The 144,179-nt window shown below is 40.3% G+C and overlaps 2 protein-coding genes across 8 annotated transcripts; one reads left to right on the forward strand and one right to left on the reverse strand.

Annotated features, from left to right (window-relative positions):
- Window positions 1-5,990: 5,990 nt before the first annotated feature.
- On the reverse strand, window positions 5,991-27,072 carry FANCB (FA complementation group B). Of its 4 annotated transcripts, none has more exons than XM_049834137.1 (12): window positions 26,983-27,072; window positions 25,055-26,097; window positions 23,923-24,075; window positions 23,312-23,404; window positions 18,637-18,765; window positions 17,588-17,754; window positions 15,004-15,458; window positions 13,917-14,154; window positions 11,595-11,908; window positions 10,506-10,550; window positions 10,019-10,176; window positions 5,991-8,358 (listed from the first exon to the last, which is right to left on the reverse strand). In XM_049834137.1, the coding sequence occupies exons 2-11, from the start codon at window positions 25,988-25,990 to the stop codon at window positions 10,025-10,027; spliced, it is 2,682 nt and encodes an 893-aa protein (XP_049690094.1). In that variant the 5' UTR covers window positions 25,991-26,097; window positions 26,983-27,072; the 3' UTR covers window positions 5,991-8,358; window positions 10,019-10,024. The 4 variants fall into 4 exon arrangements, with proteins under 4 accessions (XP_049690094.1, XP_049690095.1, XP_049690096.1 ...); XM_049834138.1 differs by having other exon boundaries at window positions 27,004-27,023; XM_049834139.1 differs by lacking the exons at window positions 5,991-8,358; window positions 10,019-10,176; window positions 10,506-10,550 and having other exon boundaries at window positions 11,079-11,908.
- Window positions 27,073-27,262: 190 nt separating this feature from the next.
- Window positions 27,263-65,192, forward strand: MOSPD2 (motile sperm domain containing 2). 4 transcript variants are annotated; one of them, XM_049834162.1, is made up of 15 exons: window positions 27,263-27,360; window positions 27,537-27,603; window positions 36,127-36,282; window positions 36,845-36,931; window positions 39,385-39,539; window positions 45,003-45,063; window positions 46,268-46,306; window positions 47,317-47,441; window positions 52,572-52,742; window positions 55,448-55,560; window positions 59,158-59,254; window positions 60,068-60,164; window positions 60,748-60,877; window positions 62,493-62,595; window positions 63,141-65,192. In XM_049834162.1, the coding sequence occupies exons 1-15, from the start codon at window positions 27,352-27,354 to the stop codon at window positions 63,285-63,287; spliced, it is 1,557 nt and encodes a 518-aa protein (XP_049690119.1). In that variant the 5' UTR covers window positions 27,263-27,351; the 3' UTR covers window positions 63,288-65,192. The 4 variants fall into 4 exon arrangements, with proteins under 4 accessions (XP_049690119.1, XP_049690120.1, XP_049690122.1 ...); XM_049834163.1 differs by having other exon boundaries at window positions 27,272-27,360; window positions 27,540-27,603; XM_049834165.1 differs by lacking the exon at window positions 27,263-27,360 and having other exon boundaries at window positions 36,108-36,282.
- The last annotated feature ends 78,987 nt before the right edge of the window (window positions 65,193-144,179 follow it).

Genomic DNA, 144,179 nt, shown 5'->3' on the forward strand with positions numbered 1-144,179 from the left:
GAAGGCTGCAGAGAGGAGACCGAGTGCTCAGAAGTTGGCACTCCTGGCCCTGCAGCACCCTCCAGCTCAACTCCAGCAGAGAGGCACTCCAGAAACACCACTCACTCAGGGCGGAGATCTCAGCCCTGCCAAGCATCCCACTTGGGGCTTTTTTTGGAGTAATCCTGCCTGCTCCTCTGGCAGCTTGCAAAATGCTTATCGGGTGAAGCCCGCAGGAACCACAGTGAGCAGTCACCCCGAGGCCTGCCAGTCCCTGAAAGAGCTTTTGGTGCTCAGTTGCACGCTGCGCATGAGCGAACCGCCTCGAACGACACAGACCACGTCAATGCTAACCAAAGCAGGGCCACAGCTGCTCCCTCTTGATTCGGCACTGATAAGCCCTCTTCTTCCCAGACTGGTGGACCTGCAGCTAAACTGCCCCTCGGGACTCGTCCTTGGTCCCCCCAGCCTGCGCCTTGGGCAACGGGTGAGGAGCACCTGCTGGCCTCGGCCCAAACTGTGCTGGGAAGCACTGACGGATGCTCGACGCTGGACAAGCACCATCCCTGTGGCTGGGGATCCTAGGGATCGCGCTCCTCCAGCTTTGCCTGCCGGGGAGCGACTGCGAGGCTGCTCCCAGCAGCACCCACCTCCTCCGTAGCAGAGCGTGGGCTGCACAGGGGGAGCGCAGCAAGATGGCGCAGGCAAGGCAGGACACAGAAAGAGGTTTTGTGGTCGTGTGAAACTTCCTGCCTGACCCGCTGATAAACACAGTGTCGTGGTTTAAACCCAGCTGGTGACAAAGCACCGCGCAGCTGCTTGCTCACTCCTCTCTTCAGGCCATGGTGGGATGAGGAGAAAATATAAAGAAACGCTCTTGGGTCGAGATAAGGACAGGGAGGGATCACTCCCCACTTATGGGCATGGGCAAGAGACAGGCTCAAATTGGGGAAGAAACAAAATCAATTTAACTTACTACCAATCAGATCAAAACAAGGATATTAAGAAGTAAAACCAACCTTCAAACACCTTCTCCCCAGTCCTCCCTCCTTCCCGCCTCAACCCCACTCCCGGTTCTGGGGAACAGGGGCTGGGGTCAGTCCGTCATACCTGGTCTCTGCCGCTCCTTCCTCCTCAGGGGGAGGAGGACTCCTCACACTCTTCCTCCATGAACTTCTCCAAGGTGAGTCCTTCCCCGGGCTGCAGTCCTTCAGTCCCAGCCTGCTCCAGCGCGGGCTTCCCCACGGAGCAGCGGCCATCTTGGGGGGCCTCCGCTCCCCTCCACGGCTGGGGGGGACAGCCTGCCGCCTCACCGCGGGCTGCGGGGGCATCCCCTCCTGCCTTCCTCCCTGACCTCGGTACCCACAGAGGGGTTCCTCTCCCGTTCCAATCCCCCACTCCCTGCAGGTTTCCCCTCTGAAATCTGCTCTCCCACCGGTGTTTCCACTGTCCCTGAGGGGCTCGGCCTGGGCCAGAGGCGGGTCCGGCTTGGAGCCGGGGCAGCTTCCAGCAGCTCCTCACAGGAGCCGGCCCCGCGGACCCTACCCTGCTCCCAAAAAAACCTCGCCACACAAACCCAGAACACACAGCCACAAAAGGTTGTCTTAAAAATTCTCTGTGCGGTTTTAAGAAAGACATCCACTGTACATAGACATGACCAACCTCACTTAAGGCACCACCTCGTACCTTACGTATCCACAAAGGCCAACTGCAGATAGACACGCTTTCAGCAAACAGCATCTTAGTCTACCATTGATTATTAATCAGCAGATATGCTGTAGCCTAAATTCAAGTAAATGTCACAGGGACATTTAAATACAATTTTATTCCTTCCAAGAGTATTTGAAGAGCCATATTTTGCCAACTTCAAATAATACATTGAAATCACTTTTTCTTTTGGAAATAATATTTCATTTTTCAGGTATCAGATGAACCTTACTATTCTTTCTTTGGTCTTATTTTTAAGACAATACAAATTTAACTCTTTTTTTTTTTCCTTTGGAAAACACAAATTTGAAAATGGTTTTGTAATTGCAGTATATTACAAATAGAGAAGCACAGCACAGTTTACCAAGGGAAGATTTGCTCTGATTCAGAATAGATTGGTAAGGGATTCCAGCACAAAGGTGAGGTAAATCGATGCACATCACCTGCAATAAAGATAAGACTAGTAAACCGATAAGGGAGAAGATAAACCCTGTTTAAATGTACAAGAAACAGCTGAGGAATCTATATGCTTTTTTTTTTTCCAGTAAGTGATATAACGCAACAATGTTGTTTAGCACTGACAGATGTCTTTGAAGCATTTTATCAGGACCAGCTATCTTGTAGAAGCTTCTTAAGATAAATAACAGGTTCTGTACTAACATCACTATCTACACAAGACCACAGAAGTACATAAAGAATGCCTCAAAGCAAGCAAGCTGATTCCCAAATTGCAGTCTCACAAATCACCAAAATCACCTCAGAGTATGCTACAGCTGGCTCGCTGGTGCCCTAATGCTTGTGTTCTTCATCTTTCAAACTCATAAGAGAAATAACTTAACTACATTAATTATTCCAATATCACTTTTTCACTTACTTGTATGTGTCACAGGGAAATTGTGCAATTTTTGAGGAGGAGGGTAATGGCCAGGAAACTCCTTATGTTTTGGTTGCCACACTCAAAACAATTTGATAATTCCTTCTGGAGATGTTTAGTCAAGTATCAGTAAGGACTATTTGCCTTTTGAGCTACTCTTTGAGTCTCTAAAACTTTATGTTAGAAGTTGGAAACATGAACTCCTAAGTGTATTTTTATTCCTTTGCTATATTATTTAAAGAACTTGAACCTAAAAGGGGACACCCCCCCCCCCCCCATATAGTATTTCTACTATAACTTGAAAAGGAATAGTGTTTCCTTGTCCTGAAATTATATGTAACTTTAATGATTTCTCATAGTTCATGACTGAAATCTGGTTTTCTTTTCCAGCACACCTTTGGTAGTCAAAGCACATGTATTTTAGTATTTATTCATTCAGTCCTCTAAAGGTGCAGTTTGCCATGAAGATTTACCACCTGAAATATCATTATCAATGAATTTAAGAAGCTGTATTGTTACCTTGTTGAATATGGGCACAGTATTGGCCAGCTTTACTGCAAACAATTTAAAATAAAATTGAAGCATCACATCTGATGCCAGTGTAAATAAAAAAATAAGTAAAATCAGAAACTCAAATAAACAGTGACTAACTGCAAAATAAATGCAGGTCTAAATTTATTGCTGTGTTCATAATTTATTAGTTCTCTGCCTTTAACTTTGGAAATTCAGCCAAGTTGTACCTACTAAAAAATTACACTAGCTCCTGATAAAAGCCTGAGCAAAGGGGTAGAATATTTGTGAATCTGGGTCTATCAAACCCACTAAGCCCCCCTTGCTGAGACAGAAAGCAAGTTCTGAATCATGAAGGGGATGTCCAGACCTTGGAAACTCTCAGAAAGCCTCGCCAGTGTCTTGGATGAGGCAAGGATTTAACCCAAGCAGCATACAAGGTCTAAAAAGGAGTTCAGAATGGGGAAAGGGGAGGCAGTGGAGAACAGGAGGCATTGCATTTGATCCTAAGAGGTTTAAAAATTGACATTCAGAGGGAAAGGACAGTTACAGCTTTACACAGATGAATTGCTACCTCCCAGTCATATGAAAACAAAATGCTGGCATGTCAACGGTTTTGAGATATTAAAAGCAAAGATTCTTATTCTTTAGGCATACAGAAAAAATTAAATTCCACAGCTGCAGTGCTAGCATGGGAGGTACGCGGGGTGGGTTGAACAATCCATGGTAAGAGGACATTAGAAATAGTACTGGGCAAGATGATGGCCCATGAACAGCACATGGCAGTGTGAGAAGTGAGTTCTTCCCAGATTAGCTGTATCCCTGGGTAGATTTACATGTGTATGAGCTGTCCAATATGCCACAAATTCCATTAACTTACAAAAAAAAAAAAAAAAAAAGGCGCACTTCAGATGGTGTTAAAGTAATCATTATTATAACCTCAGGCTATCCACAGTCACTTAAAACATTCAAATCCTGGATCATTGATACTGTTAATGTGCTACTGTTCAGACATGCTACTAATTTATAGAGGGTTAATGTGGATTTTTAAAGAATCCAATTCACTCCAAGTGTTTTCAATAGCCAGGAAGAAAGAGTACTTAGCACAGAAGGACTCCATTTCAAAATGACAGGACTCCTCTTTTCTTCATCCTTTTTTTGCCTACAACATGTCAATTTATCAAGAAAATACACCAGTTTGCACAAATTCCTATCTCTTTTGTGGGAGAGCAGGGATTTACTCTTTCCCCAAGCCCTTTCAGTAATTCCTTTTTTTTCAAAGAAGATTATACAGTTTATGTTATTTCAGTGGATCATCTAGCTATAACTTCAGAAGACAATATATTCATGTTTGGAAAAAAATGCAATAAGAAGGGAGCATTTATTCATCTTCTTTGATTATTTCTTCTAAGTCTATTTCATTGTCCAATCCTAAAAAAAGGAAAAAGTTTTTAAATTAGCAATTTCTTTCTGAAGTAAAACACCCCGGTAATGAAGTATCATGTTCTTTACAGACTCTAGGTGAAACATATTAGTCATAAAGCAAGAATATATGCATTCAGAGCACATTCGAAAAAAAGTGAGCTACTTTGAAAAGAATGAAACCGATATATACTTTCCATAAAATTACTAAAAGCTGACCTCTAGCTAAAAAAAATACCACGTTTATTGAGAAGGTGGTGTGCATTACTGAGGTACTTTGCATTGGAATAGTTCACTTAGCTTTGCAGTGAGATGAAACCACTAAGACATTACCTCAGGAATGTAATTTTTTTAATTTCTGCATTTACACAGGCACTCCTTTGGCCAAGTGGCAGGTAAAATACGCTGCAGCGCACATGACTTGAAACCACAAAGTACATTGAAATGATAAATTCTTGAGCATTTTAGTTAAATAATCACAAGTGAAACGCTGTGTTTGAGTAACTACATATCAATCATATACTTTGAGAAAGTTAGGGACATCATTAGGGAAAAATAATCCCAGTGAAACCATCAGCATTAGGCAATCAGCGATTATCCCTTGCTGGAACCTGTAATTTCAGCTCTGTTCCTGCGGAGGTCGCAATTACTATTATTCATGTGATGGTAGTTGTATTTCTCTTCCCGTCATTATTTCAGGGACAGCCGTTGGATGGGACAGTGAAAGACAACCCCACTCCTACATACAACATTGCCACTACACTGACTCTTCAGCATGGGTAAGAATTCATAATCTAATGATTGTGATCACAAATGTGAATTAATTCTTACCCACGCTGCATGTTCTAAGAAAGTTCATGGGATCTTCAAATCCAGCAGCTGCTCTCGGTGATTATTTTAGACTATGCTGACAAACAAACAAACAAACAAAAGCTGTCAAACAGGGAAGAGTGCTGAACTGGTCTGACTGTCTAGTATCATTTCTTCTTACATCTGTGTTGAAAAAGATACATACCTACAATGTTACATGATGTTCTCGGATTGCTCTGATGTAACTGTCTTGTGCAGCTGATTTGGGGGGATTAAAGCAGCTGGTACATGTTATCTGCATTTAGAGACACCTGGACAATTTGCTCATTAAATTTCATAATACTTTGGAAAATGAAAGAAGGATTCTGCCAAAACCCACAGAAATTCACTCCTCTCTGGATTTCTACAAAGCTTGTGTATTAAAAATTCACATCCAAATATAGATTAAAAATTGTAGTAGTGTAACACATCTAATGAGTGCTGAATTTTCTTAAATGAGGTTGAGAAGAGGCAAAATTAAAGCAAAGGTTTAAAATGTTGTAGGTAGCATTATAATCCACTGCCAATAAAGTAGAGCTCAATTAAACATGAGCCTTAATTGCAGAAATCTTAAAAAAAAAAAAACCCAAACTAACAGTTTATCATTATAAACAGTCATGAAGTACTCAGCTGGGGGGGGAGGCAGGAAGGGGCTGGTCAGGGGTGTGGAGAGGAAACGGTTTTTTTCTATGTTGCAAAATTATTTGCTCTAGTACCCCAGGCACTCGAAAGCTTCATCAAGGTGTGCTTTGTATTAGGGACCTGACTTTTATCTGTAGATTATCTTATTTAGCAGAGTTTTATCCCTTGGAAAAGCAAATATACCTGTTTCGTACATGATAAAGCGAGGCAAAGTTAATTTTTGCATTTTGCATTTGTCTTTTTGGTCAGTATTTGATCACTGATCACTTCAGTATTTGATCAAAATACACTGTCTGTAGAACCTGTGGGGAGGGAATAGCACAGACTGTACAAAAACAGCAGACTCCCACCAACCATAAATTTTGAAAGTTTTGGGCAGCCTCTGCTTTTCCCCTCACGCTCGAGAGCATTTCAAAGGCAGGATTACAAAAGAAAATATCACATGTTCAGTTCAAAACTGTAACTGGGGCTCTGGGGAGAGGAAAAGGGGCAGGTACAGAGGCAGCGCATGCTGGTTTTAAGGACTGGTTACAAAGTACTTCCAAAGCACTTTTGCCCAGGTAAGGATCGCAGCCGGGCAAACGATTCTCCACCTCTCCATTTAGACAATAAGGAGGAGGATTAGTTAACCCGAGACTGCTTTACCAACCTGTGGATCTGACCTAAATACCACAGTTAAGCCACAGGGTTTTGTGAATGTAGGACTTTAGGCAGGAACCAGACTGATACAAACCTGACACTTTGGCAGTCTTTGCTCTAACCAAGTGATTTATAAACATACTTGCACCTATGAATTATGAATTTCTCAATACATTCAAGGGGTAAGGTTGTCACATACCAGAAACCTGAGGTCACAGAAAAGACCAAAGTAGTATCACCTCCTTAAAGCAGCAGTTCATATGACTAAACAGCAGCATTTAACCTCCTGCTCTTTTGCCTTTCCCCTGGGAGGGTTTGGTACAGCTTTTCTCTTGGCTAGAAACTCCTTCTACATACTGATGAAGATTATCACCTTGTTCCTAGCCAGTGGCATGCCCAGAGTGTGGAGAAAAGAGTACTGAAAAAAACAACCAAAACCTGGAAGTAACTAAAACCAAAAACAAAATGCTCAAACCCATGCCTTTACATTTAGTCAGGATTTAAAATCCTTGCATCAACACTTACCTTTGACTTGTTTAAAACTTTCTCTCTCCCAGTGAAGTAAAGAAGGGAGAAGAAAATTACCACTATTTGGATGCTCCTTTTGCTGACTCTATGATCTTTGTTAATAGTCTCTAATGAATAGCTCACTCATGGATAAACAGCTAGCGTTATTATTTTGTCTTAGCAGAGTCAGCATGATTCAGAAGAGAGCAGTCATAAGACTATCACGGTTCCCAAATTTTCAAAAGCTGTGGGAAAACAAAAATCAGTAGCTGAGAGAGAAGGCTTAACTCTGACTACCACGAACAACACAGCAGCCTGTTGGTTGATCTGAAATACATACACATACAAACTTAAAAAGGAAATATTACTATCCAACAGAGACTACTCAAGAGCAGACAGGTTTCTGCTGCCTGAGAACAAGAGAAAAATCACTATAACAAGTAAATTTATTTATTATACTAACTTGCCTGGAAGAAGAGTTCTTTGACAGACAATCCCTCTTCATAAGGCCTTAAATCATGCTGATTTAAAAGTGCCAAGGACATAAGACTGTATATAGACATGACAGCTCCTGCTTCATATGCCAGGCTTCCCTCTTGCATGCCAGTCTTTTCAAACAGGTAGTAATAGAGCCATCACAAGGTAGACATCTACATGCTGATCATTGCTCTGGCCAGAAGACTGGAACCATTCCTATAGATACCTGCCAGAAAACACTGATATCTGCTGGTTTTCAGAAATCAGAACTATATTTTCTTGACCCTTTGGTGTCAAGACAAGTTGGCTGTGGGCATAATTTTACTACTTTTGACAAAAGTTTTTATGTGATAAAGGTCCCTTCTCTGTGAATTTGTGTGAAGGGGTTCTACAGGTCAGGATAGAGGAATGGTTAACGGGCATCAGCAAGCTGAGGAGAAGATTACATGTAGAGAAGCAGCATGTGGAAGTCTCTCAGGAACTGGCAAGCTCTAGAGACCAGTTGCCCTGTTAAATCCACCAGAACTGATAAATTCAGAACACCGAGAGTCTTCTGGCTGTGTACAAAGCCACTACCCACACTAGTATCAACCATGAGTTGCATAACTTGGATCGTGTACAAGCAGGTAGCAGTTGATATATGCAGACAAAAAACCTACAGAATTACGCATACATACCTGATGAAGCAAAGGGGTTACCTATCTAGGAGCTAGAAGTCTCAGGAGTTGGGATTGGCCTCCCAGTTGTTGCTCCTAAAGAGTAGTTATGAATGCACAAGTAAGTGAATTTGTTATGTGAATAGTTATCTGCTATTATGAACAGCTTTATTTTAAAAAGGGTTCTGGTAGTTGTGATCTGTATCTCTCCCAACCAGATCTACTATCATGGAAAAGGGAATTTACAGAATCAAGCATCCAACTATTTTGGCAGTTATTTCTTGGCAATACCAGTTCCTAGTAACTAGGACTGCTGCTGCCACTAACTGATTTAATTTCTTAAATAATTTGCCCCAAAAAGTACTTGCAGAACTTACTCTGGGCAAGAACTCACTTCCAAGACTTTCTTGGAAGTCCAGAAAATGGGACTCCGAATGTTCAAGACAGAAACATAGTGAACCAATCTAACCAGTTTTCCTAGTCCATGCAATTTAGACTCCCCATTTGAACACCAGCATGTGCTGAGATTAAACATCACCATAGACCGAATGAGGTGAAGGTTAACCCCTTTAGGTGCTTTTACTTCTGAAAGGCAAGTTTAGGAAAGCACATATCTCTAAATGAAATTCCTTTTGCTGCCACTTGAAGAATAGATCTAGAGAGCCTGAGCCTTTGTTCAATCTTGCTCCATTTTTCCATGATTCCTGGCACATCCCCCCCCCCCCATACCAGCATAAACCTTCCAAGTATTTCCAGCAGACCTTTACATTTTGGCACATAGAAATATCTCCCATGCATATACAATAGGCTTACTGATTGCATCACTACCACTGAAGTCGTGCTGTGTCATTATGCATTACTAGTCAGTTGGAGGAATCTTAGAGCTGTTTAGAAAGCTTTTAATGATCTCATCTGATGATATGCAAACTAAGCATTCATGCCTCTGGAAAGACTCTTTAGTAGGAACATGTTGTATGCATTATTATTCTACTCTAATAATTTCACTTCTACACTTCTGTGATTTCACTGTTTGCTTCTGTTAACTAACAATAAGTAAGAAGTCTATGGAATTGGAAACCAGCAACTTCTGTCCTTAGCAGCTTCTCTTCATTTGTCCTGCTCTACTAGTTCAATAAAGGGATACAAACCCAAGTGGAAGTTTCTCTTTAAAGACAGACAAACATAGGACAGTTAGTTACAACACCAGGCTAATAGAAATCAACTGCTGGACTGTTTACACTGCTTTGCATAAACTCCTTCAAGTGCCCTGAGCTGAATAGTAGCTTTGTTGCTCTGAAAGTTTCTGCTCAGCTGGTTTACCAAGGTCTTGCCCTTAGCTGCAAGCTACAGGATTGCACTTTGAGATTTTTTTGCTTCATTTAAGGTTTTATAATCAGGAACGTTCTTCTGGAAATTCCAGTGACAACAGACTGCCAAGCCCTGACAATGAGCTCTTAAGCTTTGACTATGGGCTGAACAGAACTGTGGCTTAACAAAGTAAGTTTTTTGGTTTTGTTTTGGGTGTTTTTGTTTTTTGTTTTTTGTTTTTTTTTGTTTTGTTTTTTTTTTTTTTTTTTTTTTTTAACAATACTTTCTCATCTAGTAAATACTCAATTTCAAATACCTGTAACAATTTCTTAAGGCATTCTTGACATCTTATGGCAAAATTTCCCTTCTATATAGCCAAAAAAGGGAGACATTTAATACTCTTGAGTATCTCAAAAGCAAGACTGTCACCATACTGGGTTGAACTTACAAAGCACTATGTTCTCACATTTACAGTTCTTCTAGCTAGTGTTTTGCCTTTAGATGTACATTGGTTTACTCCTGTTGCCAATATGAGAAGACGCCTTGGACTGAAAAACATCACCACTCTAATGCGTCTGGAGGACATACACACAGAAGTTGAACTTTCTGATGAAAAAAAGATATAGAATTATTCTGAAATGTCAGTGTTCCTTTGAGTCAATAAATATCTTCCATTCTTCCTGCCAAACTTTTATTGACAGAGTACATGCTGCAGATGTTAACTATTAAAACTCTGTTAACAGGAAAATGGAAAAGCAAATTTTTGACAACTTCAGAAAAACAGTGACAAACACTAGGAATGTTTTACTTACATGAAGCAGAGGTAAAAGGAAGCAAATTATTGTGATTTGGGATTTTCTAAGCTTTCTGCCACTCACAAAGCTGAAAAATGGTGGAAAAAATGATTAAAAAGTAACTACCTCAGCAAGTAGTACCTGCAAGATCACAGGCAGTTCTCTTCCTGGATGCATAGGTGGTATCTTGTTCAAACCAGAGAAAGGAGGAAAAGAAGGCAAAAAGTTGTCCATTATTTAAAATAGTTGAGACAGGCCAAAACCACTGAGCAGCTAGTATCAGCAGACAATCATTTATGACTCAGGGAACCAGCAAACAAATCTTCAGACACTGAAGCTAGGTTAACATCCAAGGAAGGACTGCTTCCTCGAGGATTTACCAATGAGATTAGCCCTACCACTAGATTCTGGGTGGGAATGGACATCTTAAACCTGAAGGCATTTTATTACAGAGTGAATCTTCATGAGTTCTTGAAATTTTATAAGAGGCCTGATCTGGTTCTCCAGCTCCAGTAAATACTCCAAAATCTCTCAAATCTGAGGGTGGGCTCTAGAAGACAGGGCTGCAAAGTACAACCACAGTTTTCTTCCTCAAGTGGTATCATTAAAATTTATTTCAAAGGCTTGATATATCACGAAGATAAGCTGCCTCTTCTTTGAATCTGTCAAACCCCATGTTCAAATTATGAATTAATATTGGTTGCTTAACTTAGATCCTTTCTATAGCTGTCTTAAGATTTCTTAAAAAAGCTTAAGTTTTACCTGCGTAAACAGTCATTTTACAAGTTTAATAGGACTATTTTAAACAATACATGCTTGTTATTTTTTTTTCTAATATAGTTAATTTATAGTTCAAGAAGTATGACTTTGGAATAGGACTTATTAGAAAATACATTAAAAATAATATTTCAAAATTTGTAACAAAATAATGACTCGGCTATCTTTTAAATATTAAATTCTTGCCAAATCAGCTACAATTCATTAACCAAATTACCAGTATTTATCTGTAGAAATAACTGAGCTATACAATAAAAAGTAATATATGTACACATGAAAATATAAACATTATTTAATAGTACAATTTTAATAAAACTTTATTCAAAATAAATTTAGTGAATTGTTTCTAGGACTTGCTCAGTCTCCACACAATCATATCTGTACTGAGCTGAGCTTCTGCTATTTTCAAAGCAATTTCCTGGTAAAGGGCACCATTCATTGTTTGATTCATACTTAGCACACTCTCTTCCCGTTCATGCTGAAGCTTCTTTCTGAACTGCTGAACTCCCTCCTCACTGTCCAGTAAAGAAGCCACAGGAACATCACTGATTTTCTTGCCAGGGTCATTGCCCCATGTCAGACTGTTTTCAGCTTTACTTTCTTTTAAGAAGAAAGAACTCCTTAAGATGAGGATTTCTTTTTCCAAAGCCAGTGCTAACTGTTCAGTAAGTATACTTTTGCTTCCAGATCTCAGGAGTTTTACATCACAGCTTGGTGGGAGAACTCTAGAAAGGCTATGAAGGCACTGGAACAAGACAGTCAGGTTTCTGTAAAATAAGATTATTATTATTAAAACTACCTTATCTTCAAAATGCTATAGTGGAAAATAAAACAAAGCTACTTTAAATGCAACAGGGAAAAAACGATGCTGATTAGGTTTTTAACTATTATGTGTACTGTACATACAGGAGTAAGCAAGGGCTTTCTAATGGCATGCAGGCTAGCCACTGCAGGTCAAAAGAATTGACACTAAGCAAACTTCAGCAACATAAATATTCTGTACTAAAATAAGTGTCCATGATTAGGGTCACATGTGCATCACTTGTTTCTTTAAGAAGCAATTCATTGTATGTGAAGGCAACATGTAATAGCACAAAGGAATTACGTTGTCTGGTCTACCTTTAGGGGCAGAAAAAAGTCACTTGTATTCATAGATTTTATTATCAATAGGTATGTACAACATTGCTATTAGGTGGCCAACTGCCTATCTTTTTTAAACAGTCACTGGTGAGGGAAAGTTGCACTTAAAAATGAGACATTCAAAATTATTAAGAAACAAGGATAAAATAATGCTGTTAATCATCAGGGAGCCTACTTCCCTGGATACCAGTGTAGCATATATGACACAGTAACACATTCCTCATTCTAAGAGGAATGTAGAGTTTGTCCGAATTCTTATTTCCAGTGTCTGGCCAGATAAACACCTCCAACTCTTTTGACTGGGTAGCAGGGAAATAATCTTAGGAAAAAAGCCCTAACCAAACAGCAAAAAACCCCAAATGACAAAAAAAAAACCCACCACAAACAACCCCCAAAAACCCACAAGCATCCTTAAGTAGCTAGTCTTCTCACACAGATCAGAAAGGCATTTTTCCTTAAAATATTTCTATTTCAATGTAGTTATCTAAACAATCCACTGCTTATAACAGATATAGTTTATTTGGTTCTGAAAAGCTGTGAAAAAGAACAGCTGTATCTCCCACCTATCATAGATATATCCTAGCTAGATAAAAGATCAATCCAAAGATAGGAGAAAAAAAAGAAAATACAATTATAGTTATACCATAAACACGCAGCTCACTAACTATTAATGCAAAACTGGATCAATATGACAGTATCAAGTAACCTAACTTTTCAAAAGGAACCAAAAGTCTCAAGGCTTAAAATTTACTGACTGATTTCTCAAACATTTCAGCCTTTTCTCTTACATAACAGAAGGAAATCAACTCCTATTTGAGTAAAAGATTGAACCTCACTATAAATTAGAGACTTTTAAGAGATACACCTTTTCTTTCTTTTACTTTTCAGCTTGAACTCTTCAGGAGAGGCAATATTCATCAATACTTAAGAAGTACTTTTTATGTTGTGAACCTTATCCAGCTAAATCTTAAATTATGGCAGTATTATTAGCTTGTTTAGCCTGGTTTAGGAAATTTTATAGACATTTGTCCAAGAATCTACATAAGAAAAGGAAATCACTGAGACTCTTCAGATTATTTCCTTTTCAAAATCATGGTAGATAGGAAATAAATATATCAGAAACATGTACAAAATTAGACTAAATTTATGTTGCAGTACTAAACTACAAAGTGACATAGCAATATATTTAAATTTAGTATAACTTGGGGTTTGTTGTTGTTTGGGTTTTTTTGTTGTTGCTGTTTTTAACATCCCCTTAAGGATTTTTTTTTAAATCAACACATGTTGAAGAAAAACTACATATATTATATTAAGACTAATGTAAGAAAAATTAATATAAAATTATGAGACAGTGAAATGAACAAAAGAAATAGTACCAACCAGATATTAATGGAAACTAGACTTATTTGTAATTCAGTGTGCTAGGCTAGACAAAATTCAACAATGCAGTTCAGGTTCTGCCATAGTTCTGATTTGAAAATAATTCTGTTATTGCTGATGGTTATCACACCATTATATCAGAAGCCTATTGGTTATGATTTTGGCCATTGTTTATGGTACCAATAAGAAATAGTGTAAAGATAAAAAAGCGTGTATGCAAGATGAATATACTCTACACTTTTCGTGCAATTTTACCTGCAAAATAATGTTAGAACTCCTTCAAATGGATTTTTCAGGGTCCAGTTAAAAACTGTACCATACACATTTCCTGCTTTATGACAGAATACACTGTCATGGCATTCTTTAAATGGTGTGCACTCCATTTCTCCCAGTAACCATGAATTTACCGGAGTCAATGTACAGCCAGAAGACACAATCTGAAAGGAGAATCTGACAGATACTGCAAGGACAGCAAGTATATCTTCCATGGAACCTGCAACAAAATACAGTAAAAAAGGTATTTGACCTAAATATTTTGATTACATTGCATGCATTAAATGTGCTCAGATTTTTGGTTCACATTCCCAGTTTTACGTGAATAGTTTGCACCTGTGTTCAGGCGTTCTCTGGGAATTTTCTTCTCCCCTAAATTCTTATACCTACTTCAGTCAAGCAAAATAGTTAGCTTATTAACAGAGCCCCACCTATATAATGAAAGTGCTAAAGAGAAACAGCACCTTGCCAAAAGAAGACTATTAATAGCCTCCTGCAATAGTAAGATGACACGTTGGCTTTAGCCAATGGTACAGCATTACAGGAAGAAAGAAATTAAAATTCATTGCACACAATCAAAAGGATATTTTACAACATGAGCAGAAGCCCAGTTCAAAATCAATTCAATCAGGAATATTAAAAGAAAGGAAAATAAATGACCTTAACAGACGTGTAGAGAAGGAAGAGCTTCAATTACTTTAGTATTATTTAAGAGGTAATACTATGTCAGAAAAAATGTATGTATCTAATCAACAGGAAATATCTTGTAGAAAAAATGCAGGCTTCAGCATTCTATACTTGGACTTATCTTCAAAATTAACCTTTTCAGATACACTTCAGCACCCATGCTAGCACAAAACCTTACAGCAAATCACTTAACTTTTTTTTTCCATTTTGAAAAATGTTCCATCTTGTATTTCACCCTGCTTTTAACTCACAAGAGGTCTATGCAGTTCATGTTCAAAGAGACAGATATGATTACACCTTGAAAACTTAGCTTGGCATCACCTAGAATAAACAGAAGAATCAACCATATATTTATGAATCCAAATTATATCAATCCATTTACCTGCGCAGTAACTATTAACCCTTAGCATCTTTATGGAATATTTTCCATTTGAAATATCTTCCAGACTTAACAAAATTTTCCCACAGAGTACAGTAATGTTTTTGCTCTCTTGTAAACTATCATTCTGACGTTTTTGTTTCTTTGCATGTAGAAGCACTACACAACATACACGATGAAATGCCAATAATGGTGAAAGGCTGGTAACAGCAATGACGGTCTTTGCTCCATCCAGCTGAACCTGTGAACATCTCTTAGGAAAGTCTTTTTTCACATCATTCTTGCTATGCAAGTCCAATTTCATCTTTTTTGGAGGAGGCTCAATTTGACACGAGGAGACAGACAATGCTGAGAACGCTTTGTTCACCTTAATGATTTTATTTCGACACTCGATAATCGGAGAAATCAAAGAGAAGTCTTGATCCATCACTAAAGATAAACTGACATCACTCAGTGACCTGTGAAAATCCATATAAGATGACTGCACTCCCAGTTTGTATTTCGCCACCTGACAAATATCAAGAACTTTGAAGATATATACAGACATTTAAGACTACCAAAAACTCCAGTATCATTCCAGGTTAAGTCATAGACAGTGCAAAGAGTATAAGTCCTTCAAATGACTATTTCATCTAAGCTTAGTATAAAGATTTTCAAAACGTGGACTGAATTTTCTAAGAGCTTCTAGGAGTTAGATGCCTTATTTCAACTTAAAGAATTTGGATGTCTAATTCACCCAAAAAATGTTGAAAATTCCACACAATCCATGCCAATACTTTACGACATTTATAATTTATTTTTAAAGACTTAACTTTCTTTTAATAAAAAAATACACAAAGTATCAATTCTGCTCTCTTTGATGACTAAAAGCTCTTCTGATGCTCTATATTGTTTTATAGATACTCAAAATTGAATATAGAGAGTAAACTAAAAGGTTTAAAATACTATTACCTTAAACATGCAGTAATTTCCTGAAATGTATGCAGTACTGTATTTATTCAACACAGGGTTCTTTCAATGAAATCCTAATATTACTATTTCAGATCCTCTCTTAATGAATATTTTATGCTGTCAGTCAATTCAGTCTCAAGATGTCACTGACATCTGAAAGTCTTATGAATGTCTTATTTTCTTTATGAAGAAGTATTACCACCTCACAATGCAATCTAAAACATCACTGAAATCTTGCATTTAGTAGGAAGCACAAAAATTATCAGTAAAGACTTACAGTGTTGAGGGTGGAGAGAAAGCAAGCCCTTTTCCCCAGAACCACAGGTGGTTGTATATAGTACTGAACTGGAGCCCAGAAGACCTAGGTTCTGCTGCTAGCCTACCAGGTAACCTTTGTTAAATGACTTCATCTTCACAGATCTTTTCTCAACTGTAAAAATGTGGGGGAGAGGGCAATATTGCTGCTGGTTTTCAAAGAATGGTTCCAAATCTTTTGAGAATTTCTGACGTTATACAGGAATTAGGCATTTCATTTTCAAAAATGATGTCATCAACATCAAAGCTGAAAGAATAAACACTGGAAAGGCAAAAACAATCTCTTGCCTCAGTGGCTCTTAACAGAGGCTTTCAAGAAGATGAGGTCAATGTTCTTGTAAAGTTATAGCAATCTGGCAGTTGAGAAATAGTATACCTGCAGCTCCAGCAGAATGGCCAAAGGGCATAACAGGTCAGGTCCCCTCACAACCACTTGAATGATTTTCAGTGGCATCAACAGTATTTAAGCTTACCCTAACACCGTCTCAGCTACACTGCTTGTGGGAATATAGGTCAGAAGGCAAGTTCTGACTCCACCAAAGTTTACATTACACAATGCAAATTCTAAATTTATGTTTCATGTAATCCTGTTTTTTTAAACTCTGTTCCAAATGAGCTCCCTCCCTGTAAGGGGGAAATTATATAAGGAGTATTTACAACTAGAACTGAGTAATTAAAATGAACAGAATAAACAAATAATTTTAAAGGCAATAATAAGAATAAACAAATAATTTTGAAGGTTTAAGTATTGTATGGCTGATTGTTCCACATAATTTACACAATACATAAGCTTAGCAAATATTTTATTTGATTGGATACGTGACTGTAGCATAGTTCAATTAAAAAACTGAGTATTTATGAAGTTGATCAGAGAATTTAAAATGTTTTCTTCTGCACTTCTTTAAGCAAATCACTCTTTAGGAATGGCAAGATGTTAACAGTAAGGCATCAGGAACTGTATGGCTAAGACAGAGCTCTACCTATACCACATACTGATGTCAGCATAGCTATGTCAACACGGACTATAGAGAACCATAATTTTTGTCAAAGAAAACTCTGTTGTAAAAAGCCTCCAGTAATGATGTGGTTATACTGACATAACTGATTTTTGGCTATACAACTTTTTTTTTTGCACAGTGTTAGAGAGAGACAAGCAGCAGCAACAATACTGACAAGACACACACTTGAAACACTTTATATACAGATGTTCCAAATGAGAAAGTTCAAAGCTCAAAAATCCACTCTTGCTACTACAGAGCTTAACCTGCAAATTCAGTTTCTAGAAAATTACTCAAATTATTAGATAAATTTATATACTTACAAGTAAAATGATGCAGTTAGTTCTACTCCAACTACCAAGCTGTCACCCACAACACGCTGCCACAATTTCTCCATGAAGTGCTCTGGGACTTTAGACACCAATGATGTCTCTTTACTAAGAGAATGAGGAGGATTTTCTACGTCATCCCAGAGAGAGACAAGACCTTCCTTACAGAAAAATGATTTTTTTAGATAAATTAAGTGGAGATATTAGTTCTTTCTATACTGCATTACCTTGTGTTTTAGCACAAATGATTGCTGGAGGTGCTTTTAAGATACATAAAATGAACTCTTATTAAACTAGTTTATTATCATCAACAGATTAAAAGGATAGAATTTCATTTTCTTAAAACCTGTGATATCGTGGAAAAGCACAACTCATTCTCTCCTTGTAACCATCACATGTATAAATCTTGAACTGCCATAGAATTAATTGTCCAAAGAAGATTTAAGGTACTAGATTTTATTTTATATTACTGTATTAATTGCTTGAAATTTTGTTGTCTAAACCTGGCTGACTTGAAAGGGATCACAACATTAACTGAAAGGGACATCAACTCCATTTCAAGTAAATTAGGAGGCTTATTTTGAGCAACATATTAAGATAACATTTTACCAACCTCCACCACCTTCTCAGCCCACAGTTCACTCTGCCCCCATCATAAAATCAATTTTACTTACACAGATCTATGACAGCTCATTTTTCGTAATGTTAGACTACAGACAGATATTCAATATCTAGGCAACCGTGCCAATTAAGACTACACTCCTCCTACTGTTTGTCACTAACTCTTTGTTAAAGGTTACTCCTCCATACAACTGAGTTGTCAGGAGGTATTATGCAAATCAGTTTCAAGTAAAGAGAACTAAATTTACTCTTATCTATGTACATTGACAAATGAAGGTAATGAACCAGAATTAAGAAGCAGATTAATGAGTTTTGATAGTAGCAATCCCTACCAGTGAAAGCAACAAGTGGTTGAGGGAAGCACCCTCTACAAATGGCTCAGCAGAATTCAGAAGTGATCTGTACTCTCCTCTGCATTTTACCTCTTTTGCAGTTGGTAGAATATGGGTTCTTTCTTCAACAAGATTTATTAATGCTCTGCAAGATTCAAGGATAACCTTCTTTTTGAGTCTTAAATGCTGCTGTAGTTCTCGAACAGAAGTGCAACCAGCCTGCAAAAGAAAAAATTATCATGAAACTTATGCTTAGGTCTACTGCAAAAAAAGAACTGATATTGAAGCTACCAAGATGTCTTTTCAGCTTTCCATTTTTATGCAAGTATCACAAGCCAAGATCATGATGTTCCTCAAGTAATGCTTCTAAAAAAAGTTCAAGTCAGGCTACTCTGCTGCCAAAATATGAATCTAAACCTTGGCCTCTCAATATTAAACATAGAGTTTAAGATAAACTTCTAAGGTAAACTTTATCAAATTATGTACATGTTTGTCTCTTTCATTATTGTTCCTGCTTCACTATTCCATTGGAAGATATAAGTTTCGATTTCTTCTAAAGACTTGTATTGATTATTGGTTAAGCAAATAGACTGAAGAGTTGACAGTTTTACAAACAGACGTACATGCAGGGTAGTCCCAGTTAAAAACCAAGAAGAAAAAGAAAAAAGAAGAAAAGCATACCGGCACCAGCTTCTAAGACTTTAGGAAAGCTCCACAAAAGCTATTCTCTGGAAAGCAAGATCCTGAGAAGTCCAGTGCTACCAAAGAGAGAACAACGCTTACCACTGGAATGCAAAACCAAGCTTCCACCCCCAAACAAAACCAAACAAAACCAAAAAAACAATTCACGATCAATCATAACCAACTGACAAGCCTGAACAAAAAGCACTTCATGCAAGCAAAGTGATGCCCTCTGCTCACACTACAATGGCAAAGGGCATTTAGAGCAAGTAGTACTCATCATGATAGGTTCTGTAAAAAAATGATTTGCCACCTATCAAACCATGCATCATAGGTACCAGATTTCAAGCAATAATCCAGTGCCAGACTTGGGTCAGAAGAAAAAGAAGAGCTAAAACCAAAGATGTTTCTATAATATCTTCCTAATTGAGGTCATCAGAATACCAAACCATGACTTACTCCCACTGGTGAGTAACTACTGAATAAACAACTGAGAAACAGAGAGCAAATGGGAATGCACAGAGAAGCAGTCAAAATGGCCAAAGATTCACCGATGTATGCTTGCCGACCAATCTAACATTTGCAAGCCCTTTTTCCTCATAAAGCAAAAAGAGACCTGACATTTACCACATGGCAAACCTAAGACTGGGTAGCACCCCCCATCAACTCTCTCTGGAACAAGTGACATGCACATCCTTTCTGCCATATACCAATACGTACTGAGCACCAAGCATCCACAGAAGTCACAATCTTTGCATTGTGAAACTAAGAAAATAAAACTAGATCACCTGAAAATAGAAAATAAACGTCAACATAAAAACAAAGCAGTGCAGAGCCGAACGCAATACAGCTGTGAGTAAATTCAACATGAGCAGCAGAACAGATGAATCACTGTCAAAAGCAAAGCAAATTAATGCAGAGGCTTAGAAGCAGAACAGCCAAGTACTTTGACATATTGCAACTAAAGTTGCAGTATTCATAAAAAAATAAATTAATACCCATACATACAGAGCTAAAACTGAGCCAAGAATGGTGGCACTTTTACAAAGGAAATAAAATGGAAAGGCAGATTCATGACTGATAAGACTAAAAATATTGGGAAAAGCAAAGGTAAAATGGAAATAGTAGACAAAAAAGCTGGAGGGAAACATAATTCAGAGATCTATAGGCTGAAGATACTCAAATGGTAAAAAAATGGTTCTATGTTTTTCAAGTGACTTAGAGCCCTTATGAAAAAACATCAAAAAGAAAATGGGCCAATCTACAGCAACAGATAGAAAAACAAATACTTAAAACATTCCCCCAAAACAGTAATAAAAAAATAAAATGTGCAGAACATTTCTTAACGAACTTTCTACCCACCACCAAATCAGCATTATCAGAATGAGAGCAAAACAATTAAGACACTGCAGCAATTCAATGAATCAGCAATGAGGATTAAAAAAATACTTGCCCCAAACCAAGCAAACCAAGTCAAATGAAGCAAGTTAATCATAGGTAAAAGAATTTGGCATTACAGTCCTTACAAAACCATAAAATACTTGGGGGGAGAACAGGCCAGTGGGCATAAAAAGACACTTCTGACTCATGGTATTTCTGCCAGAAAAGTCAACTAAACCCATGAGAAACCCTGTAACCTCAGCTGTTTTAATGTAACTGCAATACTCTGCCAAAGGAAGTCTTCGGAAGATACTGAAATGAGTGTTAAAGAAAAAAATCTCCAGAGGAGAAAGACCAGATTCAGGTCCAAAAGACTGCATACAAGATAAACACAGAACACTTAAAAGATGCACAGACTGATACATTTTTCAATTTCACTACCTGCAAAATGCAACTTACATGTATTGCTGTGTATAACTAAAATGCAGCCTACCTATATGCAGTGGACCACAAGTCAGTCCTGCTGAAGTTCTCACATGGGTAGAAAAGAGCTACACAGATGTGAAATAAGGGGTAAGCAACAGAGTGTGAAAAAGGGCTGCATCTGCTATTTCATTTTGCCCTAAAAGACAAGATTCCATAGGGACTGTCAAAACATATTTGATTGCAAATTTCTAGAAGACCTGAATTTTTATTATAAATATCAAGAGGCACCACTCCAAGGCTAAATAACCTTTTGAAATTCTCAAGTTAAGCAGGATCAATGCACTATTGCATCAAAACAATCATCCTTGAAATTCAGTTATACATCAGATGACAAAAACCAGCAAGGGTAATTCACTGTTCAGAGGAACATACACAATGGAGAACAATGGAAATCTCAGCCAGGAAACAACAGTAAGGTTAAAAAGAAATATCTCCACCTACTTCCAAATTTGTCAGCATCACAATTTCAAGGATTTACAGCATTAAAAAATATGAAGATTTTCAACTTGCTTACAATGCTTGTGCTAGCATGTGGCTTTGAAAATTGAAAAGATCTTTAAATAAATAAATAAGGTCTTATGAAGGATTCTGTGTCTGTAAGAACTTTATCAGCAGATGATATGTGAAGTCTCCAGCCAGTGGCTTGTTCCCAGCAGAACCACTAAAATATGCAAAACAGACTATTCATTTGATCCTAACACAGATTCACAGAGCTGTACCAGCTGGTGTATTACAAGAACAAAGTCATAGAACATAGTTACATAGAACATATAGCTGTCAATGGCAGGGTGGACAATCTTCATTACAACAGTGGAAGAAACAACAAACGAGGTAGGTTGAAACTAATTTCTGTTTTGTAAAGGAAGAAAGTAATATAATGAGTAGGGAAATAATGCAGTGGCAAAGAAATCAGTTTTAAAATATATGACTACCCAAAAGAATCCAGAAACAGGAAAAAAAAGTGCATTTGGAAGGAAGCTTGTACTTCTGCATGTAAAAGCCAATGGACCTCTAATGTGCAAACAGTTGGAAGGGACCTCAAGAGGTCCTCAAAATTAATCTAACTTCTACTTTCTTGTGCCTTCCAGGGAGGAAAAAAACATACTGTCCCATGTTCTCCATACAACAGCTTTTATCTTTTGGAAGATGTATAATATCTCTTTAGACACCTTTTTTGTAATTAGAACTAGAAAAGTCTTTTCTTTTTCAGTCTTTTCGTAATAGGTCATAGTCCTCCTTTTCTTCCAGTACTAAACTTTTGCCAGTTAATTTGCTTCCTTTTTAAAGGCTGGAGATAGAATTGCCACAGTATCTTACTTAAGTTTTCACTAATTCTCAAATGACAAGAATAATTACCACCTATCATACTTAAAGCACTCTCAGCAAACAATAGCCTCACACTATTGACTCAATTTGAGATTTATGCTATCTCATAAAGCTTTTTTTCTTTTTTTGTTAAATAATTTTCCTATTTTGTCAGTTATTACCCCTATGGTATAGGCCAACGCACAATACTGCAAAAGAACATCTTGGAGAGTATGCTGGGTGTTTATTAACAGGATGAAAGGTAGAAAGCAAGGCAGGCAAAGATGACTCTGCAAAGTTTCCCCCAGCTTGTTTTATAAATGATGCTAATTATAGGAAGGGTACATTTTATCTTCATCTACTGCACTTTGCAAAATTATCCTTATAAAACTGCTAGTAACAGGAGGAAAAACATCACCAGGCGGTTAAATAACCATGGTCACTAATTTGGGCAAAAGTAAAAGCCAACTTGATTGAATTCCGTGGACAAAGAAACAGACCATAATGCTGCTCTTTAAGGATTAACTGCCACTCACTGGGAACCTGACACTACACTTTCTCAAAGTATGTAATGTGGAGCAAAAGAAGCAAATGTTCTAATTTTACTAAAATGGTATTTAAACATCTATGAGTAAAATTACTGTTCTGAAGCTTTGATAGGTTATCTTCAGCATTATCTCAAGCTTTTAATTAAAATTAAATTAGACCCTTCCAATTACCCAAATGAATTTGTAACAACTGAGAGAACTGAAACACAGATGACCACTGATGCAAGAATGGATACTTAACAATGTTGTCTTCTCCCTGAACCACTTCAATAAAAACAGTATCATTATCCTCACCCTTTAGAAAATGTAGTAATACCGAAAAGTAATTTGGAGAAAACGTGGAGGCAGAACTATCAAGTACAAACCTGTAATCTTGTTTCAAGGGCTTGGACAGTAAGCAAACCATTCTCTTGCAATCCTTCTGCAGCAGGAACATCATGTTTATAATTAATACCACTCTAAAAAACCAAACCAAACCAAAACACTGATTTAATTAAAAAGCTGAAAGTAAGGTACAGGCTATTACACAGCATTATAAAAATCTGGGGGAAAACAGAGAAAACCAGCAGAGCCACAGTATGCACTTTAAAAGAAAAATCTTATCTTCTGAAAGCAACTGGAGTTTGACAGTACATAATGGAAAGACCAATTATATGATAATTAACAAGCACTAAGGCCTTAATTAAGAGTTCTTAACCAAAAGGTAAGCATTGTAGCAAACCTGTTACATATGTGAAGTGTTTTCAACTGCATTCCTTTAATTTCCCAAAAGAATGTTGATGCTGATGCTATCAAGGAAGTAGAATAATCTCTTTAGATTAAATCTTATGATTTACATCGGGGAATATTCAAACTTCAGGGCATTTCACAGCACACATCCAATTTCACTTTGCACCAATACTTTAACAATTTGTTGAGATTTTGTTAATTTAGTAAGCACAGACTGAGTAGCTGAGAAAAGGCAAGTTGAACTTACTGCATAGTTGACCTCTCCAAGATCTGTTAGTATGAACGTACTTAACGCTTCTGTATTGGAGTCTTCCTTCAAAAGAACTAACAGTTGCTCGCTTCCAGAGCCAGTAAAATCATCCACCAGAACAGACTTCACTTTTTGCCATTTGGAAGCCACCTACAGTAGAAGAGGTTTTAAGACACATGTATTTGAATATACCTTGTATTTGAGATTTTCTTTCAGTGAAGCTTGCTGTTTATAAAAAGGCAGCCTATTCAGGTGTGCAGAATACAGAATTTTAAGAAGTTTCAGGCTCTCACTTCATCATTTAGAGCCCATGTAACTCAGGGAAAAATTAGCCGTTTCTCTTTAAAGATCACTTTCCAGAATACAGGTTGCAGAGAAGATAACTTTTCAGTGTACTCAAACAGCATAGTAGCTGAATACTGTAACATTCATTTAGAACCAGTAATACTTGCAGATCAGTTAAAGACATTATACCTTTGACATTCAGAAATATCTTTGTTTCACTGCATACTTAAATATGTTTGAGAGATAAAGACAAATTTGTACAACAATGCTTATGACTAAATAGGACAAACTTTCATTTCCTGACTTATGTAAGTCTTCTTGACAGAGTATTACAAAACCCAGTTAACAGCAGTTAACTTTGTCCCTCCTGACTTTAGGAAACAAAACCAAGGCCTCTTCTTGTCTTTTTAATGAAACAAATTTTTTGTTACTAGGAAGTAAGACTCAAAAGGCTTTTAAATTCCAGTGAGAAGTTTATGCTTTGCAATGATATCAGTTTGCTTTCACTTTAACACAAATTACGTGGCACACTCATAACTATCTTACAGCTTCAGATTCTCATGCTATGGAAGTTTTCAATTAGCAACAGAAGCTTTGGCTCAGATTCATAAAATGTATCACTAAACAATAGAATCCAGGGTTATTTTGAGATATATAAACAAACAATGAAAGCAAAACAATCTCAGACTTTAGACAGGTTATTTTAACAGAAGCAACAATAACAACAACAAAAAAATCTATAGAATTTAAACACAGAGCTTTTAAGTTGCAGAACCTTCCAATGAGACAATATAGACAAAAAAAGATACAGTAGTAGAAGGGAGTTGTTCAAAGTCACAAATACCTGTAAGCTGTCTCTCCTCTGTACAACACAGATATTTCCGGAGGCAAAAGACACAATAAATAGCAAATCGCTGCTACTGGTTACAGCTGTTTTTACTGAACATGGTTTCTCATAAGGAAGCTCACAGACACCTTTAGGGAGACCATCTTGGAACCAAATAAGCTGATTCTTGTGGGTTATGGCAACAAGTGATATTCGGAGCTGTTTTTTCGATATCTCATTCTTGCAGATGTAGACAGAAGATACCACTCTGCTATAAGCATGAGGCATAAAGCATGTGCCAGTTAGCATTTTTTGTGTTTTAACTGCATATCCAAAGAACTCGCTACCCCAGACGGCTCTGTCTGAAGTGGAAAATTCATCCTCATCTTCACTCTCTGGCAGGCAAGCAGTTCCTGTCCCTAAGACAACAGTGCCTTCATCTGCAATTTCACCTGTCCACACAACAGAAGACAGCTGAACAGGAGCACTTAGAACTGTGCAGGTGTCAGAAGAGATGTAGAACAGCTTGTTGGCATGCCTCCACAAGACTGAAGGGCCAGTAAACAACCTGATGTCTTCTTTCAGCTCATAATCCAATTTAAAATAAAAGGACTGCTCAAATTGATTTGAGCCGTGAAGCAACAATAAAAGGTATCTGAAAACATTGTTCCGTTTTTTCTTTTTCATCAAAACGCAGGGAAGAATAATCCCTGTTCTGGAATCCGTTGCGCAGCTACAACAAATTATTTCAATTTTCAAATGACTGCCACGTATGCTGAATAATCCAGAAGACTTCTGAACAAACAGCTTAGTGTCTCTGTTGAATGACATTCTTCTGACACATAAGTTCATCGTTTTATCAGCTGCTCCCTCGACATGTTTTGGTTTTGACAGCTGAAATATAAGGACTTCACCATTGTAGGACAGGAAGTGTTCTTCCTTACCCAGAAGCATCTTTGTTTATCTTTATGGATATTCCTCTACAAGAAAGCCATACGCGTCTCCATTTTTGTCAGGATTATTTCTCTGCAGAAATTTTAACCTATCTGGAAATTTTCCATCTACAAAAGCAAATGACAACAAAAAAAATTAAATCTTTTTGGGACTAGCTGAACTGATCCTTAAGAACAAGGAAAACTATACATTGCAAAGCAACGAGATCGACTAATTCGAGAACACAAGGCCAGCATGTCATTTAATCTCACAAATTAAAATGAAGCAACTTTGCATTGAGAGATTTAAGTAACAGACACATTTCAGAAGTGCATTCTAGCTCTGATTTAACAAAGTGTGAATTTGCTGCTCGCCAACAGTTACACGGCGTAATATAAATTCAAAGGAACCAAAGCAAAACATACACGCACTGTTTGTGCGGTTGAACTGGAGGCGTCAGCTCCACAAATCCACCGAGGGGACTGGAAAGCAACTGGAAGGCAGTTCTCTAATTTAAGAGCCTTCACGCAGGTGCAGGCTTCGTTAATAAATATAATTCCTTCTTGGTCGAAATCGCAAAGCCTCTTTAAAGCGAGAGTTCTCTCAAGAGTCCAGTCATCTTGCCGCCAAGGAGGCTCCGTCCCTTGGGACCCCGAGCGAACCGCAGCCGGGTTTCCCTCAGCTTTCGGGCTACCAAGCGACGCCCCTCACCCGGCTCAGGCGCCCCGCAGACCAGCCTCCCTCACCGGCTGAGCCGGGGACAGGTTCCCTGGCCAAGCTGAGCCGCCCCCGCCGCCCCTCACAGCCTCGGGCCGGGCCCCACCACCCGCCTTCCCGGCGCCCGGCGGCTCTCCCCGCGGGCTGAGGCGGCAGCGGGGCCCGGCCCGGCTTCCGCCCCCCGAAAAGCCGCTGACGGCGGTTAAGGCCCTCTCCACCCGGCCCGGCGGGGGTCAACGCGGCCTCCGACGGAGAGAGGAACAGCGACGGCAGGCTGCGCGCCGGCGAGGCCTTACCCGGCTCCGGCGAGGCCTTACCCGGCTCCGGCGGCCGCTCCCGGGCGGGCGGGCAAGGCAGAAAGCGAGAGGAGCCCGCCCGCTCCGAAATTCCCGCCGCCCAGAGCATGACGGGAGCGAGAGAGGGAAGAAGGCGCGAACATGAACCGGCGCGGGGGGCGGAGCCAGAGGGAGAGGGCTATACCCCCGGGAAAGAGGCGGGGCCGGCGGGGGCGAGGCTTCTGGGTGGTTGGCCGCCGGCTAGGCGCCGCCCCCTTTCGCCCTCGCGCCCCGCCCCCCCGCCGGGGTCACGCGACGCCTCCAGCCCCATTTCTGGCTGCCCCGCTCGCCCGCCCGCTCGCCCGCCGTCGGGGCGGCTCCGCCGGATCCATGGCTGAGGTGAGCCCCTGCGCGCCGGGCCTCCCCTCGCCGGCCACCGACCGGTTCCGCGGCTGGGTGGTCGGGGGGAGCTGGGCCCGCTGTACGGTACGGTACAGGCGAGGGGCCGGGGCTGACCCGAGCCCCGGCCTTTCCCTTCCTTTCACCCCCCCCTCCCGTTTGTCGTTTCTCCTCAGCAGCGACAGGACAAGGCCGCGCTGATAAGCGAGACCAGGCGGCGTTTCGAGGCGGAGTACCTGGCAGGTGAGCGCCGGGGCGGTGGGCTCCGCGGATGTGGTCTCGGGGGCTTTTCCCGTGTGGGCTTCTGCTGCGGCCGCTTTCCCGGGTGAGCGGGTGTCTGCGCCTTCTCTGCGGGGGCCGGAGCTGGTGGGGGGGGGTGTGCTCGAAGCAGGAGGGTCTCCCCGTGTTGGCTCTTGGTGCTGTCTTCTGGGTCGCTGTCCTGGGGCAAGGGTCTGGGTCCTTGCGGCTCGCAGTTACGTTTGGTCGGCTGTCGGGGGTGGGGGGGGGTCTGGGACGCTGCTGTGCTTGGTGCTTTTTGGACATAAAATACGTCGTGGGGGGGTGAGAGCAGAAAAGAGTTCTGACCTCGAGCAGTTTGTCAAGGAAGGAGTTGTTTTTCTAGAGTAACTTGCACTTTAATTCATGCTGGCCTTAATTAAAATCGTGCTGCGTGTCCAACTCGATTCTGAAGTGCAGATGCTTTTAAACTTGTAAGTGAAGGCCAGGAGGTGCTGGGGATGCCTTGGGGAAAAGGAATACCAGGGTAAGCCTAGAGGGGTTTCCTTTAATTTCAAGGTTGATTTGCATTGTTTATGATAGGAGAATATGTAGTAGTAGAGTATGCTAACAGCTGCAGTAAGCAGTTTGTTTTATTATGACTATGTAAAGACTTTCTATTACAAACTTGCTTCTATCCAATTTTTAATGCAAATACAGTAAGAGCCCAGTAGTTTAGGAGTTGCGTGCAGCTCCTTTAATATAAGCTTCAGTCCTGCAAACACATGCCTTACTTTGATGGTCCCGATCAGAATTATTGAGGTTACCCAGTTATCACTTTTATGTAAGGGTTGCATGCTTCTTATGACTTCTTTATGATGGTCTGTGGCACTTTTCTTGCAAAATTTAAGGGTCTTGAGGGTGGTACAACTTTGTTTCATAGGGTTGCTCTGCTGACTTTCATCAAGGAAACTAGTTGGCCTTGGTTAGAGATGACCTGTATTTCTGGCAAGATGACAAAATTATTAGAATAGTGTCTTGAAAAAGAGAGAGCTTATTTTGCCATTTGATATTTCGGTGTGAATAAAGATGTCTTTAGCGGTCTTAAAGGTCAGCCTCTGGAGAGTGGAGCATCATCTTGAATTAGAAATTCTTTTGGCTGTTAATGTTTTCAGTTAATGTGTATATCTTCCTATGATAAGTGATTCATCTTGCTTTGTATTGTATTATCCCAGAGTCACACTCAGAAAATTACTTTGGAAATCCTAGAACTGCTTTGGGGTAGTTGCTGCTAAAAGGGAGTAGTAGCTTTTCAATTGAACTATCCCTTACAATCTTGGAGTTCCACAGGTTTCTCCAGTTGTAACAAAGACTGTTGGGCTGGTTGTTACAGCCATTAAAATAATTGAAAACTGTTGCAAGGTAAGCTGTAATCCTATTTGTAGTATTTTGAACACATTTTCTCCCTAAGCCCATTTTTGGGTCATGGTTTAGGGCTCTTAGCCCTTTCAAGAAAATAGGATTAGGATTTTTTGAGTTTACATTCTTAATTCCCTCCTTCAAATTTCGGAATGCCACAAGCAAATTTAATGTTGTCATGCCCACTTTAAGCGTGAAAAACACAGGGTTTTAGTTTTATTGTGGCCCTTCAGCCTTTACTGTGTATGTTCTAAAATGTATTCTTTTATGTTTCTTCTTAATTGAAATGGGGTGTGGAGGTGCATGTATGCAGATGCTGCCAAACGTGATTTTCTGTGTTGTAAAGGTACAAATGATCACTTCATATCCAGCAATTTTAGTCTGCTTTCAAAACTAAGGGCACTCTCAAGGCACACTGAGAAACTGATACTTTCTGTGAAATTTTAATGTGGTCATAGAATTGTGGGCCTCTACAGAAGGAACCTAATTCCATTTTAGGTGAGCTGCAAGTGTTAAAATTTGAGTAAAGTTTTCAGGCAGTCCTGTTTCTGGGGAGCGCAGCTGCCGCTGCTTTATTTCCCTTCAGAGGAAAAGTGTTCCTGATTATTCTAGAAACTTGGTGTTTCTGTTATGAAGTGATTCTTCCATGTTATGAAACTTACAGTTACTGTTTTTTCCCCTGCCATTCAGGAAGAATTGCTAATGGTCACAAATGCTGTGATGGTCTTGCAGTAATGTGTAGTTTTGTTGTGAAATGAAAACTTAGAGGGCCTTTGAAATCCTGATTTTTGTTTGAAATTATTTATTGCCAAAATACAATGGTTTAGATTAAAGTTAAGTAAAGCGGTTCTAGAAGGAAAGCTTGGCCACAGTGAGATCTTATCTGCAAAGCAGTGTCTAATGTTAACTGAGATCTCGTGGTGGTGGGTTTTTTCTCTTCAGTTCATTTTCTAGCTGTATTTGAAAGACAACTTCAGCTCTTGTGAGGAATGTATATCCCTAGTAATTAAAACACTTGCATTTAAAAGGCATATTTCCAATATCAAAAAGTTACTGTTATTCCCACAGGCAAGCAAATGCTGTCTGATGTGGTAGGTAGACAGTGCTTGTCTTCAAGGTTTGGGGCCTAATTTCTCTTTTGTCTGTTTGGATTCTTTGTGAGAATTGGTGATGTAAATTATTTGGGTGGTGACAGGAACAATGAAAACAAAAGATAATTTTATAGTACTGTGACTGGTACGAACAATGTTTTCTAGCAAACAGTCTTGTCTTTTTATTCAGTGCATTTTCATTCTTTAGGGGATTTCTGAAATTAGCTTTCATTTCTGGGCTATTGCTTTAATGTTACAGTGGAAATTATTTATAATCAAATCTTGGTAGTTTTTTCCATTCAACAAGTCTTTTCCATACTTCCTTTTGCGTATTTACCATTTCTTATTGCCTGTATTCCCTTCCCCTCCCCATGTGTATCCTCTTCATTTTCTCCTTTAGGCAAAGCTTGATTTTTCAGAAAAAGATTTTGCAAGAGGGGTTTCCCACTCCAATTTAAAAGATGAAATTCCCCCATGACTTTCTTTAAGCCAGTAGCAAAATGTGTTTTGTTAATCGTATTGGCCAACTGCAAATAAAGTTTTAAAGATATGGGGCACCCTCAAAGAAATGTAGTGATATGACTATTGTAGAAAACTCCTAAGGTAATGTTTTGAATACCTGCTTATGTCTGCTTATGCTCTGAAAAATCTATTTTCCCTGCTTCTTGGCTTTCAGGCTGAGAAATGCTGGACAGATGAGATAGGAGACATAGGGACAGGAAAAACCCCATACTTTTATAGAAAGCTATGTGATATTAATGCTTGAGCTTTCTATTGAAAGTAGTCTTTATTGTCACTAAGAGTGTTCATTTTTGCTAAAAGTTTAAATTTACCAGATTTTTGGAGGCAGATACTTTGTTTATTGCCACGTGATTTTGTTGAAGTAACTGCTTATTGGGTAGAAATAGTTTTGTTTTCTTCATCCCTGTCCCTGTATGGCTACTGACCTTAAATTGTTTTCAGTCTGGCCGATTTCCTCATCTAACAACTGAAGGCACATACATGAATGGTTATAGTACTTAGCTTAACATGTTAGGCATCAACAGCCAATTAAAGTGGGTTTCTTCCTTCTAGCCAAGGTCAGAGGAATAATTATTACTGCTTCAGACCTTAGACTTCTTGGCTGAAATAGCTTAAGGCAGTAGTTAAATTGAGAGGCTTTGTGTAATGAAACACTTGACATACTTTGCGAAGTTGCTTTTTTCCAGGTTTTTTTGCACAATGAAGTGGGTTTTTTTCCTCTATTCAAAGGTATGTAGTTGCTATATCTACTTAGCTTTGTGTATCACTTGTTCTGTAACACCTCTTTTCTAGATAAGAGTTCTTCATGAAGGGAAGATTCATTCTTACAGGTTGTGAATTCTGAAATTTTCTGGATGAATTTAGTGTGGGACTTAGCTGTGCTGCGTCCTGTAGCCTTTCTTCTATATTCTTCTTGTATATTCTCAAATTTCTATTATTTTTCCGAAAGCATGAATGCCAGAAGAAAACACAGTAGTGCAGCATTGGTCTCCTGGTAATGTAGACAGCACTGGAAAAAAAAAGTGCGAAGAGGGGATGTTAAAATTTGTGCATCAAAGAATTTCATGATTTGTTGCAGTGAAATTTGTGTTCATTTAGTTTTGCGTGACTCTGGAGTTCTTTTAGAGATGTTGTGTTATACAGGATCCTTTATGTTGGAAGATTGTAATTAAGTCCTAGAGTTTCACCATGAGTTTCTCAGCTTGAAGAAGACAACTATTAAATGTGGTTGTGGTCATAGAAAGAACATAAGTCCTTGCTTAAGCAAGAAAAAAGGAAGATGAGTTATGGGAAGAAGCTGCTGTTCAAACAGAACGTCTTCTGTCTTCTCCCTTGACCCTAAATGTTCAATGAGGAAACAAAAGTAACTTTAAGTAGCCTTTTTTAAAGTAAGGTTAAATAAAATTATGAACTTTGAAACCTTTAAAGTTCTGTCTGAGACCTGGTCAATCTCCTTGTTCACTCAAACTTTCCCGAAGGCCTTTTAGCTAAGGTAATTGAGAGCTAATTTTGGGCTCCTCTTGCTGCTGTCACTGTTGCTCCCGCATATATAACTTAATTTTATTTTAATGCTCTGGTAAATATCAGATTTGCTAAGCAGATGCTTTCTCTTGCTTTTCTGGATCTGAGTCTTGCTTAGTTTCTACACAGCTTACCAGTTCAACAGAAGAGTCTTGCGGCATCTCAGTTTCATGTTTTCCACTGGCTGTGGAACTATTCTGGTATGCAGTAAGATTTGAATCTCTTGGGCTGAGGGAGGAACCAGGTTTCCAAGCTTCTGGACAATTGTCTTAACCATGAAATGTTTCACAAAAGCTTGGCGCTGCTGTTGCGTATGTGGCTTTCACTAGCACTTTCTGATCTAAGTAGCTGTGGATGCTGTTCCTTGTGTTATTTCTGGGGCAAGGAGGGTGTGTTCCAAATACTTTATGAAACTCTGTTTGTTATGGACTTAATTACAGAGATGTCCATCTCCCTGAGTAAATGGTGATTAAACTTGGTGTCTCAGCATCTTAGTGGCAGTTCTGCAGGTGTGAAGTAACAGGCACTTCCTCGTGAGAAAAGCATCAGTATATGTTTACAGGTATCTTAAGTGGCTAGGCTTGGAGATTGTCTGAGGTAAGATACTTCAGTTTACAGTTTCATCTGAATTTCCATTTGGATACCCCTCAACTTCTGTTTCCTTTTTGGCCTCTTAGTTGTTGTGCGTTTAAATTATGTGTTGAGAACCCTGAAGGTCTATTTTCTTTCAACTAATTCTGTTCTAACTCCAGAAGTTTCTAATAATCCACTAAGTGCAGTTAAGTGTTCCATGAGTGATTTAAAACTAGAAACGTTCAGGTTATTTCACAGCATAGTTTGAAAACAAGTTTCCAGATTTCTGTAGAATTATGGGAAATGCATAAATTTGAAGAGAAATTCCTCCTCTGAACTGACATATTTTTCAATGACTGGGTTATTGAAAGGACTCCAGCAATTTCATATCACTCTGCTTTATACGTGTGAGATGAAACACTTTTCTTTTGCGTTCACAATCTCATTTTAAATTTTATTTTGTAGCAAGAATTGGATAAATTGGGTAAGGTTAAAACAGTAATTAGTACTCCTGTTGTTCTATCAGTCTTGTTAAGCTTACCTGACTGAAAAACTAGCATCCTGCAAGTGCCTGCGGAGGCAGAATTTGACTAGTTGTTCCTGGTTTAGTGTGTGCTGTAATATATATATAGTGAGACTACATGTGTTATCTTGTTGAGAATTTAGTTGCTGAAGAGAGGAGAAATATTTTCTTTTTTTCAACTGTCCCTATCTGAATCCAGCTTGCTTTTCATTGATGTGGAAAGTTTAGATAAAATGTTTCCTCCATTCCTCTTTCATTTTCTTAAAATATTCACAAAGTTAAATTTCTATTTTTTAATGTTATCTAAGTTCAGAGTTTGGGAAAACTTGTTAGTGGCCCAGAAACGTGTCTTCTGAGGCACGTTCCACATGATACGTGAGTATTTTTGAATTACTGTTTGATACAAGATGCACTGTTCTGTCATTCTGACAGTTCTGCTCTCAAACAGATACTGAGAGCAAAGAGAGCCTCAGAAGGCAGTGTGAGATGTTATCCTCTTAGTTTTTACCTGGTAGTGTGTGTTTTTCTCTTTAGTTACACGGTACCCGAATCCCATTATAGAAATAGAATATACATGGGACTGATATAAAAAAAAAATACTTCATTGGTTGATTAACTGCAGTCAGTCCTAGCTGGGAGCTAGTGTGTGTTAGAGATTATTAAACCAAGTTGAAGTAAGATAGTTCAGGCACTGGAGACATGTAATACTGATGTTAAAGTAAATCTTGGCTCTTGTAAAGCCCTAGTTTGCTGTGGCTATGAGTAGCTATATATGGCTTGACTAGCCAATGTACCATATTGAATAATGCATAGCATGGAATAGCTAGTATAGCATGGCTAAGAGAAGCCAGTTCTTCTCTTAATTTAGCTGACAGTGGATGTGCCAGCTTAGTCACTGTACATGACAGTATCTCTGAAGGGGTTTTTGGTTGGAATGCATGTTACACGAAGAGATGCTGTGGAATCTTTCTATCCTTCTGAGTTTTCAAAACTTGACTGGCAAAGGTACTTAGCGACCTGTTTGAACTTGGAAGTTAGCCTTGCTGTGAACAGGAGTTAGGACTGAGATGACCTGTAGAAATCCTCTCCAATACTAGGTTTTTTTATGATTCTAACTTGAAACTAGATACTGTTAGTGTTTCTCAGGCAAAACTGTCCAAATCATAATCATTGGGGGAATAATCAAATTTCGAATGAGCAGTTGAGACTTTATGAAAGTTAATACTCCAAATCTTTGCAGCTTGTTCCATCTGTGGTTGACCTAGAGCCACAGAGAAGTTAAATATCATTTCAGTCTTGTCCTGAGCACTCACTTTACTGGGCTTAGTCAGAATATAGGGAATGAGCTGTCTGGTGCAAGTATGGAAATAATGAGAGAAGGAACTGAAAGTGAGTTTTTAGTGGATTGGAGGCTTTTGGGCAGAGAGGAGCAAGTAGGAGACTGAGATTAAGGAAAGTGGGATTTGACTGTAGGCTTGGCTAAGGAACAAGGTAAAGTAGTGGGATGGCATCAAAGGAAGGAGAAATTTGAAACTTAATGAAGAAGGAACTGAGTAGATTATGTGAGAAGCAGTCGGGTGTGAAGAGGTGCATTGGGGGAGTGCAACTATAATAACTCTTGGTGGATGGGTGCGTTTAAAATGGGTATATTCTTACAGTTACATTGACTAACTTGTGACAGTATAAATTTAAAGACAAGTAAAATAGGTCATATCTTTGCAGGTGGGCCAGTAAAACTAAAAATATTAGCAGAATTTAATGGTCTCTTTTTCTTAACATCTTCCTCAGAGTTAAGATGTCTGATTGAAATATGCATCCCTAAACCATCTAGTCAGTGTTCTAAGTAGTTAATTTAATTATGATGACCCTGAAAGTAGTTATTTTGAGTTTATTGCTGCTGACAAAGGAATTCTCTCCAGTATGTGAAAATTAACATTGTTTTATTAACAACCAGTCTTAACTTTTTTCATGCTAATCACAAATAAATTTGAGTAGTTTAAAAGCTTTTTTTAGTAGTTAGCAAAGAGATGTGTATCAGTGTCTGTTGTTTTCAGAAGCCTGTTTCTATCAAGGGCTTTTACTAGATTTGCATTCTGATTATGCAGACTTCTCAAAGAGGAGCATTGATCTGAAAACTGAGCCTTTGTTTAAGCAGATCTACAACAAAAATAGGTCTACTTAGGCATTTGTATTTTACAAACTTTCCTGTTTAAAAAATAATTTAAAAAGTAATAAGCAACAGCAACTCCTGTTTCATCACTTCCTAAAGCATGTTAACCTGTTATCTTGTTGCTAACCTGATACAAGAGGAGTTTGAGGCTTGGGCGTTTTGTGCTGCTCTAGTTGCATGTAGTTTGTGTTCAGTAAGGTAATAATTTATAACAAGTGTTAGAATGTGTAATCTTTAATGAAAACAATTTTGTTTAATGCATGGTCAAAAATAGTCATTTTAACATCTGTTCTGACATTTTGTGGTCTGACATGCTGATGCCTATAAGTTTGAGAACTCAAGCTTGAACTAGTGATGCTTAATGTATACATTCATCAGTCAACATTCTTAGATTGCATACTAATTTATGTTAATTATAAAAACCTGTTTTTAAAAAAAATTACACCTGCCCTACACACACCTTCTTATTTTCTAATGTGGTTTTTTTTCTTGGAATAAGTATCACAGGAAATATTTTTCTAGTGAGAGTAATCTTGTAGTGTTCCTAAATATTATCATAGTAGATAGTTGTTTTTAATCAATTTCTCATGCTATGCTTTGTCTGCTTAAGTTTGAGACTGTAAAAGAAATGCTGTGTACCTAGTAGATGCTTATATTGAAACCTGATAAATTGCCTTTTCATGTTTTCATAGCAAATACTATATTCTTACAGTAATTGATTTATTTACTAGATAAATCAGAAAAATACGATTCTAGAGATGTGGAAAGACTTCAGCAAGATGATAAATGGGTTGAAAATTATCTGATTTGGCGTCATGATGTTGTGGATGATACATTAAAGATGATTGATGAAAGCCTTCAGTGGAGGAAAGAATATACAGTTAATGGTAAGCTATGTTATATAATGATTTTGATGGCATATGTTGCTTTCCTATAGAACTGCAACTGACTTCTATATGTAGCTTCATTAAGCACCTTTTAAAGATTTTGTAAGTACCACAGAGCTGAGCAGGAACTTTTCAACTCAGTTTATATGGGAAAAAAAAAATATATATATATAGAACTATTGCTTTTTATGTTGATCAGTGTTGTCTTGCTGTTTTGTTGTGGTTCCATGTGTCTATTGAAAGGTTGTTTAGAGGGAAGACAGGCAGCTATCTTGTGTTTTGTCTTTTTTGCTAGAATGGAGACCTTTAAAAAAAAAAAAAGGCAACCAACAAAAAAACCCACAAAAAACCAAGGCTCTGTTGTTCATTGTAGTAGCAGTAGCTCTGACTCCCTAGGTAGAATAGATCTGGGTTTTGTACTGTGAGAATGTTTTGAAGGTGAGCTCTATCTACAGGACTTCACAATCTGAATTAAAGGGTGGAGCATTTTAAGTGACTTCTGTTAAGTTACAATGGGATTATTAATATGATTACTGAAATAATGTTTCATTTGACTTTGCAGACTTGACAGAATCTGTCCTTCCAAAATGGTTATTTGAAAATGGTTCTCTCTTTCTGCATGGATATGATAAAGAGGGCTATAAATTATGTAAGTTACAAAGAATATACCACTTTCAGTCACTGATCATTATTTTTTGTTTCCAGCATTTTAGTATCTATTTTGAAAAATAAACAATTTAAAAATAGAAGTAGGTACATACTGGCAACTGTTTTTACTAAAAATTCTGAGAAGATGGTAATTTTGAGTATCTCTGGATCACAGAAGTGGAATGAGGAAACTTTATCAGCAGTTTTAAAAAATCATAAACCTTTATCCTAATTATAATGCAGATTTTAACTTTCCTGTTAGAGTGCATTGTTTCTGTATCTACTGTGGTGTGTATATGACTAGTATAAATGTTCATTATTACAGTGCATTGTCATGGCTTTTCTAGCAGCCCACATTCTTGCATACTTGCAGTGGTTCACAGGAGGTCTGCAATGGTTTTCCTGTTTGGTTTTTTCTTCATTTTTTTCTGATGTCATCGGAATGTTCAGTAACAGCATGGATAGCTGAGAATTGTTGGAGAATGAACTCTGAAGTTGTGATTAAATTCTAGTAACTAAAGAATAAGATTTGTAGGGAAACAGTAAATATTGCCTGAAATACTCCTGAGATTGTTTTAAAAAGTGTATAATAGGTGGTCAATATTATTTTCTATTAATTAATCTGTTGTAACATCTCACATATTTACTTTTAATTAAGCTATTAAGCTTAAATCCTATGAGGCAAAAGAGGCTTTTTAAACAAATCACTCATGAGGCTTTCTAAGCAATGATCTTGAACCTTGAAAAAAAACCAAAAAATTAAATCTGAAATTCTGCTTTTCCTTGGTTTACAAGGGCTAGTTTGTACTTCCAGAAATACACTAACAATCCAATCTTTTACAGAAATGGCTGTTTTTTAAACACCAATATACTAGTTTTCAAAAAAAAGTCATGACCAGAAAAATACAGCAACTATCCCTTTTCTTATCATTGTGAGATATCAGTGCTGTATGAAAAATTGCTGCTTTGTAATGCATTGTGATTTTCTTTTAGCCTCCAAGGTAAGTATTCAAGGATAAGTGGCAGTGATACCTTTTTTAATAGCATTTAGAAAGCTGAGCATGATTATACTGGGTGGTCCAATTTGGTGAGATTGGGGGGAAGGGGAGAAGTAAAAAAAAAAAACCACAACCCCATTACTTCTTTGCATACATGCTTGGTCTGAGAAAATAATGCAATTGTTTCATGACAAGAATGTGTAAGTTGGGTAAATAACGATTTCTGATTTTATTGTCACTGCAACATAACTAATGTCTCAATTTTCCATACCTGAGATGTTTCTTTTGTGAATGTTAATTGGGTCAGAATATCTGACTTGGTATGTAAATTCAGATTCTATTGTAGTTAAAAGTTCCTGGTTAGTCAACATTTGAGAAATGTGCTTCTTGGGCCACATGCTCCATTCTCATTTTGTTATGTAAAATAGACATTTTAAAGTATAATGAAGTTCTTCAAGAATTATTGGTTACTTTCACAGGAGTCCTGTGTTTGAATAGGGGTATCTTTGAAATTCTGAACTTAGATCATCTAGTTAATATACTATGTGTAACAAAAAAAAAAGTTTGTTTCTTTACATGAGCCATAATTTATTTTTATTTGCAATTGGAAGTAAAAGACATGGAGAAGAAATCTGTTTTTTAGTAAGACTTTCCAAGTTTCAGAGAAAAATATTAGAGTATATCTACAATTATTTTCAGGGCTTGTCTAATTTTGGTATTGTAGAGGTATCAAAAATGAAGGCTGTTTTTCATTGCTGCCCCAAATATTTCTTTTATCACTTCATTGTATAATCAGTAATTTGGTTTCAGACATTTTTATAAAGTCTGTTACTTTGAAATATGCTACTTTTTATGGAAAAACTTGTCTTTGCATGACTTATTTCTTATTCCAGAAGGGTATATATTGGGCTTTCATTTATATAATGTTGCTCATCTGGATTTTTTTTCATTTTATTTTAGAAAGGTCTGCTTTTTGTATAATTCATAATGTGTGTATAAATAGTTTTTCAAAACACATCAACTACAATGCTGTAGAAAACCTAAGCAGAAAAAGAAACATAAATTTCACAACAATACTTAGAATATATGCAGAACATAATATCAAATCTGAAGACCATGTGATTTAATTTGAAATTATGAAATTATAATCTAGATAAGTAGTCTTTAAATACATGAAAAGTATTTTTTCACGCTCCTGTTTCTTCTGTGCTGTAGTTCTTTATTTTCAATTTCTAAAAAGTTCCAGTATAAAAATGTGAGCAAGGAAAGGAAGTTGGGGTAAGGTATGCAGCTGTCTTTCTAGCTGTTCTGAGGCCATAAAATCAGAAGAAATGTAGAATACAAACTCAGGGGTGTTAATAAATTTCAGTGTATCCTGTATATAGTTATTTGCATAATGTTTTCTTATAATTTGGTCTGTTTCAATTTTTGTATGTGTTTTTCTTTCTTTCACAAGTTTGGTTCAGAGTGAAACATCATACAAGAGATCCTAAACAACAACTTGAGAAAAAGAAACTGGTAGCTTTTTGGTTAGAACATTATGCCAAGAGAGATCATGGAAAGCCCTTAACAGTGGTATTTGACATGGCTGAAACTGGAATCAGTCATATAGTAAGTATTGTTATTGTGTTTTTTCTGATTGCTTTCTGACTTATTTAACCTATGTCCCCAGAAAAAGGGGAGTCTCTGTGCAGTCCTTGACACCTAAGTAATTTAACAATTGCTCACATCAATGGTATGTAGAGCTTCTTCCCTTGACATGAGCAGTTTCCCAAACCTTTTGTTACATATTAAAGTTTAAGTCTTGTGCAGCACGCTGAAAACTTGCTTTTAGTTTGGTAACTGAGCCAAAATGTCTATATATAGTAGTTGCTCACCAGCTTGGTGTGTGAGCTATCATGGATGACAGTAGTAGAACTTAATTTTTAAGTACCCAAAAGGCAGTAGGCTGAGCCATCTTTTACTGCGAGTGCAGTTGCTGCCATTCCTTCAACAGCTCCGTTTTCATTGTTGTCATCTCTTTGACAAATCAGTCAAAAGTGAAGGATGGAAAAATGGGGTAATGGTGAAGCATTAAAACCCTTAGATGCAGTGGCTGAGATCTTTGAGAATGATGATCTGTACTGAAAAGTCAGCTGACAATTCTGATTCTGGTCTTGCCTTTCCATCTTCCATGCTGTGTATGCTGTCCCTGTTTATTTAAATTGTGTTCACTTCTTAAGTCCCTGCATTCATCTCTCTCCACCCATTGAATTTTGTTGTGAAGATAAGTTAGCTGGATGCAAAAGAGCAGTTCATCAAGTCAACATTGCTTTCAGTATTCATCTTTAACCAAATATAGTCGAAGTCTGTCTTTTCTGTTACTAACATACGTGTTATTACAAGGATGAGAGTAATATAATGAAGAAATCTGAGTGCTAGTTGCTGTGTACAGATACAGGAAAAATGCAAGTGTCATGAGTTTGAACAGATGTGATAGACTCCTGAATTGTAGGCCTGTCTATCAGACTCAAATTTATACTACTTCAGGAATAATATCTTCACCCCATTTTTCAGTTCCTTATCCAACCTATCAGCTTTTCTGAAGACTGCTTCCTCCACACTTGACCTTACATAAATGAGAGACTCCAACTTTTCATTCAGGAGAGGAGACATTTCTCTTAGCAAAAGTTTTTATGCCTGTCTAGATGTTCTTTAGGACTACAAAATGAAGGAGGAGCAGTGTAGCTTAGTCACTTCTGTAAAAGTGATGATTATTCAAAAGTTTGCAATTAGATAAGAAAATTCTAATGATTTTAAGAGTAGGATTTCACTTTTGCCTTGGACATAATTGTAGAACTGAATCATTAAAGCTGAGAGGAATTATACTAGTTCTGGAAACTATTCCAGAAAACTAGTTTCCATTTGTACAATAACTTACAAAATTAAAAGCTTCATCAATTTTAAAAACATTGCAGAATTAAGTACTTGAAATTTTATGTTCTGGGTATTCAGAAATAAGTGGAGAAAAAAATTAATTTCATACCACTTAGTCATATGTCAAGTCAGTAGTCTACTTTGGGAATGAATTAGAGATTTATTGTAGTTATACATAGGACTGGGTAATTCCCTGCCTGAAGTAAACTTCAGAGAATGTTTAAGTTTAGATGCTCATTGGAATTTAGAAAATTGTTCATGTATGTTACATGAAACTTAAATGTATTTAAGAACTGTTACTGAATTGATGGTCTTAACTGTTCTTAAGTCCTGTGCCTATATGGAAAAGTGGAAGATTTAAAGAATGACGTTTGTGGGATTTTGGATTTTCAAAAGCTTCATTTATGGTCTCTTTGACCGTATTATTTCATAAACTGATCCTGAAAACATTACTGTGAAATGTTAACATTTTCCCCAAACTCATCCCTGTGGAATGTTCTTACTTTAGAAAACCAATAGTTGAGTATCTCTTCATTTTCACTAAAGCTTTCACAAAGCACACAATTATTTGTTTTTACATGACCTCTGGAATTTCATAGTGTTCAGTGACACTCCATATTTGCTTTTGCTTCAGTGATTCTTGCACACTATCTGAACCTGTTGTAACTTGGTATCCATACACCTGCATTTCTTTGAATGATGCTAAACTGGACTGCGTTTGTAGTGTAGTCACATCAACGTTGTAGCATGTAGAGTGGGGTTTCTAGTAGTCTAACCAAGCTAGAGATTCTGCTCAGTGTGATATTTTTCCATTGCGATGCAGAAATGCTATTATCTATTTCAGGAGGCAAACAATTGCCTTAGTACCTATCCCTTGCGAACAGTTTTTATCATATGTTGGATTTCAACCTACAAAACATACAAAGAAATATATTTGGTTCACTTGTTTAAGCATTTACTTTAGTAAACTTGGGATAGGCATCTTTTGCTGATATCCATTGGTATTCATATGTTGTATGCATCAGCACTTCTATGAGGACCAGAATCACAAACTACTCCTTATGGATTTATTTGTAAATATATTGCAGTTGAAGACGGAATTGTCAACTGCATGCTCTGGGTCTTCTTTTTTGAGGTTCTTTTTCACTTCCCTTGCTTTGAGATGGAATTTTTGATCCCAATACTCTCTTCTCCCTTTTCAATGCTCATCAGTACACTGTCTGGTTGCACACTGTCAACTGGACTTTTTGTGTATTTTCTAGAAGTTTTTTAATAAGTATTTTGCTCCTAAGGTTGTTCCTTAGTTGGATTTCGGTATGTCTTATTAAAATCTTCAGGTTCAAAAGCTGCACTTGTTATAGAGAAGTTCTGGTTAATATCTGGATCACTAGATTTACTTAGCTCTAAGTGCACAAGGTGCAATCTTTGGTTTATGTTGTCACCTTTACAGTGAATCTTTTAAATTCACCAGATTGGGGGGGGGGAGGGGGGGGGGGGGATCCATTTTAGGTATGAGTCTGGGTGTCAGCTTGTGTACAGCTTTATCTACAGTTGCTGTTAATACAGTCTGAATGATATACTACTACTACCAGTAGAATGTGATCTGGTTAATGGCATATCATGAAGCTGCAACTTACCTACTGATAGAGATCCTCTTCTGAAATTTGGAAATGAAAATGCATTTTTTAAATTTATGTGGGTTTAGGAGTGAATGTATGTTGTAGTATCTCTTCCTTTAGGTCTGGTTTTCTACCTATTAGTATCTTCTTATGGAAAGCCTAAATGCATACCCATAGTTTACTACAGTCATCTTTAAGATTTGCTTTGTAGGAGCTTGTTTAGAAGATTAGAACAATATCACCTCCTGCACTTTTACTGATCCTCAACTTACACAATCTAAAGTAAGAATTTTCTTTTTTTGGAGGAGTTGGGGGAGGTGACATTTGAGTAACTTTAGACAGATGAAAATCTACAGCTATCTCTCATTCCCTTTGGCTGAGTTCAGTAGAGAAAAGTACTTTTTTAGCACCCACTTTCAGGAGCAGAATCTAAGCTGGTTTAGATTGCAAGATGGAGATCTTGCCTATCATTACATATTTATAGATTTAATCTGATAACTAAAAATCTCATAGATTGTCTATAGGTTAAAAAAAATCATCTTGTATCTATAGAATATTGAATTTTTTCTTCCCAAATGCCATGCTGTCCTGTTATTTTTACAGGAATGGATAAAACTTGTATCTTGTTCATTCTTTTTTTGTTGGTATTTTAATACAAATGAAAAGAAAAAGCTTTCTTTCTACCTTTTCCAGGCAAAATGGTTCATGTTGCATTGTGACCTTGCAGCTGTGCAGTACAGTGCCACAAGCTTTTAAGATATTTTGACAAATAAATACGGTGTGATTCAGGTTTGCAAGACAGGATTGGTGCTCTTATCTGTGCCTTGAGGGCTGTCTATCCATACTCCTAAAGATAATACTGGAGCCATGGTTTTATGTAACAAGAATAAAGGATTGTAGTAATTTCCTTGATGTGAAAAAGCAACTTGATTTTGGTTTTGTGGAGCATATCCTGAAGCAACTTCTTTCTGGTGTCTTTGAGACTCCCAGAGACACAATCTCAGCAAGTGCTGTCTAAGTGTCCCATTGTACAGTCTTGCTTTGTAGGTAGTACACTTATAACAGAAAGGAATATTTTTAATGTCTGTGTAGTCATGTAGAGTAACTGATAAATTTTATCCTAAAAGAACTTTGATTTCTGAGTTATCTTCCAGAGCATGCTTCATTTGTTTGTTCCATTGCTATGGACATCTGCTATGTCTGCTTTTCACTGGTATGCAGCCAGGTAATTCTGATAGCTCATGCCTTGTCGCACCAGTTCAGGTAACTAGAATAGGTGCAGTTATTGAATGGTTTGCTGAAACTTGTACTTCTAATTCCAGGCTTTCAGCAAAATAATGGATCCATCCTCCTAATATCTGACAGTGCTGGTTTTGGATAGGCAGCAGAATAGAGAGTAGCATCCTTGTTAATGCACTGGAGATTCTAATCATTGCTTGGAAATCTATCACTGTTTATGCTATTAAAAGAAAAGTATTGCATTTGATACAGGCAACAGCCACTTGAGAAATGCTTCTATTAAAGGCTACCTTCTGCCTCTAAAGATACCAAGCTTTCAGTTAGTTTCTAGTTACTGAACCTACTAATAAAGCTTTCGGGTTGTGGGTAGTCCTTTTACGCAGGGTGTTGATTTTTCTTATTTTTTTTTTCTTTGGCAAATGTTGTAATAGCATGTCTACATCATTCTCAGAGGCCATTCCCCATAGCTTTTTTACTGTTATGATGGGCTTTGGATCCTCCATTAGCAATATATTTTGTACTATTTCTGAAAGTAGTAGTAGTGGTCACTTCTGTTAGGACTGGGGAAAGTATGAGCACTCATGGCAGGCTTCCCACCTAACTGAAGTACCTTATTGTGGTAAGGAATGTCTCACTTCATTATCTATACCTGTTTCATAAAATGACTTTTTTGCCCTTTGCTGTGTAGTCAGTTCTGTTATACCTGGATTTTGCAATGGAGACTTGGCTGTACTGTTTCTGTGCAGCTGCTCATTGGATGGAAGCACCCTGAAAATGGGTGCTATACAAGCAGCTTTTTTGAGTGCTGCCTCTGTCTACAATTTCTCTGCATACCACAAACTAATACTGAAACCAAAAATTTTCTTGAAAGAAAACCTATTTTTTCCCTCTGGAAGATCCTGGGTGGAGTAGTATATTGAACAATATGCAAGGTAAGTTATCGAAGGGAAATTTCATAGTTTTAGTGCTCTCCCTTGTAAGGCTTTAAGATAACCTGTCAAGTTTCTCTAGTGTTAAAGGTTTATTTTTCTTGTATCTTACCTGTACTGCTTAAATCCTGTTAATACTCTGCAGTAGTTTAGATACTTGATTTACTGCATTGATAATAGGTCTGTTGACTTCCTTCTTAGACCATGAAGCTAAGTTTGGCGACAATCCTGCAGCAATTTAATGAAGTGAAAAGCATTGCATTCAGTTTGGATGATGTTTGTAGTATGTGTAAAACTTGAGTATAGCTTAACTAAGCCTGTATTTTTAATGTTTTGATTTATGTTGCATTTTTTCTGTGCTTTTATTTCAGGACTTGGATTTTGTTCGGTTTATTGTCAACTGTTTTACAGATTACTACCCAAACTTCCTCAGTAAGTATTGTATATTAAATCTTAAGCACTTTAGATTTATGTAATAAGAGCATTTCATAATATTACAGATGATGTGGGAGACTAAGTCTGTGTGCGCTTTGTGGTAACTACATGGAACACATGGGCGTTACAGATTCAGAATATTTTTGTGCTCATATGTCAGCACAACTTTGTATCGTAAATAAACTTTACATTCATCAAAAATCAACTGGCTTTTCAGGAAATAATAATTTAAGAAATGTTTTTACAGATTAAAAATTGATGTAAGCTTTCCGTAGAACTGAATTGGCCTGTTTTTTCCTTTGCTCCTTGTTACTTGGATAGAACCTTTGTAAACTTGCATGGCAGTTTGCATCCTTTAGGAGTCTTCAGGGGACAAAGAATGAATGGCTATAGAAAATCTTAGGGAGCGGTAGTTTACTCTAAACAAGAATAAGGCATGTTTGTGTGCACACTTGGAAAAACCTGCATACTTGTCTGCTAATTTTTTTTATGGATAGGCAAACACAGAATAGTTTTTGCTAGGTCATTTTATTTAAGTTACAAATTTTAGGTGAAAATAAATTGAAATTCTGTACAGCAGCTGCTTAAACTCTGAATATTATGTTTCAGCTTGCTGATCAAAGTTTTGAACTTTGATCAAATATCAAACTTAAAGGCAAGTGCAACATTATGGTTTTGGGGTTTTTGACATTCAACAGAAATTTTGGGACACTCCTGAGTCAAAGTACTAACTTTTCAGACTTCTCTGCTAAAAGAAAGCAAGCTTGGGAAAAAATGTAGATTTACCAAGACTTTTACTATTTGTTTGGGAAGAAGAGGTGCTGAATATAACTGTTGAACTTCCTTTTCCATTCAATAGCTGCTTTTCTAGGTCAGGTTGAGATCTTACTTTCTCTGCCTTATTTGGGGAGATTACTTATTAGTAACAGTATGTCAGAAACGTAGTATCCCAGAGAAGTATATAAACAGTGTGTAACTTGTTTTCCAAGCAAACAGCTAATGTTTTTATATAGTAATAGAAATAGGTTTATACATGTTAAAAAAAATTATACAAAATTGCTTCCCCAGAGAAGTGAACATGGAGGTTTCTAAAAATGAGTATTCACTTTTTACATGACCATTATTGCTGTGCTTCCTCTTAAACAGAGAAATACATAACACTTGGTATTCACATTATTTCCTTTTCTTTTTGTCTTTTCAGCAAAGATAGTGATCTTTGAAATGCCATGGATAATGAATGGTGAGTTGTTTGGTTTTTTATTGGGGTTTTTTTGATTGTGATAACTTTCTAAAATTATTAGCATAAATAGGAAGCATTCTTTCTGCTCTGTGTAGATACAGCTGAATGGTGGAATTTGTTAAACATGCATCTTGAAATCTGTCAATTTGTAGGTTGCATACTTTTTGGTTTTCCTTCTAGCATTGCATTTTGCATCATACTTTAAATGCAGTCTCTATTCATCCTGTTATCTTTAAAGCTTGGGAGACCTTGATAAATAGTCTATTACTTAAATGTTTCCAACTGTAATCCTTTCAAAGCTAGATCTGTTCATGATTTAGGAATACTGTCATCAACAATTAATGGACACTTAAAACCAGCCGAAAACTAGAATACACAATTTAAGATGTATACCTGACACTGGACACTGATATTGTTACATATGTTTTGATGTGTGTACTTCAATAACTACCTTTAATTATAATGTACAGGATAAACATGTTGTTCTTGTATTTTTACCATATGAATACATATTTTTATGCTGGCTTTAGATTTTTCTGTAAATTCATGTTTTACCATCACTGAAATAACTATGTCTTTTGAAAATACTCTAAATCTAAACAAGTGTCCTTTAGAACAGCAAAACATTTAACCTGGGAAGACTGTATACATATCTTTCCCAATGTCCCTCACTCAGATTTGGAAATACAATTGGTTTTACCCCTCAGTACTTCCTGGGCTAAAATCCAAGACAACAAAGTTGTCATTTATTAAATCAAAGATATTGTTTCCATGAAAGTCTGTGGTCTGTCTGCATTCTTCTGTAGAAAAGTATTTGTCCATAAAATATTTTCTCTCTAAATAATCTCTTCCTTGCACTGTTTATTCTCATTATAATAGATATTTTCAGAGCATGTCCTGCCATATCTTATGGGATGTAGCTTACTTGTATTCTATAAGGTCTACCAGTACACTGCAAAAAACCCCTTCCTGACAACTTACATATACCTCTTTTTTTTTTTTTTTTAAAGCTGCTTTTAAAATTGTGAAGGGTTGGCTTGGCCCAGATGCAATAAGCATGTTAAAGTTCACTAACAAGAGTGATGTACAGGAATACATCAGTGGAGAGTATCTGCCACCTCACATGGGTGGAACAGTAAGTATATTAACATTTCATGGTCCTTTTGTGATAGATTGAGACACGCCTGTATAAATTACACATGTGGGGTTGAGAGTTGGCACTTCATGGATGTGAAATTGTTCTGCCAATGATAATTTGTAAATCACATTAATAAAAAATAGGTTAACTTCATAAGAATTTGCTATCTGGCAGTCTTAAGTACAGAAATAACTTTTCTGAATCATTCATCCACTTTCAAGTCATTGGAAACCACTTAGTTTTTCAGACCTTAAAAAATAAAAATCCATTTTAAGTGTCATTCTTCCTTCTACTCTTTCTCTTTTTTTCCCTCCCACCTAATGAATTAGAGATTATGTGTTTGGTTTATGAAACAAGTTCTGTGGACAGAAAATAGGGTTTATGGCTCAGAGTTTTCATCCTGCTCCAAAGCTATGATTCAGTAAAGACAATCATACTGCAATTATTTTTTCTTTGTTGTCTTTAGGGCTGCATTTTAAGACATGGCTGTAGAAGATTCTTTTTTGAGAGTATATTAATGCTCCAAAGAATATGCTACAATCCAGTATCACTTAACAGAGCCTGGATCCTATTCTAGTGCAATCTAAACAGCGAAACAGCACAAGCATCTTGTACAACAGGTTTCATTTTTCACAAAGCTAGTAAATAAGTTTGCATAATCTTTATAATAGAATTTGCAGAAAGAAGATGTTTTTTCTTTAAAGTTTTTGTAGACCACTTGTGGTAGTGGAATAAGGCCACTGCAGAGGAGTTATTTTTACTTATTTTCCTTTTTTCCTGTTTTTGGAGTTATGGCAGTAACAATATGGAGAAAAGGAAGACTCTGCTTCAGCATTAGTAGGAGAAGCCACGTTCCTTTATATACAAACTCAAAGTAGCCAAAACATTTGAAATTTGTTTTGGGAACATAAAAGACTTAAGTTACCTTGGTTTTTACTTGGCTGAAAGTAGCAACCTTTTAAAACTGCTTTTGCACAAGACTCTTGAAGAAAAGATACTCTCTTTCTCCATGGAAAATTGCTTCCCAAACTCTCCAGTCTCATGTAAGAAATTTCTCATGTTCAAGAAAGCCGAAACTGCTGAACTTCATTGAGGGGAGGGCTGATGATATCTGAAGTGGCTTCAGTAAGGATTTGAACAGGGTATAGCAGTGGTTCTGAGCCTAGTTCCCATAGTGTTGTTCTATTATTCCAATAGAGGGGGAAAGTTCTTTTCTGCCTCAGAGCTGAGTATCTCCTGCCTGCTTTTTAGACCATCTTAACCGATAGCTAATTACATCTTTAAAGAAAGAACTTGTGACTTTGCTAAATATGCTCCTGAAGCATCTGGTTGAGCACACAATCTTAGAGTTATCTTTTATCCTGCCTTGGTCCTGAAAGGTCTCATTGGCAGTTAGTGGTTATTGACAAAGTTGGCTCCATGTTGCCCATCTTCTAAGACCGTTAACAAGTTCCAGAATCATGGAGGCAGCTTATCCAAACCATTTGTCTGTGGTAGTAAGTTGCAGTGACAGAAATGAATTAGTAGAATGGGAGTAAACTTGCTTGAAAAGGACTCCGGGGGTTTTGACAATTTTGGAAAAGAAGCTATATCTTTACATATTAAAAGCCCTGTATTTTGAACCAGCAGATGTTCTGTCTAACTACTGAGTCTTTGGTATTTAGCCACTTGATAGGTATTTTGAACTTTTAACCTCAGAACTGTCATCATCTGGAAGCATTGTTAGCAAATATTCAGACTTCAAAATTGTGCTCCGGATCTTCCTTCCAAAGATTTCTTCAGTGCATACAGAAAGGAGGATTTTGCATCTCTCTGACAGCAAGGAGTTTTTCAGTGACCAGAAGACAGACAACTTACTGACCTTTTCTCAGAATTTAACTTTTCTTAAGGTGGTTAACCTTGGCTCCTCTTGAGGCAACTAGATAGAGTGCATTCATCAGTATTAGTGTTGTCAGCCCTGTTTTTTTAAGGCAGTATCTGACTTGCATAAATAATTCCCTCCATTTTCCAGTCAAGTGTTTGTTTGGTTTGGGGTTTTTTTGTCTCCTTCCAATTCCTTGTTGTCTTTGATTTCCACGCGTTTAGGAACCGATCATCATATTTGCAACTAGCGTAAAGCAGGTGAAGAGCACAGCATATCTGTTTGTCCTTCATACTTAATACGGTAGCCCTAAGTAGACTTTCATCCTCTTTCTGCTGTGTCCTCTACTAGCGTGCATCTTGGAAGAGCCAGGGCTTGCCAGATGTAAGCACCTAGTGGAGTGGGTCATATGGCTAGTTACTTTGGGGACATACAGAGAATGTAAGTGCAGTGGAATCTAGGTATCCAAGAACAAAGTTAGAGACTAGTTTTGGAATTAACAAAAAAAAAATCCATTTTGGAAACCGAATTAAGAATGTTGAACTTGGAGTCAATGATTATTTTGCTGAATCAAAGGAACTGTTCTGTGTCTCCATTGGAAGCCTTCAAGCTTCAATATCTGTCAAGTTATCTTTAAGTATGTTTTGTTTCCACTCTGTCACGCAAAGGATGAATCTGATGCTTTTCTTAGCATGAAAATCATTCAATCAACTCTCAGCCAGCTGAGAAAGGAGGAAAGTTACTTGCTTGATGTTAGACAACTAGTGGACAAAGGTGTCCCCAGAGTATCAAAAGCATTAAAACTAATTATGAAAAACAAGCTTGGATTTTTCAGGACTTTCCATTCAAGTCCTTATGAGTGTCTGTTGGCTGTGGCTATTGCCGTACTGCTAATCAAGAGGGGCTGCACACTGAGTACCTGGATCTGAGTTGTTCTTGTCTACAGTGCACAGAAGTCCCTCTCTTTATAGCAGGTTTGTCTTGGAGAACTTGTCAGAATTGCCTGAAACAGATCTAGGAGCAAGCTAATGATAAGTAGCCTGGAAAATTAGGGTTAGGTGCTCAAAAGCCACTTACTAATTGTTTTCATTTAGTAATAAATGCATACTGAGTTGGTGTTTTCCTGGATTCCCAATCTGTTGTATCCTACATTCTACCATTTCCAGCTGTTGATACTGATGGTGGAGCAGTCCAAGTCTTAAGGCATACCATGGTTCTGACTGGCCGGGAAGATTTGTTGCCTCTTCAATAACATTTTGTGCAAGCTAATGTACATACAGCATACACATTGATGCAACACATGTACATACAGTAGGGTTTTAGTTTCTGTATTTGACCAGTTTTCCTTTGTCAGAGATGGATTTGACAAGGATGAATTGCCCAAGATTACCTCCACTGGTGCCAATATTGAACAGTGTGTGCAACTAGAATGCTGTGTTCTTCACCTAGGTATCTGAATTGATAGCACATAGCTTGTTTTTTTTGGAAGTACCTTTTATAGGTCAGCGGCATGAAGTTAAGACCTCACTAGGCATTTTGCTTGTGATTTCATGGCCACTGCGTACATGTAATCTTAGAAAATACCATTACTGTGATTAAGATATCTCTACCACAATTGCCAAACATAGTAGTCTAAAGTCTCTATATCTGCTATAAAAGAAAGCCATTAGTCTATAGAAAGATTTATTCAATGCTTGATACATCCAGTCTTGCTTACCTCTCTGAGGTTTTTACCCTGTTAGTAGATAAACCCATGCCACTGAAACTTATGGGCTGTGATTGGGAAGCCTGGGACTTTGAGTTGTCCCAGTGATGAGATGCTGTATAGCATTGTGGATTAACATCGTCAAGTGAAATGTGCAGTAAAATTAACATCTGTTTATTAAGGTCACTTTGCTATATGCTCTTCATCATATGCTGGAAGGGAGTGAAAAGGCTTATCAGTTTGGCTGAGGGTAACATGGCTATTTCTGCCTTGTATTTGCAAATGGAGGATGTCAGTATTCTGCAAGCCTACTGTAATGTTTCTAACAGTCTGGACCCTCTTCTAATAGTGAATTAGTCTGTTACTGATATTTAAAGCTTGTCCTTTAGGTCCTTATTAGGATATTGCTTGAGCCAGTGGATACCCGTTTCAATCGCCTAAAGATCTGTGACTGTTGTTTCAGCCTGAAGAACAGCAGAGATTTAGGCCTTGATTATAGATTAGCAGGAAATAAGCTATTTTGTTTGGGGTTTCTTTGAATGGCCTCATTAAGTTTTTTCCTTTTTTTAACATCACATTATTCTTTGTTTTGAGAAAATGTACTTGCTTATGGAGAGCTCTCTTGCAACACCTGTTTTTTTTTTAACTCCTTGCAGGTAGCATAGTTTGGGAACTGTGGGCATAGCTCTAGTCTGCCTCACAGAAGTCAAAGCTATGTTATTTTCTTCTACTGGAAAAGCTGACAGACTAATTCAGTTTACCTGGGGTTTAAAACTGTTTGAAAACGCAGTAGGAACAGAGATCCCTGTTTAAACACTGTTTCTAACCTTAGAAGTAAGAAAACTATTTTGAGAATGTTAAGAGAATTTCTAGTTAGCAAAAACTGGTTTTTACTGCTCTTCTGACAGAAAAGACACTCTCACTGTAGAGGCTTCAACAATTTAGGTATGCTGCTTCTACATTACTCGGGTGTCTTGAATATGGTCCTTAGATTGATTTGGCATTCCAAAGACTGAGGTCTGAGTTGCAGGATGTGTTAAAGGTCCACACTCCAGGTTAAACTTGAGGGATCCTGGGGGGTTGTTTCATGGTTTTGATTTTTGTGTGTGTGTGTGGGGGGGTGTTTCTAATTTTTTAACTGTGGCTATTGTGAAACTAAAATAGAAAAAAAAATGTTTTTCATCACTTCTGGAACATTAGAAATAGCTGTTATAGGTTTTAAACCATGTTTCCTAGAGCTAAGAACAAAACTTAAGCATTAAGACTGAATGCTGATCCTCAATAGACCAGATTCTGCAATTCCACTGTGACTATAAGTAACAGTAGTTAAAATTTATTGGCTTCATTGGGTGACTGTATTTATCTGTCTATTAATGATGATAAAATAAAAACTATTGGTAGTGTCAGCTTTCTGTACAGGGGTCCAACTTAAAATGGATGAATACAAGTTGTGGGGAAAAAAAAATTGATAGTATTTACATTAAAAAAAAACAAACAAACAGAGAAGGTACTTCTCATCCTCTTAAATAACTGGTCCTTTAAAAATCTCTTTATGTTTTAGGATTCTTTCAAGTACAGTTATCCTCCATTGGTTGATGATGATTTTCAAACTCCTTTATGTGAAAATGGGCCCATTACTAGTGAAGATGAGCATGAAAGTAAAGAAGAGATAGATGCGGACACCAAGGAGTCTGGGGAGCTGAATGAAGAACAAAACCTTAATCAGAAAAAGGTATCTAACTCTGAAGGTTGAGGCAAGACTAGTTAAATGCTTACAAAGTGGGACAGGAGGCATATAACTCTTGTTTTTTGTCTGGCTTTTACTTTGTGTGTTGTTTTTTTAACATATTTTTCTGCCCTCCAGTTTGACAAAAGAACCCAGTAAAACTGAAAATTATACTTAGTTTCAACCTTGCTCTGGAATATAGTAAATTGTACAGTAAAATTTAAAAGGTTTCTGTCTTTTGTTTTCAAAGGTTGTCTTTCTAGTTAGTTTATTTTTAACTTGGGATATCTACTGGTGTACATCTTAAGTACATCTAGTTTTCTCAGATGCTTAAGTCAGTATGTACATGAGAAAATATTAACAGTTAAAGATTTATACCTTACTGGATGTTAATTTGTTTTCTAAATTACTTGTAAAATCTCAACATACAAAAGTTGGAGAAGTTGTATCCCTAATCCATCAATCTTGTTTTACAATATAATCTTCCTGCAGTGGTGTTTTTCCAGAAATAGAAAGGCATTGTTTTACATAAGTCCATATGAAGTGATATTTAGGAATATGCAATGATAGTCAGTGGGGATTCACTCCTGAAAATAGGAGGGAAAATCTGAAATTCACCACCTTAGTGCCATAATTAATTTTGGAATATGAATTGCGAAATTTCTGTTTAATGGAGTAGAATACTTGTAATATTACACTTACAGTTTCTTTTACTTGTTTTAAGTTTTTTGTCAGAATAAGTTGAAACACACAGCTCACTTTAGTCCAGCTGTTCTTTGCAGCTTGGCCAGCTGTTCAAAAAAGATAATTTCACTGACTTTAAGGTCAAAAGGAAGCATTACAAAACCACGGTGACTTCTTGACCATTAGACTCAGTAGTTTGTTTTGGTTGTAGCACATCTTCTAAGCTCTGACTTTCAGATATGGAAACATGGAGAATTCCTGTTCAGTGTGTGAGTTGGCTTTGGTGCTTAATACAGTGTGCGTTTGGTTTTAATTTGCTTGGCTGATATAGCTTTCTATGTAAGGTATCTTATTTATTACTTTTTTTACTCTTAGAAATAATGATTTGGTTTGTGGTATTTTCTCTTTTATACAGTGTAATCAAGCTACTATTTAATCTTTTCAATGAATTAAGATTGACATTTAGGCTCATCATGTATCAATCTTAAGGCACGTTTAAGGCCTTACCTTCAATGTACTTTTAAAATTTCAGACTATATTTCGTTGTTGGTACTGTTTCTGTAAAAAGTAAAGTAAAACAATGATCTAACTCACTATTATTCTGTTCACATAATTAAGAATAATACTTGTGACTTCTTCCACAGCAAGTAGACCATTGTTTGTCACATCAATGTTATGTTCTTTTCCAAAATGTGTTTTTCAGAAATACTCCCTTATTGTCTCAGAATGGTTGGCATTTCTTATTTCCAAGTTAATTATTTTTACTTGACTGTGTCTAAATATATATTCAACTATTTTTTTTAATAAGGCCAGCTTCCAAACTAATAGATTTCAAGTGATCTGTGAGATTATCATTGTCTTCATTTACTGCACTGCTAGTCTTTATATGTAGATTCTTGTCATCACAAAGAATGAATCTGATTTATTTTATATATATATGCTGCCTCTTATCCCATAGAGGGGCCTGTTTCTTTTCACAGAGTAGAGGTAGCCATGAGTGATAAACTTGGTTAGTAAAGGTAGATGCCTCCACCTTTAATGTATGCTATAGTACTGTTTTCTATGGAAATTTTAATGAGATTTACGTAGAATAAAGCCCAACACATAACTAGTGCAGTGTATTTACACACTAACCTTTTACTATAACTGTAATTATAAAAAAAAATTCCTCTGTGGTTTCTTTTTTATAAACCTATTTTCTATAAAACTTTGTATTCCTTTCATTCCCATACTTCAAACTTACATAAATTGAGTTCTTTTCATGTCTTTTCTCTGTATTTTCAGTGGAATAAAAACAAGGCTAAGCAAACTGTTCAGCTAGCTGATGTCAAATCATGATGTCACTAATTCTTTCAGTCTTTTGTGTCCCCCTCCCCACCCCATTTTGCATGTAATTCCAGAGTTCTTTCATTTTTTACAATAAGATGTCCAGGCCTGCTAACATGTATTTTATTAATATAATAGTGGAAGACCCTCAGAACCTAAGATATCTGCAGTTTTGGATGCACCAATTCAATCAGCATTATTTCTTTTGAGCTCTCCAATACTTCAGAGATCCATCTAAAAGCAGTGAAGACATGTTTAGCAACTCTGCAATATAATAAAGTGTGGAATTGTTACTGTCTTTTCTGTTCAGTGTTGCAGTGATTGTACTGGGCTGTCTGTTTTAATTGAAAAGTTTTGCAGTGGAAGAACATCATCAGTGCTTTATAATCTTAAATATTTGAAGTACTATAACTTAACGTGTCTGGAGTTTTCAAAAATAATGAACTTGGGTATCATGAAAATGCATGGAAGGAACAAAGCAGAAGTTTTGTTTCATACAAGTTTAATACATTATGTAACTTATATAACAAATAATTTTATTCAATGGATTTCAAGGAGCTTCAAGGAATTCATACATATTAAGCTTGGTCTGTAATATAAATTGTTGAAATAAGCCTCCTCATTCTTTGAAATACCTGCATGATTCTGTAATGTCTAACCCAGGCTTCTAGTTAATCATTATAACTATCATTTTTACTCAGATGAATTCTATAGAACAAATTTCCAAATCAGAGGAAACTGACAAAACAGAGATCAAACCAAAAAATGCAAAGAAAGCATTAACTACTTTTAAAGGACCTTTATTACATATCAGGTAATAATAATTTTCCTTAATTTTTTTTACAATGTGCCTTGGACACTTGAGTACTGAACTAGCTAGTTTTCAAAATAAACTATTTTTTCAGACTGTTAGAGGAAAACAAGTTATAAACATCCTTTTAACAATGATTTTTACAAAGCTCAATTTTTCTGGTTTTACATGTTTTTAGTGAATCTCTTGGTGTCACCATTGGCATGCTTTTTGTACTAATTAGGTGTACGTTTCATAGACTTGTAGAAGCATTTCATGATTTCATTCATGTTGAGAAACTGTCATTGGATTTAGTTAAACCTGTGCTCATCTGTAATGAGAGCAGTGGTTTGACATTGATTGCATTAGCTTAAGAAAAAACCCAATGCATTTACTAAGACAGCTTGCACTGTTAAATCTTGCTTAAAGAACTTAAGATGGTGTAAATGCTTACACTAGTAGTTTGCACCAGATAAACTTAATGAATGGGTCCAATTTATTTTATGTGGGAAGTTCTCTATAAATGGTGTATCTGTTGAGAAGATTGTCATGCACAATGCTTGCATCTTGCAGTTGATCTGCTTTTTATCACTAAACTAGGAAAAAAAAAAATATCAGTTGGCCAATATCACTCTCTTTTTTCACTACCTTCCAGGTTAAGATACTTGTTCAGAAATTGATTTAGATGTTAACTTTTATTTTCGCTTCCAGTTTGCTATTAGATGAATGAAGAAAATATCTAATTTATAGGTAATTCCTTAGCTAATTTTGTAAGTGCTGTACTGAATTAGTTTTGGAATGAATTTGAATAATGACATGCTCATTAGCATAAAAAATATTTTGTATGTGTCAAATCTTCCTGGGTTTGCAATGAAAATTATCTTTATAGTCCTTTGTGCAAAAACCTCCTCTGTATAGATTTAGGTTCTTGTATAGCAGGGCAAAGGCATAGACTGCAGAATTGTGATTTGAAAAGAATGTTTAAAACTTTCTGTCCCTGTGACAAAAGCAGATATGTTCTTCCATCCACTTTAAAAAAAACAAAAAAAACAAAAAAAACAAAAACAAAACAAAAACACCAACAACAAAAAAAAACCAACAAAAAAAACCCCAACTAACTCACAAAGAAACCACAACCAAACAACACAACCCTATCAACAAAAAACCCCAACACCCAAAACCCTGTCACAAACTGTACCTTTCTTCTCTTAAACCATTTCAAGTTCTACCATTGGACTAGGAAGTGTTGGAGTTCATGTAGATTACATGAAAGAGTAAACTTCAAGTACAGAGGTGCTAATACTTGTAGTCTTGCTGTCATGGCCAATAAAATACTAGTGTCTCTCTTGTCCTTGCTGTTTGTTTGGTCTTTTTAAAAGTGAAATCTTGAGAGTACATGGGACTGTTGCTCTTTATTAATACTTGAACTCTTGTAGAAGCTAGAACTAGTTCTTAGTTCCCCAGAACTGAAATTTATTGAACTGATAATATGTAGTGCCACTTCTGGCTAGTCACAGGCAACTAACTCAGAGGCGAGAAGCTCTGCCAGCGTAATTAGCTCGTGTCCTCGCCGATACCAGCATTGTCCTGTGACGGGAGCCTTCCCGGGAAGCTGAGGCACAGCAGCTCTGGCTCCGTGACGTTGCCGAGAGCGGGCAGCCTTTCTGTGCCTCAAACCGCTGCTGCAGAAGACTCGGGGCGGCAGGGCTGTTCCTTACCTGTCGCTGCTTAGTACTTGTCGGCTCCGGTGTATGACCCAAGCTGGGTACTTGTGTTCTTCTGTTTCTCATAGTTGTAGTCATACTCACTAGTCATCTGGCTCTGGTTTAGACTACTGTTGGATTGCCTTGCATACGTTGCTGTGAAAGACTGGTCTTTATTGACCTTCCTCCCCAATAAATGAATTTATTTGGTAAGACAAAAAGCAGCAGTTTACTTGCACCGTCTGGCATTTGCAGTGTATTTTGAGGTGAGAATTTCTAGTACAAGCTGAAATGGTTACCCTACGCATCAGTGTAAAGAAAGTAGTGTTTCTGTAAAAATTAAAAAGCTTGGGTATTCATTTAAAATCAAACACCCAGCTCCCCCAACAACTACACCCCCCCGCCCCCAGCGCTATGCAGCTGGTTGAGTTCACAGAGAACAGGCATAGTGCAGTGGCCCTCGAGCCCCTTTTTCTTTAGCCACAGTTGGTGGTGGAATGTTCCTTTCCTTGAGCTCTTTGTGGCTTGTTTTGATGCTAGTTAATGCTTTCCTGTCTCATTTATGGTTCATCTTGCAATTGCTGTAACGCACAGCTGCAGTAGTACAGTATTAAGATAACCAAACTACTTTGTAACTACACTTCTTCCTTTCCCTACTGTTATTCACTACTTCGGTTAAGATTCTGGGAACAAAAAAAAAACCTGGGAGGAGAAGGGGATATAGTTGCCCTCTTAATCTGTTTTAAATCTATCAGTTTCTTGCTTTCTGCTTCACTCAGCATGCTTCCTTCCCCACCAAAAAGAAGAAAAAAAAAAAAAAATCTTGTCATGTGGACTGTCTAATGCACTGTAAAACAGAGGCACCCCCCAACACACACAGTCACCATTGGACTCTGCTTCTAGCATGGGTGTTCAGGCTTGCCCTCCAGCACCAAGGATTTTTCTTCTCAGCTAATACACTGGTTTGTTTTAAGAGAGAAGAAAGGATTGGTGCTGTAAAAGGAGATCTTCTGAGGAGGAGATCAAACTAACATGAAATTGGCATTCTAAAAAGGGGAGAAGGGAAAAAAAACCCATAACATGAAAAGAATGTGCAGTTCTGTAGTACTGCGTAATATGGCAGTGTTTTGTGTACTCCTAATGTGACATATTGAAAGGAAACGGGTTTTCACTTGGTACTTGAGCTTCCTCTCAACTTAAGAGTATATGAGCATGCCCTACTTTTTGCCTGGTAGTGTTCATTTGAATGCTCATTCCAATTCCAAAATGAGTTGTGTTAGTTTGATATGATTTTAAAAATTCCATGCATGATTCTCCTAATCACACAAGAATATTAAAAACAAGCGATACATTTATTTATGCATGTGTCACCAGAAGTATGTGAAGACTGACTCATAAGTACAAGTGAATTTAGCTGTAGTGGTTGAAATGATTGCCACTTGCAGATAACTGCCTGCTCCTCTTCTGTGTGCACTATACCCATTACAAGGATAGATGTATGAGGTGGGAATTACTCCCTGTCTGTCACACCTTATACTCTTTAATATTAGCGTGAATTAAAATTAACGATGCTTTGCCTTAACATACCGCTCTAAGATGCAGTGGCTCAAGTGACTGTATGTATCTGTTAGCTATTCCTGCTGTCGCAGATGGTCATGCTCTTCCAGATGGAAGAAGTCAAGGGCAGTAGTCAGCTGAGGCAGCTAGGTCCCCTTGTGGTCATGAGTCAACCTCGAGCTTCACTACAAAATTTCTGCATTTAGTTTTCACAGCTTTTTTTTGATGAAAAACTGTTTATAGTGACTGTAGCTGCAGGGTTGAAAGTATTTTATTTTCTTATAAGTGTGGTGAGTTTTTTTCTATGATATGTTGTAAAGATAATTCAAAGAAACTTAATTCTTCTTAAATTTCTTATTAGCCCAGCGGAAGAGCTATATTTTGGATCCAAAGAAACTGGAGAGAAAAAATGTTTGATAGTTCTCACAAACGTCACTAAAAATGTAGTGGCTTTTAAGGTAAGTATTTCACACGTGACCTGGTTTACTAAATGCTTAACATTTTCTTGTTTTGGGTAAGGAGGAAAAAATACTATTAAGCCCACTTTTCAGTCTAAATTTTTATTCTGTTGTGATGTTTGAAGCAGATCAAAGAAATCTTTTGGCTGAATTTATGCCTGTTGTGTACCACCCCAAAGGAGATAATCAGTAATACAAATTTCTGGAGCACTTAACTGAAAAAGAGCTATGATGATGGTTCATTCTTTAGTGAGAGGCTAATAGTTGCTGAAAAAGAAAGGCTTGAGCACTGAAAAGTCACCTTTTTAGAATTTTTCTCTTTTTTAAATCTTGTCTGGGAACAAGTTAGTAATGCTCCAAAATGGTGGAGCTCTATCTGCAAATGTTACCATTAAAGGAATGAATGCAGTTACGTTTGCTTCAGAAATACTGAATTGACTTGCATCTTGATTTGGTTTTCTACCACATCTTTTGTGTTCTCTGCACACATAAATCACTAAAGTTTCCATATGTCCATGTTAAAAATTTTAACAGGTAGTCTGATATTCTTGGCTCTTTTTAAGTATGTATATAAGAGAGAAAAACAGTATATGCTAGAAAAGAAAGGATAGAAGTGGTTGAGAGAGTAAAAAGTGAAATACCAGTGTCTGATTACTCCTACAAAATAAAGTATTTTAAAGACTGTAGGTATTATAATGTCTTAATATTTAAGCTTTTGGGCATTTTAGTTACTGCAGAATGAGGGAGGTTATGAAACAATCATAGTTTGTGCATGCATTTACTATATGCTTGCTTGGTATTTCTTGTTTATAGGTGAGAACAACTGCTCCTGAAAAATACAGAGTTAAACCCAGTAACAGCAGCTGTGAACCTGGCACGTCACTGGATATAATAGTCTCTCTTCATGGTGGTAAGTAAAATCTTACAGTAGAATTTTTAAGAAGTCTGGACAAGTTTTATTAAAAGGCTGATGCTCTAGATACTAACCTTTGTATGTGCTTGCTGGGGTGTAAGACTGACTGATGCCCATGTCTCCTTGATTGTTGTATGAGAGTGTTACTATTTGTAAAAAACCATGCATGTCAGACAGCATTCGAGTAACTTCCCTTACTGATTTACTACTCCTCTTAGGCATAAGTAGCTGTTGTCTGTAGCCCATTCTGTTTCTAGTCTGAAAAAAAAAAGTCACAGTGGCAGCCATCTCACTTGTGTTCTATTTACAAAATTGTGAGTTGTCCTTGAATCGTTCAGACAAAACTAGTTCTGTTAAAATGAAACTGTAGAATTTTGGGAAAACTGTCATCAAAATTGTTGAGCTTAAGAGAATGATTTAATTATTTTTCTTTGTAGTGAGTCAGTGTCTGATGTCCTGCAATAAACAAGCTCTCATTTTAAAACACTTTTCTTCAAAAATTATTCTATACGCTTTGTAATATTGTCGTCTTATCTAAGCACACTTTTTCTTTTTTTTTTTCTTTTTTCTTTGAGGGCAGGTTTTGCAGCTTCTCTGCAGGATCGTTTCCTTATAATGGCAGCAGAAATGGACCAGTCTTCTGGAGCAGGTATACCAGAACTGACTCAGTTTTGGAAAGAAGTCCCTAGGACCAAAGTGATGGAACACAGGTGAGCATATTGTTTTCTGCTGACAGGGATTTTTTTAGCCATTATTATTTAGCTGATTTATAGCACTTGCATATCATAATCAGTGAAGGATTCTCAAAACCCAGTTGTGTGCTTACTGACTGAAGTATATTGCTGAGACTTCTGCTCTGTTTTAACTGATTAGAGGTGTTTCTAATGCATAAAATGTCATGGTATTCTGCACATGCTCTTCTCTTTATTGTTATTCTTGTGCTGATTAAAGAGTTAAGCAGAAAAAGTGTGAATGGATGTGACAATACACATGGACAGTAGATTTTTTATTTTTTTGTTTAATGAGAATGTGCTACTTGAGTTTTCTAGAAAGAAACAAGCAAGGAAAGAAGACATATCAAATCCAAAACTCTTTTCTAGACAATATTAAAAAATATTCCTTTTCTACTAGGGAAAATCAGAATTTTGTAGAAAATTTATGTAAAACCTATCACATGTTCATATGTGTGTTTTCCATATTTAATGGTGAAAAAATACAACTAGGTTTCATCTTTAAGAAAAAGTAATTTGACTGTATTTTTACTTTAGATTGTTGGGGGGGGTGTTGAGGGGGGGAGCTGCCTTTACACCCCCCCCCGCAATGGCCAAAGTTAACATGGAAAAAGTATTTTTGAGACTTGATGCCTAAGTCTTGCTCTAGCTTTGCTTCAAATGCTTATCCCTTGCTTCCTTATTAAACAAAATCTACATCGTGTGAGTAACCTTAAGCTTCCTTGTGTAAATGTTGCAATTTTTTTTAAGACAGACTGAAACAATAGGGAGAGATTGTTTGATTACATTGAATTTATCACCCGCAAAGTGTGCCATGTATGTACATTACTGACGATTACAAAACTGACCTTTACTTTTCATTAAACCTAGATTAAAAATAGTAGAGAACATAATTATTGTCTCTTTAACATTATATGTGCAAGAACTTTATCTGAGGAATCCACTTAGATTTTATTACACGTATTTGTCCATTTCTTTGTTTTGTCTTGCTGTAGAGGTTTTAGCATTTCTCTTAAAATAGAAAAATGCTGCAGCCTCAATTTAACCATTTCTTTAGCAAATAAATTTATTTGCACACTAATTGACTTGCATGTTATTAGAGGAGCTTCTGCTGTATTTTATAAATTGTATAGAATTCCACTACCTTCAGCTGTGGCTTGACATTCTTTTCCTGCATTTTCAACCGTGGAAGAGGTGGACTTTATGAAGAATGTTGTTGCTAAGTTTTAAAGTGGAAAGAAAAACTTTAGATTTTCTTTGCTCTTCAATAAATTGTTGCATCTCTGGTAGTAAGTATTTGACTGAATAATCCAGTGCATCCTGTGCTATGAATTTACAATGGTGAAGATATGTTTTAACTGAGCATGCAAATAATTTTGATCTTGCTTTCTATATCAAAAGCTGTCAAAACGTAATTGGTGGACTGAGGAAGCCTTTTCAGACTATCATTGCAATAGTCATTTAGAAAACTAATCAACCAGAACAGGTGATAAAGCGTATACAATAACTGTTAGATGGATTGTTTACTATTAATTATACAATGTTACATTATATTTATGATTTTTGGTGCGTGGCTTTTTTTCCCCTTTCACAGGCTCAGGTGTCATGTCATAGAAAGTAGTAAGCCTTCTTCTCTGATATTAAAAGAGAATGCATTTAATATTCCAGCAAAAACCAATGAAGATTTACATATACAGGTAATAGTGTATTCCTTTTTGCTGAATATTGAACAAAATTATAAAATATGATAGAGATAAAAAGTATTTGTACTAAACCTCTTTGGTACTTTGTAAATTATGCTATTTGAAAATCTCAGCAATTTAAATTAATTAAAACAGTGGTAGTGATTTAATTATTTGGTTGAATGGTAATGGTTTACTAAAATACTACTTTCATTGCACTTTGCTCATTCCTTTTATGTATATTGCAGATCTGGGCTATCAGTGAGCCTCAGTGGTATCTTTTGCTTCCTAGTGTAAAGTTGTCGCCTGCTTGATACAGGCAATGTGGGCTGTCCATAACTTAAGATTTGAAGCTTCTTTAGTGGAACAGATTTGTGAAGTATGTAGTGGTAGAAAAGGTATTGCTAAGAGATCGAGATCACTAAGAGAAGTCTTTCTTTTTTTTTTTTTTTCTTTTTTTTTTTTTTTGTGTGCTTATAGTTACTGGCTAAATAGCTTTAAATTGAAAAGTAGTTTCATGTGCAGTAATTCTAATTTAATGAAACTATTTCTGTTTTCAGCTAACTCGTTTACTGCAAATTAATAAAAGACTTCAAGAGCAGATTGATCGCTGCCTCTGGTTCCAGCAGTTGTCAGTTGTTTTATCATTACTATCAGTCACTGTTGTTGCCTTCTGCTTCTACCTGGCGTATACCCAGAGAAGCTAAAAGAATTGCTCTGCGCTGGATGCGCTGCCTGTCATGGTTGGTTGGAGTGGAAGAGATTCCAGTGCTGCACTCGGATTCTGGAACTGCCAAAACAAGGTTTCTGAGCCCACAATGATGATATAATTTGCTGAAAAAAAAGAAATGAATGACCAGCAAAGGAAATTACTGAGAGTTGACACTTAGAACAGGGCATGAGGAAGATGTTAGAGCTAGGACTTAATTCACTGTACAACTCAATAATACTACTGAACTGGAAGGACGAAACCAAATACAGCATAATTTAAAACTGTTTAGGTTGGTTTTTCCCCTCTCTTCAGCTACTTTAAATACAGCATTTAATTTCTTTTCGTCATATTCATTCTTACATCCTGAATTACGCTTATAGAAGGTGCAAGCAGTCAACTTAGTGTATTCTAAAGGTCAGCCTGTTCATTCAGGAAAATTTACAGAAATTATGTAGTACAGGCAGATTTTTTTTTTATATAATCTATGTACATATAAAGGAAGAAATTTGTTATTAGTAATTATTTTGGTAATTCAGGCTCATTGCTTTCATTGGTTAGACTCCTTATTTTTGTGCTTTTTCTGAATGCAAAGTTATTGTAAATATTTCCTACCAAATGACAAACACACAGCCATATTGACCAGGAATATAACCCTTGTTTGATTCCAAAGATACTAATGAAATATCATAATGAGACACTATTCCTAATCTTCTTCTTTTTTTTTTCTTTTTTTTTTTAAAGCAACTCTTAGTTAAATTGTGGAAGGAGTGTTGAGAGTTGACTTTTGATGACCTATTATTGGTTCATAAAAAAGCTAATAATTAGTCAATGTAAGAACATGTTCTGAGATGTGCAATATGCTTAAATTACAGATGAATTTATGAAAAAAGCAAGTCAAGTCAGGAAGATTAAATATTGTTGAAGGCAACCTAAAAGTGTTATATCTGCCATTTCTCAGAAACTGTTGTGGAAATGGTGTATGAAGCTAGGGAGAACTTTGCTAACAAGGATTCTTTGTACTCATTGCTGTAAATATGTATATTAAATTGATAAACACTTAAAAGGAGACTGATGGTATCTTTCATACATTTAAAATTTTCACTCTGAATGAGGTCTAAAAATAATTTCTTGACTAGAATTAATTTTTGCTACAAATTGGCTTTGTAACAGATTATTGAATTTTATCTGCTGACTTCAATAGATGAGATTATTAAGGAAAGATAAAGGTCATACTCTGCTTCTGTCTTTTTGCTTACAGTATCTCTCCAGTGTGTTGTAGATGTAGTATCATTTCTAGGAAATAGAAAAGGGCAGTTTAAAGAAAAAGCATTAATAAACAGATTAACTAATAAAGCAGCAAGATGATTACTGAAAATATTACCATGTAAAAGGCAAGTCTACAGAACTGTTTGGCGCAGTCTTCTGTCCTTTCTTAATTTATACAATGTTTTACCACATCTGCATTTTCTTAATTTTTCACTAATCTCATTTCTGTTCACTTTGCTGCTCAGTATTTTGTTTTCTTAATGAGTTATCAACTTACATTGTTCACTGTTACTATGAAGCTGTTATTTTCATGTGCATGCGACTCAAATGCTTTGCTTCCAACTAAATGGGTGGTTGTCTTGTTGAGGAAGGTAACAAAGTAATTTGTAACCTTAAGATAGTACTAACCATGCTATTAAAATGCCAATTCCTTAATTTGAGTGGATCGAATAGCACTTTACTGTAAAATTGCAAGAAATATATTCTTAGAGTCTTTGCCAATATGAATATTTTAATGTTTTGGTGCTTTCATATATTTCAGTATTTTATTACTATGTTGGTATTTTCTTTGTATGATGAATGAGATGAACATCTTTTCTATTTTAATATGTTTTAGAAAAATACAGTTACAAAATAAATACAAGGAAATATGTAGTCTTGAACGTTTAGTCTTTTAAAAATTGTTGCATCTCCTGAGGTTTTGGTTCTCTCGTTAGTCTGCAGATATTTAACATGAAGGAGGGGTCATTATGGTAATGACCCATAGTCTGTTGTATAATAGAAGTTGTGATGATACTTGTCAGACTAATGTAAAATAGATGATCATGAATTCTTAGAGTGCCTAACATAGTAATGTAGTACATGATATTGGCATGTAAACACTACTGTGGCACAAATAATGCAAATCCACACAATACAAATATATATATATAGCTTGGTAAAACTATTATTTAAACATCACACACTAAATGGAAAAATATATGTAAGGGGAAAAAAAGGCAAACGGTATTTTTTCTTAAATAGAAATTGAGAGTAGTCTACTCTGTATTTTTCTTCTGTGAGAACTTCATTGTTTCTGTCATCGCAAAACACATGGTGATCTGTCAGTATTTTCCCAGTTTTCCGTTGTCAGTAGTTTCGGGCTTTGTTTGCCAACCCTTGGAAGCACAGATTTCAGCCAGTCCATTTTGGAAGGTTTTGTGTCTAACGCACACTGAAATTACAGAGTGCACAGCAGTAACGTGATTTGATACAACACCCCGAATTGAGAGAACAGGCAAAAGATTGTTTTCAAATTTATTTTTATTTTTTCACAGTACATGAAACTCAGTTCATAAAGCTGGGGCATTTTAGAAACTCAGTTCATAAAGCTGGGGCATTTTAGAACTTAGACAATTCACAAAATAGGATTTGATACAAGATTTAATTTTCCTGTCCCTCATTGTAGATTAGCAGTTAATCTTGGCTTTTACAGACAGTTAAGAGACAGCAATGACTATAATGCTAAAAATGAGCCATTTGTATTCCAAAAGAGCACATACTTTTTTCCTAGCAAGCAATTTTTGTGCCCTATTCTTAGGTACTTTATCAAGTAAAGTATTAGATTTAAGACTTCATAGATTGTGCTTGGTTCATCGTTTCTACTTCCAGAGTCTTACCGTGGGATAGCTCCGAACCGTAGGAATAGGTGGTGTTCCAGTGACACCATTCACGTTGGCACTGATGATGTTCATCCTGAAATTATTTACAGTGGTTTAACGTTACAGTGTTTATGAATGCTCAGAGAGGTATCAAAAGTCTATTTTACATGGGAAGTATATTTTTTTTAATAGCGAAAACAGGGATTTTTGCATAAGGACACAGTCACATTGAAGTTTTTTAATTAGATGCAAAACCTAAGTATCTTAAGGAAAAAACACGTTGGAGTAGGCTAATTTGGGGGGGGCGGAGGGGGGAATCTTTATTATAGTATTTTAACAAATCAAATAATTATTCTTTAGAAAAACAGTCACAGAGAAGCATAATATATTTTAGACATTTTGGAAAAAAGAAAAAAAAGGCAGGGGGGGAGCAGCAGGTCCAGGAACGTGCTTTTTAATTGCCTTTCTATTTCATCACCGATTCACTGCTGTAAGCGATTTCTCTCTAATGTCCACATTCAAGTTCTCTCAAACATTTATCCCTGCTTCCAGAAGTTTATATGGCTTTTGTTGACTCGGGGGGGTTTTGTAGACAGCATTTTAAGTCACTGCACTGTCTTGGGGATCCTCGTACTTTCTGTGTAGTTGGACTGACAGCATAAGGGTATAAATGCTGGTTTGTTAATAAAACACAGTGTTAGTTCTTTCTTTTTCTGTGGCTTTATTGTGAAAGTGGACATTCAGTCAGAATAACAGAACAAACTTGAAAATTGACCAAACGGTGCTGTTCTGCAAAACTCATCACAGGAGGCTGTAAGAATTCACGGGTTTAGATCTTGCAGTAGTTCCATGGAGCGTTGTGTCCGAGACACGAAGATGTCTGTATTTACAGTATACGTATTAGTTTAGGAAGAACTAATCAGTTGTAATTAGCCCAGAAGAGGAAGTCGAGTGCTCTTTTCTGAGGTTAAAGAAAACATCTTAGGTTCTGAAGTGCATGGCTTATTGTTCCCTGTTCCCTGGCGGATGGCTCACTGAGGAATTATTACTCCTCCTTTACTTCATCCGCAGGACTGGTGCCTCAGCCTGCCTCCTCGGCACGCCGAACGTCCCTTCTGTTCTCCTCAACGCCGACAGAAGCACTGGGCCAACAGCTGAAGAGGGTCGATTATTGCTGTGTGATTGCAGCTAATAGCACTTGTTTTTTAGATTGCAGTAGGCAATTCGTTCCCGTGGTATTGCTCAAGTTAATAAAGAAGTCCAAACACAGAGCCCCTTAGGGGAGAAAACCCCACCCTATCTATCAGTTGCCAGTCATTGTGGTCTTCACCATAGTCCAAAGTGCAGCAGTAGTCCTCCCAAAGGACTGTTACATTCTTCTTTACGCCAGTGCAGGGTCTCTTGATCTGTTAGTAATACTCCCTCTGTTCTATTTTAATTCTCTTAATACCAGTGGTGCTATATTAGCACTATATTGGAGTTGGTTGAAATGTCAGAAAACCTGAATATGAAAAAAAAATGTAAGTTCTGTTTATTTATCTTTCATTTTCTTTGGTCAGCAGTAGAATGTATTCATTATTTTACTGCCACTTGGTGTTTTTTTGCAAAATACTTTTGGAGTATTTTTTAGTACTGTTAAAAATACTGAGTTGGAAGGATGGTAAATTTTGTGGTTTGTTCATCTTAATTAGCCCATGAGGTATGCCAGCACTTGATGGTGATTTAGCCAGCAAGAAGCAGTGATTTCCTTGAAAGTATTCAAGGAATTTTTTTTTTTTTTTTTTTTCATTTTTCAAAAACATTACGTCACTGTGTCTCTTTTTTCTTTAGTCTTGATCAGACCTTGGTCCTGAAATAAATACAGCTACACAAACTTACTTGGCCAAGTGTTTTGCTCCTCAGTCTATGGGAACTTAGAGAAGGAACAGATAGATGAACACGTACTTTCTGTTCCAGACCCAACTACAAGTAAAAGGTTACATCTACTCATGTTATTCCAGTGCCTGTGTGTATACTGTGAAGTAGCCGCACAATAAACGGGCATTGCTGCTTGATGAGAAAGTAAGTGATAAAGATTCACCCCACGTACCAGTTTTATCCAGAAAGTTAGGAGGGGAAGGTGGAGCAATGCTACATAGTGATGTGCTCTTCCCACAGCAAGCTCCCTCTAGAGCAAGCGTTCCCCTAATTTTGGGCCCAGGAGAGGGAACAAAAGCAATTTTGATAGGTTTTGGTTCAGATCCATTGTGGTTTCCTTAGATCTGCAAAGAAATGCTTTGGACATGAGAACTCAAATCCAAGTCTCCGGTATCAGTCCCACCATGACTACCATCCCATTTTGTGTTTACAATGAAATCTAAATCAAGATATCCTTTGGGTAATGATGATGTAGTCTTACAAATCCTGTGTGCTGTTTAATTATTCAAAATTACAACTTTCTTGTATTTCCTCAGCCCTGTATCTGTTAAAATCATTGCCAGTTTCATTTTTTGACAGCTTGGAGCTATAGCTGAACACCTGTTCTTCAAGCCCTAGGGAATGTTAGAAATGAGGAACACCGTTTAAATAATATAGATTACAACAGTAGTGTGAAAAAGAGGCATAAACAGAATTTGTTAAGCTTTTATTTTCTAGAATGCTACAACTGATAAATTGCTGAAAGGAAAAGTGAATCTGGGCAAACACCGCAGATGCTTCATTAATCTGGTACAACTAACACTTACAGATTGATGCTTAACCTACTGGCATCTGAATTACTATAATCCCCATGCCCTGAAGTGCATTTTCCTGTACACAAGTAGCATTTACCATATTTTCCTTTTTATAATTTTTTTCAGAATTTAAATTTGCAGCTGATGGTGATGACTCACAAAAAGATTTTGTAGTGCCTTCTGAAGGAAAGCAGCATTTTCTTCTTGAGTTCACAGTTTAATGGGCTTTGTTCTGCAAACAGGATGTATAAACATGGCTTCTCAGTCCAGTCTGGAATTTAGCAGTGGAGTTTAGTAGGAAACCTCAGAACAGCAATGCTTACTCATGCTCCTCATTGCAAATCTAAAATACAATCCTGAACAAATACGTGTTGATGTATATGTAATCCCAGATATTGCTGTTCTAGCGGACAGTGTGATTGACCTGATGCTTCTTCCGACCCCTCACATTGGATGTGTGTTGGAGTTTGGAGTAGGTGCCAAGTCTTTTATTTCTAGCCCATACTGAAAGTACACCCCAATATTCCTATGCTGGCTGTCCCGTACTGGTATATGGCTGGGAATATAGGGAACCAGTACAGCCAGTCTGTTCGGAGAGTCTTCGGGGAGAGCATCCATTTACTCCAGCAAGTTCCCAAATTGAGGAGAAATTGCAAAAGTACCAGAGGAAGAATATCTAATTCTTTTCACTACTTTGGCCAGGTGCATCTGCTGGAAACCCTGGGAAGTGTTACACGATAAATAAAAGGTGAGGTAGCCAAAGAAGGAGTTGTATCTTGGTTTTGTCTGCTCTAAGCTGCACATTGAAAAAACAAGGTAGACAAGTAGCTTTTGTGCTCTGTCCATTTTCAGTAGGCAATTTTTCTCCAAACCAATGCTGTGTCGACCATCTTGTATGGTTGTTGTACAACCGTTGTAAGTCCATCAGTCCTACTTCTAATTGTACGAGCACTACTCCAACTGACTGTTGCTCTTGTGTGTGTTGGGCTTTGACAGTGGATCTGTGGCCTGGGACTAAACTGTGAAATGTAAATTTAAACAACTGTGAAATGAAAAGAAAAAATGTTTCTCATGTAGTAACAATGACTGATGAACATGAGCTAAGCCAAAAAATCGTTCCTTCTCCTAGCAAAAAAAAAAAAGATAAAAATATTCAAACAGATGTTTTCCAGACCTTGGGAGAAAAGGAGGCCCAAAACACGTTCAGAGCAGCTTTGTCTGAAGCTTGCAGTCTATAGCCAACATGGAATTACAAACTCCTCATTTCAAAGAGTTTGAAACCAGCCAGCTTTCACCATGGCCTTGAAGGGGACGGTCTGCTCAGCCCCCAGAGCGCCCGAGCCCCCGTCCTGCACGGCCCGTGGAGCTGCGACCGCTGGATCCGGTAACTCCCTGAACACCTAGTTGAAGAAACAGATTAAAATATTTTTGATGGATCGTAATCATCGTTTCACTGGCTTATCTTGAGCATGTTTTGTAAAATTTGGTTTGTTTTAAAAAAAAAAAAAGGGTAGCCAAGAGGTGGAGTAGCCTGCTGATGCTGGTTCGCTTGACTGCTGTTCACTGGGGCAAGTGGTAGCCTCCATTCAGATTTCCATTTGCAAGATGCCCATTAGCAGATGTGCTAGTCTGGCCCCTGCTTATCAAGGACCAGGCGCAGGGAGTATGCGCCACGTATTTGATGGCCTCGTGCAGGACGGAGGCAGAGGCCTCCAAACTTGCACAGGAGCGGCAGATGCCGTCTTACGTTCGCTGTGTGCAAGTGTAAGGTAGCTTCGCTGTCCTTCTGGAGCAAATGAAACACCCTCTGGGAAGCAGTAGTTGCAAAAAAATGTGGGAATTGCTTTGGAAGCCAAATTAAAAATCGCTTTGAACTCTGCTGTGAAAATGTTGTCTTGAGTAGCAAGTCACCCATAAGTCATCCCCATGTAATGCGGGGCTGATGTACATGTGACTGCCCTTGCAGGTAAATTTGGCAGCTCTCAAAGCAAAATACATGTTAGGGTTTTCAACCATGTTCATAAATGATCTTTCTTGCCAGCCTGTCTGGGCCAGCGGGCAGGATGCCTGGCTTACGCTGCTCTGAAAACATGTCCTGGCTTAACTGGAGATGTAGCTGCTCTTGTATTGTCTCCCGAACAAATTTCAGTCTGGAAGTGTGATGATGCTTCAAATGCAGCTCTGTCATGCCAGCAAAAATGGCCTTCATAAATTCATAACACTGAACAATTTTTAGGCTGAATAGTGAATTGATCATGAAGAGAGGTAAAAGGAGAAATAGGGGAGTATTTAGTGATCAAGTCGCCAGGTTTATCAGTATTTCCCTGACATCAGCAAAGAGACTGACTAGATACAAAACCTGTTTGTAGAGGACTACAATTTTGATTGCAATGTATCACCTAAGGAAAAATAAGTCATACAAAACCTCTAAGTACTGCAAATTGAATTGACACAGGAGCCTTCTACGTGTCTTAGCTAAAAAACAGTAGTAGCAACTGGTAGTAACTACCAGAGCTGGTTGTGCCTATACTGATGCTATTCACATCCACCTACTGACATGAATGGGAGTTTTCAATTTTAAAATAAATGAAGTACAAAACAGTCTCATTTGTTGAAAAGAGATATATGCCTGAAACTGATGCTCCCCTTAAGTAAAGAACTTGGTACCAAAAAGTAATCTCAACCATCATCTTTGAACTGATGACCAAAACTGTAAGCATACGATATTTCAAGTTTTTATTTTATATTATAATATTAGATTGAAGATTTTTTAATTAAAATTTGTTGATTAACATTTCTAAAAGGGTGTATTTCTCCTCCAGGCAATGTACAGATTTCTGCAACTTGAAAATGAGTTGCAAACTCTCTATCTAGAGACATACCTCTTCGGGGTAGGGATCTGTATCTTCTTCGAGGCTAGGGATATGTTGTGCTGTTACTTATGACAGGGTTTCCTTCCAGAACATAGCTGAAATCTCACAGCACACTCTGCCAGAAGCTGTGGGAGAAACTGATAGACAATTCCCAATATAGTTTGTTACGTAGTCCTGGAGGATAACGGAGTCAAAATACTGTTGAGCTGGAGAACATATTTGGTTGGTGTAAGTCAGTCTGTTGCTAGGATTTACACCTGAAGGGCCCTGGGTGAAGGTGGCGCTCCAGGAGTTTTGGAGGCAAGGAAAACAATTTTACGTTATTGAATGTAAAGGAGTTGTCTAGCAGCTGAAAGAAAAATAACAAGCACCTCTATTACATGGCGCTCAGTCAAGGGACGGTTGGCGATGCTGAAGCGAAGGGCTGGCCCGCGTGCTGCAGGCTGCCAAGGAGGACAGGGGCGAATGGCACCGGCTGCGTCTTTGCTGGCCACGTCTTGAACTCGGGAGGCAGAAAGCAGTGTGGAGCAAAGAGCCCAGCAGAAACAAGCCAGGGGTTTGCCTGTGATCTTTTTTCTAATAGCCCTGCATCAGACTTATGTAAATGGTACTGTAATTGCTAGTTAGGATAATCTTCAAAAACTGAGGGGGATCAGCTTAAAAATACAAAGCTGACGTGAGAAGGAAGTGATTCACCCTGCCTCAGTAAGCTGGTGCCTGTTGGAAGAAGGGAGCAGTTCCAGACCATTACATTGCACCTAATATTACCGCTGCAGTGAAAAGCAGCAATTTTCCCAAATCCATGCTGACGTGTGTCTGAACTGTTGTGGTTTAACTCTAGCCAGTAACTCAGCCCCACGCAGCCGCTGACTCACAGCCCCCCACACTGGGATGGGGAGAGAATCGGAAGGGTAAAAAGTGAGAAAACTCATGGATTGAGATAAAGACAGTTTAATAGGGAAAGCAAAAGCCACGCACGCAAGCAAAGCAAACCGAGGAATTCATTCCCCACTTCCCATGGCAGGCAGGTGTTCAGCCATCTCCAGGACAGCAGGGCTCCAGCACGCGTAACGGGGACTTGGGAAGACAAACGCCATTGCTCCGAACATCCACCCCTTCCTTCTTCCCCCAGCTTTACCCACTGATCATGACGTCCTATGGTCTGGAATATCCCTGGGGTCAGTCGGGGTCAGCTGTCCCGGCTGTGTCCCCTCCAAATTCTTTGTGTCCCCCAGTCTCTTCGCTTGGGGGTGGGGGGAGCAGAACAGCCCTTGGCTCTGTGTGAGCACTGCTCAGCAGGGACGAAAATATCCCTGTGTTATCAACGCTGTCTTCAGCACAAATCCAAACCACAGCCCCATACAGGCTACTATGAAGAAAATTAACTCTATCCCAGCCAAAACCAGCACACTGTCCTATCAGATCTGCTTTGCAACCTGCCTGTATAGGAAAAATGAGCAACCAAAAGCCTTAAGTCTGAGAAATAAGCCAAAAAAGACAGGATCGAGCTCTACTGATACCATATCTGGAAATATTATATGTGGGTATTGCATATAATAGTCATTTTACTACCACAAAAGCAAAAATATTTTTGCAGATGATGAAGTTTTCAAGCAGTGAAGTAGAAATTCTCAGTGTTAGTGCTTCTCAGCTGCCCTTCCCACAAGCCTGGTAAGTGACTGGTACTACACTTGCACGTACACTAGTAATACAATGATGTCGAGTGGTCTGTCAGCACAAATCAGAGATTTCTTGGCTGTGCATAAGCACTATTCATAATTTATAACAATTGTGATGCTACTAGGTGCAGACCTGTGTATTCTTCAGTGTGAGACTGAAAACTCTGGTACGACGGAAGAGCTGTTGTGTCTCCCATTGCTCGGCACTCTGACCGCAGGCTCCGACATGTTTGAAGAATGGACAAAATCTCTCAAAGGCATGACAGCCAGTAATATTATTTGATTGATCTAAATTAGACAGATGGGAATTGCGTAGATGGGATACCCAGCATGATTAGCAAAAATGACTCAGTTGCTTTACTGGATATGTTTTAAACCCAAAACCCAAGTAGTACTCTTGCAATATCCACCAGGAGACTCTTTGTGCCAAGCAAATGAGTTTCATGGATGTTTTAAATACTGCTCTCTGCTGTATCAACAAAGTCTGTGTGAAGGCATTTCATTTCAGAGAGATTTGTAAATATGACAAGCTGGGGAAGAGAGTGCTCCTTTGCAACACTTCTTGACTGCCAAAGAAAAAAGCTCTTGGAAAGCCTACAAACTAAGAAAACCAGTGCTAAAGTTTCTGATGGAGAGTGAATGCACTGAAGGCTGCAAGCTGCTTGAAGACGAACAGTAGATAAGCAAGCTGGCTTTCCTCACAGATATTTGGGTTTTTTCCTTTGTGAGCTCAGTATGAGTTTCCAGAGGAAAGATTGCCTTTTGCCATGCTGCATAAGGTACTCTCATGAAAAACATGTAGACTTCTACACAGCAATATAAACCACTTTCTTTTTTTATATGAGGTAATGACAGGAGGCATAAACTGTAGGAAATGAAACTTCTCTCTTAAATTCAAGTAGATCCAAGCCCGAAGACTTTGAGGCAGAAAAGAGCAGTTTCTGTTCACTGCCTCGGATGCGGATGCTGGCAAACGCAGGGTGCCAGGATGGAGGGACCACCCATCTGACCCAGTGTGGCCACCCCTGAGAGCTTGGCTTACGCTGCCAGGAGTGAGTATGTGCACGTTTTACTGCATGGAAAACTGGCCCACCAGCAAACGCACCGGTCTTTGGTCTATAGAGACCAGATGGAAGTCCATGCTCTGCTCCAAGGGGCCTACAGCTCCCCTGGAAAGGGGAGTCGGAGGGGAGACTAGTAATTCCCTACTGCAGGAGCTGGGGGGATCAATACCCAAGGACTGAGCCACTCAGGCACTGTGGTAACGAGCATACACACACCTACATGGGGATGCTGGGGTGCAGAAATCTGGCTGCAAACAAGCAAGAAAGACTAAATGTCCCTACGTGGGGATGCTGAGGTGCAGAAATCTGGTGCAAATAAGCAAGAAAGACTAAATGTCCCTACGTGGGGATGCTGAGGTGCAGAAACCTGGCTGCAAACAAGCAAGAAAGACTAAATATCCCTACGTGGGGATGCTGAGGTGCAGAAATCTGACTGCAAACAAGCAAGAAGACTAAATGTCCCTACGTGGGGATGCTGAGGTGCAGAAACCTGGCTGCAAACAAGCAAGAAAGACTAAATATCCCTACGTGGGGATGCTGAGGTGCAGAAATCTGACTGCAAACAAGCAAGAAGACTAAATGTCCCTACGTGGGGATGCTGAGGTGCAGAAACCTGGCTGCAAACAAGCAAGAAAGACTAAATGTCCCTACGTGGGGATGCTGAGGTGCAGAAACCTGGCTGCAAACAAGCAAGAAAGACTAAATGTCCCTACGTGGGGATGCTGAGGTGCACAAATCTGGTGCAAATAAGCAAGAAAGACTAAATGTCCCTACGTGGGGATGCTGAGGTGCACAAATCTGGTGCAAATAAGCAAGAAAGACTAAATGTCCCTACGCAGGGATGCTGAGGTGCAGAAACCTGGCTGCAAACACGCAAGAAAGACTAAATGTCCCTACGCAGGGATGCTGAGGTGCAGAAACCTGGCTGCAAACACGCAAGAAAGACTAAATGTCCCTACGCAGGGATGCTGAGGTGCAGAAACCTGGCTGCAAACAAACAAGAAAGACTGAATGTCCCTAGGTGGGGGCTGCAGACGGGCAGAGCGCAGACCCTGCCGGCCCTTGTGCTGTGTCCCAGGTGGCAGGAGGGTGGGCCATCCCCTCCCGTCCGCTCCGGAGCGGGAGCGCAGGGACACTGGAGATCGCCCTCCCCTCCCGGAGCCATGTGTTGTGCGACAGCTTTTATCCTCTGTGCCACGGAGTCTGCCCCAGGGAAGGCATCTTCTGGGGAGTTTTGTGGTCTTTCAGCTTTCTGGGATGCAACATGCCCTTACCTGTGGGCTTCTTTTTTTCTTCCCAGCAGAAAATTTTTAGGATTTCAGAAGTAACTGCTCAGCTAAACTTCTTGTTTTCCCTTTCTATGGCGTACACATTCATATAGATTTTATACCTGACTTAAACATCCACAAAAGCAAACCCTTGCAAGCAATGCAGTTGGTATCTGTAGGTATCTATCTCCCCTTAAGGATAAGCTTAGACCCAGGTACCGTTTGCCTGAGTAAGTATTTGAGACTATCAATCACCCTTATTTTAGGAGGTGCTAGAGAGCACAGACCTGTAAAATGCAGAGAGGAGAAGCTGAGGGCAAAATGTAGCCCATGCAAGACAGCTTTGCACGGTTGGTTATTTCCATGTTTTAGCAGGGGTAGAAATAGCGTGATTTATTTTCTCTACCATATTTACTTGCACCAATCTTGGTCATAATGTTGCATTTCTGCAGACTGTGTCAAGGCCCATAACGGTAATAACTGGAGTTTCACTGCTGCAGAATTTGGGTTTACTCAAGCGCACGAAGCTGCGTATCATCAACAAACTGCAGTTGATTAGAAATTGAAGTTGGGTTACGGTCAGAAAGCACCTGGTTTTCTTTGTCTTTAGGAGACTCTTATAGACACGGGCAGGGTTGCGTGCACCACGGTATGGCTGCAGCAGCTGCGGCAGGAGGCTGTTGCCACGTTGTACAACCCGCACTTCGCACAAGCCCAAGGCCGTGCTCCTCTCGCGGTGCCTTTGAATGGCAGGAGCAGCCCTGGTCTCTGCCAGCGGCTCCAGCGGGGGCTCACCAGGGAGGGGGGACATCAGTGACAGCGGGATGCAGCTCTCGGGTGAGGCTGCCCTTGCTCAGCGACCGACACTGCCCGGCAGCGTTGTTCCCGTCGTGCCTGGACATGCTGTTGGAGATGTCCCTGACGGCCAGGTACCCTCTGCGCATCCCACCCCCAAAGTCACGGGAGGTTGCTGCACCTCTTCCCATGTCTCCTCTCCCCTCGACCCTCAAACCCCCCCTTGCCATTCTCATACCATCTCATAGCACTGAGCTGTTAGATACATGCTGTTCATGATTATACATGCACATATGCATACACATCTGTCTGTCTATCTATCTGTTTATCTATACGCTCCTATTTGCATAAGTACTTTATCCATTTCACCAGACTCTGCAGCATAAATGTCAGTGATTTCTGGCATTGTCTTTCTGCAAAGAAAAGTTGGGAAATGGCAGTCTCTCTGTATATGCTTTTGCCATGACACCACTCTCTGTTGTTATTATATGAGAAAAGCATTCAAATCCCTTTTCAACAGACTCATAATTGAGACTCACATTGGCTTGCTGCTGTCTAAGAGGTGCAGAAATATGCAAAGTGCATCAGACACAAAACATGACCTTTTCTCGCTCTTGTCAGATGTAAACCAGCCTCTCCCCAAGCAGCTGGAGAGTTTTGTAGACCAGCTCAGAAAGGTGTGCACCAGCTTTAGCAGGTTTCCGCTGTGTCTGTGCTCCGTGTTTCCCCTGGGAGCCCATGCTGAGGCTGGTGGGAATGGGTCCCTGCAGCATTTTAATGGTAACAGGGCTGCAGCGACGATGGGGGATTGAGCAATGCCAGGGCCTCTGGAGACAGTCACGATTCTCCACTCGTAACACGCTTGCACTTGCAGTTGAAGCCCTATATTGCATGACCTGCTGTTTCGAGAGGCAGCAAGGACCGTCTGAGCACAAGGGAGAGAAATACCGTTAGCAGGATGGCTTTAGCAATGAGACCAGTTCAAAGGCATTGGGGGGGGGGGGGGGGTAGTGTTAAGTGACAACACTTTGTCTTCAAAGGACGAGATGGTCAACAGGGTGGGGAGAGGGAATCACGGCAGGAGCAGCAGCCAAGGAGTCCAACCCAGGACCTCTGAGCACTGAATTGCTTCTCCCAAGGCCCTGCTGCAGGAGAGAGGTTGAGTCAGCCTTCATGAGTAAATCCATGAGCATCCCTTGGAAGGACCCTGAATGGTTGACCATATAAGCTAGCAGCACCCAACCATGGTACGGCACCCACCCTACTGATTCCGAGCAGGACAGAGCAGGTGGGGGGAATTCACACCCATCACTGTTGTCTGCCTCTGAGTGCAATATTCATGTGGCCTTCTGGCTTTTCCCTAGCACAGTTCCCAAGGTACTTACAGGAGTCCTTCCTGCCCTCTTCATGCCAAGGGGAATTACCTTCCCCTGCGTGGGTTCATCCAATATGGAAGAGGATGTCCCAAACCCTCCCCTTCTCTTTCCTGTGCAGCATCGGGTGTACTCAAAGAATTTGTCTGATTAAGTTTTTAATCCTGAGATAACATTATTCAGCTTATACCTTTCATAAGGCATTCATTATTCCATGAAAATACTCTTGGCTAGTTTCTTAAAAAATCAGTATAGTACTTCTGAAAAGAATCAGCAGAGGAAATAGTGAAACTACTGCTCAAGCTGGAGCATTAAAGACTTTTTCAGGATGTTGTATTAAGTAGCTAAGAGTAAGTATCTGGTAATATTAATGGTACTAAAACAATATGAAGGCTTTCTCACTAACATGACTTCACTAGTGCCTTTCCTGTATGCTTGAAGAACATTTTGATCTCAGGGTCCCAGCAAGCTTGTGAGATTTCAGGAAGATGGTCTTCATATTGCTGTTTGCTGTGACACAAGCAGCTTTCTAGTAAGATTTCAACTCACCCTCACCTTTTACCAGCAACTCAAGTCCAGAGGCCTTCTCTGTACTGTGTGTAGCACTGAGACACATACAACCTTCTAAAGCCTTCAAAGATGAGCATGATGAGCACCATCATGGGGAGCTGGGGAGCATGAAAAGCACTTTGCTTTCCTCCCCCAGCAGAGATCGTGGTGAACTCCCCAAGTTTCAATATTTGTTTTCTGTCCTTCTTCCTCCTTCTCCTCCCCTCTCCATTGCCAGTAGAGAAGTAAGAAGACTTGGTATGTAGGGGATGCGAGCAGCCTCTTCCAAACCTCTCTGCAAGGTTTTTAGTCTAGGATGCCAACACCAGGTAATATAACTGGCCACTTTCACTAGGCAGCAATGCTTCACCCTTGGTAACATTGCTATTACACCACTGCTCCCTCTTCCTGGATTAAAATCATAAAATCATAGAACTGTTTAGGTCGGAAAAGACCTTTAACATCATTGAGTCTAACTGTTAACCTAACACTGCCAAGTCCAACAAATCCTAGTACTGCCACCATCAGAAATTACTAGGGAATGCAAATGTACCAGGTACATGCAGAAACACGTACATGAGCTTTCCTCCATTTCTTCAGAAAAGCAAGAAAGCTCAAAACATCTTTGGGAAGGATTTCAAGTGCTGCCTCTCAGAGCCACAGCCATCAGGGCAGGACAGATGACATGTGTGATGCCTCCCCAGCAAAGGGATGACCGTCATTTGACAGGAGTCAGCAATAGCCTCACTGCTGGAAACCCCCAACCCCATAAAAGTCATTCTGATATCCTTAGAAACTCAGAGAAAGTGCAATAATAGTTCTCCCTTTTGAATGAAGCTGGAAGTCATGCCATGTGTACCTTCTTACTTTTTTTTCTGCCAGCTGAAGGAGACATGTCTCTTTTCTTCTTCTTCTGTGATTCCATATGCTTTGGAGATATGTATATATCATGTATGCTGCATGTCAGCTGCACTTTGCTGATGGTTTTTGCAATATAAAATCCATGATATTTCCATCCTGGAACTTGATCAAGCAAGTTGCTTTACTCTCTAGAGAAAATTCTCATCAGGGGCTTTTGCTCAAATGTATCTTTCAACAGCAGGAATTTGTATTTTGACCAAACCTGATTTAGAAAGACATGACATGATTGAGTCCATCTTGCTTTTGTAGCCTAAACAGACTCACGACTTTTCTCACTCTCATTGTCCTGCGATGTTTTGCCCTTGGTTGGCAAGTATGATACTTTGAGAAGAGTCTATCCAGCTAAATCCAAACTGAATACACAGTATGATTTCGTCTACCTCCTTGTGTATTTTTTCCCTTAAAGGTTATGTTCAAGGCTGTTTCTTAAACATAAGTGTTTATAACAGCATAATGACTCTGTCTAAGTCTGGCAAAGGATGGGAAAATTACAGCAGAGTCCTTTGCACTGATACTTGGAAATTATTTCACATTACTGTTCCAGTAGATTGTTTATCACTTGGAAGTTCAGGAACATAAGGTTCATTTTCTTTAGGAATGGCTTCTACGGTCCTTGTCAGCTATTTGCTGCTACCTGGCTATCTTTAATCTTTGCTAGACAGACTTTCTTTTGAGGTAGGCTTCAGAAGATCTTCCTCCTACTGAGAGATATCCAGCAACTTACCAGTGTTTTAAAAAGCTTTATGACCCTTCAGTGAGGTTTTTCCTCTTGCTTGCTGTAATAATAAAAGTTCTGGCTCGCAGGACTTTTGGCTGAAATTAGTGACCAGTCAATATATGTTTTGCATTGCTTTTGTTTTCCATTCACAATCCCATTATTGTTCTCTGGATAAGGCAGTTGCAGGATTATCACTGTAGTCATTAATTTCGCCCCCCTAAAGTGAAGATTTACTGGGAAACACTTGAGCATCAAATCTTTGAGCTGAACGCAGAAAACATGTCAATTGAAGAGCTGTTTTCTGCACAGTGCTGGACCGCAGCATTCTCTCCTCAGGTTTGACTCCAGCATCAGAGTGAGATGCAGAGCCTGGCTGCTCGGAGGAGGACATTTCACCGCAGAGAGAAGGATGCTGCGGGAAGTGGTCTGAGACAGGGAAAGAGTCACCAGCAATGTGCTAGGCCACCTGGGATGAAATCAGTTTAACTGGAAAATATTTTTACTATTAATGCGGGCAAAACACAGTAGAGCAGCTAAGGCAGCAGAAGCTGCAGGAAGGCAAAGGATACGGCCAGAGCTGCCTCCTGCATCCTCCGGCCAGGCTGGGAGGGAGACGGGGCACTGAACTGACAACTCACAGAGCAGCCATCAATAAAATCAGTCCCCTCTGGGTCTGGATACGGCTTTCACCAGTTCTTCGCCGCATTTAACACTCAATTTTTTGTAGTGAAAATGAAATAGGGGGCGTTAAATGGCTCCCAATTTAGCTCTTCTAATAGAAGTGTCAGACTTCAAAGGCACCATTAAAAGCACTGCTAAAAGCAGCCGCTGGGCTCAGAGTTGATGGGGAAAGAAGAAAGGAAAAGAAATATAAAAGGGGTGGGGGGGTGGGGGGGGGAGCACCGCATAGCATAATGACAACTGTGTCAACTGCAGTGGGGACAAGGACAGTCATTCCCTTGCTGATACTCATAATGTGGCAGAATTTGATGTTGATGAGTGAAAGCAAACTGTGTTTAATTTTCTGTTCAGAAATATTTGCCTCTGACACAAGAATTAAATTCATAAAAAAGACATGGAAAGTATCTATTGGATAAGAAGAATATGTTAAACTTGAATTTTAACAAAAAGGTGCAACTGTGGTGCTTACTTGAGCTTGTTTGTAGTGATACTTTTAATGACCATTTTAACGATTCTTCAGTATTTATATTGGCTGGCTGACAGCCTGCGACTTGTATTTACTCAACTAAGTCTGATAGTGTATTTCTTTTCCTCGGTGTCCACATTTTGCTCAGGCAGAAATCACAGATAATAGGAGCTCTTAACAAGCTAGTGGCTAAAGGAGTTAATACTCTCCTAAAATAGGGCTTCAAAAGGAGTAACGTGAAGTAAATCATGTAATATACTTATATTTTCTTAGGTTTTTTTGATAAAATTGTGGAAAATTCCATATCCTGATGCATATAACTCATACTTTAGACATCTCACAGCCTTTTAAAAGTACTGGTTTTGATGCAAGTTATCAGGTAACAAATACAAAATCAGAGATTAATAATATGAGAAAAAGGGATGCCAACAAGGGAAAGGAGGCTATAGAATAAAATTCTTGTTATCACATGGACATGTGTATAACCCCCTCTGGTCATGAAAAGTGGAGAAAAGAGTAGTCCAGGTACCCTGTACACTACATATGTGGAACTATAGAAAATTACTAAATTTGTGCATGCATCATTATGTGCAGAATTAGAGAAAAATTATGAAAGAAATGGTTTACAAGGCTCTTATTTGCCACTGATATAAGGTCTGGACTGCCAATACAAATATGCAGTTGACATTACTAGCCCAGACAGCACTATAGGTTGGGGCAATACTATTCAGACAAATAATTAGGATAGTTTTACACACCATTTTTAAAAATAACAGGAAAACTGAGGAAAAACTCATCGGATATGGAGTAACAGCGGTCTTGTAAAAAAGAATAGACATTGGGTATCAGTAAGGCTTTGTCTTGTGTTCCTGTCTTAATTTTAATTGATTTGTGTAGGATATGATGGTTTTCAATTTTAGAAGGGAAGGAACTCATGGGGCACTTTGAAAGTGACATTGGGTCAAGAAAGATGAAGGCAATGTCATCAGGAGATCAGACCAGAGGGCTGCACATCAGGAACCTCTGCATCTATTACCGTGTCTCCTTGTGAGACCTCGCTGAGGTTATTTCATCTCTGTGTTCCGGCTCCCACCTTTCCCGGATATCACTTTTGTCACTAGACTTTTTTGAAACCTTTTGAAAAGCGCAAAACTTTAATCAATTGGAACTTGATAAGAATTCCTCTCTTTTAGGAAACACATTTGTAAGAGACAGTGAAGTCAGGTCTTCCCATGATGAGAAATAGTGAGCATTTGGTCTAGTCAGTCAATATGGTCAGAAGAAGGTTTATTTTAAGTTGTCAAGATCCACAAAGGAGGGCCCCCAAATTCATGGGAACCAGGGAGAGTAAATTCCCTCATCATACCACGAATATCTATCCCCAGTTCTGTAGTACAAAACCAGAGCCTTTGCCAGCAGCTGGATGGTGGCAGTACCGTGGCAAGCCCTTCTCCTGACCTCTCCAGGGAGAAGGACTGGGCTGTGGGCTCTGCTCTATAAACTGCTTAGGTGTTTTACAGTCACTGGTGATTTTTAGCTTCACAAGCTTGAAGTAGGAGCATAATTTAAAGCTGAACTCCATTTTCAGTGCGTAAGTGGAGGTGAATCTCCCAAATTCTTCTGATTATGCCAGTCTTGTCCACTGTCCAGTTAGCACGAAGGATGTGCAGATGACTCTGGTTGGTGATAACGTAGCATGAAGTCTATCTAACGTTGAAACTAGTGAGAACGACAGTATTTTTATGGTATTCTAAAATCTTTAAGATGAAAATAAATTTGAAACTTCAAAATGTAGAAACTTTGCAAAATTATGTGCTGTGGTGATAATGCAGTCTTCAAACCCTAAGTAAAAGATGGCAGGAAGCAAATTCGAGGCTTACTGACTTAATTGCACCACAGTAAAAAGCATATTAAAGACAGCTAACATCAGCTCTCCTCACCTTTATTAAGTATCTTTACACATAATAGGAAAACCTTGCTGTGAAAGATGCTGCCAACAGCTTGGTAAAAGACCCTAACTCAGATAAATCAGTGACTAGAATAGAATAGAATAGAATGTTTCAGTTGGAAGGGACCTACAATGATCATCTAGTCCAAGTGCCTGACCACTTCAGGGCTGACCAAAAGTTAAAGCATGTTGTTAAGAGCATTGTCCAAATGCCTCTCGAACACTGACAGGCTTGGGGCATCGACCACCTCTCTAGGAAGCCTGTTCCAGAGTTTGACCACCCTCTCAGTAAAGAAATGCTTCCTCATGTCCAGTCTGAACGTCCCCCGATGCAGCTTTGAACCATTCCCATGAGTCCTGGCACTGGATCCCAGGGAGAAGAGCTCAGCACCTCCCTCTCCATGTCTCCTGCTCAGGAAGCTGCAGAGAGCCATGAGGCTCCTTCTCTCCAAACTGGACAAGCCCAAAGTCCTCAGCCGCTCCCTGTAGACATGCCTTCCAGCCCTGTCATCAGCTTTGTGTCCCTCCTCTGGACACGTTCAAAGACCTTCACATCCTCAAATTGTGGGGCCCAGAACCGCACACAGTGTTCAAAGGGAGGCTACACCAGTGGGATAATCACCCCTTTTGACCGGCTGGTTGTACTTTGTTTGATGCACCCCAGGAAGTGGTTTGTCCTCTTGGCAATAAAGGAGAAATGGACTGAGATGAGCCTAGAGATGTGACATCCTCTGTCCCAGATCAAAGGAAGAGGCAGGAACAGTCTCTAGGAGATGGACACTTGCAGAATATTGCAGCCAAAGGAGCTGTAGTTATTTGCTGCCTCTAACCACCTGCCCCAGGGATCCCTGGTTCCTAGACTAGAGTCCTGTTCACTGCATTATTCTGAATACCATGGTTCAACGTCTTCTACAAGGACAGCCCAAAAGACAGACTCATAATCTGAAAATACAGGCATATACAAGCATCAGCCATTTGATTTCAGATAGTGGCATAGAAATGCAAGTTTCAAAGCATCAGCCATTTGATTTCAGATAATGGCATAGAAATGCAAGTTTCAAAGCTCAAACTTTTACCCTCTGTTTATTAGCTACATTGTGAAAAAATGCTGTAATTTCTTCTTTGTATTTTTTTTACCCTTTGTTACTTGTTGCTTGGAGACATCTGCTGTCCTACATCTGGATGAATCTCTGTTTACTGAGATTCACAATGAATCCTTGACAGTATTGCAAATCAAGGAACTGCATTTATTATTATCAAAGGATATTAATTTTTACAGTATTGAGGGATGACAAAGGAGCAGGCTAATCTTGGCTGTTATGGAGTTATCTATCTCACAAGCCAGAAACAGCATCACAACTGGAAGTGAAAACCTTCTGGAGCAGAAACAGTGCATGAAGTGCGGAACAGAGCTCACAACCTGCGCTCCTTACAGCCACACAACCTCTTTGGAAAAGAGAGACAATGTATTTCTTAATGGAAATAGTTTCATAATGGAATTTTTTACAGAGTGAGATTTCGTAGTACAGATGGTGAGGTGCTTGCACAAATCTTGAGCAGGGCAATTGGCTTTGTTAATCACAAAGGCTGGGAGGCACACTAGATAGTTTGGAGAGGACTGTTCCTCCTCCTTGACAACTGAACATAGATAAAGTGATATCACGTCATTATTTTATTATATAACTAGTAATAAGAACACCAAATAACCCATGGTAATATAAACAAAAACTTTCCTACTTCCTACGTTTTAGCTGTCATGCAGTTTTAACTCTATCTGTGAAAATCTGTTTATTCCCTAAAGAAAAAACAGGATTTGACACCAGCAATAAAAGCTGCATTTCCCAATGTTTTCTACTCAAGATGCCTGACCTTAGACTTGTCAATAGCTGTCCTTACATATATTATCAAGACAAGTTAAATTTCCCGTCTCAACCTTTTTTTTCCCCTAAGAAGCCTTTCTTTCCCTTATATGCTAGTTTCTGGCTGACAGTCATCCTTGACATTGATTGTCAGGTTGATTTATATTAACAGGATCAGAGGGAGAGTTTTCCTAGGCAGTTCCCTGTGGGATATGTCACTGACTTTTGTAACAACAACTGCTATCATTTTCAGGAGCTGCTTTCACCAGGCCTACAACAAAGAAGGTAAATAACAATGACTGCACACTGTAATGTCAGTGTTTCTTGACTGCAGGTCTTTGACATGACAAAACCTTGCCTGCAAAAAGCATTAATGACTTCAGCGAAAACACCTTCAAGTAACTTTGTCTAGTGTTGAGGATAAAGAAAAGGAGACAGAGAGAGAGAGAAGAACAAACTTTGTGGAACTTCAGGCTAGATTAATTAACTTGTCAATGACTCACTCATATGTAATAAAAAAGAACTTAAATTATTTTCATTTCTAATGTCAAATATTGGAAATTGCATGCACCGCTCATCACACCACTAGCATCTAAGTGCTAGGCATAATTAAGTGTTTATATACTAATCTCTTTAAAAAAATCCAGACAGACATTACATGAACTTAATTTGAGAATGGAGAGGCAAATGTCTCACCCATTCCTGGCTTCTTAATATTCCTGAGAGCTGGATTAGATGTTACACAAACTCAAAAAACTATTATGAGTCCTTTGATTCTGAGGGATCAGACAGACCATAGTTCATTGGTAGCATGCAATGGCAGACATATATTCCACGTCTTGTAGAAGTAATAGCAGAGATGCACAACTAGGTGCATGAACATTTTGTTAATATTGGATATTTTCCTCAACATTGTGCAGGCATGAAGTCATGGTAAGGAAAATAGAAAATGCATATGAGAATGAACTATTGGACTTGAGAAAAAATAACAAGAAACTTTTATAACAGGAAGCTCACCCAATAGCACAATTTCAACCTGTGGTAAAGGCATATATAAGATTTTGAAAAGTAAAGTCGTAGGATATTTTTTTAAATACCTATGTAACTGTTTTGCCATTGCTTTTAAAGGAATTGGTCTAAAAATATTTACTTTTACCCTTAGACCATCACAACTCTAACCACCCTGTTGCAAATTAGGGTTTATTTATTTATTTATTTTATTAACATATATTATAATGATGATGCTTTGGTTCGTGAGGTTGTGTTGTGAGGTGCAACACAGACACGTGCAGGAAACCAATGTGAAGTGCTCTTGTGCAACCGGTGCACAGACGACAAGGTGCACGGCCGCCCTGCTCTGCCTGGCCCCTGGTCCCAGTGCCCTCAGTGGGGAAGCACGACTGGTCAGGAGGAGCTGGGGCTCGGGCACGGCTGCCTGGCACGCAAGCAACATTTTGAAGGCAGCGGGAGGCAAGGCTGTGGAGCCCGGCAAGCATGGCCATCCAAGGAGGCTGGGTCTCACCTCCACGAGCGGCGGACCTATCCAGCATGGCAGGGCTGTGATCCTGGCAGCGTCTGCTGCTCGTGGCTGTAGTATCGCCAGCCCAGGGACACCAAAGGGTCCGTTGCCTGCGTGGAGATGACTGGTACTCCTGGAGATGAGCCAAGGTATCCCAGATTTTGTGGCATGAGATGGGGACACATGACATAAGGCATGTGGGTCACCCACGTCCTCATGGAGAAAGAGCTGGGAGCCAGGCAGGGACCCCACGGGGCCCATGTTTTGGCAACTAAATTGCGCCCTGTGTATCAGCATATAGATCTCAAGCACTCCTAATCAGAGTAGTGGATTTGGACAAGTAGCTGAAGATATGCATGAGAAATTATGTTATAGGCCAGCTGACTCCCTGGGTCTCCGTCTGCACAGGATTTTGTGTGGAGGGAGGAGGAGAAACGGGTTTTTAAAAATACAAAGAAAACATACACAATAAAGGTCTTCTAAAACTGTAATAGCATGCTCATGCTTTCATAGCTAGAGTTCTCTGTGGCACCCATCCATTGACACCCTGTAATAACTAGGTACAATAAGATACCATGGTGATTAAGTGGAAAAATTAGGACTGAGTCCCACTGCTCTTGTCTTGTAAGGCTTTGTTGATTTACAGCCTTCTGCCTTCTCTAATATTTCCTATATCAGAAGATGTTTGAATATTGTTAGGCCCTTCAGTGAGAGAAGCAGCATAGCCAGGGGAGCAACAAATAAATGTTATCAACTAACAGAAGCTTTTCCAGCAGCTAGAGCAGGCCGGGATGTCCCCGGAGGAGCACACACAGCAATGCTTAGGAGCTCTCACCTCCAGCTGTGTATATCGGTGTGCTGGCCTCCTCATTTCCCTCTCTCTCTCCCCCCCCCCCCCCCCCCCCAGATGTTTTGGAGAGGTGATGGGTTGACCTCACATTTACTCATCACTTATTACAGAGATGTACCATTTCTTATCAGTTACTATCACCTTCAGCCATGCTATCATCAGTATACATACCAATAAGCTTCATTTGAAGCTTAGCTAAATATCCATGTCTTCACCTAAGTATCCATGTAACAGTAAGTCCAGAAAAGCTGGGATGTGGGTAATGCCTGCTCATGCACAGGAAATGTTCCCATTTCTGAATGTGTCCCTATTATATAATGGTTAATAACTCCGGTCAGTTCTCCTAGTCATAAAAAATGTTATTAAATTAATTTATCATCTTGAGAGAACTATGTTGGACTAAGTCCTCAATGATAATGTCATCTGTGGAGTTTTGAAGAATTTAATCTAAATAATTTCAAAACAGTATTTGGCATCTGCATAGGGGGATTGGTGCATTAAAGTGGAAAATGTCTAAACCAGGCTGCAGACAGTTTGTGATTTGATGACTAAATGACAGTAGTTAGTATGGTAATAAGCTGCCTTCTGGTAATTCTTTACAATAAGTGGCAAAACATTCCTAATTTCTCCTCTGTAGTGTAACAGTTGCATTAGTCACAATTAATTACACAGTTTTTCCCATGAGTGTCAGACTTACATTAATTGTATAATGATTTCTTTGGCTTCCCACCATGCAGTAGCTGAGGTGGTGTGCAACAGTTTAAAACCGCCAGCAGAAAAACGCGCTACAATTTGTCTAAAAAGTGCTTTTGTCTTAAGTAGCGGCGAGATGTTGGTGTGTGCGGGGTGTATGGCTTGTGCCTCCTGGCTTCCCCAAGGCAGGCACACACTTCCATGAACCAGGCACACGAGAACTGTGCGTGTACAGTTTATCACTGGAACAGCAGCCAGTACAGCGGCACCACTTCCCATCCATACGCATTAGCATGCAGAGTCCACTATGGAACAGACATACACCCTGTACCACAACGAGGGAGGAGGATGTTTTGTCCTCCAGAGAGACTTCCTCTGACTCCTTGTTTCACAAGAAATATTGTCTCCCATTTTAGATGCGCAAAACAAAATACAGCTTTTGTTTCAAAGTCATAAGTTAGCAAGCAAAGAGAAAATGCAAAGCATCTCTAGGGAAAGAAGATATCCACCTGGCACCGTTCTGCATATGAACTGGAGTAAGGAGTGGTGTCTACCGTGTATTACATTTGCAGCGTGCAGTGATAGTTTTCATCTGAAAGATACAGTACACAGAAAAGCAGTCCTTTTTGGTACCAACCATATTTTTTCAGTACCCTAAGGGTACCATGCACTCCAGCCAGTGCCATCCATCCGGACTCCAATCCACAGGGACTCCCTCTGGGCTTTTAAAAATTGAGTATCTGTCCAGAGTGAGAGTACTTAAGCAGCTTTTTCTTGAATATTCTCCACATTAGCTATGTAGCAGTCATTTGTCCCCCAAATTAAGTAAGAAATGTGAAAATTGAAATCTTGTTTTACTGAACTATACAGGCCCCAGGCCTGTTTCCCAGCTGTCATTAGGTCATGTGAGCAATGATTCCACTTCTTATTCACCTGGGAAACCTATTATCGAGGCTAGATAATAGCAGCACAAACCCACCATGACTTCAGTTACATCCCTGAACTGGTTGGTTCCCCTCCAGTTGAAAGTCCAAGAGCTTTCTTAGGCATTCACTAACAGGATCCCCAAATCCATTCCTGCTTTGGTCTAAAGGGCTTGATTATAGATAGATCTTTACAGTGCAAATTGTATGTTGGAGAAGGAGTATGGAAATTAAAGTTTTGGTGTTGGTTATACAAGCAGAATAAGGAAGTAAGGATTTTTGCAGTGGTGTAACACAAAGAAGCCAACAGACCTCTGGTGGTGTTCAAGACTCAGATGTTACCAAAAGGGGATGGACAGAAATGTTTCATGTATTCTCTTTGGAAAGGCTGCCTGTTTTAATGAACCTAACCTAGGCTTTTTGGCAGGCTTTTGTAGCAGTGTTTTGGCAGCAGGGTAGGGGCCGCAGGGCCGGCTCCTGTGAGAAGCTGCTGGAAGCTGCCCCGGCTCCAAGCCGGACCCGCCTCTGGCCCAGGCCGAGCCCCTCAGGGACAGTGGAAACACCGGTGGGAGAGCAGATTTCAGAGGGGAAACCTGCAGGGAGTGGGGGATTGGAACGGGAGAGGAACCCCTCTGTGGGTACCGAGGTCAGGGAGGAAGGCAGGAGGGGATGCCCCCGCAGCCCGCGGTGAGGCGGCAGGCTGTCCCCCCCAGCCGTGGAGGGGAGCGGAGGCCCCCCAAGATGGCCGCCGCTCCGTGGGGAAGCCCGCGCTGGAGCAGGCTGGGACTGAAGGACTGCAGCCCGGGGAAGGACTCACCTTGGAGAAGTTCATGGAGGAAGAGTGTGAGGAGTCCTCCTCCCCCTGAGGAGGAAGGAGCGGCAGAGACCAGGTATGACGGACTGACCCCAGCCCCTGTTCCCCTGCACCGCCGGGGGGAGGAGGGAGAGAGAACCGGGAGTGGGGCTGAGGTGGGAAGGAGGGAGGGATGGGGGGAAGGCGTTCCCAGGTCGGGTTTGACTTCTCAGAATCCTTGTTTTGATCTGATTGGTAGTAAATGAAATTGATTTTGTTTCTTCCCAAAGTTGAACCTGTCTCTTGCCCGTGCCCATAAGTGGGGAGTGATCCCTCCCTGTCCTTGTCTCGACCCACGAGCGTTTCTTTATATTTTCTCCTCATCCTGCTGGGGGTGTGTGTGTGAACTGGTGGCTGTGTGGTGCTTTGTTACTGGCTGGGCTGAAACCACCACAGCTTTGCACCAGCCCTCATCTAAAATCCTGTCACTTTTAACATGATTTAGTGTCATTTGTTCTCTTTTCATCCTCTGCACTTCCCAAATATGAATTAACTCATATACAGCAAGGACCAGGCTGTCAATTGCAGCCATCTAACACTTGCTGGAATAATACATCTGAGCAAAATGTGCAGCAAAGTTCATGTAGCTATTCTTTCAAACCTTATCTCTCCTTTCCATCATGGGAGAAAGAATAATGTTTCCAAAGTAATGTGACCAGCCTTGTTCGATCCATCGCACTGTGGAAATGTCCACTGGCTTCCCCTCACTTTTTTGCATATAAGCACAACACAGAACTGAGCTCAAACATCCAAGTGTCAATGAACTAATGAGATTCAGAAAGTTTCTACTTCAAATCATCCTTCACCTTTCTTCTCCCCATCCTGCTCTTCACTATATTACCTGGAGCTAATGTGGGATGCTGGGGCTTCTGTATGGTATGTCACATTTGCATCCGTGTGGCTACTGAGTTGTTCCTCACAGGCTGGACTCTGTCTCTTTCCAATATCCAAGCTTAAACAGGGGCCAGGACTTTTCCTGACTTCTCATTTGTAAGAAAGGCAGAAGGCTCTGATATTATTTCTGACTTTTTTTTTTGTTACAGATCTGAACCCCTGTTCATCTATATTCAGGGTTTGGCCACAATCTGGTTTTGACTGTCTATCCCACATTACCACAGATGGGGAAGGAGAAAACAGGGGATTAACGAGTGCATGTCAAAATCTAGCTTTGGTATGAAATTGTAATGTGCCCAGCGCAGCACATGTGGATCTATTGTGTATGTAAGATGGGTTAGGTTTAGGCTTAGGGTTGGGCTTAGTATTGATAGTAACAATACCATACAACTAGAGGGTTCAAGAAGTCCTGTAAAGCCAGAGTGAAGTTCGGTGCTGGAAGGGAAGAATGGCTAATGGGCAGCTCTGCAGCAGATGAGCATCTGTAGGGATCTTGTGACTGAGTCATCTTTGGGATTAGGACTAAGTTCAGGACAATTTTTAGACTTTGCAGGAGGGGAGGGAATGAGCTATAAGGGCAAGAGAAATCTGAAGAGTAAATTGTATTGCTCTAACAGCCCAGGCCTGCAGTTCCACTGGACACCAGTTAGGGTTAGAGGTAGTGGTCAAGAACTTATCCTTCAAGGTGATCAGGGCAGTAAGTGACATGATGCCATCAGGGGTTAGTAGCATATCTCAAATGAAGCTCCAAATCAAAACCTAACTGCAAAACCACAGTTTACAGTCAATGCTAGGTCACCAAAACATTGTTCATTCTTGCCTCCACTAGCCCTTCACCTTAACCTAGGGGACTGGATAATGCCACAAAAAATATTGATATATCCTGTTTAAACAAAACCAAGTCTAAGTATGAATCTGAAATCTGCCTTATCCTAAAATAGTGTTTCTATTATGACCGATAGGAAACTAAACCCCTGGCCTGCCCTAATGTGCTGAACAACTTTGAATAATCAAAATTGCTTTTCTGTGTATACTTTCTCAAAATATGGCCTTAACCACAGCCTTCATCTATAGACCCTAATCTGGCTAAAGGTACCATGTTATTTAACCCTGTTTCCTCATTTTCTAATCTTGCAACATTACTGTTTGGTTTTGCCTAGCAAACTCAAGCCCAACACTATTCCATTTGTCATGTTGCCAAAATTTGAGGAGTCACCAAGGAAATTGTTCTTCAAGTCCTTTTATCCTGAATACTGACCTAAATCCCACAAAAATCAAGACATATTTCCCATGCCTGGTAACAGCAGTTCTAGTTTCAAATGATCTCATAAAAAAGCAGTGCTATAATCTCCATGGAATGAAATGAGAAACATAGCCATAAATCACTGAAGGCTTCATGCCCAGTATCTTTGAAATGCTATTGGAAAAAAAAGCTGCCATCATAGCTCAACCAGCCTTTCAGAATTCAGGTTAAAAAAAAACCCCAAACCCTCTTGGATTTGTTGGTCTAAGATCTTTTCAAAGGCCTCAACACTTTAAGGCTTACAGTAAGTCTCTGAACACTCTGGGTAAAGATCTAATGAGTCTTTAGACTCCAGTCAGAGTTAGCATGAAGGGGGGAGATCAAGTAGATTAGTTAACAGTGTCCCCCAGGTAGACTTAGGGGAGGAGTTATTTGGAATTATAGCCTCTGTGTAGTCTGAGGGACTCAGCATATGCTAAACCACATTGTTTTTCAACCTCAGTTGTAATGAGCTCATTCCTAACCCCAACGAATGCTCTAGGGACCCCTACCAAAAATAAAACTGAATCCTAACCTTTTTACAAACATTAAAACTTTAAAACCATAGTCTAATGACTCCAACAGCTGCAGAAGTATTCCTACACCAGTTGATCCTGCTGTAATTAGTCCTCATTTTATCCCAGTGACCTTCATATCACAGTCCAGTGGCCTCTGTCAGACTCTGGATGTTTATTTGTCTCCCTGTCATCAACATTTAGCACCCCTTGCTCCATGGTGTTTGCTGCATCATGGATGGAAACCTAACTCTTCACCCCCTTTCTGTTAACTGTGAGTCTAACTGTACCTCTGACTATGCCCTAGCCCTAAGCTTGTCCATAATAGTCAAAGGCAATAAAAAAGTCCCAAATAATCATCAGCTTTTTTGCCCTGCCTAGCCTTGCAGGATCAGGCAATGAACCTGCCTCTTCAGATAACTTGGTCCCAGAACTGAATCCTAGGCTAATGTCATAAACACATGATCCTTAAAAACCATAAAATTATCCATCCATAAACCTTAATTTCTGAACAACTTAGATTCATAGAAACATAGAATAGTTTCAGTTGGAATGGACCTTTAAAGGTCTTCTAGTCCAACCCCACTGCAATGAGCAGGGACATCTGCAACTAGATGAGGTTGCTGAGAGCTCTGTCCAGCCTGACCTTGAACATTTCCAGGCATGGGGCATCTACCACCTCTCTGGGCAACCTGGGCCAGTGTTTCTCCACTCTCATTGTAAAAAATGTTGTCTCTATATCTAGTCTGAATCTACCTTTTTTTAGTTTAAAACCATTACCCCTTGTCCTATTGCAACAGGCCCTACTGAAAAGTTTGTCCCCATCTTTCTTGTAAGCCCCCTTTAAGTACTGAAAGGCTGCAGTAAGGTCTCCCTGGAGCCTTCTCTTCTCCAGGCTGAACAACCCCAACTCTCTCAGCCTTTCCTCATAGCAGAGGTGCTCCAGCCCTCTGATCATTTTTGTGGCCTCCTCTGGACCTGCTCCAACAGGTCCATGTCCTTACGCTGGGGACCCCAGAGCTGAACGCAGTACTGCAGGTGGAGTCTCAGGAGAATGGAGTATTAGGGGAAAATCACCTCCCTGGACCTGCTGGCCATGCTTCTTTTGATGCAGCCCAGGATACGGTTGGCTTTCTGGGCTGCAAGCACACATTGTCAGCTGGTGTCCAGCTTTTCATCCACCAGTACCCCAAGTCCTTCTCCGCAGGGCTGCTCTCAATCCCTTCAGCCAGCCTGTATTGATACTGGAGGTTGCTCTGACCCAGGTGCAGGACCTTGCCTTGTTGAACCTCATGAGGTTCGCATGGCCCCACTTCTCAAGCTTGTCCAGGTCCCTCTGGATGGCATCCCATCCCTCAGGTGTGTCAACTGCACCACTCGGCTTGGTGTCATCTGCAAACTTGCTAGGGGTGCACTCCATCCCATTGTCTGTGTCATTGATGAAGAGCTTAAACAGTACTGGTCCTGATATGGACCCCTGAGGGACACCTAACTTCTAACTATATTCTTCCTCCTTGCCATGCAATGTGTCAGATGCAGCAATAAAGCTCATTAGTAAAATATTCTCAGCCTAACCAGCTCTAACCAGTAGTAGCATAATACTCCTTTGACATAGTGAAAATCAAAACACATGCCATTCTCCCTTTTACCAGCACCTTTTACTAGTCTGGGCAGCAATGCAGGATCTTTGCTTCCTGCTTTCCCATGCCCTAAGCCCTGCTTTATCCCATGCCTTAGCACTATAGCGCAGCATCTTTGGTATTCCTGCCCTTTGCTCCTTGCTAACCTTGGCCCTCATTCTGGCCGCATGGGACTGGTAACATTTCACAATTCACCTACTGACAGCAACCCTTCTTCTGGCAAGTATTCACCCTAAACCAAACCTATCCTTAATACTCTGGTGACTATCATCAGTGCTAGGCTGATGCCATTTTTCCCTGCTAATGTCTGCCATGCCAGGTAGCAATAGTAAACCTTGCTTCTTGACCCTTACTCTCCCAAAACCTAGCAACATCCTGCAGGGACTTCCTGTGAAGTCATTCACTCTGAAAGAATCTCGCCACACTCCCTCACTTCTCATGAGAGCAAATTATAAATGGTATTCTTCAATTTCTGCTGTCCTAAACCTTTGCTTTTAAAGCTAAATCTAACCTTTCCTCTAACATCAGAGTCCACCAATCCTTGCAAAAAAATGAAAGTAACGTTATATCATAAAATTTTATCACGACCAGACATTCTGATGGACAACATAGAGTCCAGAAATAACCTTGCATCTTCTGCCTTTGCCATTAAAAATTCTGCCTCTAGTCCCAACTTTAAATTTAAAGATATGAGCCTGACCTTTCATTAAGCCAATCTAACACAAACCTCTTTTCATCTGTCACTGGAAAAACTACTGATGAATCTAGCTCCTCGGCCCTTTTATCACTACATGTTCTCTTAAATGCAGTCTCTAACCTGATCTTTAACACTCCAGTGAATCCTGTTAACACCAGTAAATTTATCCCCACCAAACCTCATTCTGGCTTTGCTAACCTTCCATTTCCCATGCTAATCCACCTGTAAACCTAGCTTTTGAGCTTCTGTAGCCCAGAGCCTAATCTAGTCCCAAATCAAAATCTACCTTTAGTATCAGAGAATCTAATCTCCAAAACCCGTCATTCGTTCACATTGGCCTGACCTGCCATCAAGCCTCCTTCTTCAGACTTTTACTGCCCAGAAGCTCAGTGGTGATGCTGGTGTAGCCTCTGCTCCAGTCTTAGCCATAGCACATCTTGGAATCAACCAAAAATCAATTGTATTTGTCACTGCCTGCTGTCACCTTAATTCTGCAGGCCTTGCAAAATCTATCAGAACGTTTTCTGGACCTGTCACCCCTATGCTAAACTAATCTAAGCTCTAATTCAAACACCATCTGACTGCATCATTAGGTGTGACTTCTCCACCAGATATCTAAATGTAAGTAATTTATTGTTCCTGGAAATAATCCCTTCCAACCATACTAAGCTTTTGATGATTGATCAACAAACTTATGTCTTCGGTTCATGGTAGCTGTCGTGGTTTAACCCCAGCTGGCAACTAAACCCCGCACAGCCGCTCACTCCCCCTGCAGTGGGGTGGGGGAGAGAATAGGAAGAGTAAAAGTGAGAAAACTCATGGGTTGAGATAAAGATAGTTTAATAGGGAAAGCAAAAGCCGCATGTACAAGCAAAGCAAACCAAGGAATTCATTCACTGCTTCCCATCGGTAGGCAGGTGTTCAGCCATCTCCAGGAAAGCAGGGCTCCAGCACACGTAATGGTGACTTGGGAAGACAAACGTCATCACTCCAAACATCTCCCCCTTCCTCTTTCTTCCCCCAGATTTACATGCTGAGCATGACGTCATATGACATGGAATATCCCTTGGGTCATTTGGGATCAGCTGTCCCAGCTGTTTCTCCTCCCAACTTCTTGTGCACTCCCAGCCTGCTTGCTGGTGGGGTGGGGTGAGGAGCAGAAAAGCCCTTGGCACTGTGTAAGCACTGCTCAGCAGTAACTCTATCCCAGCCAAGCCCAACACATGAGCCTAAACCTGAATTTTGACACCTATCACTTCCTTAACTCCAACCCCTTCCTAAGGCTGAACACACCATTTACACCACTGGCAGCAGCTCTTGTAGTAGGCCTGCAGGCCATACAAGGTCCAGCTTCAATATTACATTTTCACCTTTTTCTGGCCATCTTCCTCATCCTATCCCCAACTTTCACTTTGGGCGTAACAATGGTGCAGAGCCCCTGAATTGCTCTAGCCCTGGCCACAGGCCAAAAGCTGTTCACCTTTTCCAACATTATGTCTTTCAAGCTATAACAATGAGCTGAACTCCTCCATCTGGGATGTCGAAGCCCTAACCAATGGTAGTACTAATAGCACGGTCCTTTGGTTCTTCCTAGTTCTGCGGGACTATAAAGATAACATTGGCCCTTCTAACTGCATATTGAGGTCTCATCAGTTCCTGACTTGGTAGCAGCAGCAGGTAGTACAATATGTAGAACTTAGGATATAGCCTTTTGTAGGTGATCCAGACACCTACCATCAGCTGGGCGAGCTGGTATCTCTCTAGTGACACTGAAGCCCTTCATATCTATATGTAAGTATGTATGTATGCCCATGTCACCACCTGTGACAGCCAGGTCCTCAGGAACCAGAACAGGTGAAAGGGGAGTAAGTTACTACCTGAGAGTAAATCTGTGTTAGCAGTGATCTCTTGCACAATACCCTAGTGACTGCAGGATTTGTCCAGGCATGTGATGCTATGACCAGGGTCATCCTTAACCAAAGCAGACTCAGATGCCGCCCCCAGAAGATCAGTCTACAGGCTTTGGGCTGTTGGGACAGCGGACGCTCTTCACATGAACTTGGGCCATCAGGCACCCAGGGCTGCAAGACAGAGGACTCTGTGTGTGCGGATGTACACCCAGGATGCAAACACAGTGGTTCAAGCAGTGTGTTTGGGGCAGTTTAGAAAGCTGCCTGGGGTGTAGGTGCCTACATTCTGCCTAAGCCTCACTGCAGGGGGAAATTTTGTTAAGCAAGATCTTATCCACTGTGCCTAAAGCTATGTCTCTCATCCACACTAGAAAACCAGGTTTATTTCCTTTTTGTCAGTGCTACAATGTCTTGTCCCAATAGTTTTGATTTACCTCCACCATAGCTGACATACGCGTTTTCACCTTCCCTTCCTTGGGACTGCAGAAGCTTTGTTGCCATATGCCAGATGTCAATGTGCATCACCCCCATCCTGAGGAGGATCTGTATTTGAACTGGCAGTGTAGAGAACTGACATCGGGCACAAGTAATCTATGTGTCATGGCTTTGGTATGTCACCTGTCAGATGATGTTCCTTAATGATGCCCATTCATTCTTGCCAGATGGGCCATGGATGCAGACATCAGCCTCTTCTGCAGATGTAGTTTGATGTTCAAGACCAGTGATCATCCGGGAGAAGGGGGATTTTTAATATCTGAGAATGAAGAAAACAGATAAGCCCAGTTCTTGCTGAAGTCTGTGGCTCTCGGCAATGACCCTGGAGTCCGGACTGAAACCAGTGTTATTACCTTCTTTTTTTTTTTTTTTTTTTAAAAAAAAGTGTCATTCAATCAGTTTTAGAAAACTCTGAAACTCATGAAATCATAATAGTGCTGTGGAAATAAGGGATTTTGGTCTTCACAACAGCAGGTAGCTTCTGTTGAATGATGGAGATATTTGCCAGGGTGAAGTGGGTTATTTTTATCATAACTCTCTTTCCATTAGTACATTCCCTGCTGGCTTGGAGGATTATATCTATTTTGGCTTGGAGGATTATACCAATTTGTTTTGCTACAAAATCAATAAAAATAAAAGCTAAAATGACAATTAAATCCAAGAAAGCCCAGCTGGAAAGCATGCAAAATTCCTCTTTTCTAATTAAAGTCTGTGCAAACCACAGCTTTACAGAGGCATTAGGGAGGGAGGGAGGGAATAAAAGGAGCATGTTCCCACTAACGCATTTACTGTAGCTGCCTTTCAGGCCAAACAAATTACCGCAGAATGTTAACCCAGCACTTTAACAAGCAGCAAGGCCTGCAGGGTGCCCCTAATTTTGGGGAGAGGAGGGGAAAGGTGAGGCTGAGTATGTAGGGAGGGGGTATATGTACACCATCTCTTGCTGTTGGGTGTGAAAACCTTGCTGTGTGCCCTAAAGACCAGTGAAGTTAGTAGGAGCTGACTTCAATGGGCTTTGGATGATGTCTATAATGTGATTAGAAAGGTGCAGTATATGCCAGTTAATGTCTCCTTGTTTAGTCTGGGCAGCAGCAACTGGCTGCTAGAACTGCTGTTTTGGAGCCAACATGCAAGAAAGTGGGTGTCTGAATAGGAAAAAACCCCCATGGCTTTCAGCAAACATACCATGTCAGGCTGCTGCCTTCATCTTCTCATGTTGCTTCCCCTAGAGCCACTGAGGAAAGCTGCTAGCACTCCTAAAAAGCCAAACAAATAAAGCAAACCTCCAATAACCACAACAAAACCAAAAAAGTCTCACAACATAAGCGAGTAAGATACAGATAGGCACAACTGTGAACGAAGAAGAGGGAAGAAAATATGACGTGTGGAAAAAGACAAATGACCTACGTAGACAAAACTTTCCACTACCGCAAACTGAATGTGAAAGTAGAAAGATCAAAGGATGATCCACAACCTATTTCTGTGGAACTTGTTGCAATACTGAATCTATGGACAAAACAAGCCACAGGCCATCCTTCCATATCAGCACCTTATGGTAGGTACTGATACATCAGTGAGCAATGCCAGATTGCTTTCCCTCACCTTAAGCACAAATTTACCTCTTGTTTCAGTGTCATAGCACAGTGTCTTGACAGTTGGCTGTCACCAGCCTTACATAGTAAGAAGACACCATTACTAATGTTAGGCATTATTGCTAAAGCCACTGTTCACCTTTAGCGTACAGGCAGAATGAGGTGCAGTTTCCATACAGCTAATGCATTTTATATATGGTACCCAGTGCCAGACTGGAGCTGCAAGTCATGAAATGATTGCAGAATGCCTGTCTGTGATGCTGCTGCCCTTTGAACAGTCAACATTTTTTATCAGTGAAAGGAATAGATCCATTTGAAAGTCAGCCCTACAGATTGCAGAAGTTTTCACCTCAGTCAGAGAGGTATTCTGCACCAGTAATTTTACAACAGAAATGTTCCAGCCAGAGTGCAAACAACACTTTCCCACTGGAAATGTTAGATCTTGATAGCCCCTGAAAACCAAGATTTGGGCCTCTAAAAGAAGGACTATGCACAGTTGTCCATTCTGATAGGGGCTATTGAACTGCGTGCACCGATACTGCAACACCTGACCCCTCATGCCTGGAGTTGAGGGAGCCAAAGCGAAGCCTGCTCTAGAAGGACACAGATATGAACAGCGCGGGCTCATCTCTGGGGCATGTCCTCTCCGTTGGACATGCAGCTCTGCTGGGTAATGCGACCTTGGCAGCCACAGGAGAAGCACCCTGAATTGGTAGAGGTAAAGCTGTGTCTCAGAACAAGGTTATTTAAGCTGACAGAAGTACTCTTCTATCAGCATAACTAGATATGCACTAGGGGGTTTGCTGGCATGGCTGTCCTGATGGGGAGAAGGAACATTTTTTTTCCCCCAGTGTTTTCATTGATACTGAACTTTTGGCAAATTTCACAGTGAAGACCACATTTAGGATAGCAAGATTATATTTCACTTGAGAGCGCCTCAAAAAAGAATGCCTCAGGCATAATAGGGGGATTGATGCTGATTAGCTACTCGAGACAAAAATTGTAATGAACCCTGTGAGCTCCAATACAGTGCATTTGCTGCCTGTCCTTCTCTAATAATGTTCTGGCACACACCAGCTCTCCCCAGTCCAATATGCTGGTCTGTGCATAACTCCAGTAGTTAACCTTGACGGTCTGAAGAACATGGCTTTAAATTTGATATCGTGTTCATTTCTATCCTTTGCTGTCGAAAAATATTAAATCTTCCCTCAGCCACTTGCTTTGCATGGTGAAAGACAGATGGTTGTGCTGGATCATTCCACAGCAGAGCAGCTGTTGTAATCGAGGACCCAAAAATTCTGCCAAATTAATTAGACTTTTCCACTGATCTGGATAAAAAGAACAACGCACTGGCATTTCAAAGGTATCTTGGTTCTAATTTATACCACCCTGCCAGGTTATCTCCTGTGAAATATAGGTATGATGGGGTGTTCTTCTAGGGCGTCATATCAGATGACTTTGAAATAGGGTAGAAAGGTGGTAGGCAGGTATCAACTATTTAATACACCATTCTAAAATATATATAGAAAAATAATCTTGAACTAGTAGGATAGAAAGACCTATGACATATATGCTTTCATATCCAATATATTTCTGTATCTTGGGAAACAAAATTGCCTTGTGTCTAGTATTTTAGCTTAATTCTTTGTCAGCTAAACTTTCCGCACACAAATCCATGAAATACAAAGTATGTACAATTTTTGCAGCATTTCACAATCTTATTCATAAGGCCCATAAGTAGTGCTCAGGGTTTGTATACTGTTTTTTCTCTTATCAGAGCACTGTTTCAGAACTTGATTCTTGATAGAGGGAGAGCACATGCATGAGGAACACAGCAAGTTTTTAAAAAGAAGGTTTTGGATACAGCCAGTAAGGTATGGACAAGTATGGTGTTGCTGAGCCGCACACTATAAAATAGTGTTGCTCTTTGTGGACTCTATTTCTCTTTAGTGCAACACTAAAACAAATTCCCTGCAAAGGGTCAGTATCCTCAGGAAGATACCAACAGTTTGAAAACAACATGGTTTTGAAAATACCACTCTTCAATAAGAAACTCACTGAGAAAGAGTCCCTATGGTTTCTCTGATTAGCTCCTTGCACTGTTAAGAAAGTTCTCTGTACATGGATAAGTTTAAAAATGGATCTATTATGGCAAATGGAAGGACTTCATTGTACAATTGGACTTGCATGTCTTTACTGTATTTGTTTTCCTTAAGACCTAGACACCTATTTTGATTACTATAGAATAAAATTACATGGTCCAGTACTGTCTTAACGTTTAATGCTAGAGTACAGAAATAATGCTGGTTATTCTGTAAAACACTCTTTCCTTACCATATTATTCTAAAATACTAGAAAGCAATAAGCAAAAGCCCATGGCTGACATTTTTTGTACCAGAGCACTGTTCTTTCTGTTTAGAAATGGAAACTAATGGGCTACATCTTCAACTGGTGCAAAGCTGTGCAGCTCAATTAATTTTAATAGAAAGATGTCAATTTATATAAACTGAAATCTGGCACGATGACTCTTTCTCAAGCTGCATAACAGTCTAAGTATGTCTGTTATCATGGCAGCCAGTGCTTAGGTAGTTTTGGAAGCTGTGGCATCAAAGGCATGTCTAGAAAACAGAAAAGCTAGTATTGCAAGGGTTGCTAAAATGCACGAACTTTTCCAAGTTATATGATGCTGTAGCTTATTAACTTCTGTTGTTTATTCAGTATGTATGTCCCAGCTGATTCTTTTGGAAAGGTAGGAGCAGTCAGGTATTTCCTGAGAAAGTATACTGTTTAGCAAAAACTACCCTTTCCCCTGAGTATGACAGAACTCAGCAGGGACAGTTTCCTTGCTCCTCAGGTCTGAACCAGCCAGCACCTGGAAGACATCCATTGTGCCATCCCCTTTGGGTCCTCTCCCAGTGCTTTGCCCATCCTCTCTTGGTGACCCCTCTGCTTCCCTGCACGTGGCTTCATCCATGCAGTTCCCAACCGCTGCCTTCGCAGTTGGTGCTTGAAGATGTTCCTGCCCTTCTCCCCGAGACACTTTGTGCTCAGACCCTTGTGGCTGCAGTACTGGTTCTTCAGTTCAGACTCCATAAAGGAAAAAGTACTTCTTTTCTTCTTATTTCAGCGAGAAGGAAAGCTCCCACTTACATCAGCTTATGTCTAATGCCTGTTGTAGCCCAGGGATCAAGGCACGCTACCTGTCTGCTGCTAAAGCTTTCAAGATCACAGTGCCGGCTTACTGCGTGTTGTCCGTGGCAGAGTCCATTTCTCTGCCGACACTTTGGCCATCTGTGTAGATGCACCGTGCTGCATCTTCTATCCAATAACAGACACCTCAGCTGGCTGCAGATTTGGAATTTGTCTCCAACAATAAGTGTTGGTTAAACTGGACTCTGAAGCCACAGCTGCTTCATATTCTCCCTACATGCCAGTGACCAGTTATGATTTGGTGCTAAACAGGGCTAGTAATGAAATTGTTCTCCTCTCCTCCCTCTGGTAGAAAAGCTATGTGCTGGCCACTGGCCAGGCTGCCGCTGCACACACACGCGCGGTCCTAGCATCTTCTGTGTTAGTTCTTCCTAACAAAAGACACTTGCCGTTTCCTCAGCCTTGGGGAAGGTGTGCCTTCAAAATCACCTCCGGTTTGAAGGAAGAGGGCCAGACTTGAATCTTACAGAGGTGTGTTTTTATCTCTTTGAGAAAATGGGTCTGAGTCTAGTTCCTGTGCTATTCCTCAGGATATTCCTCAGCAGCATGAGATCAGCATGTAGTCCAATACAGGTTATTTCAGGATGAGATAACAATTTCCCAGCTACTCGTCGTGTGTCTTAGCCATTAAAACAACCCACTGGGCAGCTGATCGGTCTCCTTGATGTTTTTACTGTGCTAACTCTTCAAGGGGAAGCCTCCTATGAAAACAGTTCAACAAAGTTAGTTGCACTGTCCCGCTGACCATTTTACTGTGTAACAGCTGGTGGATTTTAGCATTTAATGTAAATGAACCCAGCAGAAAACTTAGCTGCTGAAGTCTGCCTAGAGATGAAAGGCTCAGAAACTAAAAGTCTCCAGTCCAGCAAGCAAACAACGCAGAGAGGAGGTTTGCTGGCATAGGCAAGAAGCTGGTGGCAGGATAAGGTGACGCTGCTGAAGTTGCCATATCCCAGCACTTCGGGCAGGTAAAAGGCAGCCGTTCAGTGTGGGCAACCACAAAGACAGTCATGGCAGTCATTTTCTCTCATTGCCTACCATGTTTTCTGTTAAACATACAGTCTGGGTGTACTGATCATGAACTGATCGTATGTAAATCAATGGATTTTGATTTCATATATGGGCATGCAATGGTCCTTTATTTTAACTCCTTACTTTGCTGTAAAATATATGAACAATGTCAGGTAAGAGCAATAACATGTTTTCTTCCTTGACTCGCGTCTGTTATATGATTATTATATCTTCATGGAAACTGGCAGTTCCAGGGGCTTGCTAAAAATAGGAACTTGCTTTAAACATATATCAGAAAATATTAGGACAGTGCGAGGGGCTTTCTTCCTCCTATACTTTCAATTGCTAATCAACACATCCTTCTGAGTACCGTATTTAAGAGCAATATATCACACCTTCATTTTCATAAAGGAAAATCTGCACTTAAGCACCAGGGACTTACAGTACTAATCCATTATCAGAATGCCATGGAACTGATAATGCCCTGGTGTCGCGGCATAATCCATCACTGGAGCATGTGCACTGTTGAAGTGTTTCTGCAAGGTCCCTTAATAAGCAGAGAGGATTTCTGCCTTTCAAAAGCAAACAAATTTTACATTTTTCAAGAAAACATGGGTTTTTTCCCTGAAGTTATAAAAACTTTCAGGGAGATGCAGAATTTATATTACATCACTATTTATTTTATGAGGTAATTTCAGGCTCATTTGAAAATGAGCTGTTCCAAAATCCAGATCTGGCATTAAAGGTAAACATAAATATTTGAAAAACAGATAATTAAAAATGTAGTGGAAAATGTCAGGGCTTCGTATAGTGAACAATGTGAGAAGCTGTGTTCTCTCCCTGTTTCTCTTACTTCATATATTATTATCCTCATCTGAATGCCTGAGAACATAGATACTTTCAACCTGACGACAGTCTTGTGCAGTGGGGACTGTTAGTCCTGTTTTATTCTTTTTCACTTTCTAGGTCAGAAGAAACTCTGGCAGACGCTTTAAAACAGATGCCCTAAAGACTGGAATGTGCTTTGTCTTATCATTCATTCTGTATACATTTATAAAACTGAAAAAAATAGCCAAGTCCTGAATCCCAGCTTGGAGGGAAGCTTACTTCACTTCCCCTTACACTTTCCCGTTGTGGCACATCCACGGCAGCTGCTCGTGCAGGGATCCCCCAGCCCGCTCCCGCTCCCATCAAGGTCACCCAGTACCAGTCAGCCCAGCCGGCAGCACGCAGGGCTCCCTTCTGGCCAATTTGCTCTGCTCGAGGAAGCTGCTCCTGCCACCCAAACCGGTTTGGGTATCTTCTGCGTTGTACTTCATCCCTTATTAGTTTTTACACCTGGCACATCCACCTGCTCCCTCAGCTAGTGAGTCATGCTGGTTTGCATTCTGCGCTCGGTTTTGCTTATGCTAGCTTTATGCAATTGCAATTCAATTGACTTCAGTGGCATTACTCCTGAGGCTAACAAGGGATGGAGATAAAGGCGTCTTTACTTCAAGATGAATGCAGATATGGATCCACAGCCTCCTCATAAGGCAGCTGTGGAAATGTCATAAATTAGGCTGACTATTCTCAAACCATGTTTACCAAAAATGCTGAGGTGTCCATAAACAAGGTTTGGTTCCTCGACTTCTTAAGGAGAAAGATGCACCCATAGAGGTGTGCTGCTTCCCTGGATAACTGCAATTAAACAGCATATCCAGCTGCTCCAAATTCCTAGCACTGACGGGGGATTTTAAGACTGCTTAACTGAGTCTAGCACTGAGCTTCTAGCACGCCAGGTATAAAGGATGCCCTCCAGTACGAAGGTTTCTGGCTGCACGTGGGGTTTTCTGAACTGGTGAAAGCAGTGTCTGCATTTCTGCTGCATCCGAATCAGAGGTCACTAAGCTGTGTAGGAACAGGAGTTCCTCGATCCTCCAGCACTGATGAGTAGATACTAAAATCTTATTTGATAATGGCTTCCTGGGCATAGAGGCTTACTGGTCCCTGTACAGAAGGAGAAAAGGAAACAGACCCACCAGCCCAAGTTCATGCCTCTCAGGGGGCTGCAGAAGGGTGCAACGGGCCAGGCACCCCTCTGCAGGTCTCTGGTCCTGAGGGCTGCCGGGACAGGTGGCTGCAGGCATGGAGATGTGCCTCAGCATTGAGATGTGATGCTGTGCTTTTGTAATAAGACAACAGCTCTGGGTCCTTGGGACTGAAAGATTGATTTTGCTGAACATTGTACTGACGTGTTAGAGTTGGTTCCCACCGGAGGTGAACGTAAGAGAGATGGTGGGAGGCAAAAGGCAGGATGGGGTGAGTTAGGAGTGACTCTGTGGCACAGCCTGGGCTGGGACTCAGGCGACCTGAGCTTCTGTCCTTATTCGCTAGGGCAAATACTCAGCTTTCTTCGTGCGACTCTTCCAGATAGGTGATGTTGCAGCCCCAAACGGACACCAGTGGTTTACCTCTTCTTCCCCTAAAACACTGGATAGCTTTAGAAATATTAATTGCTTGCACCATAACATGTAGCACACTGCCAAAATAATTATCTGCTGATTTAAAAGCAAAGAAGACCCTTTATTATTCTGTTCTTGTGACAGCCAGAGCTAGGAATTCTCACATTACTATTCTGCAAGAAAAAATGGAGGAAATCAGGAAAATATTTGCAATTTCAAAGCAGCCTCAAAAAGACTTCTTGCTTCTCTTATTTTTTTTTATAGGCCTAATAAGTGCTTGCTGCAATAATCAAAAGTGCATTTTATCACTTGTGATATTTTCTCTCAAAAGAGGACAGAAATCATGCATTCTCCTTGGCCACCTTTCAATGACAATATTTACTATAGTGTATGCATACACCTGAGGGTGTAAAGACTGGCTGGTCTAGCGACAGTACAAGGGAAAGACTTGGGCTTCATTGCTGAGCTCCAAGCAAGCTACTGGCTAGCACTGGGACTTTATTTCTCCTCTCTGCAGTTTTTCTTTTTCTCCTCAAAGCCTCACCTAGATAAAGAAATTAATGATTATTTAATGGTGAGTGTCTTTAAACTCAGTGGTTCGTAATTTAATCTCCAGAGCAAAATCATGCCTTCTGTGAAGAACAATCCCAATAAGGACCAATAAACTCAGTGAGCTTCAAACGATGGAGTTAACCACCCTGTTAACATCTTGTCCAAAGTGGAGTATTTCCTCGAATAGCACACAGCAGGAAAATTCAGCAACCTTTGGGCAATGGCTTCAGACAAATGTGAAACTTGGGTGATTTGCAACCTAACTGAGGAGGTGGGTGCACCCTGGGGAATTCCACACCAGTGACAAACTCCTCCCCTTTTAACCCAAATGCCTAATTTCCATAGATTGCATACATATCTTCCATAGCATCAGAAAAATAGGCTTTGTACCACTCCCCTTTCTCACAAACTCTAAGGGTTTTTTTACAATCTTTTCTCCTATGAATACTTTTTCAGCTGGGGTCTCCATAAATTCAATTTAATTTTATCTAAGTGAACTTTTGCCTTTGGATCCATCTGTCTTTCACATTGCAGTACAGTGTACAGATAGCTAGACTAGTTTTGTGTCAGCTATGCCCAGTACAGCAGTTTAGTCACTAGAACAAACAATGCTGCACAAATTTAGTCCGCTGAAAGTCTGAGTATGACTATGTCATACTGAAGTTTATTTCAGACATACTTTCTCCTGTCATCTGTCTTTCCCTGTGCATTTTTGTTTTGCTTTGTCAGATCTTGTTAACTGTTATTATAGAAATCATATTAATTTATGCTGAAATTTAGGCTTTTGCAGAGCCAGAACTTCCCAGCACCACACATATTATACCACCAGCAATACTAAGAAAATTGCCTGCAAGCATAATACCAAACAACGTTATTCTATTTGTAAAACTAGATTCATATAGATCAGATAGATAGATTCAGAGCTTTTCGAGGCATGTTAACAATGGGTGAATCCTCTTGTGTGGCAACACAGTACATAAAGCAGTCAATTTATTTTCCTTGGAAAAGCTTTCCTGAACCTACATTACTTGAGTTAGAGAGTAATGAAGGTCCTTAATTTGAAGTTGAAATACCTTTGATCATACAACAAAATGAGATCCTCGAAGATGAAAGACCTCTCTGCTGCTAGATAACTGGCAGAGCCTGTGCAAATAATGATCGCTTGCATTTAGCTATAGAAAAGGGACTCCAAGCTTGGAGTGAATGAATAATAGTATCCATAAAATTCACACAAATGCCTCTAACGACCTCTGTGATTTCTAACATGAAGTATCTTTTGAGAAGGGGGAGATAGGTTTGTACAAAGGGTAGGTAGAAAGGACCCCCTGCAAACTGTCCACTGTCTGTTTGACTTGGTGGCCACTAGAGACTCAACAGCACACAGGTGAAGAGGGAAGCAGAAAGCCAAAGTGGACACCCACGGGGGATGTAGGCCAATACGCTGACAGGTTTCACCTCCTCGCTTACTGATAACCTGGAAACCTTTGCTTTGCAATAATATTAAGGTAGTTAGGCCTTCAACTTGCGGATCTGCTAGCAGCGCAGCCATCTGGAAAATGTCTCTGCTGTTCTGCTCGGCAAACCGTCCTTCCTTGCGTGCAACCACTCTTCCCCGTTACTGCCTCTTGGTGGGGGGATCCTGCTAGTGAAGCAGCAATGCTGGCTAGCAAATGGGATACTGTTATAAATTAATATCTTCAGGAGCAGCTGTACAGTGCCAGGAGAGCATGGCTGTCAAGCACACCAGTCGGAGGCACGGCTCAGCTCACCTGTGCCTGCTGCGCTCCCGCGGCAGGGCAGCCCAGCTCGTGGGCTCTCAGATAGCTGCCCTTGCTGTTTGCAGCAGTGCTGTGAGATGGAAACTATTTACAATGAAGACGTCTTCCTGCTTTTAATGAAACAATCACGGTTTTCCTCTCCTTTGCTGTTATTTCAGTAGAAAGTCCTCTCTGGACATGGGAGACCTGAATGCCATGCAGGTGTTTGTGCCCACTGCAGGGTCTCATCGCATCCTGATGGGAAACATTTTGCTCAAGAATTCATTCATTCCTCTTGTTTATTCCTCCTCCATCCTTGTAATCCTTTATTTATGATATTTTTTGTTTTCCTCAAAGATACGCAGCACAGAACTTGCAGTTCACAAATATGGCAAAAAGAGCGAGCTTGTAGCCAGATTTGACCTACCCTTTAAGGACTATATCTTTTCTTTTGGTGTTATTTTGGCAATCCCCAGGGTCCTGTGAGCTGTTATACCTTTTCTCTAACATGCTAGAGGCTCCAACCACAACTTACGGCAGGGTTTGGAAGGAGGCCCTGTGACGGCAGCTTTACTGGTATTTTTTGTAGTTGCTGCACTGGAAGAGTGTCCCCTGGGATAAATCAGAGGATTTTACGATACTTCTACTGTCTCCAGCCCATCTACTAACAAATTAAATATAGTATGAACCTAATACTAGCAATCCAGAAAGAAGTGCAGAAGACTTACAAAGGCAAGGGCCTTCTTGTCCTGAAAAGACCCTTGTTGATCTGTAACAAAGGAAAACCAAAAGCTGCAGAGGAACCAGAAGGTTAGATGATTTCTGGATTTCCATCATACCTCCCAGTGTATTCCTGAAAGGACAGAGGCACTGCATCACCCTTTTCTGTCTGTCGGGGTCATTGTTTTCTAGTATTCCTCTTGCGCTCCCTTCAATACCCTGTCTCTGCCATGGAAATATGTGGATCCACACACAGGGGCTGAATATACCAGTATATACCAGTATAGCGTATATAACACATATACCATGTGGTATACAATAAGGAATATTCAGAATACCCCAAATCAGATATGCCTGGAGAGTGGCACAAGGGATTCCCTCCCAGGAGCTGGACACTGATGCTGCTGAAGGCTCTGCCATCCCAGGAAGGCTCAGGCTGGAGACTCTGCACACCAGCTTTTACGTGCTGAAGGATTAAAGGCCTAGTAGCAGTATTTAATGCGCTATCAATACAAGGCTGTCTTGGCATTGACTTCCCTCTCACCCAACAATACTTTACTTAGTAGTTGCAGCCCCTTCCCATTAATATAGGCAGTCATGGCAAATGAATCATGAGTCTCTGCATGAATATATTTATCATTCCTGGTCTTTAACAGTTAAAAATAGATGGGCATGTTTTGTACTCCACAGGCATGAAGCAGGTAGATGATGACTCAATGCAGCTGGGAATTTGTCTCACCTAGTTCAACGAGATGTATTATTCATGTGTAGTCAATGAGAAGGATGAGTAGTCAAGCTTGAGAGTCCATTAAAAAAACAAACGCACATTCATGCAAGCTAAATTGGTTGGAGCTACTTTGTGTTTTTCCAGACTGTGGCTACAATGAGTGGCTCCAACTGAAGTCAAAACTCGTGATCCTTCTGAGGAGCCTTTGGGACTGGAAGGCTAGTGACAGTGGGAGACAGAGAGTCCTTGCACGTAACAAAAACTGTAAAGAGAGTAAGGCATGACTGCCCATGGTTGCCTGAAGCCATTAAATTTAAATGAAGTGTGAATAAAGTTAAACCTAAAGGATTAAAGAAGGTCAAGAACTGTCAATTCAATATTGGCAACAGGGCAGATGCGTTCAGGCAGCGTCAAGTTTTGAAGCTATCTATGAGGATCAGGAGTCACAGACAATCCATACCAGAGGCAATGACTGTTTTTCTTCTCTCTGGCTTTCAACTGAGATTCATTTTGCACAAGCCTGAACTTTTCTGGCATCTCTGACAAATGTCCACTGGCACAGAGGTGCACACACTGACTTCTGGGTAACACACTCTTCCAGGTCCCGGTGCAGGAGGCAGTGGCTGCTTGCCTCCCGGAAGGGGCTGTAGGTGGTCGGTGAGACGCTGGATCAGGCCTGACATCGACATGGAATGGTCAGTGCCAGCGGACCATGAGGTTCCCCTCGCCTGCCTTCAGCTGCCTGAAAGTTGGTCACCCAGGGCTCAGTCTGGGAAGACCTGAGGAGGTGTCGGGTGCCTGTATGTACCACTGTTGGTACCCGCTCACACGTGACATCTGTGTAAACACCAGTCTGTAAGCTGTGTGCCACCAAGGATGAGATTCAGCTGCCTACGCAAAGGTGTCCAATGCCACCTGAGATGCTGTAGTATGTCCTGACTGGCCTCTGGCTGCTGCTTCAGGAGATGACAGGCACCCTGTAGGTCCTGTGCCTTATCTGCTAGACTAGCAGAGATGTCTCAGATGCCCCAGAGTGCCTGAATTAGATGCTTAGGTGTAGGTATCCACTCCCCTCTGTTTACCCTAGTTACTCTGGGCGCCTTTCTCTGTGCTCTGCAGCAACTTCCAGGACATGCTTTATCCGATCCAAAGACGGGATGGGATGGGTGCCATCTGTGAGGTGGCTGCCAAGTACAGAGACTGGACTAGCCCATGAAGGATCACCTTCTCCAGCTGAATGGCAATTATCACTCAGTTTACTCTCAGGATACAGAAAGGTGGCATATTTGCCAGGAGTTGCAGAGAAGCACAGCAAGCGTTGAAAAATAGCCAAAGATGACATGTCAGGAAATTTTTAAGCTTTTCTGTATCAATGATATACCAAAGGTCAGAGCTGGATCTTGCTGCAAGTTAATTCCTGTGTTAACTCTGTGTGGAGGGAGTTTATATTGAGAAGGGGTCTGGCAGATGGATGCATATTGTCATCAGTCCGCTTTAATACTTAAATTCAGATTAGCAGAGGAAAAAAAAAATCCCTCTCTGGTTTGTACAAAGACCTGAAATATGTTCATAATATTATGGCACTCTGTATGTTCTTCTACCAGCAGTTAATAGTTTTCCCTCTTACCCCCTCCTTAGAAAACTACAAATCCTAAATAAATGCCTGGACCAGGAGTCACCCTGTGTCATGACAGCTGGCCCATATAGGAAACGTTATTGGATTCACTTTACACTCCCCTGAGGAGGTAAGAAATCGGTATTAACAGCAGCAGATTTAGCTTTAGCTGAAAAGGGACGTTATGTCTCATCAGATAGACTTTAGGCTGTCTCAAATCAGCCACCTGTTCTGTTGAGTAGTGATAGACTCTGTGAAATCTCCTGTAGGCTGGATGTTGTGCTTAGCACACACTGATTAGGACACCCTTCAGGGACGAGCGACATGCTTTTCACAGGGGTCCTGTGATGGCTGCAGAGTGAACATGAACACCATGGGTGCCAAAGGCGAGCTTGTCGCTGCAGACCTCCGACCACTCCAGCCACAAACCCAACCCAGCACCTCACCTTTATCCAGGCAGTTGGGCAAAGAAAAAGGCATTAACATGACCATACTGCTGACCACAAACAACAAGGGCGGGGCTTCATTTTCCAGCGGCTGGAACCCAAGTTGTCCTCACCAGACTGCCTTTCTATGCAATATCTGTACATCATCAGACTGGATGGATGGGAACTGGAGCATGTGATATGTGTAAGAAGAGGCTGAGGGAAATGGAAAAGCCTGTGTGTAGCCTGGAAAAGAGCAGGCGGAGAGGGGGAACTGGTTGCAGTCTTCTACTTCTTGAAGGGGAAAGATGGTGGTGCATGGTCAAGAGGTAACAGTCACAGGTGGCAGCAAGAGAAAACCCTCCTTGGGTATAAGGAGAAAAGTGTTTACAATGGCTTAGCAGTGGAACATATTACACAGAAGGGTTGTGTCATCTCCATCCCTGAAGATTTGCATGCTTCACTTGGACAAGGCCCTGAGCAGCCTGACATAAACTTTGAAGTTGGCCTTGCTCTAAGCAGGTGGCTGGACTTGTTCACCTCAAGAAGTTCCTCCCAAAATTAATCTTTCTGTAACTTTATGATTTATTTATGAACACCCACACATACATTCAATGAAACGGTTACATGTATTCTAAAAGATTTCACTGAGTGTTTGATGATTTAATGCAGAGTGATGTCTTAAATACCCACTTACCTGTATAACCACCCATATTCTCATCATGTGTTTGCCATTCCCAGAGCTATACCAGTTTGCAAATGATCTCTGATCTTTCTGATAAGTTGTAAAAATATATATGGCCATCTGCAGAGCAGACTTGATTCAACTGAATGATAGGCTTCTTGTTTGTCTTAGCCTGTCGGCATCAGCAGTACCCAGCACTGCTCCCATAATAATCAGCCTAGTTGAGTAGTGGCAGCAGACAGCCTTCCTGTTACTCATCACATATTTACTTTGTGATCAGCATGCATAGACATAAAGCAGGAACACGCAGCTGAAATGGGCTCGATCAGCTGTTCTGTGGGTGACTGGATGGGAATGCACATCATGAGACCTGGCATTCACCTTCAGCAACGCCTTTGGGTGACCGCAATGCTCAAGTGGTGAAATACTTACAGAAGACTTATCCTTTGACCTTGCTTTTTAGCTGAGATGATAGATTTTGGCATCTCCCTGCCTGTGAATAGTTACTTGTAAATTATCTATTCACTTTGTGTTTTAAGAGGTACAGGGAGCAGGATGGGATGACAATTTCACACATCCTTTGTATGCTAGTAATGAAATTTCAAGAAGATTGTCTGTTGGCAGATACTAACAATTAAAAAAATGGAGTAAGATATTACCAAGAAATATGAAAGAAATATTTCAAAGAAAATGCCTGTAGCTACTTCTGAGGCAACTGCATGGATCCAGGTAAAACGCTTGGTCAATAGAAACAATACACAGCTCAAATGTCTATTCACCCACCTGAGAATGTGAAGCAAAATACTCTTGAGAGTCATACAGTGATTTTCTAAAAGACTTTTTTTGTGAAGTTTAAAATGCCTAGGTGAAACATATTAAAATTCCTAAAAAGAAAGAGAAAAGTAGTAGCCACAGCTTACTACTTTGCAAAATAGATGAATAGAAGAAGCAGAGTTTTATTTTCTTTGCTTTCCTATAAAGTACAGTTACAGTATTCCAGTACTAAAGGTGGCTACAAAGAAGATGGAGGCTTTCTCTACACAAGGAGCCGCACGGAGAAGAGAAGGGGCAACAGGTGCAAGTTGCACAGAGGGAGCAATATAAGAAAGAATTTTTTTTGCAGTCCCCAGGGACGTGATAGGGTCCCCATCACTGGAGGTTTTCAAGATGCAATTGGACAGGGTGGTAGGTAATACCATCTGGGCTTCCTCTCCCATGAAATGTTGCGTCAGATGATCTTTCAAGGTCCTTTCCAGCCTGGACTGTTCTATGATTTTACAGTTCTGTCAGCAGCAGTACGTACCTACTGAGGCTAAGAATACTAAAAAACACTCTTCATTTGAAGCAAAGTCTAATAAACAAGGCATAATCTGACTTTCTTCTAGTGGGCAATATTCTATTGATCAAACACAAGATGTTTGATCCTCTCTGCTCACTGAATTTAGGAAACTAAAAAGATGAGGATCAGATGAGCAACTGTTGAGAAAGAAATTGGTAACAGCAAGACACTTGAGTATAGAACTTCATTTTGATGTAGGTGATGCATTTTCATTGGAATAAAAACTGCTTAAATACATGTATTTCTATTCTCAGAAAGAAAGAGCAGCCAATACAGAAAATTAATTCCAGCAAGATAATTTACTTCCAGGGAATAATGGAATTATTGAATTTCTAGTGAAGGGATATAATCAATTTTTCAAGAACTTTTCCTGGACATAGATCATGTTTTGTAGCTTACTGGTAGTCTGATCAGTAGCCCTCAACTTTAGACTCACCTTCACATGCCCGAATAACATCTCCAGTGTTTGTCTCTCTGATCCTTTGGAGGTTCCTCTGATCCTTTGGACGTTCAATTATTAGCTTTTGCTCAACATGGCTAAAAAACAGCCGCTGTCCCCTTCCTCCTAAATACTCCTCCACAATTCATTTTCTCAATTACTATATGAACAGCAGATAACTCCTGTTACCCACTAACTTCTCCAAGCCAAATCTCACCCGAGGCTCTCACTCCCAGCTTTATTTCAGCACTGTGGGCTCTTGTTGCAGAATAGATCAGAATCTGCTTGCTGCCGCCCATCCACATGGCTAATGCTGCTCTCCTTTCTCAGCATCTGCAATGTGCTCCGCTCGCTCTTGCACCCCCAGCCTTGCTCCATCAGTATGCACGCAGAAATGCTGTTGCAAAATTAATTTTACCCCATGTTTTGACCTTGTTGCCCAACGATTTGTACCTGCCAGGGTGCGGAGGACTGAGGTGGGGCTGAGGCATTGGGCTGGGGGTTGGGATGTGAGGTTAGGCATGGGGTCGGGGCTGCCAGGCTTAGGCAGGACCCAGGCGAGGGCCAGGACCGAATCGCAGCTCTCGCACAGGGGGCCGTGCCCCAGTTCCCGTAGCTTTTTCTTGGACACAGAGAACAGCATTTTTGCCCACAAGTTCAAGGTCCCTTCTGGCCTACCTCACTTCTCTATCATCTCCCACTGAGAATTAAGAAGCTGATTTCCATACCTGAGCTTCTATAATTCTAAATTATTATTATTATATTGTCAAATGACACTTTTTTCCTTTTACCTACACAACTCTCCAGACTTGGGATGCTCTCTCTCTACCAAGCCACACCATGTTCTCCTAGAAATCCCTCCTTAATTCTCTGTTGTGTCCTGAACCACACAGAAATGCTTGATGGATTTTAGACTACCAGTGTGCTAGCATCACTGTCTGATATGCTGACCGATATTGACTTATTTTATCTTAGTATTCTCCAGACTGTCTACATTTCTATATTATCAGTTGTCCCACGTTACAAAGTCCTTGGGCTAGATCTAAGCTCTTTCCTATCTTTGTTTGTATAGCATTTATCACAGTAGAGTCCTCCTCCGTGATCAGTGTTCTGAAACACTTGAGCTATATAAATAATAATAATGCTTTATTGCAAATGCTAGCAAAGCAGCTCTTTGAATGAAAGCCAGGCATGAAATACAGACAAGACATTCTCAGTGATCCAGCTCCAACTGTCAGCTCTCCCATTTCAAACAGGTAATGCTCAGGCGTGGGATGTATGCTTGTGATTCTTCAAAGCAACGTGACTGTGGGGATTTATACACCTCTTAGCCCTACTTCTCTTCCAATCTGATGATCATGGAGCAGTAGCTGAAAACATTGATAGCACCTGGGAAGCCCAGCTGAGATTGGGTCAAGTGTCAAATAGATACACCGACTGAAATCCTGATGTCTGCAAGTCAAAAAAATTGTCTCCGAGTACAGTGAAGCCAAGATTTCACATACAGAAATTCAAGCCGGCAATGTTACAAAAAGCTGCAGAAGAGAAGGGATGAATTAGCTCAAGGTGCGACTGAAGATTACATCAGCTGCCCTTTTGGAACCTAATTAGAAAAACTAAATTTCCCAATACCTTGTGCCAAGGAGTGCCCAGGAGCCATTTGGAGGCTAGAGACTGGAATTGGGGTAATGGAAGAAAGTATCTTTAAATTAATATGTTTATTTGAAGTGTTTAAAAGTTGAGTGAAACCAAAGTCTCCCTTTCCAAATGCTCAGGACCTTGGATGCCTAACTTCCATGGACATCTTAGAGAGTTTGGAGCGTAGGCACTTTTGAAAATCTTGTTGGGTACCTACCTAAAAACTTAGCCCTTTGCTAGACAGCCCTCACTGAAAATCGCTATTACAGCACTTTGGAAAAGTTCTCCCTAAATTGCTTTATAGCCTGAAAGACAGGGAAAAAAACCCCAATACAGAGGATGACTTTCAGGATTAGTTTGGCCATCCATTCAGAGATCAGCATCACTGGTCACCAAAAGATGCATCTGAGAACTGCCAAAGGGTGAGTCCAGCACCTGCACTGACCAGGACTGCATGTTCGTTCGGCACGGAAGATTAGCCTGGAAAACAGATACTGGTGTTCCTGCACTTGGATGGGACACAGGGCCATTCTTGGCTGCGTTAACCCACTGTACTAATTTGATGATAATTCTGTCTTGATGATAATACACTCGGTTCACTTTACTGTTCCTTGCGGTATAAAATCTAGATGCACGCTGCAGCACAGCAGCACGGTAATGAGAGATCTTTCCTGTGAAAGGTAATTTCTTACTCTCCTGTGTAAGGGAATTACTGTCTTGGGGCTTTCTGCTCATTTTATACTCTTTAAATCTAGTATTTATTATAGTATCTAGTTTAAAATAAGAACTAAAAGGCTACATGTTTGATTAAGGAGGTGATGCAGATTTTAGGGGAAGATCAGATTTGAAGATCTGGAGGATGCATTAACATTTAAGGTCTTCAGATACTCTGTTTCTGGCTGTGTGGAGTTCACTCATGCAAATGTCAGCAAAACACATCATCTCACTCTCTTATTCATTGCTTGAAAGGAATTCAGTCCTGAATAAAGGTTAGCTAGAAATTGAAAAAAGCCTGAAATCAACGCCTCCCATTTCAGGTTGAGGCCCTGCAGACAAAAGTTCAAAAGAAAGCAACTGGTGACACCCTTGCTAAAATTCAAAGTGGAGGTGGGCTGGCTCCCAGCCAGCTGGTCCCCTCGCCGGTGGTTGCGTGGGGCTCTCCTCCTTGCCCAGCCGCTCCTGGCCGTGGGGCAGAGGTGATCGGCGCTGCCGGCGACGAGAGGGACAGCCTGCGAGAATGGGCTGCGCCAGACGTGGACTGTGGATGGGCGTCCGGGAGGGCGAAGGATTTTCATGATGCTCTCACTGGACATCACTTGGGAGCTTGTAGCACTGAGTTAACTTGCTTGGTTATTAGTATTACGACATTCTCATTGCTACTGCTGCTATTAAAATAGCTGTTTCTTGACACTGAATGTCAAATACATACTGCAGGCTGCTTCTTCCAGCTGTGTAAGGAGGCAAAGCCCTCCTTTGCCGGCTGTATAAGCCCATGAAGAATGGTACTGATACTCTGACAGACACATTTTTATCTGCATTAACGGCAGCAACTATTAATGATGCAAAGCAAAAGAGAGATGACTGCATTTCCCCTGCCTGGGCTTTCTGAGGTGGGCAGGCACTGGTTTAACTGGCTGCTGTGCCAACCCCTAATTTTCCTTCTCCAGCAGCCTCAGACTCCAGGCAGAGCTGGGGCACAGAGCAGCCATCATCTGTGTTCTTGGGTGCAAACACAAACCTAGCCTGAGTACCAAGAAAACATTACTGGATGGATTCCTGACTGCCTCAACTGCTTGCCCTTGCTGTGCCTAGGGAAGAAAACAGGGCAGAAAATCTGACAAGCGTGTGTATGGGTTTGAACAGGAAAGCTAAAGGTATCCCTGTGTTTGCTGGTGCTCGCATTTATCACTTTTCCCTGCACAGCAGTGAATGCACTGATAAACCATTCACAGCTGGGCTATGGATGCACCTGGTATGGGAGGCTTCTTTCTACTCAGGCAAATCCCAGCTACGTTTTTATTCCACCACCCTCCCACCGCCCCCCCCACACACACCCTGCTTCACTACAAGACATATACTTCAAAGCTGTAACCACTTGGACAGACTTTGGCCTGAGCATTGACCTGATAGAGACCTCAGCTGGAATTGGACTATGTCCAATGACAGATGGATATTTCTTTTTTATTTATACCTGCTTTTTATCTTGCTTGTTGCTTGTTTTTTGCTCAACTGAATTACTTCCACTTTCCATCCTCTGGAGAAACATCCATTGACTGCAGTGACATCTTGCTTAAAGGAAGGCGGTGCTGAGCAGAAATTACTGCTGCTGCAGGGAACAGCGTGTTACTGTGCCCAGCTGCTGATTGCAGCCAACAAGTTATTTCAGTGCAGGTTTCTGTTTTTAGACCAGTGGGAATCTGTGATTATCAGAGAAGCTGAGAGAGCTGGGTTTGTTCAGTCTTAATAAGAGAAGGGGAAGAGGTGCGGGAAGGTCTTACTGCTGTCTTCAACCGCCTAATGGGAGGTTATAGACAAGACTGAGCTAGACTCTGCTTGGAGGTGGGTGGTGGGAAGAGAGGCAATGAGCAAAATTTGCAGCAAGGAAAATTCTGATTTGGTAGGAAGAAGCGTTTTGCACCATGAGGGTTGTCAGACACTGGAACAGGTTGCCTGGCTAGTTTGCGGGGATCTCCACTTACAGAGACTGTCAAAACTCCACTGCACAAGCCCCTCAGCAACTTGATCTGAGTTTGCCCATTATGAGCAGAGGGTTGGACTACACAGCCTTCAGAGTCCCTCCCAGCAGAAATGATCCTGTGAGTTTCTCCTTACAATTTTCCATGTGTTTATTCAGGCAGCAATGATCAGTCCTGCTTTTCAAGATACAAGAGAGAAGAAAGTAAGATCTCCTTCCAATAAAGTTGTACAGGCACAGATACACCTTGGGTGAGTGTCCAAGATAGCACTGAGGGAATTTTTATACAGGCAAATGCTTTTTGACTTGGCAGGTATAGTTTCTCAAGATGCCTTCTCAGTGACATATTTGTCACAGTCACCTCTGACTTGCAAAAGTCACAGTCACCTCGGACTTGGAAAAGCCTTTTGCAATCAGCCGCTGCTGGCAGCTGTGAGAGCTTCACCTGGGGATATACCACTGCCAGGAAAAACCCCTCTGTATCTTCCAGCTTCCAGGTCTGAAGTTACCGCGCATGCGTTGAACCACTGCATGCCTCACTGTGCACATCTCAGGGAAAAAGTATAGTAATTGGAGGCTAAACCTTTCACTGGAGGCTAAACTAGACCAAGTAACCACACATTGGCTTTGGGCACGGAAAGTGGACAAGCATTACTGCAGCTCAAACGTATGTGTGACAAGCATGTGGTTTGTGAGTCTGAGGCCAATATTCATACCTTCTTACCTCTTTCTGAGATGTCTGGTGTCTGTGCCAAGATTCTGTGGGAAGATTATTGTAAAAGAAAATTCTTCCATATTTGATATTTGCATTTTATAACTTGGTAAGACTTTTAAAGCCCCAGAATTTTAAGGTAGACTTTTTAGGTGGTTTAATTTTTTTAGACAATTTCCATACCACTGTCATACTACTACAAGTTGGAGGTTGTAGACATGGCAGTTTAAGTTGCTTGAAAAGTCATTTTTGCTCTCACAGAGTTGAACAGATGACTGTGGCCAGCATATGCCATACAGGATAACTGGCTCCATCCTGTTCTCTAAAACAGATTTAAATATTTTATTGGAAGGGTACTAAGTAAAGTGAAATAAAGCAGAGTACTGGACATTTTCATACTTAATTCTAACGTTCATCTCAACAATTTCCATTTACTTCTCTCCATTTGTGTGCTTTCTTTTTTTTTTGGCAAGATGTCCAAAGATCAAACTGTAGGTACCTTGCTGTGATCTGACATCCCAAAGAAATCCCCAGTCAATGGATTGCCAGGACAACTTAACTAGAAATTATCATTTTTAATCTCTTCAGGCTAAGGATAAAACCAAACTGACCTCTTCAGAAATTTATTTAATCATTTCTCTGTGAGGGCAGGGAGGCTCAGTGGGGCTTCCCCACAGGAAGGGGGTGCAAGGTTAAGGAAGCGATATGGGGAGGGGATCCCAGAAAGCAGTGCAGAGCAGGGGCGCATCTGAAATGGTGGGCTGGGAGGGGGAGTGGGGTGTCTGCCATGGGGTGCCAAATGTCACACTGCAGCTCCGTTTGTGCATGGTGGGCATTGTTAAACCTGTATATCTAGGTTGGATTTATCCCATTCTGCGACTGAGAAAAGTACAAAGCAGGTTTTCAGTGGCACATGATGCTCAACATCTAAATACGTGCATGTCGTAATGTGGTGTTTTATGGGAACAGAATTGCCTTGTGAACAAACAGCATGAGCTAACAGCACACCACGGAGTGCAAGCGTGAACTGTATCGTACTTTAAAGGGTTACCTCTGGAATCAGAAACTTAAACAAATAGGCTCACTATGACACAATATTTTTTTTTTTATTTCCTTCAGACAGTGGAAAAAATATCAGATGAAGAGACAGCATCCACTAGATTGTGACTGCAGTCTCCCCCTTTCTCTCCCCAAATCTTGGGGAAAAAAAATAATACCAAACCAGAGAATTCAGGCAGAAGGGCTTTCTCATCAACCAAAGTCTTTTGTCTATAACATGCTTTCCATGTTATAGATATTATTTTCCTCTGTCATCTTTGAAACAGTAGGAAACCAGGTGACTGGTATAATGCGCCTTAGGAACTTGGCAAGTTAATGAATTCAGAGAACTTCAAGATTTTCAGTGTCTGAGTGTTTTTAATTTTAAGTCAAATGCTGCTAGGAAATTTTTGGCTTTAGGATTTTGCATTTTACTTTGAATAGATCATGAAAAGTAATCTTCAGACAGTGCAGTAACCTTGCATTTTAGTAATGGGCTTAAGGTGAGACAAGAAGATGTATATAACATAAGCTGCAGAGCTCATACAGTCCAAGCCTCTAAAGGTTTATCAGTGGCAGAAATAACTTTGCAAACCCAGGAGGGGTGTCTGCAAATGAATACATCAATACTGCGTACCAGAGAGTGCACTGGGTAATTTGAAAGTCACAAGCGCTTTCTGAAATTCTGTGCATTCACAAGCTACACCTCATTAATATTTATATTGGAGTCTGATAAGACCTGCAAATATTTAGGGTTTAATTAGGAAATATTTTAATTAAGGAAATGTGTTTTTAAGTGCTATTTTGAGTTCAACTGGCATAGACTGGACAAAGGTTGATGTTTCTAATTATTCAGGCTGAATAAGCACACTGATTCACACAGAATTTCAGGAGAAGAGTGCTGTATGAACCTAGCTGATTGCTCATGGATACCACAGTGGATGAATGTCACTCAAAAATGACATCTGAAATTTTTTTCATGCTTAGAATTTGCATTTAATCATTGTATTAATGTCCCAATACCAACTATGCCTGAGGAACAGGTATCTGAAATTGTCTTTTGCATGGCATCAGCTAATCAAGGAAGGTCCATAATGCGGCTTTGCAAGGTAAAGTCTACCCAAAGTGCTGTTTCTAAGAACAGCCTCAAATCCAGCAGTGCTGTTAAGAGTGACGGGTCACTGACAGCCCTGACTGCCACAGCTATCAAGGTAATGGCCATTACCCACATCTCCTGTGTGTGGCAGTCCTCATAATGCCTAAATTACTGGCACTGCCCTTTCTGTGATGATAGGAGCACCTGTAGAAAATGGGCTTGTGGGAGGTGACTGAGAATGGGAATGGCTTTGGCCTTTGATGTTGGAGAAACCTGACAGGAAGAAAAACCATGTGAATTATTTCTTATGTGTCTAATTCCACACCGTAGGACATGGATTTTTCCCTTCGCCTCTACACACTTCTTCCAAAATACCCAGGTCTATAAGTCACATCCATAACTATACAGAAGTAGTGGATTCCTATTTCATTTTCTGATCCCTGGTTAAAGTAATGGAGATTAGGGCATAAATATCTTCAGTGGATCTTGTCTGGATCCTCTCAGATGTATTGAACATTGTATTGTATGTGTTAGAAAGCACATTAGAAAAGAAGAATGTACTTATTCCTTCTAGTTAATTCCCTTGGTAACGATGTACCCAAAATTACATTTACCGCTTCCTATTAGAAAACTTATCTTATGCCTTTTCTTCATTTTTAGTCACAACAGAAAGCCCATAAAGAACGGTAATAATCTGCAATTTTCCAAAGAGGCTAAACCAGAAGCAATTAGGACTTTGTAAGATGCCTACTAGCTGCAAACCAGAATATTATTGTTGTATTATATTCTACAGCTCCTATTTGAAACGTGTTAGAACATCCACTCAGCTGAATAAGTTAAGCATAAGAACATGAATCTCACAGATTTCTGTGTAGTATGAACTTTCCTTTCGAGAAATAAAGGTTAGATGCATGCCATGAAATAAAATACTTCCACAGGCAGGAGTAGCTCTTTCAATGAAGTCTACCTCTCAGAGTAAGAAGTGGTGAAGATTGCTACTGATTCTTTTTTAAGGTAAAGGCAGCATAAGATGGTATTTAAATTGGCATTAAGGAATAAGCAATTGTGATTTAATAACAATATTATAATTTAACAGAGATGAACATGTCCCTAAAATAGTGGGTGAAATGACAAATGTTTTCTTGGAGGATTTCCCAAGCACTTTGTTTATAAAAGTCAAATGGTAAAGAGTAGTATCCCGAATTGTGGTTGCAATAAGCATACAAAAATGTGCCAGCGGTAGGGGGCATTGTGTTATTAAGAGGAGGATGCCCCCATTAACATTATCAGCCAGACAGTGGGCACCAGGTGGAAGGTGTGGCAGGAGTGATATGTTGGAAACACGATGTGTTGACAGTGATGCTGCTGTCATTTATGTTCTTGCAATGAGGTACTCCTCTTTTAATAACGGGAGTCCTCACTCTGTGTTTAAAGATAAAGAAAGGAAGCTTCCAACAAAGCAGTTATTGAGCACTCATAGGCTCAGAAAGTTGAGCCAAATGTTTGTTGAGAAACATTGTCTGCAACACAAGAGCAGAAAGCTTCTGAACTATAGCTTAAAAGTATCTGAGGCCCACAGCACACTGGAGTAAGATGTACAAATTTCCTTGTTTTCCCTGATGTTGTGATCAGCTCCTCGATCTCCGGTCCCCCAAACTGTGAAGGGAATGAACAGCCACAGACAGGAGACTAAAACCAGACCTGTCAGCCAGGCTCATCCTATTCAGTACCTTGGAAGAGTAGATTTTGCAACTTTTTTCCATTACTGGGTCCTGAAACATGGTTTCATGGAGGTATGGAATCCCATGTAGAAGGTATGAGCACATTGCTTGACCTGTCGTTCTTAGGAAACCCAGACCACAGCAATACATACAAGAACAAAGAAATTCTTTTCAGCCTGCTCCACATCCCAGCCCAGGCACCACAGCCTGACCTCCATGTTACAGGGTAAGTAGAGCAGATGCCCACTCTTTCTCCAGAAAAACATGGGACAAGATGTTTTCTCCCTTTTAAAAAAGAAGCAGGGACTCCCCTTCCCACTGAGCAGCGAGGTGGCAGGTTTTATTTGGAAATCCTTTCTCAGCTGCGCAACGAGTCGCCCACAGCCCTGTGACTTGCTTGCACTGCAGCTGAGGTGTTACTGCTCATCAGCAAGGCATTACCTTACAAATCAAATCCCATCATAAGCTTTGGCATCATACTGCATATGTAGTAAGAAGTAGATAGCCATAAATGATTATACAAGCTCTGTACATCCCACTGGCAAGTTACTTTTGGGAAAAGCTGCTCTAGTAGAGAGCTGTGTTGAGGATAGGGAACCATAAAGAAGACATACAGTTACTTCTTGTTCCGTAAATCACTGCAATAAAATTTAGAGATTGGCAACTGTGCCATATGTGTGTGTGCTAAGAAACTAAGAAATGATTAGTTTTCTGTGTTCTGCACCTTTACATTTTCTGGGTCTGAAACCATTTGTGATAGCCATCATTTCACCACCTGACTGCGCTAATCTTTAGCATGTAGAGAAAACAAACAGTGCTCTGTCTTGGAGACTTGACTCTTGCCTTTGATGTTTTGTTGCTTTTCCTTCATCCGGAATAAGTTATTTGGGCATAGATGGGTGCTTTTTTGAGCATGCAAAAATATATTGGCAAGAATGAACATTCTTACTGGAAAGTGAATGTATTTCGCTTACATGTTGGCAATGATAAGGATGTGAAAGAAACATGTGACACAGAGAAAGAAGTCATAAATAGTACACATTAATCCTTGAAATGCTGAAGCTATGTTTTAGAGGTCATGCCAATATATTCACCTACACTGTGGCACAAGACTGTTCATTAACCACACTATTACACAAACTGCAGTAGTAGCAAATTCAACTAATGCCCACTCTCATTTATTTATGTGACTTAAACTCTCATTCCCCTACCTGAGACTCACAGGTACCTCAGAAGTAGTGTATATATTCAGCAGTCCTATTTAGAGCTTGCATGTTTAATGCATGGAATTGTCCGTGTCCTGTCTTTTGTTTTATTAAGAAGACAGAAAGTGAGAGCAGTCAGAGTGCCCACCTAGAAAAGGTGAAGTCTGGGGCCCAACCCTGGCTAAGATAAATATTTAGTATGCAATAGTCACATTTAATATTCATGTCTTAATCATTTAATCTTTAAAGAGAGAGGGAGGGTAAACCAGGTCTCCCATGTGAGTCTTGTAGCAGCCAGGCTTCAGGATCTGTACATTCCTTCTCTCTGACCCATACAACAGCTAACCATTTCCACAGCAGCAGATTAGCTTTAACAGGGTAAATTTTGGACTAGCTTATTGCAAATGCCTGGCCACTTGGGTTGGATCTATACTGTCAAACTAAACAGAGCCAGGGAGTCAGTCTTCCAAGGATGTTTTCCGTGGGCAGTTTGGATGTAGCACCCCTGTCTTTGGAAAAGTTGGAGAGTGTAGCTGTGACCTCAGGAGCCAGGTTTTGGACAATTTTATTCATTAGTAAAGTCACAGCCATGGCACCCTGGGCTTGCTTATGGATGAAGGTGTAGTTCTGATCCGGCTTGTTTTCTTCCAGACCCCCTGCTGCACCCCTCACATCTTGGGTTAATGTTGACATGAAAGACACCTTCTTGTCTTTCAGCCATGTTTTCTGAACAGGGGATGCATAAAGTGCAGATTCCTGTTGGGTCGCAAAGCCACGAGTGCCCATAGTTGGGCTTTGAGCCCTGGGAAGACACATCCCTCCCTGCGACTTTTCCCGTTTCATCCAGTTTTCTCATTCATTCTGTTAGCTGCTAGCTAAGACAAATCCTACTCGTAGGATACCAGATAATACCCGTGGTTTGGCCGTGAACTCTGGACACCCAGTGCAGGGCTGAGGGCTCCCTGGGGTACTGAAACAGGCAGTGCCAGGCACTGAGCGCTGAGTACCGCCACGTGCAAGTGCTCCGGTGGACCGAGCGTAAGGGATTGCTGCGAACACACTGTAAGTATGAAATATGTGTAGCCATGATGGAACTGTTTCTTGCTTTTCTTACCAAGAACCACATGGACATGTGGCACAACAGAGTCCAGTCTGTACTTGGGGCGTGATACTAACAGACAATTTCTTTCTACCTCACCTCTTACTCCATAATCTGCTGTATGTCATTCTGCATGATGTCATGATAATGCAACACTTTCTCATTTGGGTAGACCACCCGCTTGCAGGGAGCAATTCTCTAGACTTTAAACAGAGCAGTTCTGGCCCATCAGCCAGGCGGATAACAAAACACAGGGCACAGGTAGAAGAAAAAACCCTTATCTTATTTAAAACGGAGCCAAAGAAACAGTCTCACAGATGCATGCTGAAAGCTTGACTGGTGCTTAAAGCTCTGAGTTCACTGGTACAATGCTAGGGTGGCTGGATGGGGTCTCTGACATCTCATTATCTTAACATAATGTCACATTACTCTAGTGCACAATCTGTTGTTAAGATAACTCTTCAAGATGTGAGCTGCTTTTTTTTTTTTTTTTTAAATAATGCTGCAGTTGCAGATGCTACTGGTATATTAAAACACCACAGGGTCACAAACCCCACTCATACAAACAAACAAAATCTAAACACATATCAAGCACTAGCAAAATTGAAAATTGGTACAAAATGATCTGGTTTTGGACAACTAATTAGGTAATGCTATGTAACAGATTGACTGTGTGTATCATCAAGAGGAAAAGTTGACTTATTCTAATTAGAACTGCAGGAGAAAAACAGAAAGCAGAACCAGAAGCAGCATTTTTAAAGGGAACTAGCAGTCTTCTGGTGTATACTCAATGCTGTGCAAATTCTGTCTTAAAAAACTTGTTATAAAAGTTTCCTATTTACCATGGGAAATTAGGATTTATAGTTTATTTATAGTCATGATTTATGATTCACAATGTCAAATATTAAAGAAATGAGAGTGTTTCCAAACTCCTAATCTTTTTAGCCATTAGATTGGCAAGTTTTTCTAATACATACTATTGACGGATGTTGTTTGTCTATTTGATGATTAACTCCTGAAATCAATCTGGAGCTAACTTACTGCAAATTGGTTTTGAAAGTAGATCAAAGAAGGATTTTAGAATGACTTTCTTCTATTTTCTGTCATGCTTGTCCAGTAATCTGAATAAAGAGGATTTCAGAAGACCAGGGTGATTTGAAGTGGATCATTGGTAAGATACTACACAGTGTTCACAACTAACAGATAGAAATAAATTGATCCTGCATCTCATTTGGACTCTGAGGAAAAGATCCGTTTTCATTATAGATTCTCCAGTTAACGGCAAGATAAAGACCACATTTCACAGTAAGAAAGTGTGATGCATCTAATTTGTGGGATTTTCTTCTGCTTCTGAAAAGTGGGAGTTAAAAAAAGTAGTGATAATTGAGATTAAAGATGCAGTAGGTACTACTAATGACATTACACAATCTGAGAAGAGTAGGGGTTTTCCAGACAAAAGTGCATTTAGGATAATGCACTGGCTATAATTATACAGATCCTTTTCCTAACGCAGTGCTCTTGCCGGCATCGTAACTTCATTATGCACTGACGCATTTAATGAATGTACCTATTACACACAGAAACCATCACTTTGATACTGAGCCCCATGGAATTGGTTTGAAAACCTCCCTCTGAGTGGCTTGAATAATCTTAAAAGAAAGTGGGTGTTCACGCCCTGGTGTGGGTAAAAGGAGGCCAGCTGTCAATCTAAACTTTGAGGCATGGGCTGTTGCAAGCCAGGAGTGTGGTGGAGGGTGATAAACCTGTGTTCGCATTTCAGATGACACTTTTATATAAAAGGAACACCTATAAATAGTTTATGGAGGGTTAATTAATGTTGCCAGCATGTTACAGACATAAATAGATAGATACAGGCACCCCGACAGAAGGCAGTAAGTGGGGATGAGCTATTGTTTTAGACAGCCTGTTCACCTGATGGACTTCCTCCAGCTGGCTACAGCGATTTATTAAATTGTCTATTAATAATGTAGATAGATGTAAGCTAAACTGATACACTCCAGGTGACTACAGCATTCCCTACAGAGGTTTGGGTGTATGTCTGGATCACCTCGGCGTGAGCTGGGAGTAAAAGGGATGCCAGGGCTGCTGCTGTAAAAGCAGAGGGCAAGTGCAGGTTCTTACTGGAGAAATGGGCTGTGAGAGCCCAGCTGCATGAACACAAACGTCTTTCAGTGCCCTTATCTGCAGTGGAGGAGCGCTGGCTTGGGGTCTCTGGACTGGTGCAGTGTTTTAGCTAATAAAAATTCATGGGCAATCCATGGAGCCATGAGGGGGACTTCAGTCAATCCCTGCACCGCTATGGTACTGACGTTCTTCCTCTCTGGTGATCTGCAGGGCGGTACAAGAGGGGAGAGGGAGTACGCACTCACCCCAAAATAGTCTCTGGCTGCCTCCTCCTTTGCAGATAAGAGATATGGATCTGAACTGCCCGAGGGTGAGGATGAAACTGAATCCAGTTTTTCTGGTGTGTGCAAGGACACCTTACCTCACAGGTCATTTGTAAAAGGCAAGCGCTGCTCTTGCCAAAAAGCAGAGCAAAGCCTTACTCAATTTTCATTTGCTTTGGGAGACATTTTGAGTCAGGGCTTACTGTTTTCATCTCTGTACCTCCACACCAGAGAAGACTGGTGTTTCAAAGTATTTTCTGCCATATCTTAAAGATGAGCAACTTGCAGCCCTCCCTGCCCACTGGGCTGCTCTGGATCTCCATCCTGCAGTGCCCACAGTATCAGGTCAGCAGTAGTGCTGCTTGACATGAAATCACCTCTCTATATTAAATCCGGTTCCCTTGGTCTCAAGGTGTACTTATTTCCTACCTGTTACAGGGTAGGCCTGCTAGCTACAGGGAAAGTGGAGATGGGCATGTGTGTGTGTATGGGGTAGAGAGGGAAGGGGAATGCGGACAGAGGAAAACTGGCTGTGCTAGCCCGGATCACCGATACTCTCCCAGGACACAGCAGCTCCTGGTTCTCTGGCTTTTCAGCAAGGCTGAGGTGAACACATTTAGCAGCCCTTTTTCTCACTGAACGGAGAGTAACTGGAAAAGTCTACTTCTAAATGAATAAGACAATTTTACTCTTTCACAGCAGTTTTTTTCTGGATATTGCTAAAAGTGGTCCTGTGATGTCTACCTACATAATTAACCTCTTGCCCACTTCAGTTTTCCTTTTGTAAGCCTGCATCTGCTGCTGATACACATGGCTAGGATTAATCCCATTAAAAATGTTATTCTAATTGGAATTTGCCATTGACCTTTGGTTTTCACATAGACTGTGGCTTGCAGGAATCTTTTTCGCTTACTACATTATAATTCATCTGCTTAGTGATGGCTGCGCTGCTCCTTTCAACAAACCAGCTGAAAAGTTGTCTCTCCTTTCTATGGGATACACTTTGGTTCCCTGCTCTAAGGAGGCATCCAATCATTCTTTTCTGAGGATTACAGAGAGGCTAGAGACAAGATTTTCCTGAGTCCATGTTTTCTGTGTGCTACTCTCTTAGAGACAAATGCAAAGAGAGCAGATCCAAATCACAAATGCACCTGGTGTCATCCCACTCCCAGACCTGTCTTGTGTGAGTCTTCCCCGCTTCTCTTATCACTGGGGCATCTCTATGGCTTATGTGAATGGACTTCTTCCTGGAAAAAACTTAAAGCTCCATCTACAGTACATGCTTGGATTTACAGTGGAAATTTACAGTAGGGATCGTAGGAAAAGTCCCACTGGCAGAGGAAAAATGCACAGGCTGGGGGAATAAAAGAGGGGGGGTTTATTATTACTATTTCTTTGCTTCAAAAATAAAAAGGAGGTGCCATTATTTCAAAATTAGAATCGACAGACAATTTAGCGCTCGGCACACTGTAAACAAACCACGTGGTGTCAAAGCACAACAAATAAAATGGCAGACACTATTCTGAGAAGTGAGTAAGTTACTGTGAAATATCTCTGTAAAGTATAAATGTAGTCCACAAAGCAAGAGTGACTGCTGCTTAAAAAAAGCAGCAGGAATTTTTATCATTCTTATTATACTACATACTGCTTCACCAGGCACTATACTAGTTTGTTTTTATTACACATTGTCTGTGTGTGGGAGTTTATACATGTGGAGAGCTTGTAGTGTTCGACCAGACTCAACTGAGTGATGCAAGATACCTTGCTAGTATAAACGAAAAAAGGAATTGTCAGAGGGAAAGTCTGGTTTTGGGGGGAAACAAGGAAGGAGGGAAATATATTTTGAAGAAAACAAATCAATCAACCAAAATTCAAGATGCAGTTGCTAGGAACCAGATTTTGATCTCATCATCAAGAATGTGAGTTAGGAATAAGAACAGTGGTTTAAGTAATAAATCCTGGTGACATTAAAGAGTTACTGCAGATTTTTATTCCACCACTACTGAGATCACAAATTGACCACTCGTGTTAAAATCTTTAGAAACAGGAGAGGCCTCGGTTCTCGTCACAATCACAGTAAGTGTCCTGTCCAGCCACACTGCTAATTAAGGAAGAGAGCCCTTGTGATAAAATTTTCAAACAAGTTGTGTCGAGTTGATCACAGACAACACAGAGCTCGTTCTCTAGCAAAGGAATGCCTGTTTAGTTTTGCCAGTGTGTGCAATCGTTCTGTAAGTACAGCAACTTCCTTGTCTTCAAAGAACAATAAATAACTCGCACCCTTTTGATGGTTAAGCAAAACATGGCAAACTTTAATTATTTTGTGATTATCTAAAAAATAACTACCCTTAAGATAGCTTAAGGGTTTCTCTGGGCAGACTGACTACTCGGCAATAGAGCCAATATAGTCAGTGCAGAGGCCATCATATAGGAAAACCTATACTTTAGAGGACATAATATTTCAAGATTCTCCCTGCACTTTAAATCTGGCTAAGAACTCTCTTGGAGGTAATGAGCCATTCTGCACATGTTCATTGCTAGTCTAATTGTTGCTTTTGTTTCATTTTTAATGGCTAAAAAACCAATTTGGCTATTTTCTCTGATTACTGGTGTGAGCTTTAAGAAATTCTAGAATTATCCAGCTCACATCAGCATAAACATACAGAACTCAGCCCTTAACATCTGAAAATTTATGGCAGGTAATTCAGCTGGTGTCAAGTGGTATTACTTCATGGAATTGATTAATCAGGAATATGTCCACATACACATGATTTCCATAAATGTTTGGATTGTTAGACCTTATATTTCCTTATTTACTAGTATTAATTACAACTTGTTCAATCTTTTATTGTATTTAAATCTCAGTGTGTATTTTGGAAGTGGTTATTAAAAACACAGATGTGAATTTCACCCTCAATAGAAGAAGTGGTTTAAGATGTCTCCTGTTTTGATTCCAAGGAATTAAATTAGAGGCTCTGAATAAAATTTGCAAAGGTGCCTAGATGGCTTAGGAACTTACACCTTACTTACTTTTACTTAAAATAATTATTTGGACATTTGGGATGTGTCCTGTGGCATTCAGGCAGGCACTTTTTGAAAATTTTACCTTAGATCATTCTGACTAAGATTCTGCCAACAGACCTGTGTGGCATTTACCACCTAGGGAAAAAGGTGTGTATGACATGATTGAAAATAGCGTCAAAAGTACAGAAGAGCCAAACGAAGACAAAAGTCAGAGTTGCACCATCTCTGTGAAACAAGACCGCTATTTCCTAGCCAGCTGAAATGTGGAGGGTGGAGTGTTCAGAAAGAAATCTTTTCATGGGTGAGATTTTCTCTCACAAAATGGTCTGTGCAGTGAAATAGTAGAACATTCACTGCGTTAGCCCAGCAGCACCACCTTGTGTTTGTGTGCTCACTTTACTCCATGCATTACCTGTAAAGACCTAGCAATGTTTGCAGGTTTTAGTGTACATAACGCTGTAGCAGCATATTATACCTTGCATGTAAAAAATGAAGCACATGTCAGTCCTAGAAGAACTGATGTACTTCTTACAGCCAGTAACCTTTTCGTGCACACAATATTGATATGTGCATTTTGCAGTCTCCAGGACTGTACTAGTGGTAGGCTACTATGGGGCTCAGAAAAGCTTTTCGCAGGGGTAGGATGAGCAGCTCTGTAGAGTTCTATGATATACTCACAATAGAAGTTGAAAATACTTTTGTTGAGAATCTGTGGTCATCATAAAGTAAGTTTAATCCATAAATAATTTGTGAAGCACTGTATGAAACTTGTTCCAAATTTCAGTAAGGCTGGAGCAATTTACCCCATGAGTACAGAAATGGGTGTCCATGAAGGTTAGAAGGTGTTTCTAGATCAAGACTTAAAACTTTAAGTAAGTAAGTACTGTGCTCCTTTTCTTTTTCTGTTTTCAGTACTCGTCTAGCCCAGCTTGCACGCTCTACCTTTAGAGTTAGATTAAAGATGCCAGCTGCAGACTGAGGACATACCTTAAAGCCCTGTGAAAACCATGCTTTCAGTATTAAGCAATCCAAAAATAGAAGGGCCTAAAAGGGACAAGGCTGCGAACACAAAGTGTGATGGGAACTCTCACACATTCAAACTGAGAAACATCTTTGTTCCTATTTCTGCAATGTGAAATATTTCTCGTTACTATGTGCTCAGTTACTCATTATCAAGATGTTTCTCCTCTCAGGAGAATTCCAGGGTCAGGATTTTGACTTGACAGGGACATCCCTGAGTCAGCTGCAACAGGCAAGAGATATAAAATATTCCTGAGCTTGACATCTCTTATTGTCTGCATCTAGGTGAATTCTGAGCACTCGGGCCTGTAGGGTTTATAAGTTACCCTGCAAAATCCTTATTTGCTTTGAAGGACAGTAGGCTAACAGAGATGCTTAATGTAAGTTGTCTGAAATATTTTGCCAAACGTAAATATATACGTTGTAAATGTTGCACTTCACTTCAGCACATAGAGTTAGTAGTACTGAATATGGCCTGCACACCTACCTTTGTTGCTTGGACTAGAGGTAACTCTGGAAAAAACACTGCTTAAACTGTGTTCAGAATCATGAAAGTATAAAAGGCATGAAAGCAATCCCTGCCACTCTGTGGGAATATTTTGGGTGATGTAACTGCAAGAAAACATATTTAAAAGATGCATTGTTAAAGTGGTCACATAGTCAGTAAGTGGCTGATTTTCTACCATGATGTAGTTCTCTACAAATTAGGGTAACATACTACTGGTTCCATCACACTCATGTATTCTGGATATTTTGCCAAATTTTCAACTGTGCTGCCTGCTGCTAAATCAGTATTTGCTGTTGGGTAATACACTTTCTTCTTCACATTCAGACTAGAAACAGATAATGTCTCCCTGCATGACTGTTTTGTTTAGATACTCTACATAAACAAAACTCTGCGTATTTTTGTGGTGCTTTCACAAGGCATCCCTAGAGCTCAGAGCTCTCAAGGGAATTAAGTCACACAAAATGTGGCTTGTGGCAGTAAATTCCATTCCTACTTTGCAGATGTGGAAATGGAGATCCTGCAGAAACCACCCCAGCAGCCCAACCAGGAGGTAGGTTGTGTGTATCCCAGCACTACCATACCCCAGTAATAATTCTTGCATGATTTCTGCGTTAAGAAAGTGCATTTTGTTTCGAGCCAAAGGTCTCTACTGTTCCACCAAGCATTTACAACCTGTATCCAAGTGCTTTATGGAGTGCTAATGTTAAACCCGTGCTGACCGTGAGGCTGGCAAATGGCTATGTCAGGCTGTGCTCTCACCCCTGCTGCGACTGCCCCTTGGATGAACATACGTGAGTCAGCTGAAGCTCCCTACCTGGAGTGGTGGTAGCCAGGGAGCTGCAGTGATTTGCAGTACATCCTGAGCAAACACTGGGGCAGCCAGACCATGCCGAGGTCTATACAGCCGCGCTGACGGCTTCAGCTGACTGTCTCTAGCTAATTATTAGCTATGGTTGTACCCCTTATAGTCACAAAGCTGACTGCTTGAACAGACGTATCTTAGCCAACATAGTTTAGCATTTATCCAGTGAAAGTGGCAGTTTACTACAGACTCTTCTGTCAGCACACTCAAGCCAATTAGACCCAGAAAGTCTTCTAAGACAGTCCATTTTGTCTTGCCTGTTATTGAATAAACTGAATAGTGTTACCGCTGCAAGGAAAATACAACTGCTTGCTATCAAGGAAAGTGATGAAATTAAATCTACATTAGTCACTGGAGAGGTGGACACTTGTGTCTGAAATCAAATACTAGTCAATTCTAGTGAGAGGCAGGTGGTTACCACAACTTTACAAAAGAGGTCTCCTTTTATGTCAATATAGCTTGCATTTCTTCTTCTTTCCTGAGCTGCACTGTTGGCTACAGCTAATAATGGGCAGTTGTTGGTGACAGACTTAAATTACTATTCTTTCTGTATTGACATTAAAGACTTTTGACATGATAGATTAAATCATCAGTGCTGTTTCTCTGATCAAAAGTAAACTCGATAGGAAGAAAGCCTGTGCATCCTTGTTTCTGTGTTACCACTCGAAGCCCAGCTCACGCTGTTTACTCATGCCCATTTAAACATTGAAAATCACACCCTCTTAAGCCGAAGGCATGTCTGCCTGCCTACAGTCTGCACCACACTTTATATGAGGAAATCGAGTATCCATATAATTAAAAGTTTTTCAGAGTCAGCCACAGAAGACAAAAGAGCACTCGGGAGGGCGTGGGAGGCAGGTATGCTGCAACTGTTGCTATGCATAACAAGAAGCCTGCCTGGCAAGTGCTGCTGCTTTTCTTGCATTTGCTTCTTGTGTTGCCTTGGCTGTCGGAGCACTAACCACTACCTCACTGATTGGGTTGGCTTGGACAAGCTTTTGGATTAAAACTACTCTGACCACTATTATATCCTAGGATGCACAAGGAAAACTCAGAACCACACGCCTCTGTGAGGTTTTCTAGCTAGTTTTCAAGGTCTGCTTGATTGTTTTATAACAGAAAACATGCAAAGCTGTCGCGAGTGTTGAGGACTGGCTTTGCTGAGTCAAAGACTCTATAAATGGCATGTTCCTGCTGGGCTCAGAGGTTTGTGATCAGCAGCACAAAGTCCAGGCAGAGACCAGTCACTACTGGTGCCTCCCAGGGGTCAACGATGGGACCAATACTGTTTAACAACTTCATTAATGACCTGGATGAAGGGACAGAGTGCATCTCACAAAGTTTGCCAATGATACAAAATTGGGAGGAGTGGTCATTGCACCAGATGGGTGTGCTGCCATTCAAATGGACCTTGACTGGCTGGAGAACTGGCCAGCGAGGAATCTCATGAAGTTCAACAAAGGCAAATGGAAAGAAATACCCCAGGCACCAGTAGGTACTGGGGCCTGATAAGTTGCAGTGCAGCTTTCCAGAAAAAGGCTCTGGGGTCCTGGTGGAGATCAGGTTGACCATGAGCCAGCAACATACCCATGCAAGAATTTTACTGTAGAGTTATACATCCCAGGAATCTTCCTGGGCTCTGCTTAATTTACCAGAAGAGAGGTAGTCCACTATGCCAAATATACCACGTCTAGTGAAATGTATGTTGTGGTGCTCATGGTTGATCATTTGCTTGAAGTGTCCTCTAGTTAAACTGTTTTAGGGAAGAGACAATAATAATCTAATATAAAGTCATAGTTTTCTAAAAGCAAAACAAATGCACAGCTGCAGTTTTGCAAAGGGACTTTTTCCCTTCACTCTTAATACGTCGTCTTTGGATTAATTTCATCTGTTCTTTTGTACCTATGGGAAAAGCCTGAGTTCCTTCCACAACAAACCTTTTTATATGAGACAGTGTAAGACATGTATAGGCAACGGCTTAATTTTTTCCAGTTCCAAAGTTTCTGTTCCTTCTCCTCAACACACTTTTCTAAGGCAAATTAGAAATGAGCATCCCGTGGTCTTTCAGAAAAGAAAAAAAAAAAAAAATCTGATACTGGGTGCTGCCTAACAGAAGTGCAACAAAGATAGAAATATGCTTTCCCAGCGACCTTGACAGGTAGCTCTGAGTCCTGCTTATACGGATGGTTGTAAGCAGCTACACAACTACTTCACATTTGCACCAAAGAAGACCTAAGTTGAATAAATGCTCCCAGTGAGGGACTACAGTCCTGGAGGCACAGCTGTGAATCACTTTGTTTCTGCAGATTGTGCAAGACAACTGTATTAGTCATACACAGTGGTGGACAGAGGAAGAGGAAGCCAGGAGGAAGAATGGGAACAGATATGAGCTGCCACCAGGACACTTTATCCGCCCACATCTTTTCTTTTTCTCTGAATTGAGGCCAGGAACAAAACCCAAGATACTGGGGGCTAAATTAGTTGTCCTGGTGGCCAAGTGCACCCCACAAGGCACAAATCCGGTATTCCATTGGTAGAAAAAAAAGAAAAGACCAGACGGAATAGAGGATCCATAGATGAACAATCCTTTCTGTGTAACTGAGCCTCCTTGGTCAAACAGTAGGACTGCTACTAAAAGAGGGTGAGAAAGAAACCTAAGAGCTATAAGACACAGCAGGTAGGAGAATTTGGCTTGGACTTTAGGACAACTAAATGTATGTCATGAATATTGTGTCTAAGCTCCCATTTCAGTCAACCGAGAGCAATTCAAATACAGTTGTGTCGAGCTGATTGGGCAGTAGGCCATTTCTCCCTGAGCTCCTCTTGTGTCTCCAGAAGGAATCATACCTACCTGTCTGTGATACCCTAGAACATCTCTGGTGGCATTGGATAGCCACGACTGGGCCGCTGGATTGCCTCCTGGGTGCAGACAGGAGTCAGGAGAGACATCCAGCTGCCTTAGTGCAGGTGTCTGCCCGAGGGTGGGTTGGGCAGATTGGCAGAATCAGAGGGGTGAACCAGCTGCTCCCAAGCAAGATCTGGTGCCATGTGTTACGTCCTCGGGTGTCTGAGACACCTGCATAGGCTGGCAGATTTGTCACAGGACCTATGGAATATCCATGCTTCCCTAGAAGGGCAGCTGTAGCTCAGCTAGGATACTCTAGGGCATCTCAAACACATATGTGGACAACTGGATTCTACTCCCAGTACTACTCTCAGAGAGAGAGAGAGTGCTATTGGCAAACACGGAGTTGGTTGCACAATGAAAATTATCTTTCTTTTTCTCTACTGTAATTCTTCTTCAGCTAGTGGTGTGTCTACAGGTAATATTTGCATGAACATGTGTCATCCTCCAGGGCATCTGCAAAATCTTTGCTTTCGCTCTTACGTCACTTGGTTACAGGTAGCTTTTTCTATTCCCCACCAGCTGGCTGGAGACATTCTGGGGAAGAGAAGAGGTAACAGAGAGCAGAGCAAAGCTGTGTATTTATGGTATAAATTGCTATGAATTGCCAGATGAAAAAATGTGCACTTTGGAACTGTGGAAAGGCCTGGTGTTTGCTCACACATGCCTCATGACTGAGCACATGGATAATGAGTGTCACTGTGCCGCCAGCTATTCAAAGGGAAACTGGGACTTAAGGTGGAAAGGAAAAGTATTTAAAAAAGAATTTAAAAAAGATTGCCCCCCCACCAAGAGAGGTGTGTGTGGTAGCATGGATGCAGAGCCTTGCTCTGAGGGGCAGAGTGCTCCCCTGCAGCCTCGCCTGCCACGCTGTGGTTCGGTCAAGTCATTCTCCTCAAAGTGTTGGAGATTTGTACTTGCTTCTTTTTTGTCAGTTGCACATATTTGGAGAAGATACATGCAAATGAGGTGCTGTTCTGTAGGGCAGGCAGAAAATTCAGTACATGAACATCTCAAAGACCAAACTCTGAATGTAGAAATCAGTGACCTCATGTCTTACCTTTTCCCTTCTAGCCATCTATATTTCATCTGCAATGTATGATTTGCTACCTTTCGTTTTCACTTCCAGGCTCTCTTGTCCTAACCTAATGAAATGAGAGCAACAGGTGCCTTTTAGTCTACTTAAGTGGTATGTAAAGCTGCATTTTAAAGCAAAAGACCCTCAATTTTTGGAAAAACTGCTATAATGATGATATTTTAATCTAGGAAATTGCCATCTGTGGTAATTGACTCTGTGCTTTGACACTGTACTTTAGCTGTGAAACAGTTTACATCGTCAAATGCAAAATGTCATTAAATACTTATCCTTTTCTTGGATTCTTTTTTTAACTAAATTTTGCTTTTAATTTAGATTCATTTTGCATTGACGTTTCAAAGTGGAAGATGCTTGAAGACCGGTTTTAGTACTACAGCTATAATTTACTCTGGATGCTGTTACAGCCTCTCCATGTCAGAAACCTGGTTTCCAGAAAATACTTCAGGGCTTTACGTCTGCTGTGCAGCTGGGTGGTAGGCTTCATGCCTGTGCAAGACTTACTGACACCCATAAGACTCCACACAGTGCAGAAGATGTGCACTCACAAACACAGCACTGCTTGGGAAACCAGTAACAACTACGGGGCTTGCTGTTTGGCATGAGAAGAGTAAGATTTTTTTTGTCTCTACTTTTGCAATTCACTTTGTGGTTTCTATTGTTTCAAGCCTTTCACATAAGCTGCACTCAAATCCTTAGGAAAAAACCCTCATTCACAATTCAAATAAAGTGATTTTTCTCTGAGGACTGTGCTCAAGTTATGGTGGAACTGAGGAAAAAAAATGTATTGATACTTGACCTCTGGAGACACTCAGTGTTATTGCTGACCTTATCTCTTGCAGATTTGTGCTGTGCAAAACCCTACTGGCTACTTTTGTTCTTTGTTAGCATAAAAAAATGCTGCAGAGGTTTTTTACTTCCCTGTCATTTGTCATCTCCTGCCTCCTTTCCACCCCCTGAAATCCATCCTTTCCCTGTCTGTCCAAACCAGTAAAATGCCTATTCATCTCCTTTCTCAAGGGCACTAGATTTTCAAATCAGCCTTTTTCTGCCTTCTTCTAGACCTGGACAAAAAGGAATAGCTTAATTTAATGAAAAAAATTGAAATTTCAGCATTCATTTCATTCCACATTCAAATGAATAAAAGATGTGCATCTGAAAAAAACCCCAGAAGTGGCACATTAGGCAGGCAGTAGCCCTGCTAGCAGGATACCCACCTTCTCAGGGAAAGCCTGTACCTGCTTGACAAGCATTAGATGCTCATCCCATAATAACAGAGTTGTCGGTTTGCTGGAAACTCTGGCTGGAGTTTGGGTAGTTGTATGTGACTACAATTCTTTGTCCTGTATTGTCTTAGTCTTTTCGAACTGGATAGAGGAAGCCTAAGGAGATTGGTCTTTGTGCCTGAAGTTAAATGGGATGAATATAAGCCACACTGTAGATATATAGTTTGGGAAAGAGGCCAGTCTGTTGTGTATCTGAGCAGTGCCTAACAACTTATTTAAGTCCTGTGCAAGACTGGAGGGAGGTTCGCAAGTGCTGCGGTAGCATAGATGACAGGAATACATACAAGCGCTGACATAAACATATCACATTTGGGTTTTGAGATCTCTTTGGGGGTATATATGGCACAATATCTAAGAAGGAATATTCATCTATGACAATTTCAAGATGTTTTACACTACTGAAATGCAAGATGATCATCCTAACCTCTCATTACATGCTCTTCCATCCACGCTCACAAGCGTATTGTACTCCTCAAATACGTCTAAATCACGCTACTTTGAATAGATCTGTGATTTCTGTGTGATGTTATGTGTATACACAAACAATATAATCGTTCCTTTCAATCTGAATTCTCAAAACAGTTAGGTGGCTTATACTGGAAGCTCAAACTTGCTTTTAGTATACTGGTCTGTACAAGCACTTCTGCTAACAGAAGATGAGCTGGTGATTTAGATTATTTTCACATTCATCAGGTATAATTTGTAAAGCTTTCTCTTCAGGAATTCTCTCCAAATGCAACTGCTTTTCCTAAGAAAAAGTATAACAACTACTTGGATGCCCATAAAAATGTTTTCGAATGGAGCTGAAACCCCAGTGACATAAACCCTGACTGTAAGTAATTAACTGCGAAATAACATGACAAGTGCTCTATCCAAGACTGCTTGCCAGCAAGTGCTTAGACAAAGGAGATATATATCTGATTTTTTCCTGGTACTGCAGATCAGTGGTTCTATCACTCAAGACTGGAGTACACTTCTTATTTTCACACAAAGTTAGAGTTAAAATGCTATAATGAGGTTGTTGGAAAGAGTCCTGTTGACTTCAATGGACTTTGAGTCAAGTCCCTTGACTCCAGACTAACAAAGCATTTCAAGGAGATTTTTCGTATGTTCAGTTACATATTGTACTCTAAAGGATTTATTAGATTTAGGTTTCCAAAGGCTATTCTACAGCTCATATTTATTTATGTTACGTTACTGCCTCAGAGTTCTTGTAAAGAAACAGGTTTTGACTGATCAAGAGACTCTACATATGCAGAAGAGAAAGTTCTCACTAAATTGGAATCAAAGGCCAAGAACATATCCCACGAAATAACCCTGTTGACTGACTGAATTCTTCAGTCTGTAATATTTTCTTTTGCCCAAGCATCTAAAGGGTCTTGTTTCAGTCTGTGTGTAAGGGAGGGCTACTAGGATTTGGGCACGGTAGACAGCATCCATAACCCTGTGGCAATTCTTCCATATGGTCATATACCATAGAGTAAACCCACTAAAACGGCTGTTTCACGTTGTGAAAATGATGGATTTCATTAAAAAGCAACCAAAGGAAATTTAAAATTTATGTGTTTACATTGATAATCTGCAAAAAGTAGCAAAACAGATCATAAACCCTAAGTCTCCTTGTAATTTGATCAGCCCTCATTACTGGTGATTTGTGCTTGGTTTCATTTTTTTTTCTTCAGTAGTTCAGTGGCATCAGACGACACAGAAAACAGCAGCAGAGCACAAACACATCTCTGCGCTGGTCAAGAAGTAAAATCACTTAGGTAGCAGAGACCTGCCTCACTTCTGTTTTCAGTTGCTAAGCTCAAACCTGAGAATCTCAGCCTTGTATTCAGCTGTGACCTGGACAGCTGAAATTACCCCAAATCCATAAGCACGTAAACATATGTGAGGTAAGAACCATCACTCAGTGGATTCACAGGGTGCTTGGTAGTGTATCACACATGAGGTGCGTGCTGCTGAGAGATATTGCATTGGATGTACAATGGCATGTACAAGGACAATCTGTCCTTGGCCCAATAAAATAAAATGCAATAACTTTGTTCAGAGGAATTCAGAGATACATCGTGCTTAGACCATGATGCATCCTAACACTTAAGGCATGTGAGAAATGAGCTTTAATCCCCTCTAGCAGAAGAGGAGTTCTACCCATCTTGCTCAGAAATTCTGGATAAACTTTCTGCTGCATTAGGAAACAAAAACTAGAAGCAATGACTGTATTGTTACTCTGTGGATGAGATTCAGTTGCTTCCACATAAGTTCTGGTGCTGTATCAAATGCCTGGGGTTATTCTATATGCTTCCCAGGTGGCCCACCAGGAAAGACCAGGTGTCCCAGAGATCCTTTGTCAAATTTGGTCCCATGTGGATGTCTCAGATGTGACCATACATACAAAATGGCACTGGGGCCTGTGTTGAGGCAATTAAAGAATATCAATATCCTCTTGTCTTTTGAGATTGGACTGTTGTAGTTGTCTAATAACATGAGAGTTTTCAGGTAATAAATATGAATGGACCTAAGTTCTTCATTGGGATTAGGAAGGAAACAGCCTTGTCCCAAACCTTGGCATCAGTTTTGGTAAGTTCCACTTTTAAGTATTTGACTTGGAGCTGGGAGTTTCATCGGGTGACAGGGTACACAAACAGAAGCATTAGGTGCTGTGCTGTCTCCTCATGTGTAAATCAAAGCAAGCTTGAACCCAACTCAAAATAATCCCCAGGAGTGGAAAGTAAGACATTATTCTTATTGATGACTACTAATTTTAGCCTGTTGCATTCATTTAAGAGAAAATGATGCCTGGTTATATATACATCACATACCCAGGCAAGCACACAGAAAAGCACAATCAGGGAGCTGTTATTGATGGGAAGGTTAAATTTAAGGTACAGCCTTATTCCTTGCAATGAAAAATGTTTTTTTCCAGAGCCTGATTTCTTTTACTTTCTTATGTTAACTTTTAAGGACAGTGGGCCTAATTTTGAGCACATTAAAGCAGGTGTAAATGAGAAATAATTTCGCTGGGTTGAATTTTGTTTCACTTACACATCAAAGCCAACATTTCTTCTGAAGGTCTTGCTGTCAGCTTCACATTCAGTTGAACATGTATAGCCTTTGAAATATAGAGGAGTCAAAAAAAGCTTTTAAGCAAATCCAGAAATTAGTGAAAGGGTCATTAGACTGTATCTATGTTCAGAAATTTCTTTTTTTTTTTTTTTTATGTCAACAAATTCTAAATTACTAAAATTAATACAAAGTGTTCACAGGCTTCTCTAGTCACAACATAATGAGTCATATACCAGCAACTCACTTGGTGTGTCTAAGTTAACTGCCCTTCGTTACTGTGGCACTGTTATTACATATCATTGTAACAAGACATCCAGATTGGCACCAGTGTTTGCTACAGATAAGAATTTCAGCTGATCAGTTAGATATGCTTCAAAGAGCATAATCGCTGCCCTCGGGTTACTTTAATCTCCACGTCTTTGTGCGTGTATGAAATATGCCATAACTGTCTTCTCGCTTCTACTGTGTGGAATTTCTAAGTCATTTCAGTCTTAGAATACACTTTACATGTATATAGGACCAGATTTCTGAAATTCCATAACATTAAATGGAAAAATGACCTCATCAATCAATTAGTCCTTGAGCTGGATTCTCAGTTTCTTCACCATTTTTTGCAGGGTAAATCAGCCCTTTGAGAAGTGGATGGGGAGAAGCATGAGCAGTGGTTCACTACTGCCTGATTTCTTTTGTATTCCCTGAGGAAGAGAACGACACTGCAGTTGTGTCAGGCTGACAGCATCTAAGTGGTAACCAGATGGGGGGAAGGATATAAAATCAGCCTGGATTTGGCAGCTCCTGTTGGGGAGCAGCAATATGGACTAAAATGACTGGAAAGGGCCTGGTTCAAACTTTTCCAGCAGAAAACCTGGATGTTGCTGCCTCAGGGATGAGGGGTAAATGAACTGTTTGGTTTTGCCCCAGTCCCAAACACCATGCACCTGAGCTGTTCAGGGAGCACCTCAACCTTCGAGATGAACGTCCGCGGCTGAGCTCTGCTCCTCTTTGCCCTTGTCCCCTCAGTTTGTGCGGAGGGTAGGTACTGAGTCCCAGTAACAGCCGTGAGAATCCCAAGCTGCACTGGAAAGAGGAGAGGGAAGCGAGCCAGGCTCCAGGCTCCAGCCCTCCCCTTCCCTAGGACCGCCGCGGTGCCCATGCAGCCTCTCCCTCCACACTGGGAGCAGAAAAGCGTTGGGTGAGCGGTCAGGAGCAGAGCACTGGGTCTCAGTGATGAGGCACTGGCTTCATCCCAGCACACCGAGCGTCTCTCAGAGGGTAGGACGAGGGGTCTGCTCTGCCGGCGCTGAGGAGGGGGGACTGCCTGGGCGTAGAGGCACACTGAGTGCTGAGACGCCCAAAAGTGCCTCTTGTTCTCACTTACCGAACTTCTTGCCACAGCCAGCTCTGGGTGTGAATGTGGATGGAAGAAAGAAAACGCCCACTGATGGAGGGGAAAGATTTTGGCACTGAGAAGAAAAGCTACGTGGATGCTGGAACTCACCATCGACTGAAAAACTGAGTCCAGGAAAGGGAGATGGAAGACTGCAGTCCTATTAACTGATACTAAAACCCACTCAAATAAGAAACAGTGTTTAAAAAAGTCAGATATTGTGATTTTATTTTATGTGAGGTGAAGGAAGGAGAGATGAGAACAAAGGTTTTACAAACATTTAGGTCCAGGATTTGTGATGCTGAAGCTCTGAAAGTGGACTGCAGATTGCTTGGTACTAATAACACACTCAGTTAAACACCAAAACACAATTGCCTCGCTGAGACATCTTGGTGTGGTATGTCCTAAACATGCCAGTCTTTCTTCATTGCACAGTGCGGAAGTGAGAAGCATGTGCTGGGTTTAAGGCTGGTGTTTTGTTGACAACATAGCCTTACAGAAAGGTCCAAAAATAAGTGGAGAGAAATTTACTTTCCCTGTGTGTAATGGGTCACTATGGTAACTTGTTACTGACTTACTGCAGCAGTCCTCTGCTGTAGGAAATCTAACAAGCTCACATTCATTCGTAGTTATCAATATAAAAAGTATTCTTGAGACTGAGTCTGCCTAACCTGTTAGCAAGTTTTTACCAATGCAAGGCCTATTAAATTGTGCATCCCCAGCTCTTCACATACAGGGAACTGCAAAAAAGGTATTTATTGCTTTATCCATCATACAGGTTTAGCAGGCGTTTTCATTCATGACTGTGCATCAGTGTGCTGCACTTGACTGCATACAGCAACTATGTGCTGCTGCACTGTGTGAATATAGGTTTCAGAAAACCAGAGCAAGTTTTAGGGAACCATTTGAATAATCTTTCCTTGGACAGTAAGATGAATATATGGAAATATGAAAACTATAACAATGGAACTAATTTTATATCAAGCATCAAACTAATAACTCAGGTTTGGGACTTTGCTCTGCTGGATGCTTTCTCCATATCTGGAGAGTTTAATGCAACATACATGCAGATGTGTTAATAGCTTAGATCTTCATGTAGTATTCTGCCATAAGGCATTTTGCTCGGGGGGATAATCTCAGCATAGCATCATATGACAGACAAGAGATAAACAGCTTTTTCATGAAGCTAATTTTTGATCGCATTTTTTCCATATATCTAAAATGAAAGCAATTTGACTGGAAAGCGTAGATCTGCTAATTGCCTCTCACTATGTCATCTGTTTTCTCAGAGCAAAACAAATACGTTTATTTTTAGTGTGAAACGTGAATACAGGCCCATAATAGTGACAGCAAGTGGGGCAGGGGTTCAGAGAAAGTCCCAGGTCTCTTATAAACATCCTAAACTTCAGGCTGTGGCCAGTCTTCTGTTGGGTCTGAGGACACAAAATTATCTTAAAAAATTAGAGCAGATATGGCAGAGGAATTGAGAGATAACTTAAAAGCCCTTGAACCTGGGCTTTCAAACA

Source organism: Accipiter gentilis, chromosome 31 (assembly GCF_929443795.1).
Source record: "Accipiter gentilis chromosome 31, bAccGen1.1, whole genome shotgun sequence".
Lineage (NCBI taxonomy): Eukaryota > Metazoa > Chordata > Aves > Accipitriformes > Accipitridae > Astur > Astur gentilis.

What these genes read in the sequence shown, in the direction of transcription:
- FANCB (XM_049834137.1), bottom strand. Translation starts at nt 25,990, where the DNA reads ATGCTTCTGGGTAAGGAAGAACACTTCCTGTCCTACAATGGTGAAGTC. An exon ending in AGAGGAGAGACAGCTTACAG is followed by an intron (nt 24,076 to 25,054) that starts GTATTTGTGACT and finishes CTTCTACTGTAG; the next exon opens with GTGGCTTCCAAATGGCAAAA. An exon ending in GGTTAATAGTTACTGCGCAG is followed by an intron (nt 14,155 to 15,003) that starts GTAAATGGATTG and finishes ATTTTGTTGCAG; the next exon opens with GTTCCATGGAAGATATACTT.
- MOSPD2 (XM_049834162.1), top strand. An exon ending in AAAACCTTAATCAGAAAAAG is followed by an intron (nt 52,743 to 55,447) that starts GTATCTAACTCT and finishes ATTTTTACTCAG; the next exon opens with ATGAATTCTATAGAACAAAT. An exon ending in ATGAAGATTTACATATACAG is followed by an intron (nt 62,596 to 63,140) that starts GTAATAGTGTAT and finishes TTCTGTTTTCAG; the next exon opens with CTAACTCGTTTACTGCAAAT.